The sequence below is a fragment of the Onychomys torridus genome, chromosome 10 (assembly GCF_903995425.1).
Source record: "Onychomys torridus chromosome 10, mOncTor1.1, whole genome shotgun sequence".
Lineage (NCBI taxonomy): Eukaryota > Metazoa > Chordata > Mammalia > Rodentia > Cricetidae > Onychomys > Onychomys torridus.
In genome coordinates, this window is record NC_050452.1 from 37,746,009 (window position 1) to 37,890,187 (window position 144,179).

General features: G+C 41.2%; 4 protein-coding genes and 1 long non-coding RNA gene across 7 annotated transcripts in view; 3 read left to right on the forward strand and 2 right to left on the reverse strand.

Moving 5' to 3' along the window:
- Positions 1-11,067: 11,067 nt before the first annotated feature.
- Nipal1 (NIPA like domain containing 1) lies at positions 11,068-30,855 on the reverse strand. Its single transcript, XM_036201627.1, has 6 exons — positions 30,801-30,855; positions 20,599-20,865; positions 18,013-18,069; positions 15,387-15,477; positions 12,463-12,623; positions 11,068-11,789 (listed from the first exon to the last, which is right to left on the reverse strand). The coding sequence occupies exons 1-6, from the start codon at positions 30,844-30,846 to the stop codon at positions 11,161-11,163; spliced, it is 1,251 nt and encodes a 416-aa protein (XP_036057520.1). The 5' UTR covers positions 30,847-30,855; the 3' UTR covers positions 11,068-11,160.
- A 6,333-nt stretch (positions 30,856-37,188) lies between these two features.
- Positions 37,189-75,043, forward strand: Cnga1 (cyclic nucleotide gated channel subunit alpha 1). Its single transcript, XM_036201170.1, has 9 exons — positions 37,189-37,226; positions 61,755-61,875; positions 62,592-62,675; positions 63,950-64,012; positions 67,393-67,434; positions 67,526-67,636; positions 69,070-69,177; positions 70,410-70,516; positions 73,288-75,043. Exons 2-9 carry the CDS (start codon positions 61,769-61,771, stop codon positions 74,700-74,702), a joined length of 2,037 nt encoding a protein of 678 aa, XP_036057063.1. The 5' UTR covers positions 37,189-37,226; positions 61,755-61,768; the 3' UTR covers positions 74,703-75,043.
- A 15,451-nt stretch (positions 75,044-90,494) lies between these two features.
- LOC118592328 lies at positions 90,495-95,153 on the reverse strand. Its single transcript, XR_004946062.1, has 3 exons — positions 94,965-95,153; positions 94,815-94,870; positions 90,495-90,625 (listed from the first exon to the last, which is right to left on the reverse strand). It is a non-coding gene; the product is annotated as an uncharacterized LOC118592328 (long non-coding RNA).
- Positions 95,154-95,327: 174 nt separating this feature from the next.
- On the forward strand, positions 95,328-137,120 carry Nfxl1 (nuclear transcription factor, X-box binding like 1). 2 transcript variants are annotated; one of them, XM_036201107.1, is made up of 23 exons: positions 95,328-95,365; positions 95,754-95,993; positions 98,720-98,896; positions 103,205-103,314; positions 105,565-105,695; positions 109,087-109,265; positions 109,473-109,634; positions 109,731-109,831; positions 110,407-110,521; positions 111,651-111,775; positions 112,392-112,514; positions 115,312-115,402; positions 120,467-120,587; positions 120,798-120,957; positions 121,699-121,790; positions 125,074-125,095; positions 125,459-125,599; positions 127,561-127,727; positions 128,871-128,940; positions 132,430-132,534; positions 134,335-134,421; positions 135,278-135,331; positions 136,324-137,120. In XM_036201107.1, the coding sequence occupies exons 2-23, from the start codon at positions 95,756-95,758 to the stop codon at positions 136,495-136,497; spliced, it is 2,745 nt and encodes a 914-aa protein (XP_036057000.1). In that variant the 5' UTR covers positions 95,328-95,365; positions 95,754-95,755; the 3' UTR covers positions 136,498-137,120. The 2 variants fall into 2 exon arrangements, with proteins under 2 accessions (XP_036057000.1, XP_036056999.1); XM_036201106.1 differs by having other exon boundaries at positions 95,348-95,428.
- Positions 137,121-142,284: 5,164 nt separating this feature from the next.
- Positions 142,285-144,179, forward strand: part of Corin (corin, serine peptidase) — a 240,972-nt gene continuing 239,077 nt past the window's right edge. Inside the window, exon 1 of one of the 2 annotated variants that reach the window (XM_036201349.1) lies at positions 142,285-142,446. In XM_036201349.1, the coding sequence (XP_036057242.1) occupies positions 142,378-142,446 (69 nt within the window). In that variant the 5' untranslated portion in view covers positions 142,285-142,377. Of the gene's footprint in view, positions 142,447-142,608; positions 142,927-144,179 lie in introns of those variants that run through there. The other variant, XM_036201347.1, reaches the window with a different exon arrangement.

A 144,179-nucleotide genomic window follows, 5' to 3' on the forward strand; every position in this document is an offset into this window, starting at 1 on the left:
CATGAATACAGCAGGTGACATACTGATCCTAAAAAAAGAATTATTTAGGCCTAATGTACTTTTGTTATGTGTCAGACAACACTACTCATGGCATGTGGCTTAGTTTCTACCGCTGTGAAGACACACCAAGGTAACTCATAAAAGAAAACATTTAAGTGAGGCTTGCTCACAGTTTCAGAGGTTTGGTTCATCATTTTCATGGGCAGGAAGCATGGGGGCACATGGGCAGAAGTAGCTGAGAGTTCTTCATCAGGATCTGCAGGCAGCAGGAAGAGACAAACATTGGGCCTAGCTTGTGCTTTTGAAACCCTCAAAGCCCACCCCCAGTGACGCACTTCCTCCAAGAAGGCTACACCTCCCAATCCTTAAAATAGTACCACTCCCTGGTGACCAAGCTTTCACATCTACGGAGCTCTGGAGTCCATTCTTATTCAAACTACCACAGTGTGGGAAGAGCTTGTGTTCCTCCCTGACATGCTGAGCCACGGGCTTAGGAGATAAACGAGCCCCCAATTCTTTAAGCCATTAATCTCATGTTTACTTACCCAGATTAAATTCAACTCATAAATGATACATCTCTGTTGACTTTTTGCACGGTAATTATTGTTCACTACTTGACGGCCTAGAAATTTCCATCCACCTGTTCTCTGTATTGATGGTACTAATGGGATGACTATCACCAATGCCAAGGACTACTAGTGATCCAGTCCAGCTGGAGTGGTTAATCTTGACTGTCAACTTGATGGGTTTTAGAATCACTTAGGGGACAAACCTCTGAGGATGACTTTGGGGGCCATCTCCAGAGATGTTTAGCTGATGAGGAAAGAGTACCCTGACTGTAGGTGGCATCATCTCATGGGTTGGGGGCCCAGACAATACAAACAAGAAAGAGAGCAGAGGACCAGCATCTGCCACTCCACTTCCTGACTTCTATGAGAATGTGACTAGTCACCAAATGCTCCTGTCACCTTCTTATCATCAAATTATACGCCAAAGCAAACACTTCCTTTAAGCTGCTTTCATTGGGTATTTATCTCAGCAACAAGGGATGTAACTAGTACACCAGCCTTGGTATGTACTAGCTTCTAGTATTTTGGGCCAAGTGATCCTCCAACTCTGTAAAATGGGGACTCAGGTCTCCCAGAGTTGCTAGAACTCAGTAAGAAGATTGTCCAGGGCAAGAGGAAACAGACTTTGTAGAGGTGGGAAGTTCATGCTCAGGGTTTCCAGCATGGTGGAGTCTGGGGTGGCTCTCTTCCTGGCATGTAGATGACCAACTTCTTGCAATGTCTTACATGGGAGAGGGAGACAGAACAAGATTCCTGGTATCTCTTTTTACAAGACCACTGATCCCATCAGGAAGGCTCCTCCATTGGGAACCCATTTAATCTTAATTCTCTCCAAATTTTCTGCTTCCAGAAAACATCAAACTGGAGAGTGAGGGCTTCGATATATGACCTAGAGGAAAGAGAGAGGGCCACAAACAGCCTACAACAAGCAGTTTAAGTGGGCCAACTTTGAAAAATATTGGCTAAAACTCACTGTGTGTTTATTCTGGCTCTGGGCTTTGACTCTCTGCTTAGACTTTCTGTTAATTGATCTGTGGTGATGTTACAGGGATGGAAGACAAAACAAAGCAATAAAATAAAAACAAGATCCAGCCTATATCTGGGGGTGCACACCTATAATCCCAGCACTTGGGAGGCTGAGGCAGGTGAATCTCTGTGAGTTCAAGGCCAGTTTGGTCTACAGAGCTAGTACTAGGACAGCCAAGGCTACACAAAAAACTCTGTCTCCAATTCCTATCCCCCCCCCCCCACAAAAAAACCCAACATCAAGATCCATACCTCTTCAGGTGAAGGTAATAAACTACCAGACCGCAATCATTGTAGTGAACATACATTTCCTCTGCATTGAGGATTCTTGTGAAGTTTGTTAAAAGGCAGGGTTAAAGAAGAAGCCTATTCCTTCAGTGCCTGGTGACTAACAGACTTTACTAGTCATCATGTGCCTGGGCTAGCCATCCTGCTCTTTCACTGATGGACGAGAGCTAAGGCGGGCATCAGAAGCCAGAATAGCTTTGGGATCAAAGTTGAGCAATGCAGGGAAACTATAATGAAGACAACCAAGAGCCCAAACCCAAGGTAGGATGTTGTAGTCTCTGAAACATTGGCAAGCTGGAGACACCAACAGACTTCGCATGAGAGGGCACACTGCATGTAGAATTTCACGAAACCTCAGGAGAAAGCCAGACATTCCTTTCTTTCTTTTTTCTTTTGGTTTTTCAAGTCAGGGTTTCTCTGTGTAGTCCCTGGCTGTCCTGTCCTGGAACTAACTCTTTAGACCAGGTTAGGCTTGAACTCAGAGATTCACCTGCCTCTGCCTCCTCAAGTGTTGGGAGTTTGTTAAAAGGAGTGTGACACCACTGTCCAGCTTAAGTTCCAGTATGTTTTTAAGGAGGACTTGTTATTTTGTGGAGTCTGCCAGTTGATTTTAGAAATGGAAACTAAGTGAATTTATTTTTAACTAGTCCTAATTTTTTTTTTTTGTACATGTTTCTGCTTGATAACCCTCTTTGATCTATTTCAATTGTCCCCCTTTGGAGACAATAGACACACAGATGTGTTGGATGGAAGTGCTAGCTACGGTGGGAATTTCTCAGCTATGGTGACAGTAGGTCACGTGTCCACCTTGTGGGTACATAGTGCAGACTTGATCTTGTCAGACAAGTTCTCCACACTTTTTCTTTCTCCTTTGTTCTGCAGGCTAATCTCCAATCAGCAGGTGCCACCCTGTAAGTGAAACTCTTGTGTATAACTTGAATCATATCAAGCTCCCCAAGTCCGGCCTGCTACTAAGCCGGTTTAGTTCCCACAGCAAGACAACATCACCTTGTAGCTGAAGTCTGCCTTGCCCTCGACTCAGGGAACTTCTGTGTTGGGGCCTCTCTGGGCTGAATGTCTATCCTGGCACTTGTTGAAGAGACATAATTGCTGCGTTGTGGATACTTACTTAGGTCCTGTGGTCCTGAGAAGCAGACTCCCCAAACACTAGGAAGCTTTGCCCTCTTTTGTTGTGAGTGCATGCAAGATTACTTGGAAGGAATTTAGCTCAGTCTAGGTAACCATGGTGAAATAAAGCCCTGTTTCATTGTGCCCAGAGGAATTCCTGTTGTCTGTTTTCTTCAAGTCTTGTTCATTATAATTCACTGTAAGTAGTTCCATGGTTAAGGAATGAGAAATTTCCTTTTTAAATTTAAGCCCATAGGTATGTGGATGCAGGTTGCTCACAGAGGTCACAGGAGGGTGTCAGAGTCCCTGTAGTTGGACCTGTATGCCATCCAGTGTAGATTCTGGGGCCGGAACTGAGGATCTGAGATAAAGCAACAAATGTTCTTAACCACTGGGCCATCTCTCCAGCATGAGAAGAATTCTTTTGTTGTTGTTGTTGAGACAGGGTTTCTCTGTGTAGCTCTGGCTGTCCTGGAACTTACTCTGTAGACCAGGCTGGCCCTGAACTCACAGAGATCTGTCTGCATCTGCCTCCCAAGTGCTGGGATTAAATATGTGTGCCACCACCACCGCCTGGCTTAGAAGAATCTTTTATTGCAATGACAATCATCTGAAACTCTTTTAGGAATATGGTGAGATTTTAGTGTAAAGACAAACGCAACAGCTGGTTGAGAGACACAGAGTCTGGAACTGGAAAGCTCCTCTGCTAGTCTGTGGTATCAACCTGTTTGGTTAGGGCTAGACTAGGTCATTGTGACTGTACTTTTTGGATGTTGGGTGTGATCTATTAGCACAGGGCAGGGCCACCTTTCAAGAGCCAGGGATTCCTCTGGAGAGATTCTAGACTTTCTCCATGGACTAATTGATTGGGGTTCTGTGTTGGTTGTTCTTTTTAGTTTTAGCTCTTGTATTCTTTGTTCTTTGCTCTTTTGGGGGGCCTGCCACCCAGTTCCCAATAAACACACGGAGGCTATTCTTAATTATGAATGCCTGGCCTTAGCTTGGCTTATTTCTAGCTAGCTTTTGTTAATTTATTGCATCTACCTTTTGCCTCTGGGCTTTTTCCTTCTCTTACTTCTGTATATCTTATTTTCACTCTTACTCCGTGGCTGGTTGTGTAGTTGTGTGGCTGTGTGGCTGGCCCCTTCTTTTCTTGCTGCTTAGTCACCTCTCTTGTTTCCCAATCCCTCTTTTTCTCCTTCTATTTATTCTCTATGCCTGCCAGCCCCTCCTCTCCTTTCTCCTGTGGCTGGTTGTTCAGCTCTTTATTAGACCATCAGGTGTTTTAGACAGGCACAGTAACACAGCTTCACAGACTCGAACAAATACAACAAACACAGCTTTACATCATTAAACAAATATTCCACAGCATAAACAAATGTGTCACATCTTAAAATAATATTCTACAACAGGATTCTGTGCTGGTTTCTATGATAGGTGATACCCCACCTCCACCCCTGCCTTTGGGAAGGCATTCTGGAAGCAGTCTACAAATTTTGGGGTCAGGTTTAGATGCATACATACATCATAGCTAACTAGCTGTGGTAGTTGGTCAACTAGACACAATGTAAAGTCACCTGGATGGAGAGTATTTGCAATGTTGGTTAGAGCAGGTTGCCTGTGGCATGTCTGTGAGTCATACCATCCTTCATTAATTTGGAAGATTCAGCTTACAAGTAGGCAGCACTATTTCCTAGCGTGGGGCCTAGGGCTGTATCAGAGTAAAGAGAAGTAGCTGAGCACTGACCATGTATGCAGCTGTCCCTCTCTGCTCTTGGTCATGGGTCTGATGTGACTAGATGGTTTATGTTCCTGCTGCCCAGACCTCCCTGCCATGATGACCTAGAACATGGAATTGTGAGCTAAAATGAACCCTTTCTACCCAAGACTGCTTTTTGCCAGGGTATTTTATCACAGCAACAAAAATAAAGCTAAGGTGCTGCCAATCAGCAGTTACTAACTAGATTGGGGAAGGAGAATGTGTCAGGAAATTCTGGGTACACAGCAATCAGAATACGGCTCCCTTCTCTCCACTACCAAGCCTACTTGCCTGACTGCCCCGATCAAGCAGCTGATAAGGTTCTACAGACATCAGGGTGAAAAGGAGAACTTTCCATGGGCTGTTGCATTCCCTCAGGATAAAGCTGGCTTAAGACTTGGTCTCCTCAGCCTAGGACAGACATACAACTGAGGCTGGTGGGAATCAAGTGTTCCGAGGCAGATGATGAACTAGCTCCTGGGAAGGGTTTTGCTCACAGAGATCTGGGAATGCCCTCACTCCTCCACTGCCTGAGACCATCTACCTGTGAAGACTATGATGGCACTCTGACAATGTTTTCTCCGTCACGAACCATGTTTAGATGGGGATCCAGTTTCTCACTGAAGGACAAAGGTATTCCATCAGTTGTCATCAAAAGAAAAGGTGGCTGTGGTCGGCACTCTCAAATTCTTCCTGGTTTTCAACCAAAGTTTTCACTTGGGAAAAGTCTGTGGTTTATTTATTAAAGTGATATTTATAACCCAAAAGTACCTCTTTGTGAGGTGAGGTGTGATATGTGGTGTGTGTGTGTGTGTGTGTGTGTGTGTGTGTGTGTGTGTGTGTTGTGGTATATTTGTATGTCTGGAAGTTGATGGCAGGTTTCTTCCTCTCTCACACTGCACTTTATTTTTTGAGACAGGAACTCTCACTGAACCTGGCACTTGCGTATTTAGCTAGACTGGCTAAGCGGTGATACTCAGGAACCCTGTCTGCTTCCTCAGTGCGGGGATTACAGGTGTGCCACTGGTCTGGCTTTTTCCAGATGTTAGCGATCCAAACAGGTCCTCATGATTGTACAGCACATACTTTACCGACAAAGCTGTCCTTTAAGGTTATGGACAAAGTGTTGCTGTTTTGCACACACACACACACACACACACACACACACACACTGCTCTGGAAGACTGAAGTCTGTGAAGCTTCGCTGCAGACACAGTGTTCCTGCACACAGACACTGCTGCCCAGTTCTCTCACAGATCTACATTCCACAGACTAGGTGTTTGGTGGGTTAGGAAGCTTGCATGCTGGGAGCCTCATTCGGGCCCTGACTGGGCGAGTTAAGGCACAGCACATTACACTCTTTTATTTATAAAATAGAGGAAAGAAAGGGTATGGAACACAGTAAGAGAGAGGGTTTTTTTTAAAAAATAAGATCTGTATTGACAGATAATTCACATAGTATACAATTTTCCTTTTTGCACAATTTGATAGACTTTAGTCCATCATCCTCATAGGCCCATGACATCATCACCACTTCCTGTTTTAGAACATCACTGTCTTCAATTTCTTCCTTCCTTCCTTCCTTCCTTCCTTCCTTCCTTCCTTCTTTTCTTTCTTTCTTCCTTCCTTCCTTCCTTCCTTCCTTTCCTTCTTTCTTTCTTTCTTTCTTTCTTTATGCCGAATGCCATTTATTGAAGGAGGGAGAGGTCTTAAATACAGACTTTCAGTACAATGGGAGAACCCTGGAGGGCAGAAGTTCACTACCGATGTTTACAATCTTGCATCTAAGCTGTTAATGCCCAATATGCTGGATACACAGAGAAGGAACTTCCGTTAAGCATTCAGGAGGGTGGAACCCACCAGGGAATTAGCATAGGGAGGATATCAAGGTCAAGGTCAGCAAGCAAGGCAACAGTTACTCAAAACAGGGGCCAGGGCCCTACAGGTGCCCCCTTTTACTAAAAAATGAGCTTCTGACTTAGGTTGTGTGGGATGTCAGCAGGTCACCTTACCTGTCATGGAGACGCCTGCTCAGGCCACACAGGCACTCTGTCTTAGGTTGGTGAGCACCCCCCAGGCATTACCCATCTCTGAATACTCATTATCATACAGGCTCATTCCTGTGAGAGCTGCAGAGTTAACTGTTGCCAAAGATCTCTAAGTGGCTCTGGGCTTGCAATCTGTGTGTTTGACACAGAAAAGACCAACAGAAGTCCTAACCCACCCATAGCCAGTAGGCCAAAGGCAACTGAGCCATTCCCTTCCTTAATGAGCCTTACTGCAAATTGGAGTCCTTGTAAGATGGTATCCCAAAAGCAAATGGAACTTGAGTTTGTAAATTTATAACTATCAAAGCCAATTGAAATGTATATAACTATTGATTTAAATTTGTCATGCCCAATAGAATGAAAGATCAACTAACTGTGGTAGCTACTTTTGCTGCCAGGGTCTCCACTGTGCTAGCTGTAGTAACCAGTTATGAAATGGCAATCCCAGAAACAGTAGTAGCAGTGGTTGTCACTGTTATAACAGCAACAATGGCAGCAGTGATGTCAAATTCTCTTCTGGAGCATGTGGGCATCCACTGGCATGGACACAACTCCAGGAACATGAACCACCAAGGCCCATTTTTCTTGATCCCAGCACGACTTAAGCTGGCAGCTCTGCAAAAGAACAACTGAGAACCATAAAGAAAAAACAGGCAGCTCACAAGGAGCAGAACTAATGGTCTCATAATAGCTACATTCAGGCTCACAAATTTTAAGGTATCTTTAAAAAGGGTTAAATGAATTTTAGGAGGCCAATAAATGTTGCACAGACCTGAAAAGTAGGTACTACTCCAGCTTGAATAGGATTGTGAAAATGAGACAGAGGTTTTGTTTTGTACCTCAGACAATTCCTTTGAGTTAGAAACAATTGAGGGAGCTGTTCTCAGCCCGAGTTGGAGTCCATTACAGTTACATTGTCTTAGGTGTCAGCTGTCTGGAGACGTCAAGGTACACAAGAGGGCATGTGTGGGTAAGTACTGTGCCATTTTGTATAAGGGACTTGAGCTGCGATCTGGAGCTAACACAGATACTGATGGGCAGCTGTTGCCCCTTCTTTGTCTGTCTGTCTGCCTGCCTGCCTGCATGTCTGTCTCTTTGTTTTTTGAGACTGGGTTTGAGACTTAGCTGTCCTGGAACTCACTCATTAGACCAGGTTGGCCTCGAACTCACAGAAATCCACCTACCTCTGCCTTCCATGTGCTGGGATTAAAGGCATGAGTCACCATGCCCAGCTCCTTTTTCTATTTTAAGTTATTGAGCTGGAGGAGATTTCATTATATTAAGTGCTTTGAATTGCTATTTTGTTTAATAAAATTGTTGAAGGATAAGAAAGTTTCTTTCATCCAGGTGCCAAGTCTGCTCTGGCAGATGGTGTGGTAGAGTTTGCCCCCACCAGATGTCCATGGTAAAGAAAAGATAATGTGAGCTCCTGTGCAGGGCTGGCCCTAAACTTCAGAACTTTCTTTGAAGTCCAAAACAAAATGGGAATAACTCTTAATGTCTGTAACTCAGCACCAAAAAGCACAGTACAACCACATCATTTTATTGGAAATATACAGAAACATTACAAATTTATAAACTATCTAAAATGAATAGTATAAGCATTTGAAAAATATAAACTTTCACAAACACAGTTTATCAAAAATACTCAAGAACATTCAACATATTCATATGACGCCTCCCCCTCCCCCACAAAGCTTTGGAAGGTGAAAGTGACATTTGGTTTGGCCTCACTGGTTTTATCATTCCCCTACCCCTCATACTGAGGACCAAACCCAAGGCCTTGTGTGCATGCTGATGGAGCATTGTGCTGCTGAGCTACATTCCCCACTCCAAGAAAAATATTTTTGTAGGAATGGTTTTATATCATAATATAAGAGAGTGGACAATGATGAGTTTGCCTTCCCTTGAACTGTTTAAAATGAATAATATGACCAAAACTGAGGAAAGATGAGAGATTCATGAAATCTTGTGCTCAGTGGTCCTCCTCTTTCTAGTAAGAAGAATGTGAGGATTAGAATGTTGAGTCAATGAGAATTAACTTTAGCGAGGTGCCTGTTATTTACTGGGCATGATATAGAAAGCTTTCATGTATGTGAATTAGTATTTTCCTTTTTTAGAAATAAGTGTTAATTTAATCCAATGTAGCTACATCTAAAGAATTTTATGGATATCTTTTATTCAGGACTAGAAATAGAATCATTGACATAACAGGGAAATTATCAATCAAAAAATAAAGCTGTTTTCTTTACATATGTATTGATATTCACCAAAGAAATCCTGCCTATGTGATGACAAGGTGTGTACACTCAAATGCAGAGTTGGGACAAGCAGTTCAAATGACCCAGAGTGAATTTAGGGGCACAGCTTACTCTTCCTTATGCAGAATCTTACTTGAGAAAGGTTCAGTTTTGATGTTAGATTTATAGTCACATTTTAATTTCCAGAGCATTTTGCCAATATTTCATTGTTTCTCTACATATGACAACTCATTAAATCTCTCAATCTTCCTCCTGGGCATATATGTCACCACCAGCTCATTTTCCAACCCAGGACACACCAATTCTTGTGTTCCAGGAACCTTTGACCTGTGTACAATGTACTAAGGGCAAAACTTGACAGCTAAGGTGTCAAGTAACAAGCAACATTTAATAAACATCTTAAAGTTAAAATCAGTAGAATGGAGAACTGCCACAACCTGAGGCAAGATGTCAAGAGAGATGATCGATATCCTCATCAAGAAGATACCTTGGAGGACCCAGCAGAGATCTTAAAGCTAAAAAAGAAAACCAGTAAAAGAATTTGTACAAGTTTCAAACACACTATCATTTCAGAGGATAATTTTCTACAAACTTGTATTCACAGCTTATATATCTGATACACAAAGTGAGTCAGTGACGGATAGTAAACATGTATTTGACTTGAGGTATCAACTCATGGAATGCCCATGGCTTATCAGCTTCCACAAACATACAGTGCAGTTAACTGCCCTCAACAGTAACCCCCACTGAAGACTCTAAGAGCAGGACTCTAGAATGAGTCAGAGAAATCAAATGCAAAATTTTAATGAGCAAAAGACACTTCCTGTAGTATGTCTGGGGTCTTAACACTTGGTTTATAGGAATTTCTTTCTCCCTACACACTTACTTATTAATGAGCTGAATTGGAAAGCATGGCCAAGATGAATTCAATTGGCAAGAAAATGCATCCATAACTCAAATCAACAATAGGCTGTGCCCATTTTGAAAATTTAGAAACTGTTCATAATTTTCTTAATAAAGACGAAAGTGGGAAGTTTTAAAAGAACATTAGGACATCATAAAGAATCTGTTAGCTGTTTTCAGTTTTAGAAGACCTACCTTTTAGAGATAAGACATTTGAGAAAAATTGAAGCACATTTTAAAATGTCACCTTGTGGAGTTGCTTTACAGAGACCTCTATGTCAATGAGAAGAAACCTATGGAATAATAATTTTCGGAAAGAAGTTGGTGCAGTAGTGCACACCTGTAACCCAGCACTCTGGGTGTGGAAGCAGGAGAGTTGTGATGAGTTCGGGACCAGCCTGCGTCATATAGCAAGAGCTTGTCTGAAAAATAAACAAACCCAAAGAAAACATCCAAACTCCAAACACCAAAAAAAAAAAAAAAAAAAAAAAAAAGAAAAAAAAAAAAGGAAGGAAGAAAGAAAAAGGAACAAATTGACTATTGTAAGTCATTGTAGAGCTACATTCACTTGGGTCTTCCAGAAAACACATTTTTTTTTTCTTATTTCAGCCAGGTCTGTGTTAATAGAATCTCTGACACAGTCATTTGTGTGTGTTTGGGGAAAAGAAAAAAATGTATGTGTCATGTACATTTTAGGCCACTATGTTCTTTCATATTTTGCCCATCTGCTGTCTAGTTTTTAAAGGTGTTTGCAGGTGAGAGGACAAAGCACCAGTCTTCCCATTTCTTAGTTTTAATAGCTTGAGATTATGACTCATCAGAGACCACTTAGTCAGAACCCAGTTAACTTGATCTGCCAATCACATTGAGTCCATGACTAGGCAGCAGGGAAGTGAAGCGCCACCCAGCAGTGCCAAACTAGAAGAATTATCCAGAGACAAATATAAGCCTTTGACTTCTTTTGTGCTCAGGGTCTGTTTCAATGGTGTAAAATACATAATAGAAATACGCGAATCTTCTAAAAGAAGATCAAACTTGATTTTCCAATTTGGCGGTCAGAACAAAGGCTTTTGTCTTGGCCTCCCACCCAGAGTGTTTGTACAGTGTTAAATATGCTAACATACAAACAGACCTTCCAAGAGCAAGTGTTGTTTGTCTCCAGGAGTCTTGGTTGAAGTTCAAAGTTTATGGAGACTTTGGTCATCAGTCCTGCTAAACAGGGTGACATCATCATCATACACCGCGGCTGCACAATCTACATTCTCTAATAAAACATAACTGTTCTGACTGCCGTTTGGAGAAAGGCCCTCCTTCTTAGCAGTGGATGTGAGCTCACTCCAGGTGATGTCAGTGTTTTTAAAGGCATGTAGGAGGAAGATGCCATTGATGATGGTGAAGAACCCACTCAGGGTACCAATGATATCTCTGGCTTTCATGCCATACCACTCCTGGAACAAGATGGCAGAGCATGTCACCACCATGGATGTGAAGAACACGTAATAAATGGGAGTCACCAGAGAGGTGTTGAAAGTGTCCAGGGCTTTGTTGAGATAGTTAACCTGTGTCATTATGGAAAGTATAAGCACAGCCAACAGGATGAAGACCAGGGGATCCTTGTAAACAGGCTTCCACTCTAGCAGTTCCTTGATGGCAATGCCCAAGCCCTTGGCAGAAGAAACCGAAAACGCTCCTATCAAAGAACAGATTGCGATGTAGACCAGTATATTAGTCTGTCCTTTCTTGGGCGCCACGATCACAATCAGCACCAAGGAGATCACAGAGACGATCACAGCAAAAGAAATGAAGCCTGTTAGGAGGAGAAAGAATTAGGCTTCAGGGGATGCTGATAGGACCAAACCTTCCCAAGGTACCATTAGTCATCAATTTCAAAGAGCCGGAATTTAGAACACGTGAAGAGTTGAATAAATACCACTCAGCTCCTTAGTGATTCATAGAGCAACTCACAAACATATCATTTGAATCTCCACAATATCACTACAAGGCTGGCCAGGTGTAGCATTTTATATTTTTATTTAAGGAAGAGGGGCAGGGATTTGGGTTCATCAGAAATCTTTTGTCTCCATTTGCCTCATCTCTTTCTGTTGCTGTGTGGCAAGGACACACAGCCACAAAAACAAACTGTTAACTTCTTAGAAGAAGTCATAATGAACAACTCTCACCGTGGCTTACAGCCCACAGCAACCTTGTAGGACACCTTCAGTGTCAACACCAACTTCCTTTGTTGATGGGCATGGTAGAGCATGGGTAATGTCAGTACTCAGGAGGTTGACAAAGAGGACTGTAAGTTCAAGGCCATCCTGGGCTCTATAGCGAGGTCCTATCTCAACAAACCAAACCAAACCATACCAAGCCAAAACTCATCACTTGATGAGAAAAAGAGGCAGTGACATCAGTGGGTGTATGTCTTCCTTTTTTTAGTTTTGTTTGGTTTTGTTTGTTTTGAAGGCTGAACCACTGACCTGGATCTCTCAATTTCATTTCCATGTCACGCAAAGTAGTGACTTCTTCCTCTTGGGGGGCATGGATAACCATCACAGTTGACCCCAATATACTTAAAATGCAGCCTATTTTCCCGTGAATGTTCAAGTGCTCGTTTAAAAAATAGGAGGACAATATTGCGCTGTTGAGAGAGGAAAAAACATCAAATCAACACCATTCAGTTACCCTTTGATTCCACCACAGTTGAGAGGTCACACTGTGGCACGCACAGAGCCAACTAGAATGTGCTGTGTGACACTGGAAAGCCTTAAATGCATACTTCAGCAATGATGGTTAAGCAGCCATAGTTTACTACTTGTATAGTTCGGGAGATATTGTAGACGTTATGCTCCTGTTGTTTCCCCATTGCCTCTTAGAGCTGAATTAGCTTTCAAGTCAACTCCTGTAAAGTAACTGCAAAGAAAAGTATTTTATAGCTCACTGGCAAAAGTGAGCATTCCTTATCTGAAACGCTTAGCTTCTGAAATGTTTCCACGGTAGGTGTTTTGGCTGTGGCTTATTTGCATGTATGAGAGCTCTTAGGGAGAGAACCTGGGCTTAAATAGAAGACTCATCTGTGCGTCGTGTAGACTTGACAGGCTCAAGGAAATTTTACTCAATATGTTTGGTATGCTCACGTTTTGACTGCAGTCTGTTACATGTTAGGAATTACAGGTAAGGAATTTTTTTACTTATGGCATCCTATGCAGGTTCAGAATGTTTCCCATAGAGGATCACCTTGGCTTTGAGTTTTGAATCAGGGACGGCCAACCTGTACATTTAGAATATAAGCGACCACGATGTTTCAAAGACTTACATCCTAGGCTGGGGAGATGGGTCATTCAGTAAAGTGCATGCTGCATGAGAATGAACATCTGAGTTTTATGACCAAGATTCTTGTGAAAAACCCAGTGTGGTTGTACATAGTTTTCAAACCCCAGAGCTGAGGAGATAGAGATTAACGGATTGGGGGCTTGCTGTCCAGTTAACCTATTTGTCAAGCTCCAGGTCAGTGAGAGACCTTGTCTCAACATAAAAGGTGTACAGTGCCTGAGAAATGACACCTGAGGCTGTCCTTTGGCCTTCATTTTACACACGCACACGTGCACACACATGCACGCACGCATGCATGCAAACTCTTCTACACACACAGAAGATAGAAAGATGTATACCTAGCTAGCAGGCACTCTGTTCAGAGTTGGTACATAACTAACACATACCTGTACAACCATCCAGATTTTCAAACAGTAAAACATTTTCTTCTGTCCATCCCTGCCTGGATATTTCCGCCCATCTAAAGCTCCCAATGCTTTGCTTGTCATGGCTTGCTTTCAAAATGCTCAAGGTTGGCACTGCCATAGATACCAGAGTAGGACATCCTGCTGCTACACCAGGAGGCTCTCTGAGGCTTCTGCTCACCAGCCTTCTTTCTTACCATTTTCAATAAATGGTGCCCTTTGACCTCAAGACATTTACGAGGCGCTTTCTCAGAGTTGCCCTCTCGTGGTCACTTGGGGGACTGCAGCCCCAGTGAAAACTTGTCTTAAGTCTTCAGACAAGCTTTATACACATTAACTCATTTAAATCTCTCAATTCTATAAAGGCTGAAAGAAGAAGTAGACAGGCCTCGTCAGACTATTTCTACTAGATACTGATAATTTACAGACTCCAAAAAGACAAAGACAACAAAATGGTAGCCAAGGCACACAAAGAGTTCACAGCTCATGGACCACATTCACCTGAATGCTATTACAGCCCAACTCAGAAAAGTCAGACCCATTGTGCTGGTTGGTTTTGTTAACTTGTCACAAACTAGAGTTGTCTGAGGAGAGGGAGCCTCAGTTGCGGAGTTGCCTCCATCAGACTGATCTGTAGGCTTTTCTTGATTAATGATTGATGTGGAGGGCCCAGCCCGCTAGGAGTGTTGTAACCTTGGACAGGTGTTCCTGAGTTGTAGAAGAAAACAAGCTGAGCGAGTTGTGGGGAGCAAGTCAGTAAGTAGTGTCTCTGCAGTGTTTCTACTTTCGGCTCCTGCCCTGACTCCATCCCTGACCTCCCTCAGTGGGAGACTAGATATCAACTGAAGTCCTCTCCTCCCCCAGCTGATTTTGGTAATGCTTTTATGACAGCAACAGATCAAACTAGGGCATCCACATCCTATAAAGCAGGAAATCCTACCATAGGGTACCTAACACAGGTACCCAGCAGGCAATGATAGGATTGTAGCAAGAGTTGAAATTTAGCTTAAACATGATGTATGCCTTTAAAGCCTTCTGATAACCGTTGTCATTAATCTATGTCATTTAACTATGGCAACAAGAAAAATTCAAAGGAGTTTCACAGTTTACTCAGGTGAGCAGTATAAAACACACCAAAAACCCTTTGGCTAGGCTTCACTAAATCATCACAAATAGAATTTGCAATTACCTTGTCAGTAGAGAGTCAAGCTCTCCTGTCAGGTTTTCCTTTCTTTCTTTTCTTTTTCTTTTTCTTTTTCTTGTTTCTTACTAAAAGCATGGCAATGTTGATCCTGTTTCTCTTTCTCTTTTTTTTTTTTGTAGCTTTCTCAAATTATTATTATTTTTTTTCAAGAGGCAAGATTAGTTTTTTTTCTTTTCTGGGGATCAAACTCAAGGCCGTTTGCATCTTAGCAATTCTTAGCCCATTAAATAATCTTTTATTATATTATAAATGACTTGTCTCTAAGCTCTCAGGCATCCCAGACATTACTTAAGACTGTCTGAGCTTTGAGAGCTCAGGTTGCATTTTTTTTGTTGTTGTTGGTTTTGTGTGTGTTTGTGCACATGCATGTAAAGTGATTTCTTAGCAGAATACTTCTCATGGTTCAAGTGTGCTGATGACAGTGAACTAGCCACAGGAGCCAAGCTCTCTGTTGTTCACCTACCTTATGAGAACACTCAGAGCCCCCAGGGGGGTGATCAAGGTAGCAGGTGCAAATGCATAGGCCGCAAAATTCGCGGCCTCTCCAGCTCCCACTGGAAAGCAAGCAGAAATATGAGTAGATGGGATAACGTCTTCATCAGGGAAGCTAAGCAAATGACTTATGATAGCAGCAGACTTCTATCTCAATGACACTGAGACCTACCTGAAGGCAATGACTGAACTTCTTGGAGCCTGTGGGAAGGAATGCTGTCAGGAGATACGGAGCTACTGTAGTTGCCTGGACACAGCAACTGACAACGCTGAGGAAATGAAGGTACTTAGTACATGATTTTCAACTAAGACTTGAGCTACTTGTCTGTTGAAAACATATTTGGAATCCAGCAGCTTTGGAGTAAGTTGAGAATGACTGAATTTGCAATTTAGCCACGGCAGTAACATCAGGCATCTCATACAATGAGAAGGGCTTATAGGGATCAGGCGTCTGGGTGGCAGATAGCCAGTTATCCCCACCCCAGGCCCACGGCAGGACTCTCGGAATTGGAGAGGACCTACAAGCAAGTGATGTCATCTCAGGAGCTCAAGAAGATCCAAGTAGCTGTTGAAAGTGCTAAGGACGGATGTCTGAATGTAATGTTATCTGAGAAACTTGAGATCTGCACTGGGTAGTGTGAGCAAATGACTTCCAGAGTGAGGGAAATTGCCCCAAGAGCTGGCTTTTGTGTGAAAGCCAGTCTATTCTCAGAGACTGCAGTGGGATACTTCTCCAGGAAGTGTAGTATTCCACGCTGTCCAACTGTGTCAAGTAAACACATAGGGAAGAAAGGGAACAGCAACGTATACTCTATTTCTTTGTCTATTTCGCTACCACACTCAAACTGTAGGAGTACCCAGCGTTAGAACACATAAAAAAAAAGATCTGAATTGTTGTGGAAATTACTTTAACTGTGTAAATGTGTGTTGCATTTGTTTATGCTGCAGAATATTGCTTTTAACTATGTAGAGATATGTTACGTTTGTTTATGCTGTGGAATATTACTTTAACTATGTAAAGATACGTTACATTTGTTTATTCTGCATTTAACCATGTAAGGATGTGTATTTCATTATGTAAAGATGTGTTGCATCGGTTTCACCTTGCCTGCCTAAGGCACCTGATTGGTCTAATAAAGAGCTGAGTGGCCCATAGCTAGGCAGAGAGGGAGAGGTGGGGCTGGCAGGCAGAGAGAATGAATGGACGGAGAAATCTAGGCTGGAGGGAAAAAAAGAGGCTCAGAAGAGGAGAAAGAGGAGAAAGAGGAGTTGCCAGGGGCCAGCCACCTAGACACTCAGACAGCCACAGAGTAAGAAGGAAAGAAAGACATATAGAGTAAAGAAAAGCAAAAAGCCCTGAGGCAAAAGGTAGATAAAGAGAAACTGGTTAATTTAAGTTAAAAGAGCTAGTCAGAAATGAGCCTAAGCTAGGCCGAGCATTCAAAACCAATAATAAGTCTCTGTGTCATGATTTGGGAGCTGGTTGGTGGCCCAAAAGAAAAAGCCTGGTACATTAAATTTACAGAGCAATAAGGAGACTGCTCTTCTTAAAAGGGTCGAGGCAGCCTTTTCAGACTATTCAACTGCGTCTGATGCCTTTATATTGTTTAGAGTTTCTATTTTTATAGATGTTGTTCCAGGCAAATCTGAACTTCATATGCTGACAGCCAGATAGCACCTCTAAAGTATCTTTTCATCTGTACTATCACGAGCTTTTTTGCTTGGTATACATGACATTGGAAATGTAGCCATACACATTATCCCAGTATCAACAGCCAAAGAATCCTTAATGAATCCATGTTTGGTCCTGATAAGGAAGATGCACCCATTTCCAAGAGATTGTGCAGCCAGCATAGACACAAAGTCGAGTTAAGAACTCAGAAGAAGGCTGAGAGGTGGTGGTGGTGCACGCCTTTAATCCCAGGGCTTGAGAGGCAGAGGCAGGCGGATCTGTGTGAGTTCAAAGCCAGCCTGGTCTACAAAGAGAGTTCCAGGACAGCCAAGACTGTTACACAGAGAAACCCTGTCTCGACCCTCCCCTGCCCCCCAAAACAAAACAAAAACCTTAGAAGAAGGGCTGGAGAGATGGCTCAGAGGTTAAGAGCACTGGCTGCTCTCCCAGAGGATCCACCAGAGGACCTAGGTTCAATTCTGCCACCCACGTAGGGGTTCATAATTATCTGTAACTCCAGTTCTCCGGATCTGATGCTCTCTTCCGGCCTCCTCATGTACTACATGCACATGGTGCACAGAGAAATGCAGGCAAAACAGGCATACACTTAATATATAAATAAATAAAACAGGCATACACTTAATTTATAAATAAATAATTTAAAAAATCAGAAGATACAGAAGGGAAGGTATTTCTCAGTTCTCATGGGAAATAGGAGACGTTTGTGATAAAATATATTTGAAACACTAACTTCTTCCTCTGCATTGTGTGAAAAGCACAGAGCATGTGTCAGAGGAGGGAAAACAACCTGTACATAGTTACGTAGACAATATGCCACGTCACCACAGTCATTTCCACACATAGTTCCATTCTCCACAGGAGGGAAGAGTAGTTGAGTCTGAAAACTCCTGAGTTTCATACTTACTTGATAGAAGTCCTGCCCACCACACCCATTCCTTGAGGTAAGAATGTCCACCTTGCCCTGGAAAATACCAAGAGAACAAAAATCAGGTCCTCTCCTCAGGAGAGAAGGGCAGAAGAGCTGACTCCTGGAAAGGTGTCGAGCATGCTGGAAAAGGCTAGGCTTCTGGTCACCTTGGCAACTGTCCTCTCTGAGGACACTTACTTGGTCCCTCCCAAGGTCTTTTCAAGCTTTCTGGTACCCTGACTGCCGAGAAAGTTCCTTTGACTTGTATAAAATTTTATTATCGTCAGGGTCACTAATGATGTCAGTAGGGCAATACAGGCATGGGCATTATAAATTCTGAATTCTTTATTTCAGCCATAGTTAAAATTAAAACCCAAACCATAACTTGTGAACAACACTGGTCCTAGTGGGAAGAAGATATTTGATACAGGATCTTTTGAAGCTTTGGATGAGTCAATTAAAGAAGAACTGGTGGGCTCTGCTGCTCCTTCACCTTGCCAGACTGAAAGACAAAAGGTTTTTCTGAAGCTGCCTAGAGTCATCTCCCCATGACCATCACCACTGCCCCGAGTCACTGCTAACATGTTAGCTATAGAGAATGGAATTTTCTCAATTGTGACACTTCCTGACTTTGGCCTGGATGACTTTGTTATAATTAAACTAAGAGGATATATATAAACAGTAAAGGTGATCTTGCAAAGCAGTTTCTTATGCCTCTTTAGTATTGTCTCCTTATAAAATGTACTAACGGCTAAACAGGAATCATCCCATCACACTGGATGTCTGCACCTCTCATCTGTGCTTGTTACTTGAGTGCTTGGCCTATTTTGTTAGGTGTGGTGGTTTGAAAGAGAATGGCCCCCAAAGGGAGTGGCACTGTTAAATGTGGGTTGTTGAAAAAGGTGTGACCTTTTTGGAGGAAGTGTGTCACTGTGGGGGTGGGCTCTGTGGTCTCTTTTGTTCAAGTTTTCTTCAGTGTAACAGTCAGTCGACTTCCTGTTGCCTGCAAGATGTAGGACTCTCAGCTCCAGCCCCACATCTGCCTGCACGCCACCATGTTGCCATCATGATGATAATGGACCGAACCTCTGAAACTGTAAGCCACCCCAATTAAATGCTTTCTTTTTAAGAGTTGCCGTGGTCATGGTGTCTCTTCACAGCAATAAAACCCTAACTAAAACATTAGGGTATGTATCTTTTTCTTGTCTGCAACTGTTCTTTATATATTAGGAATTTTATAACCCTGTGTCATATATTTAATAGTCTTCCATATCATCTGATTGTTTAGTGTCAAGTAAGTTATTTCCAAATAGGATGTCTGTGTGTGGCCTATTTTATCCACTCAGAGAATTATTATTCTTCTCCACTCAGAGAATCTCTTAAGTTACATAGAATATAGTCTTCCTTTACACAGAATAGATTCATGCTTAAGAAGGCTTTCTTTGGGGTTAAAAGTTATTTCAAGTTCAAAGAATCTGGAGTGTATTTTGCAGAATGGTAAAAAGTAGAACTCTCACATTTTCCCCCTCTACTTTTTCCCAATTTGTCTCAATATTTTTAGTTGAATAATTCATTTTTCTTCACTGGTCTGAAATATGACTTTTTAAAATTACATATTAGCTTCTATATGTAATATGTTCTGTGGGAAATTCACTCTGACATTTTCCCCAGGGTACTCTTAAGGAAGGAGAAATGAGAAATATTTAGATAGAAATATAGAGGGGAGAGAGAAACAGATTGAAATGCAGGACAGTCTCAGGAGGGCCTGGATCCTTATCCACCGGCCCTCACTGTCTCTTCTAAAGGGCTTTTAAATAGGAATTTGAAGGAATGGATCGAAGACCTCCCCAAGCACAGTCAAATGCAGACCCTTCTAATCACCTAGTAACCGCACGTGGTCAAGCAATCTTCTAATGCAGCTCTGCTGGGTAAAGCAAACTCAGCTCTCACTAGGAACCTTTGTGGGCCTCCACATTGTTCTACCTGGACATTTTCAACAATCCCTTACCATTTGTTTTAATTCCAGTACCAAACTGTTTTCATTGAGACCCAAATATAGTATATTTTCTGATGGAACAAAGCTCCTCTCTCACCGCTCCTTTAGAAACTTGTTTACATAATTTACAGTCATTTTTTTTCCATAGTGACCCAGGAAAAATATTTAAGTTTTGTGTGCTGTTATAGTTCATGGAAATGAATATAAAGCGTGGCTAATGCAATCAAACAGGCTCATTAGCATCTGGAATGTCACTATAAACAGCAGTATAATTCTACCACTACTCATTCATTGACTCCACAAATATTTGGTGGGTGCTAACCACTGCTGAGTACATGGTTTATGACTCTGCTACCAGTAAACAAGTAAACCTGATGACTAAAATGAGGCAATGAAGGAAACTGATTCAATGACAGAAATTGAGGGAGGCTGTTCTAGGAAGATGGACTACGACAGAATCCTGAGCCATGAGTCAGCTAGATGAAAGGCAGGGGTAGAGTGTTCTGGGCAAAGGGAAAAGCTCTTTGGGTAGAGAGGAATGTGCTCCACGTCGAGTGGAGACTTTGCCTGTTGAGTGCGTCTCTTACCTGCTCTAGTGATGCCCTTGTTGGCCAGCTGCAAGAGACCCTTCTTTTTGAGTATGAAACTTGAGCCAATAAAAACACTGGAGCTGATGGCCAGTGCCAGGCCCCCATAGAGACTGTATTTGTTTTCGATATTTGCAGAAATGCTGAAGTTGGTGATAGTGGAACTCAGGTTTGTGTAGAGGGCAGGATAAGACGGCAGCTGTGACACGCTTGTGATCTCACAGGAAGCCTGGGAAGAGTTCGAACAGACCAGAGACAGCACGTGACCTGGTAAAAAAGAGGAGGAGGAAGAGATATTAAAAATGCAAGGGAGCTGAGTTACAACTTATTCCTTTCCACAAAAGAGAGGCTTGAGTGGATGGAAACACATTTTTACTGGAAGCAGGGAACTCCCTAAGAGGTGGTACATGGGCCTATATACACTTTCTTTCCTTCTTCCTTCCTTCCTTCCTTCCTTCCTTCCTTCCTTCCTTCCTTCCTCCCTTCCTTCCTTCCTTTCTTTCTCCTTTTTTTTCTTTTGAGGCAGGGTTTCTCTGTTTAGTTCTGGCTGTCCTGGAACTCACTCAGTAGACCAGGCTAGCCTTCAAGTCAGAGATCTGCCTGCCTCTGCCTCCCAAGTACAGGGATTGGTGCTGGAGTTTAAGGCATGGGCCACCACAGCTCAGCCCTATAGACACTTTCAATATAGCTTGCAAACATTCTTGAAATGATTTAAACATTGCTTAGTTGTCATTGTTCGAAGATGAGAGATTTCACGTGAAAATCCAGGATCCTCTGATCAACTGAACAGCGTGGCATCATGTGGATCTTGGTTGCAGTAAGGAAGCAGCCTGGGGTTGGGGATTTAGCTCAGTGGTAGAGTGCTTGCCTAGCAAGCGCAAGGCCCTGGGTTTGATCCTCAGCTCAAAAAAAAAAAAAAAAAAAGGAATCAGCCTGTTGGAAGGGTGAGTGCTTTTGTAGACCCGACTTGTGCTCCACAGTTTACCACAGCCCAGCCCACCCCCATCCACCCCCTTCTTTCTCATAATCAGACTGTTTCTCAGAAAGCAGGGCTTATGACATCGAAGTGTGGATAGAGAAGGCTGTGGCGATGCCACTGGCCTAGAAACTAACCCATTATAGGAAATTTAGCTGAGCCATTTGTGGGTTATGAACTGTGCATTCCAGAAAAGGCATTAAACTTTAATTTTTGCATGCCACTTTGCCCAAAGAAAATCATTTTTCAGTTTAACTAATTCACTTTCTCCTGAATGAAACAGAATTTTGTGGGAAAGTGAATTAAACATCAGTAGGCTTTAAAAAGAGTAAGATTGAAGTAAGAATGCAAACCCACAGGAACAGACCATTCTGTGCATTGGGATTTTTAGGCTAAGCCCTGAAACATGAAATGTAAACATTTTACACAATATGAGAAACTTCTAACAGTCTGTCACTTGAACACATTCTGAGTCAAAACTCTTAAATATTTCAAGGAAATTACATTGGTAGAATGTTTTAGCAGAGGCAAGTGGATCTCTGTGAGTTCGAGGACAGCCTGGGCTACAGAGTGAGTTCCAGGAAAAGGCGCAAAGCTACACAGAGAAACCCTGTCTTGAAATATCAAAAAAAAAAAAAAAAAAAGTATTTTAAAAGAACAACTACAAATGTTCTAAGTATCGGGGATTCAGTATTCTCCCAGTGGGCATCCCATCTCAACCCAAGACGTGAGCTGTGCATTGGGTGTGAGCTGGGTGTGGTGGCACACTCGTGTAATTTGGGCACTTGGGAGTTCGGCTCACAGTTTTGGGGCCGGCCTGGATTATAGGAGGGACAACGAACAAAATAAAACAAAAAACAAAATAGTCAACCAAAGAAACAACAAACCGCAAGCAAACGGGAAGTGAGCAGGGAACATTTTTGCTGGTTACAGTTCTAATGGCGTTCATTCCCGAGAAAACAACATTGAACGTAACTTCCCAATGAACACATTCCTGTCCTTCAATCTGCAGCTAACAAGCTAACATAACCATTCCGGAGCTTCATCCATGAGGTCAGGGTGGGCGGACCTCATTCCAGCACAACAATGTGCCTTCTAAGCTGACGGAGCAAAACCAGTTCCTACACTTCCTATGGGACAGCGGTGCCAAGGGAACGCAAATCATGTTTGGTTGCATTTTCCAAGTTCTCTGTGGAAGATGAGAAGGCTGGGGGTTTATGGCAGGAGAAATAATAAAAATCTTGCTCAGTTACTGACCTCAGAACTTTAGTCATTTTATGCTTTGGGAGTGTATTCAGGGAGGAAAGCCCACAGAGGCTGTGACTGAAGGAGGGAGAGAGAAGATGTGGGTGTGGATGTGCCCAGGGCACCATGTGTGGGTAGAGAGCCTGGAGGATTTTAGAGGATTCAAAGCTATCTCTAATCAGAGTAGGCGTCTTAAGATCCCAGGACACACAGTCATTCATTATTCAAGGAGTTGAATCTAGACTTTACTCAACACTGAAAGTCTATAAAAGTCACTGAAAAATTGTAATAGACCCTGCCAGTCACTTTGAAAGTGACTCTAAAATGTACACCACCAGAGAGCTTGCTCAGTTTCTTTGATGTTATTTTTAAAAAATTAAGTAAAAATTAGTTAGGAGATGTGTGTCATTTGTTAAAAATAATACTCAAACTTTGTCAATGAATCAACCACATAATTTAAGAAATAAAATGTTACTCTGTATAGGTGACACCTATCCTGGACTCTCTTTTACATTTCTCTCCTTAATATGGTGATTTCCTTGCTACAGTGCCAAAGATGTGTAACTGCAAATGGCCCAGCCATGTAACCCAAGGCGACCGTTTTCTTTCAGAAAATTATAAATATGTAAGTAAAGCTAGTAAGATCTAAATGTTCACACAAAGGCGAAATGCTTTCATCTCTCAAAACTCTGTCTCTAGAGAACATTTAATTGTACAGTTTATGACAAGCTAGCTGATTTCTAGAAAGTCTATGGTTGGGCAAAGCTACATTTGAACTTGAGAATCACAGCCATGCATTCCCAGGTTGAGATAGCCTTGTCTGCCCATCTAGTTTTCTGTGTTGATTAGTCACTCCTTAGCCTTCCCATTGTTGGCATAGAGTTCTTCCCCTGGTGTGGTTTGGATGTTAAATGTCCATGAAAAGCCTCATCCCCAGGGCAGTACAATGGAGAGACAGCAGTACTGCCAGAGGTGGGCTCTAGGGGGGGGCTCTTGAGTCACTGGAGGTGTGGCCTATTATGAAACTCTTCTCTCATTTTTTTTTCCCTCCTCCCATGATGAGGTGGGCAGTTTTCTCCTGCCATAGGCTCCCGCTGTGGTGTGCTGCCTCACTACAGCTCCAGAGCAATGGGATAAAAAGTCCCAGGCTGGAACTTGCAATATGATGCGACGCAATGTGTTATTCCTCTTTATAAACTGCTTCTCTCCGTTGATTATCTCTGCCACTGATATTGAGAGCTCAGCAGAGGTGACATGGATTCAAGCCTCAGCTTCCTTACCATCCCCTCACTATCTCTTCTTCCCTCAGAGGTCTCATACATTCCAGGTTGGCTTTGAACTTGCTATGTAAGCAAGAGTGACCACCAACTTCTGGTTCTCCTATATCCACCTTCCAAATGATGAGATTACAGGCATGCACCATCACACCTGGTTTATGTGGTGTCTGGGACCAAGCCCAGGGCTGTGTGTGTATTTGGCAAGTACTCCACCAAAGGAGCAACATCCTTAGCCTGAGTTTACTCTCTTGCACATCTGTAACTGTCAGAGCTGCTGCTGGCCTTTTGGCCTGAGTCCCACTCATGAAGAAAACACAAAGAAGGCCTGAGTCCCAGGCAGATACGCAGCCTGAATGAAGCAGGAAGCCAGTCTGGTCCACCCTCAGTTGACTTGCAGACACATCTGCATGTAGAGTCCAGCTCCCCATCTCGATGGTGTAGAAAATCCTAATGAAATCTTTCTGTCCACTACAGTTCACTCTCCAGACCTGAGCCACTGCCAACCAGAAGCAACCTTCCTTGCTTGATCTCACTGACTCTACCATAGTGTTCCATCCCAATTATAACAAAGCCTCAATTCCTACCAACCCTAAAATTGAAAACTTCATACGCTGTGGAACTTGCTCACCTCGGATCCTGTATTGCATGGCTCTCCCTCCCACCCATTCCAAGCACAAGAAATACCTTTACTCACTCATCCAATTTTTTTAATTGTCTTTTAGCTGCCATGAATCTTTCAGAAGCTGGGGGTACAGCAGAGAATGTAATACAAGACATTCTCACTGTCTTGTATTCTAATGGGAAAGAGAGAAAAATGAACTGTGCAATATGTTGAAACGCCAAGAAAAGCAATAAAGGTGCACACATATGTGTATTTTAAAAACAAGATTGGGTAGAAAACTCTGCTACATGTAAAAGCAGAAACCGGAGACAGAGTATGTGTGGAGGGGTAAAGGGAGTGTATAGTAGCTGGGTGGAGTGACAGACTGGAGGGAGATGCAAGGAGATGTGGTCTCAGGGCGGTTAGGGCAAGTTCTGGTGAACTGAGCCGCTGGAAAAGACGGTCCCACCCTGTCGTTCCTCTTTCAAAGAATAAGTGCACCTGCCCTACAGTCCACAGACTCGTGGGCCCGCTTCCTCTGTCTGTTGAACCTTACTAGGTCCAGCTGTCTCCTCTTTAGCTGTTTTAGACTAGTTCCTTTTCACTTTACAGCTTTTATAGTGGCTACTATCTAGCCCATTCCAGAGGGCTGGCACACACAGCCAGCAGCTTCTGGGCACTGAAATGCCTCCTCCTAGGTTTGCAGGGATAGCTCTCTGCAGTCCCAATCCAAAGAAACTTTCAATTCCCTCTCAGCAAACTATCCTACTTAATGCTCCCAACCAATCACACTTCTTCTCACAGCTTATGTTTTTGTAACATTTTGCAGATCCATACAGTTATGGATTTGCTCCAACAAACAGCTGTTGAACCTGTACCGCTCAATATGCCGTGCATAGCCATCATTTGTTCACACGCAGTCAGTTCCCCTGTGAATGGTGAGGCAGGTCAACAGGGCTGGCGAACAAGCTGCTGCTCTTGCCGAGCAGATGACTTTAGTGAAACAAGCAAACATGGATAAATGGAGGAGACAGACAGGAAGGATCAATCCTTAAACTGATTCGGAACAGAGTAAAGGCTGGACATGAATGAGAACAAACTTGGAACACAATGAGAAAGAACAGCACACATCTGGACGTCACTTCACAGCAGACAGATGTATATGTTAACTCTCATGCAGCTGAGGAAGATGCCCATTATTTCATTTAAGAAAACAGAATTGAGCGAGGAGGGTGTAGCCCACCAAAGGCACATGCTTGCCTGGCATGGGGAGACCTTAGGTTTAATCCCCAAGCACTTCAAACAAAAATCAATTGCAATGAAAAAAAAAAAAAAAACCAAAGCAGCAGATGAGAAGACGTCACTGGTTTAAAACCTCTATCTTGAAACAAGGTCTTCTTCAAGCGGCCTGTGGGAGGGCCATGTCACAGGACTGCTGACCCTTCGGTTTCCATAATGAGCAGGGGCTGTTCTCACACTTCACCATCAATAAGAAAGGTCACTCAGTTGCTAAGGGTTAAATCCTCGTGCAGGCAGGGAAAGGGGGAGGCGAGAGGCAGCCAGCATGGTGGTGCCTGCCTTTAACCTCAGGACTCAAAGACAGAGGCAGGTGAATCTCTAAATTCAAGGTCAATCTGGTCCACACTTTGAGTTCCAAGCCAACCAAAAACTATGTAGTGAGACCCTGTCTCAAAAACACTAAAAATGAATAACTGAATAAATAAATAATTTGTAATGAAAATGCAGGAAAGGAACTTGAGGAACATTCCAGTAACCTTGCATGCATGTTAAGGATTTTAAAACAATCACTTATAGTTTATGCTAAAGATCAGGCTCAATAATGGACACCACTGTTTTCTAAACAACTTTTAATGGCGAGTTTTATTTTGTTTTTAAGTAGTGCTTAATTTTGGCCCTTAGGAAATCTGAAGGACTTAGGGAAAACAAAACAAAACAAAAAACCCTTGTCTTAGTTTTCTTTTTAAGATATGGAGGAAATTTCTTTCAGAGCATTTGATAAGCAGTTATATTTTATACAGAAAATCAAATTGTCTTAATAAAAACTGATCATATGATGGGTTTTGAGAAATGCCTGTCACTTGTACTTTTTTTTGACAGAGTAATGTGTAGAAATTCTGAGACCACATCACATCTCGGGACCATGGGATGGGTAGGGCACCTTGTTAGTTCCAGCTGGAATAACCAAGTAGAGCCTGTGTTGATGTCTAAACAGCAGTTACTTCCTACAGCCCTGGAGGCTACAAGTTGGAAGTCAGCCTGGCCTCATGGTTGGGCTCCTGGTGACAGCCTCCTCTTCTCTGTAGGGTGAGATTTTGGGCACTACAGACTGGACATCCATCATCCAAAAATCCCAAACACTACAAAACATGAGGCTTTTGAGCACTCATAGGACATTAGTGGAAAATTCTACATCAGGAAACTCAGTTTTATCTAAAAAATTATTCAAAAAATAATTGTATACAATTACCCTCAGAAAACATGTATGATTTTTATAGGAAATGTGTGTGAACTTAATTTTTAGACTTGGGTCCCATTCCCATGAGACATCTCATTATGTATATGTAAATATTTCTCCAATCCCAAAATGTCTGAAATCGGAAATACTTCTGATTCTAAGCATTTTGAATGAAGGATGCTTAGGCTGTAATCTCCTGCGTGAAGGCCTTGGCCCTATGACTAGTTCTCTCCCAACGCCCCCAGGCCTCAGTCTTGCCATAGTGGAACAAGGGCTGCGATGTAAAACAGGAAGGTGCCCTGTCAAGTGAGATACAGCCTAAATAACACCAGGGGTGGCTTAATACTGGCTCTGAAGCCATACTAAATTCTCCAGTTCAGGGCTGCAGAGATGGCTCAGAGGTTAAGAGCACTGGCTGCTCTTCCAAAGGTCCTGTTTTCTGAATTGGAGTTCAATTCCCAGCAACCACATGGTGGCTCACAACCATCTATAAAGAGATCTGGAGCCCTCTTTTGGTGTGCAGGCAGACATGCATACAGAACACTGCATACATAATAATAAATAAATCTTTAAAAAAAATCTCAGCTGGGCGGTGGTGGCACATGCCTGTAATCCCAGCACTCGGGAGGCAGAGGCAGGTGTATATCCATGAGTTCGAGGCCAGCCTGGTCGACAGAGCTAGTCCAGGACAGGCTCCAAAGCTACAGAGAAACTCTGTCGAAAAACCAATAAATAAATAAATAAATAAATAAATAAATAAATAAATAAATAAATAATTTTCTAGTTCAGTTTCTGTATCTGTAAAATAGAAAATAAAACTACAGAATTTAGTTTTGCATGAGTGAATGGATATGTTTTATATGAATGTTTTGACTTTTCAAGATTATATAGATATCAATATGGAAGCAGAAGAGGAAGATACAGCCAGTTCTCCAAGAGACACAATTCCTCAATTGCCTATTCTTACAATCTTTAAGTTATTATTATTATTATTTTTATCTCAAGTATGTGGGTGTTTTGCCTGCATGTTGATCTGTGCGCTCCATACATGCCTGGTAGCCTCAGAAGGAAGAAGAAGGGGTTAGATCCCCTGGAAGTGGAGTTATAGAGGAGAGTGAACTGCCTTGTAGATGCTGCAATCAAAATCAAGCCTTCCGAAAGAGCCCTCAGTAGGCTTGACCACTGAGCCTTCGCTCTAGCTCCTGATCCCCTCTTCTTAAAACCAAAGATATTCAGGTCGGGAAGACAGAAAGCATCAACTCTAAACACCTCACAGGCATTTTCCTCTTGTCTAGCTGTAGCCTGGAAAAGTGGCTCACTCCACGAAAGAAAACTTTGAAAAACCCAGATTCCTCTCTGCCTAAAAGCTTGCTTTTCCAACCCCAAGTCAGCTAAGAGCTCCTCAGATATGAGAATGTATTGATGCCCTTTGGGTAGTCAAGCGTTTCTATCCTCTAGGCCATCATAACATCACCTTCATAGCCCCTGACACAAAATACTTATGAAGTTGGAATGTCCCAGGGAATGGCTGTAGTTTTTGTATTCTATTTTCATGGGGCCACATGTCCATTGTTAATAAAACTCTATTGGCTGTTGAACTTGATTAGAGCTCTGTTAGAACACTACAAACAGCGCTGAAAACCAAATGATAAAAAATTCTTTATATGTATTTAAATTTGTTTTTTTAGTTTGAAGTAATTTGGGGTTATAAATTTGAAGTATTCAGTCATGATTTAAAAATTGAAATCAAAGCACTACTGTAACTTTTTCTTTGCGGGCATCTAATGGAACTACTTTATTTTCAGACTCTATGATTGGCTCGTCATTTGGTCTAGGGTCTGGGCCACCCAGTCTGCAAACCCACCCACATCTTCAGCGCATTAGCTCTTGGACTTTGCTACCACGGTAGGTACATTATCGGGTCATTTGCTTCTTGGGAACTGCCTGTCACTAGGGTAGTAAACTGCATGGGAGTTCTAGAGTCAAGGGCCAGACTGATGACAATCCTTTCCTAGGACTTAGACCAGTGCTTGGCTCACAGAACCCTTGTTTATCACCTCAAATGAATCAGCGAGAGAAACAGACTCCATCTAAGCCCCAACAGGCACTGCCCTGTGGGTTTCCTGTGTTATTACACCTGCACCTATTTGACTGTGAACAATAAGATCTCTTGACACTTCAGAGATAAAGAAAGAGCCAGAGGACTCAGGCTGAAGCCTAGTCTTCTCATACTCCTGAAAACACAGGTTAAACTCATCCTTCTTTCCCAGCAACTTCCCTCAGAATTAATCATAAAGGTGAAACAGAGCTCCGGTATCTCTTGTTGCTACTAAATGCATGTGTAAAGCTGGAAAAATATCCAGAGGTCAAATGAGTGGGTGCAATCTACTTACAGATCCCTGAACAAACAAGGGCAGGGTGCATTAGTGCCGAAATGCCTTTGTGGCTTCAGAGTTATTCAGAAAGGGGACTAACTACAACATGGCTGTCTAGGAAATAACCCTAGATTCAGCTGCCTTAGGGACCACCAATCTCATTTTGGGGAGAGTGTGTGAGTTGTTGCGGCCTTCTTTTACATGCTCCTCCCTTTCTCACTGGCTGTGTGTTGATGAGTTCCTCCCTCTCTTTCTCCACTTCCTCCTCTCTCTGTCCTCCTATAATTAAGCTATACACAGGAGAAGACGAGAGGAAAGGATACTAAGGATGTTGCCCGGAACTTCTGAAAGGGGCGGTTTGTACTAGACAGCTCTCTGCCCTCCATCTCTGAGTCATTGGCAAGAAGTTTAGAAATGGCCTTTGCCCTGACACTGTAAAAAATGATAATTTCATTTGCAATGCACACTTCCCAAGGCTGCCTCACTCCTTTCCCCTGTTTTCATCCCAGTTCACGCTCACCTTCTGTGTTGAGACCGCCGGAAGCCCAGCGGATGTGTGAACATCTGGCAGAGAGGGGAAGGGCCCAGGGATTGATTTTACAGGGCAAGATGGGGGCTGTAAATCCCAGCGCGGTCCGCAGGAAGAATTTACAAAAGGGCACGCCCAGTTCCCTGTTTGAGTAGTCTCTCTAGTCATCCTCCTAGCTCGGGTGAGAGATGTTTCATTCCGAAGGCAGAGCAGCCACGCCTAGCACCCGCCCGGCTGTACTGAAGACCCAGGCGCAGTCCGCGAAGGGCGCAGCATGGGAGGCCCGCGGGATCCCCGGCGTGCCCTCTGCCCGGCAGGTGGCGTGGACTACGGACTCTGGAATTGAGGCTGAGTCAGAGGAAACTTCCTCCCCGACCAAACCCGGGAGTTTGCGCTTAGCATCCCGAATTTCCCCGCCACACATTGAGCACTACGTAACTGACAAGGGCCCGTCCGGAGACCAAGTAGGTGTCCGGTCTGTCCTGCTTCCCATTTGGGCTCACCCCAAGAGCCTGGAGTGTGATGGGCACAGCTCAGTATTTACTGTCCGGCTGGTGGGACAGCCGACTGAAAGGCGGGAACCCCGAATGACGAGGGGACCGCGTTAAGAACCCGCACATTTTCTTCGGATCTAGTTGTATCTTGAGACCGCGCATGTGGATTCCCAGAGACTTTGATGGTGATAGGTATCCCCACTCTCCCGCCACCAGGCCTGACACTCACCTTCTCGGCAGGGCTCCCCGGGCGGCAGCCTCAGCTGACCCCCCATGGCCTGGGGACCGGGCTTCCTCCGCCCTGGCACTAGTTTTCTCACGCACCTGTACCCCGGGACCCACGGCGGAGCTTCGGAGTGCGCTCAGAGTGTGCGCTGGCTCCTCCCTCGTGGCAGCCTCAGCCAATGAGAGTGGCTGGGTGTGGCATCGGAGCGATGCCACGCCCCCTGCCCTGTAGTTGGAGGCTCATGCTCCGCCCATGGACTGCCGGCGTGGCTCTTTCGGTGGTGGCCTGGGTGGGCCTGGGGCTGCGTGAGTGTGCAGGCCAGAAACACCTGTTCCAGAAGGCTTATGAGGTCACAGCGTGGATGCTGCCGAAGCCACTCCCGGAGTTTACTGGAGTAGAATCTGTGCTGAGGTGCCCCCTTCTGGCTGTCCAGGAGCCGACGATTTTGTGCTAGCTGGCATCTGTGGGTCCTGCCCATGTGTGGGAGTCTTCCATTACTGGCTTTTGTGGCACAGGGCCCTGGCTACAGGACTTCTGCGCTGAATCCATGCTAAAGTTTTCTCGCCTACCTGTTTTCAACCAGCAGGTATCTACCTCTCCACACACTCAACTCTCTTATCCCCATGCCCAGTCATATAGATGTGTGAAATAGGCTTTTTTTTTTTTTTTTTTTTTTTGGTTTTTGTTGTTGTTGTTTTTCGAGACAGAGTTTCTCTGTGTAGCTTTGCGCCTTTCCTGGAACTCGCTTTGGAGACCAGGCTGGCCTCGAACTCACAGAGATCCGCCTGCCTCTGCCTCCCGAGTGCTGGGATTAAAGGCATGCACCACCACCGCCCCACATGAAATAAGCTTTTAAGGGAACATCAATGCCCAAACTTAGGAGATCTGTGCCCACACCGAGGTTTATGGTATTCTAGCTGTGCGTTACATAGCGTATAGGCACATACATGAATCGACTTATTACAGTGCGCAGTTTATTAACTCCGGTTTGCAGATGACAGATTCAAGGTAAAGAATGTGGTGGAATAACTATCGGGGACTAAGGGGGTCCAGCCCCTTAATAGTCCCCTCCCAGGGTCTAAAAAGGAAAGGTCCAAGCTAAAATTGTGTAAAACTATTACTTAGTGTCCACCTGACCTAGGCAGTGTCCCCTTCTTGAATTTACCTTAACTCAGGAGACTTGCATGTGGGCTGCTATCACTGTTAGTCCTTGAAAGTTGGGCGCCCACCTGGGTGGTGTTTCCTGTAGTCCTTGAAAGTGGCTAAGGGAGATAGATATCTGATTCCAGAGAAAGCCTTTCCTGAGGCTGTTCTCCAAATTCCTGGAATGTGTATGTCCAGAGAGTGATCAGTCCACACTATTGCCCTTCTTAGGGAAAAGTCAATTGGGAAAACTATGAAGGCACACATGATTTTCATAACAGAATACAGCTGATATATAACAAGCCAAGTAACACCAAAAACTCTTTGGAATTTGGCTTCCTCTGGAGGAATTCCCTGATTCCTCCAGGTAGTGACTTTGCCATAACTAGCAGAGTTCTTATGATATATTCCTGCGGCCCACAGCAAATAACCTAGTCACGAGGTATTTATACCTCAAGAAATGGGCACACTTCCTGCTGAAACTTTCAGCTGGAGGAGCCGGGAGTGTGCATACATGTGGGGTGCTTTTGTGCTCTGGCACTAAAACTGTACTCCTATCCACTCTCCTCCCCTTTACTCTAAGGTGTTCTTGAACAGCTATTAACTTTATTGCCTAAGAGTTTCACTGCAGAGATTCAGCTTGCTTTTCTTGTTTTCGGGCTTATGAGACAAGACTTAAATCCAAATTAGTCAATAATCCAAGGTGCATACTTGTTACGTGGGTATGACTTGTGGAAAGAACGGGGTGGGGACGGGAACAAGCGAAAGTGGCAAGGATGATTTAAGACACTTTTGGATTGGGAGCTTTGTAAGTTAGACATCTATTTAAATATTTTCTTTGGCCATCAGAGTTGAAGTTGTGTCTTCATCTTAAATTGGCAATGATAATAAATCATTATCAGGCACTTATATCAGGTACTTGCTACTATTTAACAAACATCAGTTACTATGTGGCAAAAACTATCCTAAGCACTTTATAAAAATTGGTTTAATTCATATGAAAACTGTTCAAGATGATAGATGTTGCTATTCTCTGCTTTATGCTTGATACCTTCACTTGAAAATGTTCCCTTGAGATGCATTATTTTTCTTTGTTTGCAAACGTATGCACACATGTGTATGCAGGTGCACATGTCTGTGTGTCTATGGAAGCCAGAAGGTGATACCAAGTGTTTTGCTGAATTGCTCTTCCCTTTATTTCCTTGAAATGGGTTGTTACTGAACCTGGAGACAGCCTAGTCAGCAAGTCCCAGAAACCCTTCTGTTTCTGCCCTCCAGAATGCTGCGGTTATAGGTGTGAACCATATTAGCTATTTATGTAGGTTATGGTCTTCCTGTACGTGCAGAAGAGCTGTTCCCTTCCAGGTCATCTGTCCTACACTTTGAGACAAAGGTCAGTTTTTCACAGGAGATACTTTGTTATAATTCTTCCTTATTTTGGTTCTGGCAATGTGATAAAATCCTCTGAAAAAAATATTCAAACTTATTTAAGATCACGGCTGTCCCAAGCCCAATGTGGCCTAAACAGAAGTTGACCATGAATTTTCTTTCACTGACTGTTTCTAGATGGTCAGATATGCGGACATCATACAGAATGTCATTAGTGCATCAACTGGGGTCAGGTGTTAGTCCCATACAAGAATATACTATTTAACCCAAAGGAGAACAAACTTATAAGAACAACACTTTAGAAAATCCTTCTATGACTCAAAACTTAGAATGTGACAGGAAACAAGGCCCCCTAAAAGGCCCTGTGTAAGGACACTAGACCCAGCGATGATTGTGAAAACTAAGATCCACAATGCCTCTGCGCTTGAGGAAGCAAAGTCACACTGTCTTGGAGCTTGGGCAGGTCTGAAGAGTGCCTCCTGTGTGAACCTTTTACCTCCAAATTGCCACATTATGGGGGAGTTTGTGGTTCCCTGGGCTGGGGGGGGGATGGTGACAAGGTGGAGGGGAGGGTAGCTGGTGAGAAGGAGGTAATGTGTAATGAGTCATGTGTAACACTAGCTCACTACTCTCCATCTATTATTGTCCCGCCCCCAGCCTGTCTTTTTAAGGGGTTATCAATTTTGAGAATCTTCATGTGAAGGAATTGATTTTCTTTGCTGACTCAAAATTCATTGTCTCCTTTTCTTATTTTGAAATCTTTTTTCCTTATACTTCTAATTTAATTTATGTTTTATACTTTTCAATGTGAAATTTCAGATAATTGATTCAAAGCACATATTGTTTTTTAATATACGTATTTGAGGGTCTGGGGAGATGGTTCAGTGGTTAAAAGTGAATGCTGTTTTGGAGAAAACCTGAGTTTAGTTACCAGCACTCACACCTGGCAGTTCACAACCACTTGTAATTTCAACTCAAGGGAACCCAGCACCCTTTTCTGGCTTGTCACACACACACACACACACACACACACACACACACACACACACACAGAGAGAGAGAGAGAGAGAGAGAGAGAGAGAGAGAGAGAGAGAGAGAGAGAATGAAAATGTCTTTTAAAAAACCATGTAAGTAAGCTGGGTGGTGGTGGTGCACACATTTAATCCCTGCACTCTGGAGGCAGAGGCAGGCAGATCTTTGAGTTTGAGGCTGGTCTCATCTACAGATCAAGTTCCAGGACAGCCATGGCTATTATATAGAGAAACCTTGTCTCGAAAAGCCAAAACCAAAACCAAGCAAGCAAACAGACAAACAAGAACTATGAAAGTATTTAAAGCTAACATTTAACTTCAAATACTACATTAGCTCCATCCTACAATTTTGATGGGTTGTGCTTCTATTAACATTTAGTTCACAATATTTAAAATCATTCATTTTGTGTTCCTCCTTAATCCAGCTCATTTAGGAATTCATGGCCGGATTTCCAGACACTTGGTCCTTTGAGAGCTGCAGTCTCCATGTGTTTTGGATTGACCCTAATTAGTAAAGCAAGTATAAGAAAATGTGGATGTCTTTCACTCAGTCCAGTGAATATCAGAAGACACATGGGCAACACTTTACCTCCCAATCCCCTCACCCTAGTCTGTTCTTGGTGCCCCTTCCGTCTTGTCAAACTGAACAACCTTTTCTTGACTTGCTTTAAGACAAACAAATCCAGCATCATCCTTGTATCCATCCTTTCATTCACACCCCACAGCCAATCAATCAGCACATTGTATTTGCCTCTGTTTTAAATCTATATCCCACATCTGACCTTCCTTCCACCCTAACTCCCCCCATCCTGGTTAGAGTCATGGTCACCTCTTACTGACTTACTGCCACAGTCTCCTGAGTGTTCCCTGCCCCATCTTCCTTCTCAGACCACAGGTCTCTGACTCCCTCTACCCGTTGCTTATGCCGATGGTTTCTCTGCTTCTCTTTGACAGTCCAACACAATCCTGCCTTTCCCCGGGAAGTAGGCATGACTAGCACCGTAACCACAGTCAGGTGTCCCCTAAAGGAAGCCTTCCTTGAGCCTGAGTGAGCCCTCCCTCATGTCGTCCCCCCCCCCTTTTCTCACACCCCAGGTCACACCTGACTTATGTGTTCTCCTTATCGGAACGCTTGCTTTATGAGGGTAGAAATGTACTCTTGTGAGCTATCGACTTCCTCGTGCTTAGAAGAGAGCCTGGTACTTCACAAGTACTTAAATGAATAATTATGCATTGTAGTGAGCCACATGCTCCGTGTAGAGCAATAGACAAATAATAGACAGTCCTAAACTCAGAGGGTTTGCAGTTCTTACAGGGAAGATAATCATTTAGTTGTTAAGCTATTAATTACACAATCTTTAATTGTGATCATAAAAATGGTGATGTCATTAATGGGCTGAGATGGCTAAAGGTCTTGGTGGGTTGGGAGACAGATTATCAAATACTTAGTAACACAAAGTCAAGAGCCAGAATTTCTCAAATCACCTTTTTTAAAATAATGGAAATACATAACAATCAATTCCATGCAAATGAGCACTTATAGTTACAAGGCACTTTAAATAGGATTATGAAGACTTAGAGGAAGCTGACAAAGCAGGACAGAGAGCCCGGTTGAAAGTAGCCTATTAAGTAGATAATCCAGGTGGCTATGTTCTTTCTGTCAGTCAAGGTTACTGCTGGTCCCAGGGAAAGACACTCAGCAACAGGGAGACAGGGTCAAGCTAAACACACCGCAGAGGAGAAAAGAAAACATCACATGGTATTCTCACCCCTTTAAACTTGAGTCGATTGGGGAAACTTCCTTTTATATGTTTCATATATACAGATAAAATTTCTACTTACCTTCAAGTTCATCAAAAAATACACCCCTCCCCAAAGGCTTTTGGTTAATTTCCCTTCCTTCTCAAATATTTGTGCTCCTTGCATGCGGTCCCTCAGGTCTGTATCACACGATGTCTTATTGGTCTTCCTCCTCAGCATGGTCTCTGTGCACTCCTGGACCCCACAAGAGCTCCCCTGTACATCATAGGTGCTCAGGAGTGACTGCTCTTACCAGTTCCTTTAGCTCATCACGGTCCCTTTTAGAAGTGTCACAGGACAGAAACCGTGGGAATGTGAACATCAGGCTGTATGAGCGCATCTGTTTGTCTTAGTTACATCTTCCAGATATGAAGCAGGACTACAAAAGACTGCTCCAAACTAGCCTCAAAAGGCACATTTTAAGCTAGAAAAAAAAATGTATATTCATCTTCCATAAGGAATCAGGCAAGTTTGTAAGAATTACTGTAACATAAAAGTTGTTCCTGGCTGCATGTCTGTTAAATGTTACAGTAACATCCTGTCCAGCATTTGAAGACTTCCACAATATCCATATGACTGTGCCTTGTCTTAATCTTCAAGATAAATTTGTAGTATTAGAACCCTGAGGAAAATTGACAAGGAAATTTTAATAAAGTCCATTAGGCAGTATTTCTTTTGGTTTACCTTCAAACATTGTAAGAGACATTGCTTTGAGGAAGGCCTTTTTATTTATCAGTCACATACATATTAATGAGCTCAGGTTCAAGCTAAGGACAATGATGACTTGGATGCTGTTATTTTCATCTACACACAAATCCGCAAATCCAGGACTGAGCCACGAACATCCTCCCCTGCCAATACCATGGAACTTACTTTTCTGAGGAATAATTAATAAAAAGAGCTCTTTGTGCTGCTTAAGGAGAGGGAAAACAGCATCCTATTCATTACTTGAGAAAAGTTACATCTGCATTTTGACAATGCCAAATTTAACCAAATATCTGAGTCTGTTTTGGATACACCACTGATCGGCACTGCTGGGAGACAGACATCTCATAAATAAGCACAGGTAAGAACCCAGGGGCAATTTCGATTATATTTTTTTAATTTATACTGACATGTGTTTTTATTTCCAAAAATCCCAGCTGTTGTGTTGGTTCCCATGATACAGGGTTTTAGAAACAGCTAATAACTTAATCCTTATTGTCTCTGCATTTTTGATTCAGATTTGTGAATTAACACACGAGTTTAGCTAAAAATAGCAATAAATAAAGGATGACTTTGTGAATCTGGATATTATCGCCTAATAAACACCACTGGGTTTTTGTAAATTTAAAATTTGTTTTTAGAAGTCAAATGCAATGATCATGACAGGTGTATGTTTTCTCTAAATAAAAAAGTATTAAATGTTAATTTCTCATTATTCTCTTTACAATATGTGAAGACCGGGCATCAAAGTCACACAAAGGCAACAAGGGATTAACTGTAAAAATATAAGTTCCGATTTGTTGGGAACTTCCATGTGTTGGGCAGTTTTGTAAGGGCTTTCAGGACAACTTGGTTCTCCATTCAGAGATGAAGATGTGGTCTGTGGGGAGCAGGGGACTCCCCAGGGTACCACTTCCTCTTTGGGAGGAGGCAGAATTTCATCAGGCCATCTTCTTTTTTTTCTACTCTTTTTTCCAGTGTGTGTGTGTGTGTGTGTGTGTGTGTGTGTGTGTGTGTGTGTGGTGTGGTGTGTGTCTGTACTTGTGTATTGTGCATGTGTGTCAGCGTGTATATGAAGGACTAAGGTTGAAGTCAGGAATTATCCTCTTCTGCTCTTCCATCTCATTCTATGAGGCAGAGTCTCTCAGTCAAACTCAGAGGTCACCAATATGGCTAGTCTTGCTACAGCTTACTTTACAGCTCCCCTGTGTCTGCCTTTTCGTGGAATTACAGGCAGACCATGGTGCCCGCAGGGCATTTACATGGGTTTCCGGTTTCCTGAACTCAGCCCCTTACATTTGCCGGGCAATCTCTTCAACTGCTGAGCTCTCTCCCAGCCTTACCATGTCTCTAACTCTCCACAACAAGCATGTGCATTTTAATTAGGCCTTAAATAAATAACTTATCAACTACTATCACATTTTGTTTTTATATATTTAAGAACTGCTATGTATCATTTTATTATCTTTCTGTTATGATTTCATGTTTTTAAATGTTAGTAATTTTAGTCAATATTAGAAAGTCCGATGCTATTAAACAAAGCTGTATGAAATGCCCCTCTCAATACATGGCTTTTTACATTTTGGCATTTCTCTTCATATGTCCACTATGCTAGCCGTTTGATTATTGTTCACGATCAGTCTGGGCTTCATAGTGAGCTCCAGTCCAGCCTGGGCTACAGAGTGAGACCCTGATTCAAAACTACACACATACACAACACAAATGTGGGGGAGGGAGGGAGGGAGGGAGGGAGGGAGAGAGAGAGAGAGAGAGAGAGAGAGGGAGATTTGTCATGTGACTTTTCTTCAAGAACTACCTTTTTTATTTTGGCTTTGCTTCATGCTATTTGCTCTGCCACAAAAATTCATTTCCTCAGTGTGTAGCAAACTCCTGAAGTTACAGATCTCATAATTTGGAGACTCTTTTTTTTTTTTTTTTTTAATTCTTCCAACTTTAGCAGTACTGGCCTATGTACACACAATATTCTCCGATTGGGTGATACATTCTTTAAAATGTTTATTGTCATTAATATATGCATAGTGCGGAGTTTGTTCTACCTTTATATGGGTCCTGGAGATTGGATTTGGGTAGTCAGGCTTGGGAGAAAGCACCATCTCCTGAGCCGACTCTAGAACACTCTTGTATCCAGCATCTCACCCTTTCCTTTCTCCTCTCCACTTCTCAGCAGCCTACATGGTGTTGCTTTGAGAGAGCCAATGGTCAGTTAATGTTGAGAAGCAAAAAATGTTGAGGCAAGGGTTGGATTGTATACTACTTGCAGGTTGCTTCCAGCCAAAATATAAATGCATTTAATGTGATCGTTTGGGAACGAGGCATAGGCTTACAAAAGAAGACAAAATGTTATGCTAAGTGTTGACTACTCACTCTCTAACTGACAAAGTGTGTGCAATTACTCCCTGGGGGACTTCAGCGCTGAATCCTAAGTGTTTGACTAAAGTGTTGACTTACTTTTATTAGTACCATAAAATGTGAGAGTAATAGAGTAAGACAGAGAAAGTAAACTGCCCCGCTCCTCAGTGGCTTACAGAATATTGAGACAATGGGCCATTTGCCTGTAAACATAGATATGTGTAACAGGAAGTGGATGCTTAGGGCTTGTCTCTGTGTTTCTGCTGTTACAATAACAGAATAACTCAACAGACTGCACAGTTTATAAGCCGTGGAAGTGTGGTCACATGACTGTGGAGGCCAAGGATCACATGTTCAAGGTTCTGTGTTCTTTCTTGTTTGTGGAGAAGTGATACAGTCTCCTGGCTTTGTGTAGTCTGTGGGTTTACATGTGATTAGAAAAACATACCAATTTTGAAGAAAGCTTTTTGGTGATGCAAGATCTTAATGACTTTCTTTCTTTCTTATTTTGGTTTTTCAAGACAGGGTTTCTCTGTGTAGCTTTGTGCCTTTCCTGAAACTCACTTGGTTGCCCAGGCTGGCCTGGAACTCACAGAGATCTGCCTGCCTCTGCCTCCCGAGTGCTGGGACTAAAGGTGTGTGCCCCCACTGCCTGGCCGATCTTGTGACTTTCGAGGGTGATAATTTGTATGTTATAGTTTGGACCTTTAATGTTTATGAAAGCCCCTGTGTTGAGGAACAGAACTCTTGAGTGGGACTGTTGGGAGATGGTGGAACCTTTAGGGGAAGGGACCTAGTGGAGAGGCTTTCGGTCACCAGAGTGTTCATGAAGGAGATGATCAATTCTGACCTCTTCCTTTTCTTCTCTTTTGATTCTTGGCTTGGGGTAAGTAATTTTGCTCTGCCCTAAGTTCCCTGATTTTATCATCTGCAACTCTCACATTGACTTAAAAGCAATGTCTCAACCTGGTTATGAACTGGAGCCATGAGCCAAAGTAAACCTTTTCTCCTATAGGTTGACTACCTCAGGTATTATTTGTTATAGTAACAGAAGGAAGGCTACTGTGTTTATATAGTAAATATACTAAACTAAATATTAAAATAACTATGATTTCTTTCTCTGATACTTAATAGTTACATAATTTATTTTTACTATATATGCTGGCTTAAATGGAGCATAGGAAAACATTATTTGATGGTTTCGTTCATTTCACTATTGATTGAGATTTTTCTCTTGTGGCAAATACTTTATGCATTATCTGTAGACCGTAAAAGATTGTGATAATGTTCATTATAATAATAATTTCCTTGTTAAAACTATTTCTTTCCAACAAAGTATCTTGCAGTGCCAACAGTTGGCTTAGTGAGCTCGGCAGCCCATCTGTTTTCCAGAGGTATACATACCAAGTGTTGTGTCAGCTCTGCAATAATTTTTCAAGGGAATTACAGCTTGCTTCTGATCCTGTGATGACAATTATTGCTTTCTTAATAGTTCCCTTGACAATTTTGACTTCTCAGAGTGATAACTCGGCGGGAAAATTAGAGGATGACTTTCATCATGCTAGCATTTCATTTTGAGACAGGGTCTCACCTTCTAGGCCAGGCTGGCTTCTAACCCATGGTGATTCTCCTGCCTCAGCCTCGTGAGGGCTAGGAGTAACGGCGTGAGCCGCCATACCTGGTTTAGCTTTGTCTGTGTATCTACCTCAGTCACTGAACCTGGATTACATAATCATATTAACCACTAGGTTTTGTGTAACTTTTCAGGCCTTCAGTGAGGCTTAATGTCCTTTAGCTTTCCACAGACAGTCATTCCCATAGTCATGGAGATACCACCCCTGTTTGACAGAAGAGGAAAAGCCCAGAGCTCCGAAAGATCTCAGTTGAGGTTTCATAGCAATTTTCTTAAGTCTGTGCTTAGAAGCCACATCCTCGCTAACCAGGTAATCACTGTTTCAGGAACTGCATTCCTCCTTCTGTGGAGTAGGCAAGGCTGGCTCTGGTTCTGGACAGTAGCAACACCTCGAGCATCCCTGCATGCTAAGAAACAAACTAAGTCCTATGATGAACTGAGATCAGGCAAGACTGGAAAACAGTCTTACTTGGCTGTTGGGTTATCTATCCGGCCATATATGCCAGAGCAAGTTCTTGTCTCAGTGAAACTTTACTCTCTTTGGCCTACAAATACCTTTTGCTTTAGTGAAAAACAACAACAACAACACCACGTTATTTTAAAGTGAAAGTGCTGGGCTGGAGGGATGGCTCAGAGGTTAAGATCACTGACCACCCTTCCAGAAGAACCAGGTTTGATTCCCAGCGCCTATGTGGTGGCTCACAACCATCTATAACACCAGTTCAAGAGTATCTGACACCCCCTCCTGGCCTCCACCGGCACCGCATGGATGTGATGCTCTGACATTCATGTATGCGAAACACTCATACACATAAAAATTAATTAAAAAATAAAAAATAGGGGGCCGGAGAGATGGCTCAGAGGTTAAGAGCGCTGGTTGCTCTTCCAAAGGTCCTGAGTTCAATTCCCAGCAACCATGTGGTGGCTCACAACCATCTGTAATGAGATCTGGTGCCTTCTTCTGGCCTGCAGGGATATGTGCAGACAGAACACTGTATACATAATAAATAAATAAGTAAATCTTTATTAAAAAAAAAAAAGAGCCTGGTGATGGTGGCACACGTCTTTAATCCCACCACTAGGAAGGCAGAGGCAGGTGGATCTCTGTGAGTTTGAGGCCAGCCTGGTTGACAGAGTGAGTTCCAGGATGGCCAGCGCTGTTTAAATAAATAAATAAATAAATAAATAAATAAATAAATAAATAAAGCGAGCAGAGGTGCTTACACAAATGCCTGTTGCTATTAAACAGAATCTTTTATGAAGTATTCTTTCCTCCATCAAACAAAAATGTATTAGGATAAAATATAAACAAACATGAAGAACAAAGGAAAAATACTGAGAGGATCCCATGACTTGACATTAACATGAGTCAATACTGAAGTGTTTATCCTTTCTGTGTGCATGTATATAATTTTAATAAAATGTTATTACTACCAATTGTGCTTTTTCTACCTAATAATGTATTTATTCATATTGGTAAAAAATGCTCCTTAAGCAAATGTATCCTTTTACTACAAAATTCAAGCACTGCAAAACCATTTAATTCTAGGCTCTTCAGAGTTAGCATCTTACAGTGGTCTGCATCTTTTTGCCCCCTTCGATTGAAAATAGATTCTTTTCTCACATACTATATCCTGATTACAGTTTCCCTCCCTCTGCTCCTCCCAGTTCTTCCCTCCCTCTCTTTCCACCTAGATCCTCCCCATCAAAATGTTTCTTAAAAAATTACTATGGGCTGGTAATGTAGCTCAACTGATACAGGGCTTGCCTTGCACTGTAAACAGGCAGCTCACGTCTGTATGCGTTGAATTGCTATACAAACCATAAACTGGCCAGTGAGCACTTACTTTATAACTTAGTAACAAACAGGAAAAACATAAGCAGGTGACTTCTGAAAGGTAAAATCAAAGTTCAACTATAGTTTCAGGACCAGAGGGATAATGATGCTTTACACATAGCAGTCATTTATTAAATATGTGCTTGGTGTTTAATAAGGAAGACTCCAACCAAGATAATGGACCAAAGGTATGAATATATAATTAACATAAAGGAATGTAAATGACTCATTAGCCTAAGAGCCTGTCCAACTTTATTAATACATCCACATCAAAAGCCTCACTGCAAAAAATGTTCACTTATCAGATAGAGGAAAACTTTAACTTTGATAGTCTCAAGCACTGGTCAGGAGAAAGTGCCGAGCTTGTTTTGGGCTAGCAGAATGTCAAATGGGACAGCCATCATGGTAGCAAAATGTGGTGTAGATGAAATTCTACACAGTCTTAGTAAATAAGAAACACAGAGCCAAATACATAGGAAATAGCCAAAGAGATCAGAGCAATAGCCATGACTAGCTTTAGCTTACCACCAGAAGTAGCTTCCCCAGAGCTACTTCTTCCTGCCTGACTTGTCTTTTTATTGCTTTTCTGTTCTGCCTTCTCATTGGCTCTAAGCCTGTGCTAGAAGTGGCGATACTGTTCCTGGACTTACATGTTAGAATTATTCCCAAAGCTGTGTCTATGGAGACATACAAAGGGCATTTGCTACAGCAAAAGTATTTATAGGCAGCAAAGAATTTATACACCAAAAGTAAATAAATAAATAAACAAACAAACAAACAAACAAATAAATAAATAAAACCCACAAATTTTCCTTAATAGAGAGTCAAAATAGAAAAGGAAACCAACTGTAGAGTCCTGATAAGCTGCAATATTAACGCAATATATTACGAAATTGAATAGCTCTGTGCATATTGGCATGGGTAATTTTCAAAGTACAACTTCAAGTACAAAAAAGGCAAACTGCAGAATTATGTAGAGAGGAAGATGCTGTTGTGTAACCATGACACAAACTGCACATTGGCTAGGGTTGCTTATGTAGATGTCTAAAGTTCAGAGAGACCTGGACCTGGCCTACAGTAGTGGCTGCATCTAGGGAGGGAGGTGAAGGAGAAGACAGGAATAAGACTGGGGTCTGCTCCTTGTTAAAAGGTTTTTAGACTTTTTTTTTTTTTTACACACCATAAAAGCTCTAGGAGCTAATTTATTAAAAGTTGCCAGTCACTAAACCCTGGGAGTAGAAATATAAATGTACACCTTTGTTTGTTTTATAAGTCATATCTGTGTAAGTGTTTGCCACACATGTGCAGGTGCCTGAGGAGGACAGAGGGTAGGATCTGCTGGAGCTGGAGTTATGGATGGTCATGAACTTCCCAGTATGGGTGCTGGATCCACACTCAGGTCCCCTGGAAGAGCAGTATATGCTCTGAACTGCTGAATCACCTCTCCAGCCCCATAAATGCTATATCCTTTTTTTTTTTTTTTTTTCTGAGACAGGGTTTCTCTGTGTAGCTTTGCACCTTTCCTGGATCTCCCTTTGGAGACCAGGCTGGCCTTGAACTCACAAAGATCCACCTGCCTCTGCCTCCCGAGTGCTGGGATTAAAGGCTTGTGCCACCACCACCTGGCCTAATGCTATATCTTTATATGCCTTTGCATTTTGAAATGGATATGTGTGTATGCATATATGTATGTATGTATATATACATACATACATACATACATACATACATACATACATACATATACATATGTATCTCCACTAAATAATAGATTTACAGGGAATAAAATCATTAAGTCCAAAAGATACACAATGGGAAATATTCTCAACTTCTACCCTTGTTGCCCAGTTCCATTGTTCCTTTTCCCTTAGATGTAGTCAACAACGATTATCATTTTCTTACCACATTGTTATAGAGAGATCTTTTCTTCCTTTAAATCTCTCTCTTTCTACCCCTTCACCATGGGAATATAGACCCTCTGTAAACGAGATGGGAGAATGTTGTCTTTGTGAAGAACTGTCCTTACAGAAGAGTCCTCTTAGTTTAAGTACTGCATCATATTTCCTGGTTTGAGACATTTTTTAAATCATTTTTTTAAGTTTTGGAAGAAGGGAAATGGGAAGGAGGTTAGAACTTGGTTGCTGAAGAAAGGGAGATAAATCCGTAAACGATGATGAGGTCTCGGAGGCTCTTGAGTGGAGTGTGAGAATAGCAGCTCCTGAAAAGATTAATTAGGTCAAGTTTATGTTGCCCGTTGGTGGGTTTTTTGCTCGTGTTATTTGGGGGCTGGCAATCCAAAGATAGTCTAACAAGAAAATCAAACAGCAGGCACTCACACACACATGTGCATACTCACATGCGTGCGCGCGCGCGCACGCACACACACACACACACACACACACACACACACATAGATAAAAAATAAATCTTAAAAATGAAGATTAATTAGGGAGTACTTTGCAGGCTGACCTGGAGGGAACATGATATTGGAACCGAATTAAACACCTTAACAAGTTTTGTCAAAGAATGACAAACATCTAATAAAAAACACCTGACAAGTGGAAATGGAAGTTCCAATGAGAACGTGGAAATAAAGGCAACATTCTTGTAGGAGTCGAGTGTGCAAGACTTGATAGGACATACTGTGAGGGAAATGACTCAAAAATAAACCATCCCAGTTTTAATAAGCCTGGTGAGCAAAGGCATAGAGCTTGTGTGAACAGGGGTGAAAAGAAAGGAGGTACTTGCAATATTTAGAGAGAATGAATGGAAATGGTACAGGAACTAGGCAGGTGGTTAAGGCTGGTAGGTGGAAGTGTGTGGTGGTTTAAACTGATTGCCACATTGACAGGATTTTGAGTGAGCTAGGAAGTGAGCCCTTTGGGCATGTCTGTGAGCAATCAGCTAGACCTGGTTAACTGAAGTGGCCGGACCTGCCTTAACTGTGGACCACATTCTTCCCTGAACATAGGTCCTAGACTAAATAAAGTAGAAAGTGCCACTATTGTACTTTGGGGGGTAACCAACAGGTGTATCTAATTGGACTTATGAACCACTAAATAGGGGGCAGTTCAGGCCTGATACTGGAGACCTAGCCAACTATCTGGGGCTGGGAGGTCATGGACCCTAAGGGAACTAATCCAGCTGCTTTTCAAAATCAGTGCAATTTATTTTCTTTGGGTTTTTGAGACAGGGTTCTCTGTGTAGCTCTGGATGTCCTAGAACTCTGTAGACCAGGCTGGCCTCGAACTCACAGAGATCCGCCTGCCTCTGCCTCCTGAATGCTGGCATTAAAGGCATGCACCGCCCGGCAACATCTAGTTTTTCTCATGTGTTGGTTCTTATACTGTCCATTACTGTGATACCAGGCTATAAAGATCCTAATGATTCCTAGTGGCATTTTCCCTGAAGCAGTTATAAATGTCTTTCCTCAAGTCTGAAGAATTGAGAGATAATATACAGACTGAAAGTACTGGTTGAACTACTTAGACAGGCAGACAGACAGACAGACTGACAGTGCTTTCCTACCCCAGGCCGCTCTGTCTCAATCCCCCAGGACTCAATCCCCCACCACACCCTTATGTTTTCCCACAGGGATCTGACCTTCTACTACTCCTTGACCTGCATGTCCACTGAGCTCCTTGGTGCTGCTCCGTGTTCATCAAATTATTAGACACACGGGACACCAATGTCCTTCTGGCTGAGTGTCACCGCTGTTCTGAGTATCCTCAATAGCTGTGCAATGTTACTGTCATTCTCCACTCTGGGGACCTTCTCTTCATTTCCACCACGGTCACTCAAGCCCTGGACTCGAAGATGTTTCGCAATCACATGCTCACTAAAAACCCTCAGTTCCTGGCTTCTGTCTCGGAGCTCTGCTCTTTCTAGGAGATTAGTCCTTTAAACTTATTGATAGATTTTTTCCCCCTTGACTTTCACTTTCCTATTGTGTTTTCCTTTTCTGGTATCTCCTTCTCAAAGACTAGAGCATGCCATTTCCCATTTAAGTATCTTACAGTTTCCCTATCCCATTTTCACGCTTATACTTCCACTCCAGCCACCCTACGTACCCCCAATCTCAGGACTGACTTGCATCCTGGGATTTTCCCAACACCCTCTTTCCCCCTCTTTTCCATTGGAACCACTCAGTGCTGGGAGACAAAGGCCACAACGTCACAGCACTGCATCCTTTGGCATCCTTTCATTGCTCACTACTCTGGTCATCTCCTGTCACCTATGGAAGCTTTTGTATACCTTGGTCTCTCTGTAAGTTGTCATTATGTTGCAAAATTGGCAGTGTCTCACTTAGAAACCCCCAACCCAGGGCTGGAGAGATGGCTCAGTGGTTAAGATGGCTGCTCTTCCAGAGGACCCGGGTTAATTCCCAGCACCCACATGGCAGCTCATAACTGTCTGTAACTTCAGTTCTGGCATCTTCACGTAGACACACATGCAGGCAAAACACCAGTGCACATAAAATTAAAAAAAAATACAAAATAATAAAAGTAAAAATATTAAAAGAAGAAACCTCCAACCTTCATCTTCTTTCAGAAAATAGGGTGCTCAATATATCAGTGATTCTCTCTGTCTCTCTCTGTCTCTCTGTCTCTCTCTCCCCATTTGCTCCCATACACAACTCTCCACCATCTACATGCACCTGCTGTGGTTTTCTGAACGCAACCTTGTTTTATTTTCTTATATAGTTGTTTTGGTACCTACTAAGGCACCTACCTCGAATCCTGTTTGGATCAGTGTTCAGGGTTCTGTCCAAGAATGCTCTAGACTTTCTGTCTCTTCAGGGAATTTTACCTCAGGTTTCCTGAAGAGGAGTGAGTGTATCTCTTCTTGGCTCCTACTCCACCTCTGGCCTGAAACCACCTCTGTGTGGGCATAATGCTGTTGTTCCTCTGTGTTGCTTCTACACATTTTCAAGTGATGCTGCCATCACCAGTTGTGTCTACATGGCCTTTGGGTCATCCAGTGCAGCATTCTAGCAGGAACTCCTTGTGTGGAGCAAGAGGCAGGTGGTGAATCAGGGTGATGAGTGCCCTGGATGGGCCTTACTCTGGGCTGGCTTTGTGCTATCTGTGTTCATCAAATAAAGTCACTGTTCCTGCATCATTCTCTGTACTGGTTGGTTTTTGTCAACTTGACACAAACCTAGCCATATCTGAGAATAAGGAATATCAACCAAAGAATTGCCCCCGTCACACTGGCCTGGCCATGTCTGTGGGGCATTTTCTTGATTGATGATTGATGTGGGAAGGTCCAGCTCATCCCTGGGCTGGTGGTCCTAGGTGTTATAAGAAAGCAAACTGAGCAAGCCAGGAGAACAAGCCAGTAAGCAGCACTCCATGTACCAGTTCCTGCCTCTAGGTTCCTGACTTCCGATCTAGGCCTGAGTTCCTGGGATGATGGAACTACACACTGTAAAATGAAATAAACCCTTTCCTCCCCAAGCTTTTTTTATTCATGATATTTTAGCACAGCAATCAAAAGCAAACAAAGACCATTTCCTAATAATCTCTTAACTTCCACATCTCCAAGTCAGTGATATCATGTTCCTGTACAAACTGCTGCACCAGGCTTTATGGGATTCTGACCAGTTACTAATACCTGGATATTCTGTCAGTGATGGGACCAGTGAGGCTCAAGTTTAATAATCTCTTGGGAACGGGGAATGGAAGTGGAGTCTGGGGTGAATTAGGAGGTTTGAAACAACTTCTATACATGTAGGAAGAGGATTGATGGCCAGTATTAAAGATCAGATCAAGACTCTATAGCAAAAATGAATGGTGCATATAATCTGTTTTATCCTGTGCATGGCTACTAGATTGGTTTTTCTAAAAGTTCATGTGGGATGATATCATTCCCTTTCTTTAAAATCTTTAAATATTCCTCTTCCTTTGGGAAGAAAAATAAGCCCCTACCTTAACAAAGTACCTTTAGTTTCACAGGTCTGTTCTTCAGTACCTTTCTGGGTGTGGAAATTCAATCGCATTAATTTCTATGTCCTAGGTGGGCATATCCCTCTTCCATCTACGCTGTTCTTCATGAGTGCCCGTTCCCACTTGCAAACTCTTACCTACTTGTGGTCCTCATTTGCCATTCACTTTCATAGTGTCCTCTGTTGATCCCATAACCTACTGATGAACATGGGAGGTTTGAAACGACTTGAACTTGGCATCGTCAGATGAAATGTGTGTTCTTAACTGTTTACTACATAGGTATAAACTTTACTTTGCCCTTTTACTCCTGAAAACTTGGTAAATTTGTTTATTTGTTCCATTTTTTGGAGATTCTTTAGGCTTCTCCCTATAGACTATTTTGTCATTTGCAAATTAAGAGTTCTATTTCTCCTTTCATGATTAGGATGTGTCTTTTCTTTCTTTTCACCATTATTACACGTTATAGAATCTCTAGTACAATCTAAAGTAATGCTAGAACACTGTTACTTTGTTTTTGAAATCGGGGGAAATTGTAGTAGGAATCTTAATAGGTCTTATTAATAAGAACAAACCTGAGGCCAGTTATTGGGGTGAATTCTGGAAGATCAGAGACACAGAACAAGCCACAGCTATCTCACCTTGCTAGTTCCTCAGGTGATCCTGTTTCCTCAGGCTGGAAGCTTCTGAGTCCTCATCCCAATGGCTCTCAGCTGAACTGTGTTGCTCCAAAGCCTGAACGCTTAACCAACCAAATGCTTAACTAACTACGTGCTTTTTCTTCTTTAATTCCTGGTCCTCACGCCTTATATACTTTTCTCTTTCTGCCCCCACTCCTTGGATTAAAGGTTGGGTTTCTGGGATTAAAGGCATGGGTCACCATACTTAGCTGTTTCTAAAGTGGCCTTGAACTCAGAGATCCAGCTCTGTCTCCCAAGTGCTGGGATTAAAGGTGTGTACCACCACAGCCCAACTTTTGCTATAGCTTGCTCTGACCCATTTTCTAGCCACCATTTCTGGCTCTGTTCTAGTGGCTGTCTGTTCTCTGACCCCAGATATGTTTATTTCAGGGAACACAATACCCACCACAGGAAATGTTCGGTCCTCCATCATGCTCTTCATCAGAATGAGCCTTGGCCCTTTCCCATTCTGCATGATTCTAGCTATTGACTGTTACTTTGTTTTTGAAATCAGGGGAAATGTTCGGTCTTCCATCATGCTCTTCATCAGAATGAGCCCTGGCCCTTTCCCATTCCATATGATTCTAGCTATTGACTGAGCCTGCTTTTGTCGTGTTGAGGCACCTTGTTTTTGCTTTTAAAATTATTAGTAGTATACTAATTGTACAGAATACTATGTTTTGTTATGACATTTTCATACATGTATACACATACATTTTGATCATATTAGCTTACCTGTACATTGCTTTTATACCTAATTTGTTCAGAGATTTTTAACAAATATGTTGAATTTTTAAAAATGCTTCCTGTGCATCTACTGAGATGGCTTTTGTCCTTGATACTTTGTTCTAGCTTGGTGTGATATACATGTTATTGGTTTGAGAATATTGAGCCACCCCTGTGGTCCTGGGAAACTCTTCACTGGGATGGCAATGCTGAACAAACTTCCTGATGTCCTCTAGATTTGGTATGCCATTATTTTGTTAAGGATTGTGGTTCTCTGTTTACCCATGGTCCTGGGCTGTAATGTTCTTCATGTTGTGTTCTTATCTGATTTGGATATCAGAGTAATGCTAGCCTTCTAGAGAGTCTTTGGAAGAATTCCTTCGTCTTCTGTTTCTGGATAATTTAAAGAGGGCAGACACTAATTCATTTCTAATGATTGGTCTAATTCATTTGGTCTAGGCTTTTCTTTGATGTGAGTCTTTTTATTATTGATTATATCTCAGTAATTGATATGTTTAGATTTTCTATTTCTTCATGACTTTATCTTGATATAATGTGTATATCTATGGATTTTCCATCACTTCTAGGGTAATTTGTTACTATGCATTTTTTGGTGATAATTTTTCAGATCTTTTGCATTTCTGTAGTATCAATTGTAATGTCTCCTTTTCATAATCGATTTTATTTATGGGAGGTTCTCCTTTCTGTTTGTCAAGTTTGCCTCTTTCTTTTCAAAGAACAAGCTCTCTTATTGTTCTCTGTAATTTGTAGTTTGTTTCATTTCTTTGGCTTTGGTCTTTATGGCTTCTTTCCTTTCATTAATTTTGGATTTGTCTCACACTTGCTTGTCTGGAGCTGCAGTGAAAGGTTGTTCACAGAAGACCTCCCCATTCCTCTGACATGCACTGACTGACTCAGCTGCCCTGATAGTTTGAACTTTCCTGTGTCCCACAGAATTCGGTAGGCGTTTATGTGTTTAAAGAAAAATAAAAATTTCCTACTAAATTTCTTTGGTTATTTGTTGTCCCAAAGTCAGTTTTTAAATTTCTGTATATTTAACTACCTTCCAAAGTGTTTCTTGTAATTCATTTTTACTTTCAGTGCACTGGGGTCTGAAAGACATTCAATATAGTTTGAATTTTTGAAGGCTTGTTCTGATTCGTTTTATGACCTGTTTTGGAGAATGTTCTATGTGCTTATGAGGAAAATCTGTACTTAGCAGCTATAGGACAGAATGTTCCATAGAAGTCTGGTCCTTTTGGTATGGAGCATGGTTTCTTTCATTTATTTTTTAATTTTTTTTCACTTATAAATTAATTTACTTTTTGACAATTTCATACACGTATATAATACATTCTGGTCACCCTCACCCTCACACCCTCTCTTTTACCTCTCCCATCCTTTACCAGCAGGCTCCCCTCCCATTACCATATCTTTTTGATTTTGCTTTGTGGCCCACTGTGTTTCAGCAAGGCCATCCACTCGCTAATGATGTGGAGCTACACATTTGGAGCATGGGCAATTCAGTAGTGACTATACCACTAAAAACAAGGACCACCCCATCTTCTAGCAGCAATTAGTTGCCACTATCTCCTTGGCCAGTGCTGAATGTTGACTGGTCCAGTCTTGTGCTGGCCCTATGCAGGCAACGGCAGCTACTGTGAGTGTATGAAGGCAACAACCACATCAGGCCCAGAAGACAACATTTATGTCTGTCTTCTCTACTGTCCACCTCTTACTTCTTTCTGCACCCTCTTCTGTGATGTTCCCAGACCCTTGGAAGGGTGATATGGATGTCCAGTTTACGACTTTGCACTCAGCCCTCACTTGCCCTTAGTACCTTAACCAGTTCCAAGTCTTTGCATTTACCATTGTTACTGAAAAGAGAAGTTTCCCTGACAAATTTGAGGGTAGCACTGTCCTTCAGTTTTAAAAGGCAGTTTAACAACATATCCATTTAGGAATACAGGCTAGGTGGTGGTGGCACACGCCTTTAATCCCAGCACTCAAACCAGACGGATCTCTGTGAGTTCAAGGCCAGCCTGGTCTACAAAGCGAGTTCCAGGTAAAGCTCTAAAGCTACACTGAGAAACCCTGTCTTGAAATACCAAAAAAAAAAAAAAAAAAAAAAAAAAAGAAAGAAAGAAAGAAAAGGAAAAAAAAGAAAAAGAAAAAGAAAAAAAAGAAAGAAAGAAAGAAAAAAAAGAAAATAGAAGCAGTAGGTTCACCCTAGAGTCTAGGATCTCCTCAGCACTGACCTATGGCCAGATCCACAGTACTAGGCTTGAACTCACTCCTGTAGAGTGGGCTTCATATCCAACCAGAATGAAGTTGGTTATCCCCAGGTTATCCCCAGAACAATCATTTAGACCAATGGGCACATCATGCCTGGCAAGTAGGTATTGGAGCAGGTAAGGCCCAAGGCTGGGGAAGACCACTGATGACTTTTCTTCCTTGGCTGCTTGCATAGCAACTTCTACCATGGTGAAAGCTGGAGGAGAGGGAGGGAGCTTCCAGTTCAGCTTCAGCGTGATCTTTCTATGTCCAAATCCAAACTATGTGTTATCTTCAGTTATCTATCGGTCAACGAAGTGCAGTGTCAATAAACCATATTGTTTTGGGGTCTCCTTGACCGAGAGCTCAAAGGAAGTTACCTAAAACTAGCATTGCTGCTTTCAATAAACAACATGGCTACTGGGAGGAGCATCATTCACTCATGTCGCAGACTTCCCTTCAAATGCTTTTAAAAATTATGTTTTTAGTGCTTGCTTCCGCAACACATATACTATAAAAATTACATTTTTAATTAGCTTATAAAGCAGTAGGTTTCCATATTTGCTTACTCTTCCCTCTATCGTTTCTCCAGTCCATCCTCCTGCCTCCATATCCATTAGCATTGCCACCCCAGTACACACCCTCTTTCTATTTTCATAGAACATGTGTCTACTAGCCTCCTCTCTGAAAAGCTTCTCAATCCATCATGGCTTCTTTCTGGATTTCAGGTCTCTACAGGCATTCCAAGACAAACATGGAAATTTAAATATTCAAGACTCTCATCTACGTATGAGAGCTAGTATGAGGCGTTGATTTCCTGAGCCTAGGCTGCCAAACCCGGTATGTTTTCCAGTTCTGTCAACTTTCTTACACATTTCATAGCTTCATTTTCCTTTAGAGCCGAATAAAATCCATATGTACCACATTTTCATTGCCCTTCCATTGGCTGAAGAACGTTTAGAATAATTCCATTTCTTAGTTATTGTGAATACAGAATCAAACAATGTGAATGTGCAAGTATTTCTGTAGCAGGATGTAGAGTCCTTCAGGTATACTTCCAGGAGTAGTATATCTGGGCCACATGGTAGTTCTATTTCTCTTTTTCTAAGAAAGTGCCAAACTGATCTCTATAGTGGCTGAACCCATTTGTGCTCATCAATAATGAATAAGGGCTCCTGGGCCAGGGCTTCTTAGACATTTCTACTTGTAACCTGTGAGAAAATTTTGTGTAACTCCCTCTAAATATATAGGTTTATAAAATGGATGTGTGAAGCAAACATTTAGAAATAAGAGGTTAAGAAGAAATTTATTTTCAAGCAATTCTTTGGCATACATATAATTTTATTATCTATTAGAGACTAAAGCTACTTTGCACATTAACTTATTTATTTTATATATAGAATTAAATCCTTACTGAATATTTGATATTTCAGGTTGTACAATGCATTTTTCAGAGTTAATCAATATTTTGATTATATAATTGTTAATGTTGAGAATATCACTTTCAATAAATATTCAGCACAAAATGGCATAGGTATGTTTTGGGATATTTGAGAAATTGTTGGAAATCCTGTTCTAACTCCAAGTCAGAAGTCATTTAATGATTCTTTTTATATAAAATGAAATTTAAGTCAGAAATGAAAGAAAGAATTTTTAAAAAGGGACGAAAATAACCAAGTATTCTGACATGACATAATCTAGAGTTATGTTAATTTAATACACACTGAGGAATAACTGTAGAAAAGTATTTTTTTTCCTGTAGCTAAACCATTATGTTCTGTAAGAGCAGAAAACTTTATATGTATAGTAACAACACTGTAATTCAGAGCAAACAGTAGTCTTGAATCTGAGCTGAGGTCTTTTAGGCATTATTTGTTGGTGCTTGAGCTGCACAGATAGCACGTGCTGTGTATTGAGAAGCAAGGCCTTGCAAAGCAACCGGGCTGCCAGAAGTACCTCACATTCGTTAACGCTTTGGATTTTGAACTAACTTTTTTTGTCTCACACTGAGAATCTTTTCAGTGTTGCCAAAAATTTTGTGACTCAAGGTTCAGTTGTGTTACCCTCAAGTGGAGTTGGAATCTACAGTGTAAGGTGCTTCTTTAATGAGAGATAAAAGCTACACCTATCTGTGGGTACAAGGATATGTATTTAGAATATAGTTATGAATTATATTGGTTTAAGAAAATGCAATAGTCTAGAGTCTATGACTTCTCTAGTCATGATTTTTTGGTTTACAGTACCAGGCATGAACTCTCTTCTATTGGGTGGGCTTTAAGCATAGACAGTTGTTGGTTGCCCCAAGATAAAAGTGCCATTATTGCATCATTGGATATACCTTGCTGGACTTGTCATTTTGTGGTCTGTAGGCTGCACAGATGGGTAGAGCTGATTATTTCATTTCTTGGAAGCTTGGGTAGCATCTTTGGATACTGTGAGAGCTAGAAGTTAGGGTCTTGGGTAAAATTTAATTTTGCTATGTCTTTGCTGATTGCCTGTTTAGGATACAACTTAATGCTGCTATTTCTCTGTTGTCTGTCGTGATTTGTCTGTTACCATTACAGTTATTACTGTCTTGTATACTCTTATTGTTTTGAATACAACTGTTATAGTTGTGTTGCATATGTTGATGGTTACTATATTGGATAAAACTATTATTGTGCTGGAGTCTATTACTCTCTATATATTGCCATTTGCTTCATATCTGGATTTTTCTTTTAGCACTATGAAAATCTCATCCTAGTCTTTCCTGGCCTAGAAAGTTCCTCTTGAGATGTCTGCTGTCAGCTAATCTGAGGCAGCCCTGCATGTGGTCCTGTATTTTCCTTTGCAGGCCTGAGCATCTTCTTTTTATCTTTCATTGCTGACAGCTTGATTATAATATATCTTGGTGTAGGTTTGGCTGACAGTCCTGATGCCGGCACCTATGTGTAAGAAGGTTTCTGTTAGTATTTCTTTGGATAAGATTTCTACTCCTTTACTATTCTCAAGTCCTTGAACTCCAATAATCCAACTATTTGTTCATTTAATACAACTCTAAAGGAACTCATAAGCATTATTAATTTTCTGTTGTTCTTTTCTCCTCCAATTGTACATTTTAGAGTCTACCTTTGAGGTATAAATTCTTTCTTCAGTTTGATCTAGTTAATTGTCATTGTTAATATAAGTAGGACTCACAGTCACCATGGAGACACACTTCTTGGTATGTCTATGAGTCTTTTCAGCAAGTATTTTCTTTCTGTTTTTGTTTTTCAAGACAGGGTATCTCTATGTAACAGCCCAGACTGTCCTGGAACTCGCTCTGTAGACCAGGCTGGCCTTGAACTCAGAGATCCGCCTGCCTCTGCCTCCCTGAGTGCTGGGATTAAAGGCGTGTGCCTGGCTTCAGACAAGTCTTGAACAGAGTAGGGAAGACCCATTCTGAGTATGAGCAGCACTGTCCCATGGACTGGAGCGGCTGAATGGAAAGGAGGAAGCGAGCTGCGTCTGCGCTAGCATTTGTGCTGCTCTGCTTCCGGAGGAGGACCAGCCTGTCCTCCCAGCCAAGCAAGTCCCTCCCTCCCTTACGTTACTTCTTGTCAGCTGTTTATCACAACATGGGAAAAGTAGCTAAACCATCCCCAAAGGGTACTTTTTGTTGCAATTTTAATCTCAACACAGGATATTATAATCAAATTCTGGTACTCAAGAATTTGATTTTCAAAAAGTGTTTCCATCTCTGAATTTTCTCAGAAGACTGGAATACTATTTTTTCAATGTTTGCCTCAAACCCATTGAATTTCCTTAAAAATGGTTATTTTGAATGCTGTCTCTGAGAGTTCCCCAGCACTGACTGTTACCCAGCTAGTTTCTGGAACTCCAGGAAGGGAAGGGAAGGTTCTTGCTTGCACATGACTTTGTTTGAGCTTAAAGGATTGAGTACCCTAGGCTTCCTAAGTTAGCTCTGTGCTAGGCTTGGCTTGTGTGTTCAGGAAGAATGAGAAGAATACCTAGAAAGAGTAATCTGTTGCCATAGCCACCCTCCGGGACCAGGTGGCTCCGATAATGTGTTCGTAGTTACCTGCTTGTGAGCTGACACTACAGGCAAGTCTCTGGGAACAGTTACAATGGGTGGGGCAGCTTCGGGTTCCTGTATGACACATCAGTGTCCCAAACGCTACCAATCTGTACCACACCCAGCTGACAGCTCATCAAGACCAAAACAAGTTAGCATGTGGGTAATCCCACACTATTACAGATTGCCCAATGCCAAGGGAGGCTTGTGGGCCAAAACCACAACAACCAGCCATGAGTGATGCCAGCTAGAATAGAGTTCTGTTGGACGTGGATCAAGTATTTCCTTTAAAATTCAAGCTGTTCCAGAGAGCCTTTTAAAGGCGGGCCTAGACATGGACCTGTTAGGATCTGCTGAGAGTCAGGTTTCATCATCCCAACACTGTGTTCCAGGACACAGTCTTTGTTTATAGGCCACCCAAAATTCCTCCTTTGTGTTTTTAGCTTCTTAATAAGTAATCAGGATAATTTTGTCATAGCAAGTGATGCAATTTCTGTAAAAAAAAAAAAATTAATACAGCGATTAGAGGATGGCTGAGCAGTTAAGAGCACTGGCTGATCTTACAGAGGACCCAGGTTTGTTTCCCAGCATCATACCAGGTGGTTCCCAACTACCTGTGTCTCCTGTTCCAAGGAATTGGATGACCTCTGGATTTCGTAGGCACCTGCATGTACGTGTTGTACATAAGCTCATGCAGACACACATACAAAGGCATACCTTTCAACATTTTAAAAATTTAAGAAATAGAATTACATCACTTCCTCCCTCCAGCTCCTCCCTGTTGCCTTCCCTTGAATCCGTCCTCCCCTGCCCCTCAAGATGATAACCTCTTTATCTTTGATTATATTTGGTGTGTGTGTGTGTGTGTGTGTGTGTGTGTGTAGACAGAACCTGATAGTCTATTTTTTGTTGTTTGTGTATACATGGTTTCAAGGCTGACCATTATGCATTGAACAATAGCGCTCATCTCTGGAAGAGTCTAGTTCTCCTTCTCCCAGCAGCCAATAGTTCCTGTAGGTCTTTGTCTGGGGATGGGAGGCACCATGAAAATCACCCCGTTCTGTGTTAATATGTCCACTGATATTGCTATTGTACAGTCTTCCTTATGCAGCCTTTTCTAGGAGAGACTGTCTCACAGTAGACTTCCTGGTATCCTGTCTCTCAAAAATCTTTCCACCTCCTCTCCCATGATGTCCTCTGAGCCATAGATGCAGGAGCTGTGATGTATATGTAGCCAGTGGGGTTGGGCTCCCCAATACCCATTGATCTCTTCATTGCTTCCAGTTGCAGACATGTAATTTTCTTTAAATCCTAAAAAATAAGTACTGCTGGGCAGTGGTGGCGCACACCTTTAATCCCAGCACTCGGGAGGCAGAGCCAGGCGGATCTCTGTGAGTTTGAGGCCAGCCTGGTCTCCAAAGTGAGTTCCAGGAAAGGCACAAAGCTACACAGGGAAACCCTGTCTCAAAAAACCAAAAGAAAAAAACCTACAAATTGTGACTCATTTCATAACTTACGTTTTCACCGAAAACAAAAATAATTAAAATAATGAAGTACATTTTAATGCACAGGACTTGGTGCAGGACTGATACATTCAAATTTTTAAAAGCTTTAGTATATGCTAAATATTATGCTTGACGGTTTTGGATAAAACCCAAAAAGTGCACACTGCCAAGGGGCCAGGCACCTCTGTACCTGTGTATTAAGAGTTAGACACAGAGAATTATGGGAACAAAGATGTGTAATAAATTCTTCTCCCAAAAAATTACTGAAGTCATCACAGGGGATAAAGGAACTGTTTTTTTTTATTAGCAAATAGGATTCTTTTTGGGAAAACAATGAAGAACTCATGTTAGATAGAACTGGAGAGGTGGCTCAGTAGTTAAGAGTACTTTTTGCTCTTCCAGAGGACCCGGGTTCAGGTTCCAGCACCCACATGGCAGCTCAAAATTGTCTGTAACTCCAGTTCCAGGTTATCCTTTCCACTTCGGACCCCTGTGTGTTTCTGCACACATATAGTACACATCCATACACTCTGGCACACACACACACACACACACACACACACACACACACACACACACAATTGAAAAAGAATTCATATTACTGGAGCAGCATGATCATAAATGTAAACATGCCTGCCCAATACACTGTCAGATGTATAATGTGGAGAAATAACCAAAGCTGTTCAAGATTTCTAGATTTTAGAAACCTCAATATGATTTTTGTCCAGAGAGATCATTTCTATAGCTGACAGAACATTCCTAAGATGAAGAAAAAGATGTGTTTTGCATCACTGTTATCTTTAGTTGTGTGTGTGCTTAGTGTGTATGTGTGTACATGTGTGTGCATGGGAGGTGTGAGTGCATGTATGTGTGGAGGCTAGAGGTTGACACAGGGTGTCTTCCTCAGTTACTCCTCACTCATTGAATCTGGACCTGAGTCTGGCTGACGAGAGAACCCCAGGATCCTGCTATCTCTCTGCCTTGTTGGCGTTGGGATTGTAGGCATGCATCACCACACACAGCATTATGTGGATTCTGGGGTTCAAACTCAGGTCCTCATGGTTACATAGAGCACATTACCACCAAGCTATCTGCTGAGCTGTCTGCTGGCCCAACTTCACCTTTCTTTACATCTCTTCTCATGCTTGTTATTTTAGTAAAGGTTTCTACTGCTGAAACATGAAACACCATGACCATGGCAACTCTTCTAAAGGAAAACATTCAGTTGAGGGTGGTTTGCTTACAGTGCAGAGGTTCTGTCCATTATCATCACCCACAGTGACACACTTCCTCCAACAAGGCCACACCTATTAATAGTACCACTCCTTATGAGATTACAAGGCCACTTACATCCAAACTATCACACTTGTGAACTTGAGACATACTTTGTAGTGATTTTTGGTGCTTCAATAACTGACCTATGAATGCATTTTAGGAGAAAATGTTCTCACTGTCTTGAAAGTTTAGACTAATAGAAAACTTCGCAGTAAATTATGGAAAATATTATACACATCTTCAGCAGAAAAGTTTGTCTGTTAATATTCTCTTTTATTATGTCTGTGTATTTGCATGTGTATATTAGTACATGTGTGCACATGCATGGCTGAACATGCATGTGGAGACCAAAGGTTGATGGCAGGTTCCTTCCTCGATCCCTCTCCATCTTCTATATTGAGGAAGAGTCAGTCTCTCCCCTGAACCCAGAGCTCATTAATTTGGCCAGTCTAGCTAGCCAGTTGCCAGGGGATCCTGTCTCTGCCTCCCAAGTTCTGGCATTACAGACAGATTCCAAGGCTGCCTGGCATTGGGTTCCAGGAGTCTAAGTCAGGTCCTCATGGCAAGTACTTTACCTACCTACCGAGCCCTCTCCCCAGACCCAATGTTACTCTTATATTTTCTCCAGATAATAAAATCTGGATAATGCTCCGGCCTTTCTCTTCCTCTCCCACTTCTCCATCTTCCTGCTTGCTTTCCTGTTATAGTCTCTCCATCTAATCTCTTCCCTTACTCTCATTTTGACTGGGTTTCTGTGTACTGACAGTCAAGAAAAGAAGTTGCTCATTTTCAAAAACTAGATGGCACACCAGTTCTTCCCTGCACCCCTTCTCCTCCTCTTCTTAGCTTAATTTGGGGGACCTAATGGTCATTACAAAGCTTGGGGTAATAGGCTCCAGACTGAGCTCCAAGCGTGGTTCCTAAACAGCATCCCAGACCTGGCCTGCAGAAGAGCTTCTCCTTCTGTCATTCAGGGGGATAGTGAAAAAGTTGCCACTGGAGCTGTCATTCAGGAATGTGTCCCCTAAATTGTGAGCCAGAGCTCAGGGAACCACTTACACTGCAGTGGTTTTTATCTGAGAGCCTCCCTGTTCTTGCTATATCCCCCCAATATAAACTAAATGACCTGTTCTTGGGACCCAGAGAACTAGTGACTGACTGGCCAGGGATTTCTGCCTTAAAATCCCAGTGGTCCCCTTGCCTATTCTTGCTGGCTGTTGCTGGTTTTTGTCGTTGTTGTTGTTTTATCTCAATTGTGATTTCTAAGTATCATAGATGCATATATGACTGTCTATTCCTCAAAGACCCTGAGACTCTAAACTGCACAGGAATCTGGGAAATGCAGATATTTTTAGTTCATTCTGTCTTTATGGATCACACAAGCATATCATAAAGGGAGAGGATTGGATGCTGTGGGTCATTTGCTGTATTTAACACCCCAACAACTGTAGGTGAATTTCTAAATGGTCTTATTAAAATAAAAAACATGGAGCCAGAAATTTGGGTTAAAGCTTTAGCGAGATCAGAGAAAGCCACCAGCCAACCTTACCTCACCAACTCTGCAGCCTCCAAATGTGCTGACTTCCTGACTACCCAGGCTTATATGCCTTGCTTTTCTGCCTCTTATTGGCTCTCTTAACCCAGCTACCTCACTTCCTTTTCCTATGAAGCTCTGTCACTGTCTGTCTGTACAGACCTCTAGGTTGGTACTGGGACTAAAGGTGTGTGTCACCACATTGGCTCTGTTTCCTAGTGTGGCTTTGAACACACAGAGATCCTGCCTGCTATGGGATTAAGGGCCTGTGCTGCCTGTCTTCTTGTTTACTTAAAGTGGCTGGCTCCCCGCCCCCCCATCTCCAGGCAAACTTTTTTTATTAACATACAAATAAAATATCACCACATTTCAGCACAAATAAAATATCACCACAAACAACTGTTTCAAAAATCATTGTAATTTCACCAAATGTTAATAACTTCTGAGGCAAAGTTATGTGAGTAAAGCTTTTAAAATGTAAGAACAAGATTTGGGGCTGGAAATAAAACTCAGTGTCTAACATGTAGAAGGCCCTAGTTTCTATTCACAACATCAAAGAAACAGCAATAACATGTCCCTACCACAGAAAACAAAACAGGATTTGTTCAAAGAGTAGCTGTTTCTTGAATGTCTATTATATACCAAGCATGCTTGCCATTGTGTCAAACGTCTCTCCAAAGGTTATAATGTCGCTCTGAAGATGGAATGCATGATGGTTTAGCATATGAGAGATTTATTCCCATGTATGTACATTGCTGTAAGCAGAGAAGGGGGAATGTGATTTGTTTTCTTAAGGGTGAGGAGTCCTTGCATTGGACTTGAGAGATGGATAACACCTGCCTAGACTCAGTTCCAGGGTTGCATGTGCAAAGACACAGAAGCGTGGAACACTGTGGCTCAGCTGAAAAACCACAACTTGAACACATTTTTCTGCTCCATGGAGCTCTGTTGTTTACTGACTTCTTGCTTACTTCTTCTTGCCCCTGTAGCATGAAGTAGGGTTATACTTGTAAACATAAGAAAGTCTTCTCATTAACGAGTTTTGTTTCTTTTCAGATATTTAACTAACCATGAAGACAAACATTATCAATACATGGCACTCCTTTATAAATGTTCCCAATGCGATAGTACCAGCCATTGAAAAGGAAATCCGATGGATGGAAAATGGAGCATGCAGGTGAATCTATACACCTTCTCATGAGTTTTTAATACAAGCACTTTTTTTTAAAACTTATCTAGGTTTGATTTCAATTTAGCTTTGTAATTTGTCCCCATAAGTCTATAATCTATTTAACTTGGTGGGATTTATTTATACTTTGGAACAGCATAACTTGTCTATCACATGAAGAGTATTGTGGCGGGTAGTTTGTGGAAGTATCTATTAAATGACTATGACAAATAGTTCTTTACTCATAAATACCCTTTCCCTATGGGAAGTATAAACTCTTAAGTAGATGACATTGCTATACATAAATATGAAAAGTATATAGAATATGAAATCTAATAATATAATTTAATAGTATTATTTAAAAATGGTTACCCGTAAGTGGATAGAATATGTGTGTGTCATGGAATTTTCTTTTAATGGAAGGAAATATCAGGAAGTGGCAGTTCATTCACACGTACAAAATAACCTAAAATTAGGTACCACACTTCCTATTGGATAAACGTTGATATTGACCAGTACCTCAAACAACAGCGATGTGGAAGATCTAGAGAGTACACTCCTAGCCTTCACTGGGCACACAGTCCACAGAATGCCATGCTCCTCCCTCATTCTGATTCAGCATGCTGTGGGTTAGTCTGAGGAGGGGTGGGAAGTGATGGAGGGGGACTCCTCTGAGCTGGTTAAGCCATGAATCCTATTCACCTCTGCTTCCCTTTGGATGGCAGCTCCTTTTCTGACGACGACAATGCCTCTCTATCTGAAGCAGAGAGTGAGGACAGCTCACACAGAAGGCGAGGACCATCCCAGAGGTGAGCAGGGTCATCTACCCTCCAGTCTACATCTTTTAAATGTCACTTGAATGAAAAGCCTTCTGTTCCTTCTACAGAGTGGCTTAAATGCTCTTGTCAAGGAGATACTATGCAAGATCTCATGAGTACCTTGCTATTTCTGTTCTTTACCTTTGCCCTCTCTTGGAAAACTGCTGATGTCTAATTATTCATGGCCACAAGGTTCCCAGTCATAAATATGCCCCATCATGGTCTCTGAGACTAATGCCTGTTCCTCAGAAACTTGCCCCATTACCTCCCTTAACCTGAACCTGCAGGAATAAGGGTCTCAAAATAACTAGATGTCAAGTAGAAGAACCTGGGATTAGAAATAAAGATGAGAAATAGAGAAGACAAAAGCAATAACTGGGACTAGGTGGTCTTGCATAAGCTGATGACTTATGCCAAGCAAGTTTATTAAATAGTACATTATATGTACATTACATGTACTATTTGCAGGAAGAACATGGCCTAGGACATCAGAGAGCTAAGTCAGACAATGTTGGCAAAGAGAAAACAGGATACTTCAGACACAGCTGCCTCAGGACTGCTAATCCAATTCAGGGCACAGAGTTGGGTCTTCAGAAACCACAATCTGGACTCCCTCAAGGCACTGGCTCCAGTCTCAGACTGGCCTTCCCAAGTCTGTTTCTGGACAATGCCAGAGAACTAAAGTTCCCTTTGTCTTATCATGAGGGCCTCTTAGAAAGCCTTGGGTGGGTCTGGCTTTCCACATTCCCTGCATTTCCTACTTTTGAATTTATCCTTCAGGTCCTGGAGCAACTACATATGAGAGGGTGGGCTATCATTCTCCAAACTGCTACGTCTGGTAGAGACTACTCCCAGGAAATATAGTGTGAGAATAGAAAAGTGTAATGTTTGTAGGGGAAGTAAAGTAGTCATGTTCAAATACAGACCCTGAAGCCATTCAAGGTTGAAGGAGTGTGGTATGGTATGGGTCAGTCGTTCCGATCCTACGCAATATATTTTACTCTGTTATCTCTGTTCACTCAATACCAAGAATGTTACTAATTTTTGGTACAAACCTTGACCAATGGTCATTTACTAACCACTTTGGTTCAATGTACTAGTTTCTGGCAAGCTGTGCTTCACAGAAGTTCTGTACTTTTTACATAATAATCTGGATGATGTTATGAAGTGAGCAGAAAACTATAAGTCATTTGTGTTTTAAGGCAGTTTGCTTACCATGGGCATGGTAACCATTGTTGTCTCACTGTATGTTTTTCCTTTTCCAGGGAGCAGTACTTGCCAGGTACTATGGCTCTTTTCAATGTTAACAACAGCAGCAACAAAGATCAGTAAGTACATCTATGGAAGAATATGAAAGCAAGTAAAAAAAAAAAAACTAGCAGCATCTGATTTTAAGATATAGCTAATACTTTGAGCTTGAACTAATTTAATAGAGATGACATTCTATTATTTTGCTATTTGCAAATTTATATCTGGAAAATGCAGTTGCTCCCTATTAAAAAGTAACATGAATATACTTTATTCATTTACTTGAATATGTTTTAAAGGTCTATGTTATAGATGCAACTGCCCTTCCTTAGGACAGAACAGATGACAAAACACTGAGCCAACGGACTTTGGGTGACATTCTTCAGGAGACGGCCTCTGAGATAGAGGTCTCTGTGCAGATCTTTATGGGATGTGCCCTTTGGGGTGACATCTAGAAGGGAGTTAGGGGTGGCAGAATTAATTGGGCAGAGGGAGATGTTGATTTCAGAGAATAGGTTTGCTCTTATGAGAGTTTCGGCACCTGGATGTGCTTTCAAATTTGTGTCATACTCAGGTAACAGAACTGGGCCTTTGAAGTCACACACAGTCATTCCATAAGAGCAGCCCTAGAAAGCTGGGAGATAAATTTTAAAATGTTAGTTTCCTTGTTCTGGGCCTTCATTCCAAGGGGTAGGAGAAACAGAGTTGTCAACAACCAAGTCTTGCTGTGTAGAGAATGAATACCTGGAACCTATGGAACTAGCCTCACAGCCCTTCTGTTCCCTGCTTAGATCCATTCTTTTAGACAGAAAATTATGGGGCTACCCTCTCCCAGGCTTCTGGATGTTCTTTTGTCCTTTTGAAGCTTGTAAGAGGAAGGTCAATGGGATGCACAAAGATCTCTGACAACTTTAGATGCTTTTGAGGTTTACACAGAAACTCCTTATCTACTTTTACTCATTCTAGAGCCCTCTCATCATTGTGCAGAACTTCTTCCAGTCCAGGGAAGTGCAGACATTTAGTTGGTCACCATGCCTTCCTTGGGATATGGCTACTAGACTTGTCCATTCATTATCGAAGATGGGCTGGGGATTTCCAAAAGATACCATAATAGAGCATGTGCTTGTCAGATACTTTTCTACATTTTCATTGCATAATAGCAGCACTACCTACTTTTGATGATCAGCATCATAAACTTTCCAGTCTGGTGATTCTTCTCCACCAATTGGTTTCTTGGAATGAGGAGTCCAACGTGGCAGGAGTAATCATAGATTAATGTTTAATGGAACTGTAACTGTGCTCTTTGGCAGAAGTATAGATACTGTCTCATCAAATGAGGACCTCTAGAACCACAAAACCTAGATATGCAGGGATGGGAAGTGTACTTTCCCTATGTAAAGTACCCCTAATTAAGTACCTTGGTTCCTAGACCATGCATTCTGTTATGTATAGGTGTAGAGCACCACCTAATGACCATTCTTTTCTCATGCATACAGTATCCTGGATTATAGTAACTCATCTTCAAGGAATCTGCACTCCATGGCAGCATTTCAGTGGTGCCTTCTGAAGCTCACTCTATACCTGTAACATGTCAGAAACTTCTGAGTGGAACAGCATACAATAGCACCATTGGATTCCAAACTCAGTATCTGTGTTGGCTAATTTTATGTCAACTTGACACAAGCTGGAGTCTCTGGAAATGAGGGAGCCTCAGTTGAGAAAATGCCTCCATAAGATTGGCCTGTAGGGTATTTTCTTATTTAGTGATTGTTGAGGGAGGGCCAAGTCCATTGTGGGTGGTGCCATTACTGGGTTGATGGTCCTGGGTTCTATAAGAAAGCAAGCTGAGCAAACCATGATGAGCAAGCCAGTAAGCAGCACCCCTCCATGGCTTCTGCATCAGCTCCTGCCTCCAGGTGCCTGCCCTGCCTGAGTTCCTGTCTTGACTTCCTTTGATGATGAACAGTGATGTGGAAGTGTAAGCTAAATAAACCCTTTTCTCCCTATCTTGCTTTTGGTCATGGTATTTCATCAAAGCAATAGCAACTCTAACTAAGACAGTATCCAACTCCACATTTCTATTTCTATAAAGTAGACCTGAAGTGATGCTGTATTCTGTATAGGTGGTCATACTTTAGAAATCCCTAAACAATGATACTGGTCAAGTTTGTGGCAATAAAGCAATATAAATCAGTTAGTATCAAAATATTTGATGTCCTTTCCTGTTGGCAAGGATCCAATGAAGTTAATTTGCCATCAAGTGACTACTTTTCTTAATAGCTAAGCACAGAAGTTACATTATAATAGCAGTGGTACCTACATGATCAAATGCTCTGTAACTGAAAGGCTTCAACACCAGCCATAGTGAGCAGGAGACCTTGTATTGGGCCCAACAATGGTCTTTATTTTTGTTTCCATGGAGGCAGCCTTCACACCTACATTGTACTAGCACTGGTGATGCCGCAACGGAGACTGGATTTATCAACTAGCTGAATCATGCAGTCTACTTGCTTGTTCTCTAACATAGGATACAAAGATTTTCAACTGTTGCATACATAAGTCTATTATTCTATCCTTCTCTAGAACTACTCTGCCTGATCATTCATTGTTTTTCCATGTAGGTCCTTAACCAACCAGTTAAGGCCTTTGTGAGTCTTCATGTATTCTTAAGTTAGCCATATTTTTTTTTTTTCCAGTAGAAAGTGAGTGACTGAAGCTGTGTCACTGGGGAGATTAATCACACCACTGTGTTTCAAGGCTACCTGTAGATAGTTTCATCAGTATAGACATAGCCTACTTGGACATAGCCTACTTGGGGTTGCCAACCTGACCCATCTGTGCTCCAACTGCCACTTCTAAAAAAAGCACCATATGTTGCTATAGGTAGGCTGTGCTGATGGTGGTAAGTGACATGGGGTGTGCTTATCCACCTTCTCAGAGGTTTACTTGTTCCCTGTGGTTCATGTCGCATCTCAGATCTCCTACTTGATCATGTCTGGATTACTGTCCAGCCTCGTGACCTGATTGAATGACCACAGAGATTTTTACTACTCATGAAAAAAAAATGCTGTCAACAAGATGATTTCCTTGAAAACTAATTCATGACATTTTCTTGAGATTCTTGATGTTTTAATTTAAGAATATAAGTGAACTGTATCAAAAACTTAAAAAAAACATTACTTTTATATATTAGAAGTCTGGAAGTATACACATTCAGACTGTTAGTTCTTAAGTGAATTTTTTTTTCATAATTTACTTACTCTGTCCTTTTCAATTTTTTTTTTTTTTGTTAACCTGGGCATGTTTGGTTGGTGTGCCTGGTTGCCTGGTAGATTTTGGCCACCCTTTCAGTGCCGTGGTAGGAGTTTGACAGCAAGGCTAAGAATCCTTGCTCAGTGGAAAGTATAAAGAAATGGAGTGGAAGGAATGTGCCTATGTGACAGATGCTGTTTTTCCTTAGGGACCCAAAAGAAAAAAAGAAAAAGAAGAAGGAAAAGAAGAGGTAAGGCATACTTTGCATGAGAGTACCTATATGTTTTTTTTAACCTTTGTGTTATTTGCATATGGTAACAATATACCCACAACTTTTCCAGCAAGGCAGATGATAAAAATGAAAATAAGAAGGACCCAGAGAAGAAAAAGAAGAAGGAAAAGGAAAAAGAGAAGAAAAAGAAGGAAGAGAAAAACAAAGATAAGAAAGAAGAGTAAATATTTTTACTGGCATTAAAAACAGACACGAACTTGTAATGGGTTTTAGACATAGGTAAAATTTCCCAAAGCATAGCAAAAGCTTTCTAGAAAGAGCCTCAGGGAAAAATGCCCTTAAATACTTAAGAACAAACATTTCATATAAGTTGCTATCAAAAGAGAGGGGAAACTTTCTTCTTGGTTCCCAAAAAATAGCAAGTATGAATTTTCTAATGAAGGATTTTTGCTGTGTTGGTGAATCCTCACTCACAAAAGCATCACTGAGGAAGAACTTGCCACTAAATATTCAGGTTAATCGTCGCTGGGTACCTAGGAGCTCATCAGGTTGAAAAGACCACAATAAAAACCTGATAATCGCATTAACATTTCGAGTAGTCACTACTGTCTGACAAGTGTCCCAGAGCCACGATGCTTTTGTCTGCAGCACAAGTCCATGCCAAATGCTGGCCCTTGAGGAGCTCCTTTCCAAGCAGACAACTGAAACCTAGAATTTCACAAGGGCAAGGCAAAGTCATATTTGCAAAACTTCTAAAGAAAAAATCCAAGAGAACTTGTACTATGAACCTATTTATACAAAGCAGCCTATCAAAAAATATCAATTATCTATGCCTGTTCAGAAAGTTGCTGAAGCTTGTGTAAGGGAAAAAAAATCCTTCAAAGATATAGGCTTGGTACCAGAACATTTCAAAAATGTCTATTTGATCACATGCTTTATTCCTTTATTCTTTATGCCCTCTACTGCCTCTCTCAAAGACCATTCCTGAGAACATCTGAGAGAGTGCTATACTAAATTGTGTTGCAGGTCCCTGTTTCTCTACAGCTGAGTCACTGAGTTACACTCCTTCCCCAAACAGTGCAGTTCATGGTCACTTGGTTCCAGAGAAGGGAAGGGAATTGACGGCAAAGTCACCGTTCTATCACCCTTAACCTTACAAAGGACTGTTGGGAAATCTATAGTTTCCAGTAATGTATGGCATTATTTGCACTCAGTGGTTTTTGGTGTAGAACTGACTGCATCACTGCAGTAGATACAAAACTTTCATAGAACCCTAACATATGGTTCAATGTAGGACTGGTGATTTCACAGTTTATCCACCCCTCACTAACTAACCAGTTTTTTTATGGTGAATATAATTATTGAGCTAATCTTTTTTTTTTTTTTTTTTTGAGACAGGGTTTCTCTGTAGCCTTGGAGGCTTTCCTGGAACTCACTTTGTACACCAGGCTGGCCTCGAACTCACAGAGATCCACCTGCCTCTGCCTCCGAGTGCTGCGATTACAGGCATGCGCCACCACTGCCCAGCTTGAGCTAATCTTTTTAAGTCAAGGAGATCCATCTTTTCTTACATTAATCATGGTTGATGGATATAACCATATTTGATATTCTTGTTTCTTAATGATCTTCCTCTTTATTTCTACTTGTTGTTAGGGAGAAGAAAGAAGTTGTGGTTATTGATCCTTCAGGAAACACATACTACAACTGGCTGTTTTGCATCACTTTACCTGTGATGTACAACTGGACGATGATTATTGCAAGGTTTACATATATTTTTTTCTGTGGATATCAAAACACTTAGACATCTATTGCCAACATACTTTGACCTAGGACGCTGTGGGGCAAACTTCGTTTCTCGGCTACATGTCGGGGAAAGTGGCTGAATAGTTTTCAGTGTGTTTCCCTGAGGTCAGGATGTCTTTGATTCACAATGTGCTTGGGCATACAGTCCTGGGACAGGATGGGAATGAGAAGAGGAATAGAAACATTCTTTCAATCTTCTGATTGTTCGATCATGGAATTTGGATATTGGAAGAAACTATAATTCTTGGGCTATCAGAAAAAATATTGTCTATAATGGGAAACAATGAAAGAAGCTGGTATTCCTTTAGAAACACCTCAGTTATTCAAGAGAACAACACTTTTTCCTGAAACTTTTTGGGTACAGATAGGGAATACAAACATTGTGATCAATGAGTTTCACCCAGTGAGGTTTGACTTTAGCTTTAAGCCGTTTATTAGTTTATGCTTATATGTGGGGTATGTGTGTGAGGGTGCACAGGCACACTTTGCATATATGTGTGGAGGCCAGAAGTCAGCCTTGCATATCCTCAGGATGCTATCTACCTTGTATTTTGAGATAGGGTCTCTCACTGATCTGTAACTTGCCAACATGACTAGCTTGGCTGGACAGTGAGATGTGGGGATATGTTCCTCTCTGGTCTCCCAGAGCTAGGATGGCAAGCACATACCAACATGTCTGGTTTGTTGTGGATGTTGCTGTTGTTAACATGGGTTTCTGAGGGTTGAATTCAGATCCTCATTCTTGCAGAGCAATCACCTTACCGATGGGAGTATCTTCCCAGCTGAAGTGATTTATTCTTTGTGGTTGGTGGCGGTTTTTGAGGTGGTCTCTCTGTGTAGCTCTGGCTGTCCTGGAACTCTCTCTGTAGAGCAGGCTGGCCTCAAACTTAGAGATCCTTCTCCTCTGCTTCCCAAGTGCTGGGATTAAAGGCGTGTGCAACCACGCCCAGTTAATTCCTAACTGATGTCTATACAAACTAGTATTGATGGAAAAGATGATAGAATTCAGAAGTATGAAGAAATGAATCATAACCATGAAAGGAAGGATTTTGAAAAACTTTGATTGACTAAATGTATTCTAAGACCCTTAGCGAGTTGCATGTCTCATCATGAAAAAAATATAGACAAAGGGGCCTTTTATTTCAATTAGTCTCCATATCATTTTATTTATACATTTCTTTCTTTTATAGAGCATGTTTTGATGAACTCCAGTCTGATTACCTAGAATACTGGCTCATTTTTGATTATGTATCAGACATAGTCTACCTTGTTGATATGTTCGTACGAACAAGGACAGGTACGTGTACTATACTTTGGGTCTTCTGAAATTTCTTGCTTTTTTTTTTCTCTACCATATAGTGAAATTTCCACACTCAACTATTCTTCAAGGTAAACTCACAACCTAAGTTAAAATCATGAGTGACACGTTCCCACTCGTTAGCTTAGGTCACTCCAGGTGATCCAGAAAGCTGTTGCTAGGCCACTTAATTTTTTGTTTTGTTTTGTTTTTTGAGACAGGATTTCTCTGTAGTTTTGGAGGCTGTCCTGGAAATCGCTTTGTAGACCCGGATGGCCTCGAACTCACAGAGCTCCACTTGCCTCTGCCTCCCAAGTGCTGGGATTAAAGGCGTGCACCACCACTGCCCAGCACCACTTAATTTTTTTAACCTTCATTTTATTTTATGTATATGAATGTTTTGCCTGCATATATGTCTGTGTACCATTTACTTGCAGTGCCTGAGAAGGCCAGAAGATGGTGTCAGATCCCCTGGGCTGGGAGTTACAGACTGTTGTGAGCTGCCATGTGGGTGCTGAGGATTGAACTCAGGACCTCTGGGAGAGCAGCCAGTGCTCTTATCCTCTGAGCCATCTCTCCAGCCCCCTCAGTAACCTTTTGAGTGTGGATTAGTGGTTTTCCTCATTATTCTATTCATTGGGTTTATGCCAGGCAGAAGAATAAAGAACAGAAATATTTAGTCAATCTCTGTGGGTAAAGGGCAATTGCTGCCTTACATGGAGATACTTTAAAAGGCGCAAAGAAAAATGTCATTGTTTTCCAGAAGAGTCTTAATGAAGATTTTATAGGACATATAAAATTTGTAGTTCATGGTAGTATATCATTAAGTAGGGAGTACCATCCACTACCTCTCTACTTACAGTGTATTTAGCAAGCAGGTGTAAAGCTTATTGTTTCTATACTGTTCCCCACTGTATATGCTACCATTACACACAGCATAGCAGCCTCTGAGAATCAGTGAAATGTTTCTCTGGTGTGGAATAATCTTTTTGTACACTGTGAAGATGTGCTGCTCTCATTGGTTTAATAAAGGGCCAAATGGTCAATAGCTAGGCAGGAGTTATAGGTGGGAGAGCCAAACTGAGAGAACTCTGGGAAGTAGAAGGAGGATGGAGTTGCTAGCCAGATGGAGAGGGAGCAAGACGTGCCAGAGGATAGTTAGATGCCATGAGTCATGTGGCAACATGTAGATTGATAAAAATAGGTTCATTTAAGTTGTAAGAGCTAGTCAGTAATAAGCCTAAGCTATTGGCTGACCTTTTATAATTAAGAAGTCTCTGTTTGGTTATTTGGGAGCTGGCTGGTGGGACAGAGAAAATCTGACTACATTGCTCCTAAATGTCAGTGCAGTGCTCAGTTGCTAGAGCTTGCTTGCAGCCTTAGTAGCCACTATAGGAAAAGAAAAACAAAACAAAACAAAAAACAACAACTCTCTTCCTCATACAAGGCTTCTAAACACGAGGCCCACAGTAAGAGCACAGAAGAGAAGAACCTAGGTAATTAAGGACAGCCTGTGGGACAAGAGTAAGAAGTGAAAATGCAGTCTGAAGAGACATTTATATTTCACACTGAAGGTGAAAAGCATGATGGCACAAAAGAGTGAGATAACAGGGCAGGTGCCCACACTTCCAAGAGCAGGCCTAGGATTCTGCCAAGGAGTAGCCTGAGTTATAAATCATCTGTAACACTAGCTACAATTTAATCAGTTCTAAAGCTAACTAGAGTTAGTGAGACCCCACAGGCTGCGTCTCATAAGGCTCTTCCTGACTTCAGATGTTAGGCACACAACCCAATTTGTGTTTCTGATCAAACAGCTATACATTAGGGTTCCCACAATCCCTCCTCAGGATCAGCTATTTGCTAGCATGGCTCACTGAACCCCCCAAAAATGCATTTGCTAGTTTGTTCTATTAATAAAGGATGTGATAAAACGGTATAGATGAACAGGCAGATGCAGAGGTACAGAGCACAAATGTGGAAGGACTTGAGAGCAAGAGCTTTTGTCCTCATGGAGTTGGTTATGACATCTTTCTAACACCCTACATCTGCTCTCTCATTACCCAAATCAATGATTTATATAGAAGGCTTTATCATATAGTAGTAACAGAATGTTAAGTTCCTCCCCAGCACCTCTCCTCCTGGAGGAAGCAGGGACAGAGGTTGAAAATGTCAAGCTTGTAAACATATATTTTTGATGACTGGCCCCATCTAGGAGCCTACCAAAAGTTGCCTCATAGAACAAAGACACTCTTACCACCCAAGGAATTCAAAGTACTCTGGAATTCTGCATCAGGAGCTAAGGCCACGACCAAATATAAGAACAAAAGATACAGCCAGCACTTTGGTTTCTCAGGAACCCATAAAGGTTTTAATAGTGGTGTGCCAGAAATTATTGAGGACAGGAGCCAAATGTGTACCTTACAATAGTACTGCAGAATATGAATGCGATTCATCAGAGAAATGACTTTACCTGGGTGGGTAAAATCACACATCAGTCAACCAATTAACCAATCACTGTGTCTATCTACCTACTTACCTATCTATCTGTATGTTACTTTTACACAAAAAAGAATCATCTTTCTATTTCTACAACAGACTCTTCTATAACCACATGTAGGTTTGATCTTACGGGTTATTATATGACTAAGATACATTTATTGAATAGTATTCTTATGTTGCCCCAAACAAAGCTCATTAAGAGTTACAATAGAAAAAAAATCCCAGGGATGTAACAAGCAGAAACAGCCTGGCTTTTCTCTCTTCTGTTGCAGGTTATCTGGAACAAGGATTGCTGGTGAAAGACAAGCTGAAACTCATCGAGAAGTACAAAGAAAACTTGCAGTTTAAACTTGATGTTCTGTCAGTGATACCGACGGATCTGCTGTATTTCAAGATGGGGTGGAACTATCCAGAGATTAGGTTAAACCGGCTGTTAAGGATCTCACGCATGTTTGAGTTCTTCCAGCGGACAGAAACGAGGACCAACTATCCCAACATCTTCAGGATCTCAAACCTCGTCATGTACATCGTCATTATTATCCACTGGAATGCTTGTGTGTACTACTCCATCTCAAAGGCTATCGGGTTTGGAAATGACACATGGGTCTACCCCGATGTTAATGATCCTGAGTTTGGCCGTTTGGCTAGAAAATATGTCTACAGCCTTTATTGGTCCACACTGACCTTGACAACCATTGGTGAGACTCCACCTCCTGTGCTGGATTCTGAGTATGTCTTTGTGGTGGTTGACTTCCTAATTGGAGTTTTAATCTTTGCCACCATTGTCGGTAACATAGGTTCCATGATTTCCAATATGAATGCAGCCCGGGCGGAATTTCAAGCAAGAGTCGATGCTATCAAACAATACATGAATTTCCGAAATGTGAGCAAAGATATGGAAAAGAGGGTTATTAAATGGTTCGACTACCTGTGGACCAACAAAAAAACAGTGGATGAGAAAGAAGTCTTGAGATACCTACCTGACAAACTAAGGGCAGAAATTGCTATCAACGTCCATTTAGACACATTAAAAAAGGTTCGCATCTTTGCCGACTGTGAAGCTGGTCTGTTGGTGGAGTTGGTGTTGAAACTACAGCCCCAGGTGTACAGTCCTGGGGATTACATATGTAAGAAAGGGGACATTGGACGAGAGATGTACATCATCAAAGAAGGCAAACTTGCTGTGGTGGCAGATGACGGAATCACACAGTTTGTGGTGTTGAGTGATGGCAGCTACTTTGGCGAGATCAGCATCCTCAATATCAAAGGCAGCAAGGCTGGTAACCGAAGAACAGCCAATATTAAAAGCATTGGCTACTCCGACCTGTTCTGCCTCTCAAAGGATGACCTCATGGAAGCTCTTACAGAGTACCCGGATGCCAAAACCATGCTGGAGGAGAAAGGGAGGCAGATCCTAATGAAAGACGGTCTGCTGGATATAAACATTGCAAATCTGGGCAGTGACCCTAAAGACCTGGAAGAGAAGGTCACACGAATGGAGGGGTCCGTTGACCTCCTGCAGACACGATTTGCCCGCATCTTGGCTGAATATGAGTCCATGCAGCAGAAACTCAAGCAAAGGCTAACCAAGGTCGAGAAATTTCTGAAACCACTTATCGAAACAGAATTTTCAGCTCTTGAGGAACCCGGAGGAGAAAGTGAGCCCACCGAGTCTCTACAGGACTGAAAAGCTGGACATCAGCAGAAACATGCACATCCTATAATCTTTTTTGAACACTTAACCAGAGACTAAACACCAGAAGAAGAAAAGATTCATCTGAAAATTTTTTCTATAGGGAAAATGTGTGTGGTAGATGACATAAGTCCATTGTGCAGTACTACAATTAAAGAATCGTCTACCCCTGGGATTTTCACAATGGGTAGTGTGCAAGGACTTGAACTGATTACCATATCTGTGTCAGGATCTGATATTTTCCCCACAGATGTACCTTTTCTGTAATAATTTTTGTAAAACTGAATCAGTGTCTCTCACTCTCAACCCACTTGCATTGTTGAGGAGTCACATGTAGTCAGTGTAACTGTGTACACTGTGTTTGAGATCGAGTTTTATGAAGAATTAGGATGCAGTAAAGTGAAGCTGATTACAAAACCAGAGTAAATGTGAGGTATTGGGCGACTAATCGTGGCTTGCAGAGCTTCGGGCCACTTTAAGGATGCTTGCCTTTGTGGTAATGTAAGTCTGGAAGGGTGATTGAGGGAAACTTCTTACTGACAGAAGCATAAGAAATCAGATTTTATGACAAAACAATGTATGTGCACATGAGTATTACAATGTGTATTGACATCACAAGATGACGCAGGAATCTCTTAATGTTACATTTAAGCAGTTCTCCAAGTATTAAGACTTGACAACAATGGCTGTGGTCTTCCTTTTCTGTCCGACTAAGTAAGAAAAATGGACAAGTACAATGCTGTCGGATGATTAACTAGGGCAAGCATTGTTAGGATTATGTACATGCACAGCTCAGGGTGCTGCATGGTCATGCATCCCCATCTTAAAAAGATGGACACAGACCCCACCCCCCAGTTTTCTCTCTGCTCCCTCCCCCGCCAGGCCTGGCTCCTCTCCTCTCCTCTCTCTCTCCCATCACCCATTTTCCCTCCTAATAAAGCTCTAAAAAGGTACCACTGGGTTCTGCTTTGGCCCGTGACTTTTCCGCTGGTAACCAGCGCCATCAACCAGCGCCGGTTTACCATCAAGTGTCACATCAGAAAATGAGACCTGAATGTTCTCTGGGCCAGTAAGAAGCTTCTTGGAAATGCAGAATACCAAGGCTTTAACTCAGTGGCAGGGTGCTTGTTTAGTGAGTACAAGGCCTGGGTTCTGTTGCTAGCATTAGAGAGGAGAGGTGAGAGGGAGAAGGAGGAAGAGCAGGAGGAAGAAGAGAAGGAGGAGCCAATCTTTTAACCGTACATTATACCTTTGTAGTCCTACATTTCCCTTCTAATTTTGCTTACGCCTTCAGTACCAGCCAGCATATGTGTCTTCACAATAGAGGAAATGTCTTGGTCCTCAAGTGGGTACATCATGTGTGTAATATGTGTAACCAGGTTCCTGTCTGAAACAAGTCATCACCATTCCTCTCCTCCTCCTCCTCCTCCCCCTCCCCTCCTCCTCCTCCACATACCAGGCTTTTCCTCCTGTGCCAGCTCCCAAATCATGACACGGAGACTTCTTATTAGTTACAAATGCTTAGCCTAGCTCTTTTAACTTAAGCTAACCTGTTTCTCTTTATCTACGTTTTGCCTCATGGCTTTTCCCCTTTTCTTTCTGTATGTCCTACTTTTCCTGCTTCTTGAGTCTGGCTGGCCGGCCCCAGGCCTCTCCCTTTTTTTCTCCCTCATTCTCTTCACTTTTTTTCTCCTGAGCCTAGATTCCTCCTCCTATTTATTCTCTCAGCCTGCCAGCCTCGCCTATCCCTCTCCTGCCTATCTATTGGTCAGTCAGCATTTTGTTAGACCAATCAAGTCTTAGGCATGCAAAGTGAAACAAATGCAACACATCTTTACATAATTAAACACACGTCCTTCCATCATTAAACAAAGGCATCATAAACAAATGTAGCACATCTTTACATAGTTAAGTATTCCACAACATCTCCTCCTCCTCATGTGGTAGGATAGGGATGAGGGCTGTACTCCTTGCTTAGGTCTGGCTTCTGAGAAGCACTGTCACCATCAAGGTGAAAGGATGCTTTGAGTCTTATCTGGGCTAGAGAGAACTCCAATCTCAAGCTGGTATTTTTACCTTGGACTGCTGATGGATGTTTGGTCAAAAGCTTGAGGTAAGGAATTACACAATTCCTTCCTTACGACTCCTCTAGGGAGAGGGCTGTGAGTGGCTAGGATGCTGGTGATGGTTCAGGTTAGACACGTGAAAGGATGACAACGCGGAGGTTCAAGACCAGGCTCTAGCTTCAAAAAATAATAGCTCTAGTGTGGTGCCCTGGCGGGTGGCAAGGCCCACTCTCCTGTGTGTTGCATCCGGTGAGGGGCAGGGCTAGTTCTCCCACTCTGGTGATCCTGGGACCAACTCTCTCACCTGCCGCAGTAGCAAGGGGTGAGGGGAGAAGGCATCTTTCCTTCACCCATGTCATCACACATCAGATTGGGGCACGGGGTCAGCTCTCCTACTCTCATGCCCTCAGGGTTGGCTCGCCTGGGTCCCCACCAACAGGGTCAGCTCTAGTGTACTGCCCAGGCAGGATACAGGGCCTGTTTTCCCATGTGCTGCAGCCAGAGAGACAGGGATAGTTCTCTGTTGTCAGGGGCATGCAGGTGAACCAGCTCTGAGGGTGTAAGAACAGGAATGCTGGAGCCGACCCCACCTTCCCCTCTTGTATGCCCCCTACAGCAATTGGGAGAGAGGGCTCTGCACCTCACCTGGGCAAAACAGTGGAGCTGACCCTGGTGGTGTGAGTGTTAATGAGCTGTACCAAGGGCTTGTGAGCAAAAGAGGCTATGTTGGATGGGCTGGCTAAGTGTGTGTGTGTGTGTGTGTGTGTGTGTGTGTGTGTGTGTGTGTGTGTGTAGGGGGGATGGGGGGGGTGAAAATGGGGGAAAGCTGGCAGGCTGACCAGTCCAGCTGACACCCAGGCTCAGGACCGGGTCTGTGAGTTGGCCTACCCCAACATCCACCTCATCTATGAACTGTTAGAGTATGAGAAGGGGATGAACCTACAGATCCAAAGCTGCAGGATCTCTACGACACAGAGAAGTCTGTGGGGAGTCCTAGCCAGCAGCAAGAGTCTGTTGTTGATGGTGTGACAGAGGACTGAGGCCTGGAATCAGACTATTGACTCAGGGCAATGAACACTTGCAAATGAAGACCAAGGACTAGAGGATAAAATGTGTGTGCGACTCCTTAGGCCACACCACAGTTCCACAAAGAGATTTGTCTTTCTTGTTCTGCTTTCTTTTGCTTTGTTTGTTAGCTTGGTTTGGTTTTTGGTTTTTCTTTTAAATTTTGTTTTGCTTTGGAAATGTTGCAAGGGCAGAGAGGGCAGAGGAGGGATGGGGAAATGTGAAATGGCATAATGTGAAAACCACAAAGAATCAATAAAAGTTAATAAGATATATATTTTAAAAAAGATAGGATACATACAGCTTTGAGGAAACCTATATTAAGAACCTGGGTGCACTGGGCGGTGGTGGCACAGGCCTTTAATCCCAGCACTCAGGAGGCAGAGCCAGGCGGATCTCTGTGAGTTCCAGGCCAGCCTGGTCTACAGAGCGAGATCCAGGACAGGCACCAAAACTACACAGAAACTCTGTCTCAGAAAAAAAAAAAAAAAGAACCTGGGTGCATGTGGAGCTAAAGCAAGAACTCACCTCATAGCTATGCAGCAATCAGTCACATCTAGACATCAACGGGTTGTCCAGAGTGACAGTCTTATTAGGACAAGGACAGCCATGGCATGAAGATGAGGGAGTTTGGGGAGCTAAGGTGGAAGCTTGCCTGGAAATTCTGTGGCCTGAAGATGACAGGTCAGGGAAGAGGCTGAAAACTGGGGAGTGTCCACCATGTCCCTGCTCTCTTATGTGACGTTCACAGGGAGAGACCGTTTTCATACATTAAGAAAACCCCAAAGCCGGAAGGTGCGTGCTTTTCCTTTTAGAAATTATCTAGAGTATAATTCACTTCCTGTTGTGCTGGCTAGTTTTATGTAAACTTGGCACAGCTTGAGTCATTTGGGAGGAGGGAACCTCAACTGAGAGAATGCCCCTACCAGACTGGCCTGTGAACAAGCTTTGGGGCAGTTTCTTGATTGATAAATGATGTGGGAGGGCCCAGATCACTGTGAATGGTACCACTCCTGGGCTGGTGTCTAAGAGTGCAGATTAAGCAAGCCAGGAGGAGCATGTCAGTAAGCAGTGTTCCTGTGTGGCTTCTGCTCAACTACTGCCTCAAGGTTCCTGCCCTGAGTTCTTGTCCTAACCCCCCTCAGTGACAGACTGTAAGGTGAAATAGCCCCCCCCCACCCCTCCCCAACCAACTTGCTGATGGTCTTGGTGTTTTATCATTGCAATAGAAACTCAAAGATGGCTTAGTGTTTACTTTTTATTTTTGGGGTAAAAATCTGTAACTGTGGGAAGTGGAGGAAGTCCGGAGTGAGTGTGTAAGAAGCAGAAGTTTGGAGTGAATGTGTATTGTTGACTTAAGCACAGCCATGTCCAGGGTAACAAAATCTCAGACTCAACAGAATGGCAAAACCTTCCCTGGGAAAGGGCAAGGCCTTCCCCTGGTGGATGTTTATAGAGTATGGACAGAAAACGTGACCACAGCTTCCTCCTAGGAGATGTTTACAACCTGAGACTGCTCCCCTACAAAGATTTGCTACAGAGACTAGCTAAGCCTGACTCTTAATGAGAGAAATCCATGGAGTCTGCTTAAAGGCCAAAGGGATTCATTGAGAAAGGAAAACTAACAAGACAGAATGGAGGAATTGTCTCAGGGTCCTGGAAAGGTGAGGCATAGTCCCACACTGTTCTTCTGCCTGAGACTGTCCCAGCAACCAAGGCCCCCAGCAAAGAGAGCTGCCTATGTGCATCTGAGTTGTTTTTCTAAAATTTTTTTATTCATTTTACATACCAACCACAGACTCCCCCTCTCACCCTCCCCCAACTCTCCCACTTCCCCTGCCTACTCCTCATCCCCTCCTCCAACAGGGTAAGTTCTCCCATAGGGGGACAGCTAAGCCTTGTACATTCAGTTGAGGCAGGACCAAGCCCCTCCCCACTTTATCAGGGGAGCAAGGTGTCCAACCATAGGTAATGGGATCCAGAAAGCCGGCTCATGCACCAGGGTTAGATACTGATCACACTGCTAGGGGCCTTTCAAATAGACCCAGCTATATAACTGTCTCCCATATGCAGAGGGTCTAACCTGGTCCCATGCAGGTTCCACAGCTGTCAGTCAAGTTCCTTTGAACTTGGTTCATTTGTCTCTGTAGATTTCCCCATTGTGATCTTGACCCTCCTTGCTCACATAATCCCTGTTCCCTCTCTTCGTCTGTACTCTTGGAACTCGGCCTGGTGCTTGGTTGTGGATCTCTGCATCTGCTTCTATCAGTTACTGGATGAGGGATCTGTGATGACAGTTAGGGTATTCACCAATCTGATTACCAGGGTAGGCCAGTTCAGACTGGACTGGACTAGACCCTCTGCATATAAGAGACAGTTGTGAGCCATGCCGAAGCCATGCCCCAGGGACAGATATTTCAATGTCACAGGTAGGTGGGACAGTTAACTGCTACATCTCTAGGGGCAGTGTTCCAAGGTCATAGACAGAACAGCTATCCACTACATCTCCCCCTTTTGTCTAAGAAAGTTCTAACCTAATAAAAAATATATATACAAGAGGGATGATTATCAAGTATTATCCAAGAGAGGGGAAAGGTAATAACATAAGCAAAAATAAAAAATACAACCAGCAAGAACACCATCAAACAAGAGACACATAGTAAAGTCCAGAACATAGGCAAATGGCATATTACAGAGATTACACCAATAGCTGTTCTATTCTAAAGAATCTAACTTTAGTATTTGAAATGTTCTGAGCTAAGATATGAGAGGAATATAACCTTAACTATCTAGTCTTCAACCCCATCAAAGACCTGAGAAGGAAAATAATATTACCTGAGGAAACAGGAAGTGCAGACAAGCAATTTCTGAAAAATTGCAAGAATAGACAGAGACTGCTGGCAGCCTGGACAGTCACCTAAAGTTTCTCAGCACTGTTGGAGCATCCATTTTGGCTATAGGCCTAGAATATTTGACAGACCATTTTCAGAAGCAGGAATTTTGAAAGACCATCTTACCCTGTCTTGGCAAGATTTAGTAGTCACTTTTCCTTGTGTCCTGTTCATTCAGAAAGGACAGTGTGCATACTGTCAGCAGTTGAGGCAAGGGCAGTTCTTTGCCCAGCAGGCCATTTTGTGCCAAGAAGAAAAACTTCCAAACTGAGTGTCTTAGGAGCCCAACATTATCTCGGGAGTAGATTGGTGCTGTCAGGAGCAATCGTGTCTCACATCAACAGAATTCTAAGTTATCAAAACATTTAAATGCAATACTCTCTAAGTCTATGAAGTGTTTGGAGACTACCTATCTATCTGACATATGTTTCTGTAAATCTGGCAAACCTAAATAACATAACTATAGAAATGACACTCATGGGTGACTATAATTCTGTAAGTCTTATCTACCTAAATAACCTAAGGACTAAGGATTCACATTAACAGAGTAAGCAATCTGTGAACAGATGTACAGTATAAGGGTGATGAGCTAAAAATTGTGACAATACACAAAATATCTTAAACTGAGGTAGAAATGTATAGTGCAATATGATAACAATATCCTTAATATGTATCAATACACAAAATATCCTAAAAAGAGGTAGAACATACATATAGTATGGCAAATATAATTTACATTTGTATCAATATACAAAATATTTCAAATAGGAGTAGGAATATGTGTACAATACGACAATTATAGTTTTGAATTTGTATCAATATACAAATTATCTTAAATAGGAGTAGAAAGATAGTTTATATTGTATCAATATACAAGAATCTGTATCAGAGCAAATTATTTAAGGCTGATAATTTGCTAAATTAGTTCACTAGTATATACAACAATCTACCTTAATATACTATACCTTAATATACTATACCTATCCATTGTAACAGGAAACTTAAAGAGTCTTATTAATAAAACTCAAACCCGAGACCAGTTATTGGGTGAATGCTGGAAGATCTGAGACACAGAACAAGCCACAGTTTCCTCACCTCACCAGTCCCTCAGCTGGTTTTGTTTCGTCAGACTGGAAGCTTCTGAGTCCTCCTCCCAATGGCTCTCAGCTGGACTGTGCTGCTCCAAAGCCCGAATACTTCTCCAGCCAAATGCTTAACTAACTAAATGCTTAACTCCTTAGTTCCTGGCCCTCACGCCTTATATACCTTTCTCTTTCTGCCCCCACTCCCTGGGGTTAAAGGTTGGGTTTCTGGGATTAAAGGCGTGGGTCACCATGCTTAGCTGTTTCTAAAGTGGCCTTGAACACACAGAGATCCACCTGACTCTGCCTCCCAAGTGCTGGGATTAAAGGCGTGTGCTACCACCACCCAACTTCTGTTAGGGCTTACTCTTCCTATTTTCTAGCCACCAGTTTTGGCTTTGTTCCAGTGGAATGGATATTTTTACCAAATAAACCAAATAAAAAATTAAAAACTTATGTGGAAAAAATCTCTGACTTAATTTTGAAAGGAAAATTGAGACTTCGTCAATTAGCAGGAATAGACCCAGCAGAAATTGTTGTACCTTTAACTAAAGAGGACATTGAAAAATTATGGACAGAAAGTGAACCCTGGCAAAGAGCTTGCAGTAATTTTTTGGGAGAAATTAACAGCAAATATCCTAAAAGCAATAGAATTGATCTTATAAAGAGAGCTGATTGGATCTTGCCTCAAATTGTACGTGAAAAACCCATATCTGGAGTTCAGACATTTTATACAGATGCCAACAAACAAGGAAAGGCAGGTTACAAATCAGAAAATTTAAGTAAAGTGGTTCAAAGTCCTTATAATTCAGTTCAAAAATCGGAATTGTATGCTATTCTGTTAGTATTAATGGATTTTTCAGAACCTCTCAATATAGTTACTGACTCTCAGTATGCTGAAAGAGTGGTATTACATATTGAGACTGCAGAATTTATCCCTGATGCTTCAGAATTAACTTCACTATTTATTCAATTACAAGATACAATCAGGGAAAGGAGTCATCCTTTATATATAACTCACATCTGATCCCATACTGGTCTGCCAGGCCCTCTAGCACAAGGTAATGATGAGATTGATAAATTATTGATAGGAAATGTGCTGGAGGCCTCAGAATTTCATAAGAAACATCATGTCAATAGTAAAGGTTTAAAAAAGGATTTTTCCATAACCTGGCAACAAGCCAAGGAAATTGTAAAGAAATGTCCTACTTGTTCCTTCTACAATCAGACACCATTACCAGCAGGATGTAACCCAAAGGGTACTCAGAGGAATGAAATCTGGCAGATGGATGTGTTTCACTTTGCAGAATTTGGAAAATTGAAATATGTACACCATACTATCGATACTTATTCAGGATTTCAATGGGCAACTGCTTTGAGTTCTGAAAAAGCTGATTTTGTAATCACTCATTTGCTAGAAGTTATGGCCATCACGGGTATACCTGCGCAAATTAAAACTGACAATGCTCCAGCATATGTCTCTATTAAAATGAAACAGTTTTTTGCTTATTATAATATAAAGCATATTACAGGTATACCACATAATCCTACAGGCCAAGCAGTTATAGAAAGATCCAACAGAACTCTAAAGGACATGATAAATAAACAGAAAGGGGTAACAAAAACCCCCAGAAATAGATTGCACAATGCTCTATTAACTTTGAATTTTCTCAATGCTAATGAGAAAGGAACAACAGCTGCAGAGAGACATTGGTTAATAGAAAAAACTACAGAATTAAATCAGCCTATATACTTCAAGGATGTGCTGACCTCAGAATGGAAACCAGGGTATGCGTTACGTTGGGGATGAGGTTTTGCTTTTGTTTCTGCAGGAGAAGATAAGCTGTGGCTACCATCAAAACTGATAAAGGTTCGATTTGAACAAGAGAGACCTCTTAATTAGAAGAGGTGATAGTTCATCAACCAACATGACCATCCAGTTTAAACTCACTTATACCATTAATACATGCCTTTTCATTTAATCAGATGTAACTTGCCAAAAGGGGACCTCCCCAAAATTAGTCTTGGGGAAGGGTTTTTGTTTTTGTCTTTTAGGAGAATGAAGGCTAAGGAATCTGAAGAACACTGGACAAATGAGACAACTGAAGAAAAAGGACAAATCATCTGTCCCAGGAAAAAGAGTAAAATGGCATATTGGTATATCATCTACAAAATTTCATAAATCTTCCTAAATGTTTGTTTCTGCTCTTCTCTAAAAAATTAATACTCTTAGTCTTCTTGTAGTCCCAGTTCAATTAAAGCTTCAAGCTGATTTTGGAGTTGGAGAATGGCTCTCTGCTCCTTTAAACTCAAGCATGTTGTTAAAAGGAAAATGAAAACTGCCTGTATCATACCAGAAGAAAGAGCCATCTTCTGACATGGGACAGGAGAAAAACCAAATTAATTAAGGGACTATTCTATTACTAATCTCAATTCTTTGATTCTATTCTGATTCTTTAAACTTTTCTTAAAGTATGAATTTTATATCAAAATTTACAAGATATATATATATATATATATATATATGTATATACATATATATTAAACTTTGTTAAGATAATAATGGTCATATGAGTACTAATTAATTCTAGAGAAAAGGCTTCGATTAGCTGCCTATACATGTCTTTGTGTTCGAGTCTCTTTTCAGTTTTCTGCAGGAAATCACGGCCAGGCCTAACATGAAATGAAATCTCCAGGAAGAAGATGGGGCCCCACAACGACAATTCCACATGGAAAATAATATCACTAAGCTGACAAACATCATCTACAGATCAGCTTTGGACTACAAAGTGCTTAGAGCAATTCTGAGATGGCTAGCTGAGATGATTTCAAAGACTACTTGAATAAGGACTTGAGATAAACCCTGAACTTTGGCATTATGGATAACAAAGAATATAGTTACCTTTCCTAGAATTTGTCAATTAACCCAAAATTTTTCTTTTCAGAATAAAGATAACTTTGCCCATACCCAGCAGGAAGCAATTTTAAGAATTCGACGCCCACATTCCCAAAGGGGTGGTGTGGGGTGGGTGGTTTTTTGGTCTTTTTATGGGTATTGGGTCTGGGATAGTTTTCATTGTTTAGGAGGGTTGGTTACAAGTTGTTGTTAAGGGTTAGGAAAAGGGCTAGGCAAAAGGTGCTTGTTAAAAAAAAAAAAGAAAAAGACAATTACTAGTTTTAAATACTTTACATTCAATTGGATTGTTTTATATTGTATACAAATTATTATTGAGATTGAGATTGTTAGAATATACCATATACGTATTTCTAATCTTGCTCGAGATATTGTATTTATACCATTCATTTAACAATGTAATGCAATTTGCTAATCCTTGAATGTTAGTATTACCAACTATTAGGATATATAGAAATGAAAATTAGTGGTTAGACATTGCAATTGAACTTGTAGTCATATTAGGTATGTTTTCAAGATCAAACAGATATATTTTAGATAGACAGGTCATCTTCAAACCCTTCAGAGATCTACAGAATATGGCATTTAAAATGTTTTAATAACTTAAGAATTTTTCTTTTTTGCTATGACTATGAGACATGACGGCTCCTGGCAGTACCAATCTACTTCAGAGAAAATATGGGCATTGAAGAAACTGCATATGGAGCTAATTTTCATTGTGGCAAAAGTTAGCCACTGGACAACAAAGTATCCTCGAATCAACTGCTGACAAACAGGACAGACAGGACATGAAACCAAGGACTACCAATTCTTGCCAAAACAAGTGTGGTTGTGGCTTTAACAAAAGGCATCTTCTGAAGCCAGGACAATATGGCACCATCCCTGAAGTGAGTGACCTTTGCAATCTGTAAAAGGTACCATGCCCTTTTCTTTGAAGGCAGCTGAACAGGGAGTGGGCCAATGGCTTCTGATGTGCAATGGAACAGCAGATGAAACAGTTATTCTTGAAGAATAACTAAGCTCACCCCTCTCAATAGTAGACTGGCATTTAATAGAGGGGTGTGGAGAAGAACAGGATGTCAAGATGAAGCCACATATACACAGCCAAGAAAAATGGACAGCTGAATTGAAAAAAAAAACATCAATAATTTCCAGAATTTAAAATCCTGAATCATGACATGACACTAATGGAATTCAGGTGTTTCTGGTACATGGATTGCTCTCACCAAATGTGAGGTCAAACTGTTGACCTTGTATACATTCTAGTTCACAAAAGAGTCTGTCAGATACGCTAAGCCTGTAGGCTAAAGATGATGCCCCAACACTGCAGAGAAACCTCAGGTGACTGTCCAGGCAGCTGGTTGTTTCTGTCAACTCACATTTTTTTTTTTTTTTTTTTTTGGAAGCTGCTTGCATGCACTTCTTGTTTTTATTTTTATTAGGTAGTATTATTTCCTTTTTGGGTCTCTGAGGGAGTTGAAGATCAGTTAATTATAGTTATAATTATCTTTGTTAAGGATTTCAGAAAAACTCACTAAGAGCTGTAAGTGTATAAATTTGAAAGATGTTATAAGACAGTTCTGTTAGCTATATAAGTTAGGATAAAAAGTGAATCAGGTACATTCTGGACTTACCAAAATAGGATAGATAATGGAATTATTTTCTCTGAATTTGTCAAATACAAATGGACTAGACATTGTTTAGGTATTTATTGTTTGTATATATGGTATATATAGTTATTGTACTTTTGTATATAGTTTTTTATATTAGTTATAACTTTTTCCTTTTTTTCTTTTTATTAAAATAGAAAAGGGGAAATATAGTGATATTTTATTTGTATTGAAATGTGATTTTATTTGTATGTCAATAAAGTTGCCTTGAGGTCAGAGCAAGCCAGAGCAGAAGCTGAGCAGTAGTGGGGCACGCCTTTAATCCCAGCACTTGGGAGGCAGAGCTAGGCGGATCTCTGTGTGTTCAAGGACACAGGCAGCATGGCAGACACACACCTTTAATCTCAATACCAACCATAGAAGACCTGGAGTTCTGTACAAACAGGCAGTGAAGAGGATGTCATGTGGCTGGGTTTACAACCAATGAGAGAGGAGAATAGAAAGTTTTCAAATAGACAGGAGGCAGAGAAGTAGGTCTCTTGCGGAGAGGAAGAACCGCAGAAGCAGTGAAGGGTAAGGTTTTCTGCTCTTGTTCTGACCTCGTGGTTTTTAACTCTGCAATCGGTTCTGTGTTTCTTATTTAACAAGCCGGATACATCTACAATCCATTCCCCTCTTTTCTTTTCCAAATAAGAATCCTGAGTCTAAATTTTATTGTCCCCCTCCAATCCTATAATAACTTATCCATAACCCTGAGAAAATGAAAACTTTTGGGAGAGAGGGTGTTGTTTTCTTAAAATCACTTCCTGATCTTTAGGGGGTGACAGTATCTCTGTGGGATCCTATAAGAAAGCCAAATGGTTAAGTCTCAGAGTAATGGGTAAGGTTATGTGAGGTTCTGGCTAGAGCTGTAATAAGATGGACCATCTCATCATGGAACTGTCCTGAAGAATTTGCAGTCCAAAGCTGGTCATTTAGTAGTGTTTTTTGGTTCAATGGCATCATATGGACAGGGTAGAGTCATTGTTGTGGGACCTCATCTTCCTTCTGGAGACTTCAGAGATTACTATTGGAAAGACCTATTTCTCACTGTGGAAAACTTGAACATTATTCATATCAAAATGGAAAGTTTGGATTTAGGATGATTCAAGGAAGGATTCCCAGAAATTAAGGATAAGTATGGAAAGAAATAGAATCTTGACAACAATGGTCCCTAGATTATTGGTTTTCTTCTGTCCCATACCAGTTAGCTCTTCTGATATGAGACAGAATCTCCTAATTTTTCTTTTAGCAACATGCTTGGGTTTAGAGAAGAAGAGAGCCACATTCCAACTTCAAAGTCAGCTTGATTTATAATTGAATTGGGACCACAACTTTTCTAGAGTTAGAGATATTGATTTTAGGCAGTGAGATATTACCCTATAGAGTATATTGGTACCAATAGATCCTTCCTCTCTGTTGTAGATGTCTAGGTGTACAAGGCCTTATGATATCTTGAAGATGGGTATTTCTTTTATCCTGTAAAGACAAACAGAACCTTGCCCTGACCCTTGTTTTGTTGAGTTTTCCTTACAACTTGTAGAATTGTCACATCAGGGGATGAGCTATTACTTCTCATCAAGGAGTTTCTCCTCTTTGAATCAAATTTTTTATTAATTTTGTTATAATAAAATTCATAGCTTTTCTTCTCCTGCAGAAACAAAAGCAAACCCCTTTCCCCGATGTAGGGTATATCCTGGTTTCCATTCCAGGGTCAACACATCTTTGAAGTAAACAGGTTGGTTTAGCTCAGGAGTTTTTTTGTTATCCAGTGTCTCTCCACATCTGTTGTCTGTGGAACACTGAGAAAATTCAAGGTTAATAAAGCATTATGTAATCTATTTCAAGGGGTCATCATTATGTCTTTTTTTTTTTTTTTTTTCTGAGACAGAGTTTCTCTGTGTAGCTTTGCGCCTGTCCTGGAACTCACTCTGTAGCCCACTCAGGCTGGCCTCAAACTCACAGAGATCCGCCTGGCTCTACCTCCCAAGTGCTGGGATCAAAGGCGTGCACCACCACCACCCGGCTTATGGCTTTTTGTTCATTTAGCATGTCCTTTAAAGTTCTATTAGATTTTCTAAGACTGCTTGGCCTGTGGGATTGTGTGGTAAACTTGTAATATGCTTTATATTATAATAATCAAGCAACTGTTTCATTTTATTTGAGACATATGCTGGATTATTGTCAGTCTTAATTTGTACAGGTATTGGCATGATGGCCATAACTTCTAATAGGTGTGTAATTACAGAATCAGCCTTTTCGGAACTCATAGGAGTTGCCCATTGAAATCCAAAATAGGTGTCAATGGTATGGTGTACATATTTTAATCTTGATAGAATAAATTCATATGTTTCTGATGAACATAAAAAGTTGTTTGATTCCATGAACTCCCTGGAATCATTTATGGTGCAAGAGGTACAGACTCTAGAAAAAGCTGTGATTAATCAATTTCAGGCTTTGAAGGAGACACTGGACCTGGATTGAGCTTCTTGGACCTCAAAATTCAACCCCAGCAACACCCTTCCTCCAACGAGGCCATACCTCCTAATAGAGCCACTCTCTATGATCCTATGTGGGCTACTTTCTTTCATTCAAACCACCACACTCCCAGAAGGCTATTTTCTTAGTGTGTCAAACATATCTGGTCTTCTGGTCGGGCTTAAAAACATTTATTTATGCTGTGAAGTGGTGGTGCATGACTTTAATCTCAGCACTGAGGAGGCAGAGGCAGGCAGATCTCTGTGAGTATGAGGCTAGCCCAGTCTACAAAGAAAGTTCCAGGAGAGTCAGAGCTGTTACACCAATATACCCTGTCTCAAAACAAAACAAAAAATTATTTATGCCTTATTTATGCCTATTAAAAATGTAAAAATGTATTTTATTAATAAAAAGGAAATTATGGGTAGCAAAATCAGTGCTCTTGGGCAACAATGAATACCTTTTTTCTAACATTGGCTAGTTTTGATATAGAAAATATGACCAGTTTAGGGGTCATTAGGATAGCTAAATGGTAAATATGCTCAACCTACAAGCCTGATGACCTGAGTTGATGGAAAGCCTATGGTGGAAGGAGAGAGCTGATTCTCAGAAGTTGTCCTCTGACCTCTAGACATGTGCCATGTCATGTGCACATCCACATTTACATAACACACGGATTACACAAACACACTAATAATAAACAAAAAACAACCTAAATAATAAAGACTTTACAGTGAAGTTGTACAGATGTGGAGTATCATTAAAAAAAAGTACCAGTCTAAAATGAGAATACAATCAAATAAAATTTCATGTGTAAACTTAATGTATAAAGCAACAAATAAATTGAAGCATTTAAATGTTTCCCAATTTTAGGCTGTTCAACAAGGCAACACTAATACTTACATTATAGGAAGATTTTTACTGATATGTAAGACATGTATAAGAAGTAAAGTTGGGTGGGTGAGTGTCGTTTACAGTAAAGTTAGCTTGTACTTTTACTTTTGAGAAGTTCACTGCTTTGAAAAGTAAAAAAAATAACAACTTTTCTTAAGAATGTTTGAATAAGCTTAGGTAGGATACTGTCATTTTAAGTAAAATTCTTCCTGATAATTCTTGAGATGCCATTAATGATATCCAAGATTGAAGACTGCTCAGGGTACCTAATACCAAACAATGACAGTCTCAGAATACATGTTTGATACTATTTACTTTATCCTTGGGAAAAGTAAGTCAGTACTAAACTCAGAGAAAATGAAGAAAATAGGAAAATATATGAAGATCTGGAAGACAGTCATCCTTTTATGTCTTACAGAAACAATGGCATGGCAACAGTCAGGTTGGTGAACATGTAGACTGTTGGAAACTCAGTGACTGTGAGATCTCTTAGCATATATTTTGGAGAACAATACACTTTATCTGAAAGAACAAGGTTGGGCTGACCAGCAATTTTGTTCTTAGGGATAGTCATTGGTGAAAATCTGTCCTGTGTGCTCCAGGAGATATGTTTAGGAATGTATAAAAAAATAACAACAAAAACCTGGGAAGAACCTAAATGTCCATCAAACAACAACAATAACAACAACAAAAAAACAAATAACAACAACAAAACCGCCCCCCAGAAAATACTCTTACCGTGAAATGCAGCAAAAACATTTTGGTGCTGGCAGATTAAGCTTCTATTATATTTAGTTTATTCTAGGCAGTCCTGAGTGCCTTCCAGGCAGTAATGCTTTCAATCTTCCTTCGTGAGTTAGGTCCAATCACGTTTTCGGCTTAACAGATAAGGAAATGGAGATGCAGAGAGATAAAGTTATATGGTCACAGGGAGGAAGTGGAAAAACAGTGATTTGAACACAGACAGTGTCTCTGATCTTAACCACTTGTCTTAGTTAGGATTTTTATTGCTGCGAAGAGTCCACCATGATCATGACGGGGAGCATGGCAGTGTGCAGGCAGATGTGGTGCTGGAGCCGAGGGTCCTGCATCTTGCAGGCAACAGGAAGTCAACTGAGAGTCACACTGGACAGTATTCTGAGCATAGGAAACCTTAAAGCCACCCCTACAGTGACACACTTCCTTCAACAAGGCCACGTCTCATCATTGTGTTGCTTCCTTCAGGGCCATTTTCTTTCACACCACCACACCACTTCACCTGGGTCAATACTCTTCCATGAACACACAATACTGTCTATGTAAATTACACACACAGAATTTTCTATGCATTTATGTTTGTTTTGCATGTGTTATTATGATTTTAATGTTTAGTAATAGCCAAAGGTGTAGTAGACAAGTAGTGGCTACTTCTTCTTCTGGGGATCGAGGACAGTGGGATGGAAGGAAGGGGACCAATGCATAGAGCTTCAACTGTATATGCTGCTTTTTAATCTTTGAAAAACAATCTGTAGCCAATGAACATTAATGCTGAGAGCTGGCAAAGCTAGGTACAGCTCTGTGGCAATCATTCTAACTATTGGTATAGTTGAATTATTTTGGAAGAAGAGAAGAGAGAAAAAGAATGGGAGAATCGTTTATGCACCTGCACAGCTAATCCAGTGGCCAAGCCTGACCTTGTGGCACAGGTTCAGTGTCTGTGTCTTTGCAGTTGTATGTGACTGCTTCCTCCACAGCCCTGAGAGCTGCATGGGCTTCTGCTTAGTGATAATGGCAGTCATCTACATGTCGCCACTTCAGGCTTGTTAGGAGTGTCTGTTGGGTGAATTTGAGATGCTATTTTCTAGAGTTATATCTATGTCTGGCTTTTGACTTCCTGACTAGTTAGGAGGTGAAAGAATTTTTTTTTTCACTAACATAATCCTTTGGGCTTCTGAAAATATCAATTCATCACACAATTACTCACCAGCCTGACAATGTTGGCTCTTCAAAAAGGTTGATACTGGATATCTTGTCAGATTGCCGATTTCTCCTCTTTCAAGTCAGGCTCATTTTTGCTTTATCTGGGTTGAGTTTCTGCCACTGGACTTGGTCCAGGATGTTACTTGTGTTAGTTCTTTAGAGCAAGAAGCCAATTTCTTGGGTTTGTCACAAAGATTCCTGATGCTGAGAAGCACAGGTATCTGGAGATATGAAGGTCTGTGTTGTACCATGTCTTCCTCAGTGACTTTGCTGCTTAGTCTCCAGACAAAAATGGACAGATGAGTCCACATGGCACCTAGGCTATGAACATTTGACCACAGTGCCAATAACCCTCTAAGGTGGGAATATAACTTTCCTGTCTATTTTAAATGTAACAAGGAACTTTTTTTTTTTAAGATTTATTTATTTAATGTGCACTCATGTTTTGCCTGTATTTATTCTGTGTGAGGGTGTTGGATCTCCTGGAACTGGAATTACAGATAGTTGTGGGCTGCCACGTGGGTGCTGGCATTGACCAGCAGACCTCTTTTCTGTCTTCTTCATTGTCTCTTCAGTCTGCACACCTCTACCCAGCTACCCATGCGACTGATGGCAGACTCTACAATAAGGCCTTCCCTGTTATTGAATAAATGAGTTCATTATTTGCCTTCAACAGACTGGGGTGTCTGTGTCGTTGATGCTGTGTCTTCTCACCCCCATCCCCTGAGGGAGCTGTTAGGATCCATGCCACACTTGACAGGTTAGTTAGATGAATGTTTGAAACAAAATTACATTAAATATGATGAATTTTTGGTATATTTTTGATATGAAATTCTTTAAATATCAAAATTGTTAGTTGTTTTGCTAAAATTTTATTTTCATAAAGTTCACATTATAAGTACTTTGAGACATCATAATTCTGAGTATTACTAAGTACAGCAAGTTGTTTCCTAAAGTTACATGCATTTTAAGCTGGTCAGAAAAAAAATCAACCTGGTTACATAACGTTTCTAATTATTCTCTTCCTCATCTATGGATGAACTGGTTTTTTTTTTTTTCCCCCTGAATGGTAAATTTGCATTGCTTATTGCAGTATTTGAGTGAGAATGGCCCCCACAGACTTATATTTGAATGCTTAGTCACCAGGGAATGCAAATCCTCTAATTGAAAGAATTAAGAGATTAGGAGGTGTGGCTCATTAGAATAGATGTGGCCTTGTTGGAGGAAGTGTATCGCTGTGAGTGGGCTCTGAGGTTTCAGAAGCCCATTCCAGCCTCAGGCTACATCTCTCTCCGCCTCACTGCCTAGAGATAAGGATGTACCTCTCAGCTACTGCTCCAGTGCCTGCCTGCATGCTGCCATTCTCTCTGCCATGAAGATAATGAACTAAACCCCTGAAACTGTAAGCAAGTCCCGCAATTAAATGCTTTCTCTTATAAGAGTTGCCTTGGTATCTCTTCCCAGCAACAATAAGAACAGGGACTAAGACACACTTATCTTTTATTTCTTTCATAATACTTTCTTCCCTGCCCCTGGTTTCTTTGGGCTGTGTTGGAATTTGAAAGGATATTGATATAATGCATATAGTGTCTTTATCATTGTAGCAAATGGGACTAGAAAACACCTAGTGGGTTGTTTAATATAAAGCATTTTAAAATTCTGATAAAGGAATGAACATAAGGAAGTTCCTTTGCATTCTTGTTTTATTGTGGTACTGGTGGTCTATCAGTCTGAGGCCTCCTGCAAAGGAGGGAGGTACTCTACCACTGAGTTGTAATGCATCTCCAGATGCTGTATATTGTATTAGGATGAAGGAAATTACCAAGGAAAACATAAAGTGTCCCTTTCCAACACTGGAATTCAGATCTTATCAGAAAGGGTATAGTTCTTCACAAGGGAAAGCAGAGGAAGTGGGTGGTCTGTTCTGTACAGAGCCAATCTACAGAGCAAGCAGGAAGAAAGTGTTTGGAGTGCCAACAAGGGCAGGTGATAGCAAGTGATGGAGTGGGAGTGTTGTGTGGGACCTTAGAACTGGGTGGACAGTGCCTGGTCTGCAGTGGATCCGGTACCAAGCACAGAGTCAGGAGACACACCAGTAGTAAAGTGAGTGGTGGATCAAGGTGTGAACATGACAGAAGGACTTCCAGAAAGGTATTGTCAGGCCAGGCAGAGTTGCAAGGTGAGTGATCTGCTGCTGTGCAGCATCCACAAACAACACCGGGAACTCACCTCATGCCTGGACTGTCTCTAGTGCCTTCTCCTGAGAAAACCTAAAGGGTACTCAGGATGCTTAAAGGAGTCAGGATCATAGGACATACATATCGGATTGTGAAGAGAGGCAATACGTTCATAACTGGAAGTGTTTAAAGATGTATACGTAAAAGATAAATACATTTGAAGAGTTGAGTATAGATCCTCTGACAAAACCAATCAAAATAAGGACACTATGTCCGTATTTCAATTAAATTGCATTGTCAAATGGCTGGACAACAATTATATCAAGGTATATTATTTCTCTAGACTTACTTTGGAGTAGTTTTAAAAATGGAGGAATAATGCACATTTAAATGGTGCAAATCACAAATACATAATTGGTGAGTTATTATGCCTGTACATGCCTGTGAAACTACTCCTCTTATCAGTACAGAACATTTCCACACCCAAGATAACTAATCTTCACAGATGAAGTCTTAATTCCACCAGAAGGGGGCACTAATGCTGCCTTTTCACACTTGTTCAGTAAGTTCATAAAAAACGGAACTACAACTAAGGTAACAGACTTTAATATGTACTTTAAAATATATCCTTGTGGTTTATCAGTTTAAGTATGTATATACATATATGTTAAGTGCAGCATACATGTGTAAATATTTTGTGCACTACCGGCCACATTAAATAGCATCTATTAGATGCTTATAGTAAATGCTGGGCAACTAAGTTGGAGTGTAATTTAATGACTGTATAATCCCAAATATCAACCAAAATTCTGCTTAGTCCCAGACAGACCACTAAACGAATTTCCGTAATTTATACATGCTATTGTATACTCAGTGCAGTCTAAAGATTAGCTCTTGGCTCTCAGTTATTTTGTCTCTTCAAGAAACATACCTGAGGGAGCAGTCTGGAAGGTAAAATAAGACGTCTCCAGGGGAAAGCTCGTTAAACTGTAAAAGACAGTAATAATAGGGGTTGTTGGATTTCTTTGGGGCTTTCTCAACTCAAGCCACTTTCCTACAAGGCTTCAGTAGCTTTCCTGACCTAGTTTCCCATGGCGACACAGTAGTTTCTTTGTAAGAACTTCCCGGATGAGAATCTTCCCGCTACCTCCAAGCAGCAAGACAACAGCAGCGAAAGCAACTTTAGGTCTACTGAGCCCTCTCAGACTGAATCCTGACACCCCGCGGATTTCCGGAGTGCTAATGGATGCGTTAAAGAGCATGCTCCTGGCGCGCTCACCAGCGAAGGTGTTCGCTTTTCGCGAGCCCCAGAGCACGCTGGGAAATGTAGTTCCCAAAGGCCGGGAAGAACCCCCGCGGGCGCATGCGCGCTAAGCATTCCTTCGCCGCTTCCGGATGAGGAAGCGGCCGCGCTGCCACGCATTCTGCGGCCCGCGGGCGGAGGCTTCTGGGAGTTGTAGTCGCTGGCGGTGGGCGCCGTCGGTAAGGAGACGTAGCTTTCGGCGTGGTCCACCCCAGCAGTTGGTTCCCGGCCGCGGCCGCAGGGTCAGTGCTCGCTTCTCTGCCCCCCGCACTTCTCCTGAGGCTGAGGAGGATTTCCCGTGGCCGCGCTTTCTGTCCCGGCTTGGGAGGTCCTCGTGGCTCCGTGGTTCATTTCTTTCCGTAGCTCTCTCCCTCCTGGCCCGTCGCTCCAGCCGGGCGTTTGGCGGGGGCTCGCCCTCGGGAGGAGACGCCGGGCCGCGACCTCCCCAGACCCAGGCTCCGGGTCGCGGGGTCCGTCTGCACCCGCCCCGCGACCTCGCGGTCCCCCGGCAGCCACCCCGCAGCCTCGGACCCCCTCTCAGGCTCCTTCTTTCTCTCTCCTCTGCAGGGATGGACGCTTCCTGGCGCCAGGTGGTCGCTGGCCGAGGCCGAGCCCGAGGACGGGCCGCCGCGGTCCCCTCCTCAGGAAATGGAGTCCCTCTGGGTGGCGCCGGAGGAGGGCGCGTCAAAAGGGTCGGGGGTGCGGTGCCCTCGGGTCCCAGCCCCGGGGAAGCGGCGACCCTGGCCGCTGCAGGTCGCAGGCAGCGATCGGCGGGAGGCGAAGCCTTGCAGACCCCGGAGGCGAGCGGTGAGGACGGCTCGGGTCCCCGTGCCTACCAAGCTCCCCAGGCACTTTGCCACTTAGCGGTGGCTGCCAGTGCCCTCGTCGTCTCGTTCACTGTTTAACTGCTCAGGGAGCTTAGTTTAGTACCGGGACTTTGTCAGAACAAGCAGATTTTTATCTTCATTTTAATTGGCATTGCCTGTTCCCTACCCCCTTCCCCCACCTCTGGCCAGACTCTTCCAATCACTACTTTTTACTCGCCTGAATCCCTAGACCTTAAGTTTTAAATTGTGTCCAGCTGATCTGGTTTGTTTTGGTTCACGTAGTGCTTGTTTACAGTAAATTGATCGCCGGTGTTTGTTTTTCTTTTAAAATCTAAAACGTTTAACTCTTGATGTTGTAAAGTAGGATCTGTGCCTTCGTATCTTTGTGTATGGTAACAGCAAGCTAGGCTAACTAAGGTCTCAGAATCCCATGTACGTACGAGTTGGGCACTCCATCCTATATTAACTCTGTTTGGGAGACTAGTTGATAAGCCATCTGCACCAGGCTATCTGACTTTTTTGACTAATTGCTTTAGACGCTCTAAGCGCTGTTTGTTGGCGGTGTTTTTCACTGATTCCTGTCCATATGTTTCGTGTCTTTCCTCGGATGTATCTACTATTGCCACCTTGGAATTGCCAGGAGCCTTGGTCCAAACGAGATCTTGGTTTAGTGGAGTGTTGGGAGCACTTACATGGAACTGTGCATGGAAAAGATGGAAGGACCCTGAAATCATTTTGTGTTTGGAATGTACTTTTCAGAAGACACACACACACACACACACACACACACACACACACACTCACTCTCTCTCTCTCTCTCTCTCTCTCTATATATATATATATATATATATAATTTCTGAGATCATAAAATAATTGCATCATTTCTCCCTTCCCTTGGGGAGCAAAATCGAGCCTTTGAGTGGGGTTTCTCTTAAGGTGACTTGAAAGTTAAGTGTTGATTTTCCTTGCCCTTGGCCAGTTTATCAAAGAGGTGAAGTGTACAGTTTGGAGAGCTGTGAGCAGGTTGATAAGCTTGCTTGGATTTTGTGGGTAGCAGGAAAGGAAAGCGTTCTTGGTCTGAATGGCTGACATTTGACCGGAAGGAAGAATTGTGTGAGAAGCCTGGCTTGGTCACCTTGTCTGCGACTTCCCCCCGGTCGGGTGTTACCTAACTGATGGTAACATACACTTACTGGAGTCTAAGTGTTGAGTGTTTCTATTATATCTTCCTGATTCAATTCTTTTTAACAGCCCCTCCGACTCCCCATTAATGGCATCCTTATTTTGAGACATACGTCTTAGAGCAGTTACTGCTCTTCTTTCTCCTAGTTCTCAAGGATCCCTAAAGTAAGCGTTGTGTACCTTGTCTGCCATTTTCACTGGAAACAGTCTGTTTTGATTACTAATCACCAACTAAATTAGCTGCAGTAAGGAAAGGAAAGCAATTCCTGAGGGCAATAAGAGGTAAAGTATCATTACGTACAAATATACCACCGAAAGGGAGAAGGTTTATTTTGATAGTGGCTCATGAGCCTGGTGTAGGAAGTAAGTTTTTAGGTAGTGATTTAGAACGGTAAATTTAAAATCCTCTTAATATGAGCACCCATTCAGCTTGGGAGCCTTTCTTAAAGCACCATCGCTGTCTCTAGAGCGTAGAGCTTATTAGCTGGAGTACAATTCCCAGGATCCTTACTCTCAAGAAGTTGGAAGTCTCATTGGGAACATGTGCTGGGAAGTTGTCTGGCTCTGTTTTGTATTATGTGAAATTAAGTAACAGTGGGGGAGTACAGAGAGTGCTCTAGATATGAGACGATCTAGCTCAAACACTAACTCCTTTTTCTGGACAATAGTAGAGGAACAATTCAGTCCTATTTATCATTTTTTGGAGTGAAATTGTTAGAAGCATGTTTTTTGTGTTAATGTTTTGTGTGACCACAAAAATGTCAAGTTCACCTTGGAGGCTGGAAGATTTGGAGCTTTAGAAGAAACAGCTAATAAATACAGTAGGTAAACCATGGATGTTATCTGTGCAAAGGCATTGTGGGCTGGACAGGATTCCTGAGACTGTGTTTTGGAGAATCCACCTACTTGGTCTCCTAAGTGCTAGGATAAAAGATGTGCTGTGTGTTCTCACACCTGGCTTCTACAGTTTTTTTTTTGGTTGACTTTTTTTTTTTTTTTTGGAGACAGTCTGTTTTGTAGCTTTGGCTGTCCTAGAGCTCTCTACATAGACCAGGCTGGCCTCAAACTCAGAGTGATCCACCTGACTCTGGAGGTACTTGCCACCACACCTGGCTTGTATAGTGTATTTTAACATCTGATTTCCATTTAAAATTTTTGTTGGTATTTTTATTTTGAGGCTACTTAAGAAGTGTTCGGCACTGTTGCTATACTTTTAGAAATTCTCATTAGCTTGTTCGTCTTCGAGTCTATGGCTCTTGATTATGTTGGTAGGATTCTTATAAAGTTAGTGTTTGTGTTGTTTTCTTTGGTTCTGTGATAAATTAGATTTTTTTCCCTCACTGATTGTAAGAGGATAGTCTAAAGGTGTGCATAAACTTTCAAATGTGTGCATAAACTGATATAATAGTCAGATAAACTGGAGCCTAACTGGAGCAAAATGAGAGATGAGATTCTGCATCCTACCATGCTTTGTGAGACACTGATTTGCAGAAATGAAACTTCTTTTCCCGGTTTTATAAGCAGAGCTGACATCCCAGAGGAAATTTGAGGAGATCAAGAAGGCCAATCAAGCTGCGGCCAGGAAACTTGTGGAGGAACAGGGCAGCTCCTCCTCCTCTGAAGAGGAAGGGGATGAAGACTTGGAAGGAAAACGGGGGAAGATCGTAGCTAACACATTTGTATCCTACACTACTCACACAGGTAACACTTTACCAATATCTACCTTCTTGCTAGATGTAGAAGCATTTTTCTGATCTGGTTTAGTAATAGTTTAAATTGCTATACAGAATAGTTTTCTCATTTTCAGTGTGGACATCTTGTGAAGTTGAGTACGTTTTGCTATTTAAATGATGTGCTGTTAATACTAACCTTTGTATAAAGTAGGTTGTATGGCAAGTGCTCTTTACAACCCTAACTCACAAGAGAAGCGTAGCGGGGTAGTTACTGGCTGTGGTTCTCTTAGGTCACAGGACAGTGGGGGACCCCTTTCAGTGTGGTCTTCATTTTCTTCTCCCTTTTAATCATGTTAAAGTTGCATTATAGTACATTTTGTTTCTTGGCTTTATTACTGGAGTTTTATACCTTAACATTTGATTTTCATACTATTTTTTAAAAATTAAATGTTTAAAGGTCTGACATGCATATTCATTATCTGCTGTATGTGTTTGGGTTGTACTTAAAGCACCCCGACCTCCTTTTATTTAATGTGAGAGAGGACCATACTGATACTGGTATATGTGTTTACTAATAGAAAGTTATTAAAATAGATTGTTTCAAAGATCAATATCTATACTCTTAAGCTTTCCAATTTTTTACCTAGGTCATTAGAAACATGAACACCTTTTTTAAAAAATATTTTTAGAGATCTATTTCATGCTATTTGTATAGTCTTATGTCACACAGGCTTATATATATTCTCATTTTACTTCCTTTTTCACTTAAAATCCTGTTAGAGCTAGAAACGTTTTTTCTAGGAAATGACTCTTCATCGGAGAGAAGATTCTCTCAAAATGACACAATTAGGAAATGGTAAAGTTGGCTTCAACCTGATTTGCTCAGCTTCTCAACCTCTACTGGGCTCATTGTATTTTCTGTGTAAAGCATCATGACTCTGAAGTAGAGGAGGCAGCTGCTCTTGAACCTGTCTATTGGGGGAAGTCAGTAGACTGGTTGAATGGATGACTCACAAGTCAAGCTTCTAAGATTTGGGTATTTCCATTGGCTAAGGCCTCTCTGTTATGTGAAAGGAGTCCAGAGATAGTAAATACTGTGGCGTGGTTGGAATGGTTGTCAGGTAGTACTCGCTGTCTACTGAAATGTCTGGCACGTTTTGTAAGCTTGAGTGTTAGAGGTTTTCTACCAGAACTGATTTTTTTTTTTTTTTTCTGTCCTTTTCTTTTTAAAAGATTTCTTCCACTTAAAAAATCCTGTCTTCCTTTAGGTATAGGCCTTCTGTTCCTCATCAGCTCTCTTCTATTTGTTACTGGTTTGTTCCTCAGTTACTACACAGTGCTTTCCTGAGAACAGGATTGCTAGTATAACAGGGTCAAGCAAGCAGAGTTTGCATATTAGCTGGAATAAAGATAAGAACATGAGAGTTAGTAACAGAGAGTACGTTTCCAGTATGTGTCATCCCGCCCCTCCCGGCCCCTCAGTCTGTCCTCCTCTGGGTGCTTTGTGAGTTACCTGCATGTACTGATGAACCTGCAATGGTTGGTAATCATTCTCTTAAGAAATTTACCACGTCTCCTGAGGAATGAAGGAAGTCCAGCTAAAATGTCAAGCCTAGCAAAATAAAAGCTGATGAAAGCAACTTTAGGGTCAGAGAATGTCTTGCTTCTGGATGACTTCCTAAATAGAAATCTAAGTTTTATGGTAAAGAGGAGGACCTCACTTCAACCATTCTAGGAAGGAGGCAGGTTTTACCTTTAAATATGGCATATAGTAGTATAACACAACTATCTTTTAGTGTAGGTAGTAAAAAATGCTATCATTTGCATGCTTTATGAGTTTGCAGCATAGTTTTTATCACAAGTAATTTTTGTATCAAATACATTAATACTTTAATTCTCATTCCTGGGTGTTCTGCACTATGCATGTAATAAATTAAGGGAACTGGAACAGTTAAGTGTTTTAATAAATGCCAGAGTCCTGAGATGGTCCCCATGCCCTGGGGAGTTGAACACTAGTATATTACCAAGAAGCCCATTTTTCTAGTCTCAGCCTTTGCATTTTTGTGATTCTCTTCTCCCGACTTCAGACTTGCATGGCTTTCTTCTAAAGAGTACGTCATCTTCACCTGGGGATACCTCACTTAGGAAAGATGACTTTTCTTGTTTCCCTACCCTAGTAGCACTTCAGCTTCTGACTCTGAAAAGCACAAGAAGTGGTGGTATATACATGGTACAAATTAAACCACAGTGTAATTGTCACCAAAGCCTCCTAGATTTTACTTGGCAAATGTTAAACATATTTATTTTTGAAGCTGGGTCTCGTTTTGTAGTGCTGTCTGGTCTAGAACTTGCTGTTTACCCCATGTTTACACGGGTGTGCGTTCACTCCTGTACAGAGGCACCTTAAGGAGAAAATTTTTTGCCTTTTCAGCTGCAGGGGGACTTTTGCAAAGGGCTTTTTATTCTCCAATTTACACCTTTAGCAAGTTACTTTCCATGTCTAAAACCTCTTATCTAAGCTCCCTAAAGGGATTTGAGTGCCAAGTGCAAATTCACAGTTAAGGAATATCATGGTTTTTCTAGATTATTCCCTAACCAAGTTTGCTTAGGCTTTGCACCTTTGACAAGATTCATGTAGAAGGTACTGGGAGACAAAAAAGGTAGCAATCACAAAAAGCAGATTAAAGTTAGGTGCTAACACTCCAGAATCAAACCAGCTGCAGCTTTGTAGGAATTCTCCCAATGTTTACCTCCTTCTTATTCAGCCTCCACTCTGCCTGACTTCTTAACTACACCTTTTTCTCCCTGCACACTGGCTTTACTTATTGTAGGCCTTTACGGCTACCATTAATTAGCATTTGACAGAAGAGAAAACTAAAAAGCACTGGATAACTTTCCACAGTTCTAACTGCCTTTGACTGACAGTTCTGCTCATTCCAGCCGTAACCTCCTCAAACTCGTGTTTCTTGGCACTGTGGTCATTTTAGAACATGATATCCAGTGCCATGCTATGTCCACTGTGACATGCAGACAATGAACTTTATTGCTGTAGCCAAATTAAAATACAACTTTCAAAGAAATGTTACCTGAATTTCATAGAGATAAACTTAGACTTTAACTTGTAAGACGATACCATCATAGTCTTCAATTTAAATTGTTTGAATTAGCCGTTTAAATTGTATGAATAAAGTGACAAAATTTAAAATGTTACATATTTTTTTAAAGCCAGTTGTATTGTAAGCAAAATAAGCATACTGAATATAATTATTCTGTTTGAGGATACTTTAGAAACTTAAATGCCAATTTGAAATAAAATGTTTGTTTTTAGTAATTTTGTAGTTTAAGAGTGCTTTACATTTATTCTTTAGCACCTTAAATGACATTTATGTTTGTGTTACAGTAGGGCACACTTTTATTAAGTTCTATGTTTAGTTAGATGCTTCTAGAAAATGAGGACCTAACTAAGATTCTTATTTATTTAGTTCTTTCTGGCAACAAATTTTGGTTTGGACTCAATTATTGCCATGGTGAATTCTGTCCTTACATAAGCATATATTATTGACCTACTTTTCTTGGAAATTGATTCAGTCTATGTTGAATCATTTTGTTTTATTAAAGGCATGTAAGTTCATTTTTCTTACACTAACATGACTTAAATTCTCTTCCTTTTGATTTCCTTTGTCTTTAGAGTGCTGCTCTGACATTCTTTTATTAACTTTTTTTGGGGTCTTTTTCCCCCCCATTAAAGCACAGGATAGGAATGCAGGATTCACTTAGTCAAACTGAGGTCACAGACTTCTCATGTATAACACTGGGGTAATAATAGTTTATCCGATGGCGATAATCTTAGTGCTTAGAAAGAAATACTTCATACTTGCTTAAAGGAAGTGCAGTCTGGTAGTTTTTTTCCTAGAAATGCTTATACTGCTATTCGAAGCAGAAGTAGTGAGCCTGATGTGGTGAAGGGTGGTGGTTGTACTGCAGGAACCTCAGCATCTTCATCCACAGATTTTATTATGAGCGTGATATGTGCGAGCCCTGCCCTTCACTGGCTAGCTTTTCAGTTTCCTTCATACTCGAGTTTTTTCGTGCTTTATTACTTTTCATATTGGTGTCTTGCCAGTGGTTCTGCCTCCAGCAGGTTGGTTAGGGATGTTAAGCAGAACGCAAGCCAGTGAGAGCCAAAGTGCTGTTTCTGCATGGACTTGGTAAACCCCGTCAGTTCATTGAGCATTTATTTTCCTTTGTCAAGCTTTGGCATTTGTCAGATAATGTGATTGTGAGTGAAGATGTGTTGTCTCCAGATGTTGTTTACTGTGATGTTTTCAATTTTAAGATGGTGATATACATGAACTAGAGCGAACAAAGCAGTATGTGAATGAAGCTTTTCAGACAGGTGCTATGACGTGCCTAATTTGTATCGCTTCAGTGAAGAGAAACCAAGCAGTAAGTTCTCCTTTATGATATGTCTCTCCCCAAGTGTTATGTCTCACATTTATATACATACTTAGCCGTCTATTGTACCTTCACTTTGCTTAAAAATTTGTTTGACAATTTTATATGTGAATTCATCTTCAATTTATAAGTCTAAAAAATTTAAGGAATTACCTCTAAGTAATTTTAGCACTCTTGATATCTATATTTCTTTTTTAAAAGATTTATTTATTTATTTATCATGTATACAGTGTTCTGTCTGCACATATCCCTGCAGGCACCAGATCTCATTACAGTGGTTGTGAGCCACCATGTGGTTGCTGGGAATTGAACTCAGGACCTTTGGAAGAGCAAGCAGTGCTCTTAACCTCTGAGCCATCTCTCCAGTCCGATATCTGTATTTCTATTCAATATATAACAAGTATTTCTATTCTAGTGTACATGTTGCTTTAGTAAAGTATTTTTAGCATCTATTTAGAGATCCTACAAACACAGCATGTTACTATGTGCTGCTATGATCTAACCAGCGCCTAGTGCATGCTAGGCAAATGATTTACCATTGAGCTACATACTTTCAGTGGGTTTGAAATAAAGATGGGCATGGTCTTTGCCTGCGAGGAACTAGAAGTTGATAGTGACACTTATGGTTTATTAGCTTCTAACAATGTTGAAAGCATTGTGGGAAGTGGCCAGGGTCATTGGGGACAGAAAGAGTCAGACATAACTGTTATAAAGCTCTTGCCTGATGGTGAAGCCATCATAAATTTAAAAGGACACTAATGAAGCAATTAAAGAGAAGTGACGAGTGAGCATGACAGACTCGACTTTAAAACTCCATACTAATCCTTCACTGGTATAGAGGCGTTAAATCAGGTCCACTGAAATGTTTTGGTCATGTAGGGTGAAGCAGAAGTTTAATATACTCGAGTTGGCTAGGACAGTGCAGCAGGGGCAGGCGTCCTCATACTCAGAGTCATGGTTCCTTAGCTCTCTGTCCTTTCAACTCCTGAGTAGTGCATGTACACGAATGCTTGGTCTCTGTAGGCTGCTCCCCCACCCCCTATCTTTTCAGGGTTGTTTGTCCATCTTGGGAACTGACTCGGCCAATATACAGGTTAAATGCAGTACTGAGGAGTTCATGTCTCCTGGAACAACATTCTTCCAGAGAATTGATGAATGTCCCAGTCTCGTTAGCGTGTGTGTTAGAGTTAGAACAGCATGTTTTACAGTTTTTTCTTAAGGGCTTAGTGTTGAACTGCTGTGGTCTTATAGTAGTAACTTCTACAAAGTACCATTATTTGACATTTCTTCCTCCTTGTCCACTCACTCCTCTAGCTTCCCATTTGAGCAGGCTTTTGGGGAATTAAAACTAAGGAATTAGCTGTTTCTTTTTATGTAATGCTGTTGTCTGATTTTTTTCCCCCAAATAGCTGTAATAAGGAAAGCAGAACTACTCTGTTAAGATGTTGGTAGATTTAACGATTAATTTGTTAAATTAGTATTACTTCTTAAACCTTAAAAATTTGTTACATGTCTGGATACTTGTGTGCCACAGTGAATTTGGAAGTCAGAGGACAACTTTGTGGGCGTTTTTCTCCTGTATCTCTGTGTGGGTTCTGGGGATCAAACTCAGGACTCCACACCTTGCACAGTTTAGTGCCTTTAACTGCTGAGCCATCTCACTGGCTCTTTCTTAAGCTTTTATGTTGTTTATATAGTCACTTTGCTTAGTTTTTTGAATTTCATGTTAAGTGTTAGACTTACTGGATTTATATAACAAAACAGGTTATTTATACACACAAATATTTTGGCTAGGATTCTTTTGTCGTATTGTTTATAATTGGGAATAACAGATGTTTAACAATAAGAAATTGATGAAATTATGATAAGATATATAGCTATATTTGACAAGGATAAATGTTTATATTATGTTTTAAAAAGATGTTATTATCAGTACTGGTATGTGTATGTGAATATATATACATACACATGCAGTATGTATGTATATAAAATTAGATATCATTCAGATTGTTAGCTTTAGTTTTTTTCTTGCTAATTGAATCTGGGTGATTAATATCTTTTTTTCATATGTTATACCCCTAAACACACTTTTGTAGAGATCGTGTCTTTGATATTAGAGTTTGTTTTGTTTTTTTTAGTCTTTAGGTAAGTCTTGAAAAAGCTGTGTGATAATCATTTTAAAGCATTGCATAATTAACAAAGAAAAATCATATGTAATACATTTTGACACCTTTGTCTTAGGTTTGGAGCTGCTCAGGATGTTTCTGTATATTCCACATGCCTTGTATTCAGAAGTGGGCTAAAGACAGCCAGTTTCTTGTAACTTCTGTGACAGATGATGATTTTGGAAAGAAGGATTATCCTTGGCCATGGTAATTGTTTTTTGGTTCATTGGATTTCAGTTGTGAAATAAGTGAACATTATAGATCAGAAGTTGTGTGGCTGGAAGGTTCAGTCTGCTTTGCTTTCCATCACTTGTCCGGTTTGTGAGGAGAGACCTGTCAATAACTAACACATCAGACTGTTTCCGTGAGACAGTGCTCAGTTACTCTTTCAAAGAACTTGTCTACGAGGCTGAAGGAGACTCATTCAGATTTGTGTACACCAGTGCCACACTGTGTATGCTCATCTTCTGATATATTCATGTGGTTCCAGTTACATCTCCAGTCTCAATGTTACATTTGTGTATTATGTAATAGCATTAGTTTATCTGCATGTATTTTACCAGCTTTGTTTATTATTGCTGATTATTGGGCTTTGGGCTTCTGTTATACTTTGAGAAGTAAAATCATTTGTTTCTGCTAGTCTGGAATGGTAGATTCATTGTTAAGGTTAATTAAACATCAGCTCAGGGGGCACTGTATGCTTATATTACAATTTTTGTGATGGTTTTTTTTTTTTTTTTTTTGAGCTGAGGATCGAACCCAGGGCCTTGCGCTTGCTAGGCAAATGCTCTACCACTGAGCTAAATCCCCAGCCCTGTAACGATTTTTTTTTTTTTTTTTTTTTTTTTTTTAGTGTATAAGGTAATGTTCTTTTTTCTAATACCTCCCAAATTGTATAGCTTTAGGCCTAATAAAATCTGGTTTTGAGTCACATCTTCCTTAATTATCATAAATATACTGAGATACTTGTAAAATTGTTGTGGTATACTTTTAAACAACACTTTAGATGTGGACATTTCTTTGGCAGTCTTGTGATTTTGTCCATTCCCCTAGGATATGGAAGTTCACTGAGAGCAGCAGTGAGCGCACACTCTTCTCACTGTGAAGAGGCAGGGCTGGAGTTTGAACCTGGGATTTACTGTTTGACGTGTAGAGCTTTCTGTCTCCCTGAGTTCAGCGCAGTAGACTGCTCTCTTGAGCGTGTGTGCTCTGAAAGAGTTTCCGTTTGAAGTCCACATTTGCTTGTTATTGATGGCAGGGATTTTAATGTTGGGTGCAGAAGGGAGCCAGGTACTAGAGTTACTTGTTTAGAGGCTTGAACTGCACTCTTTCTCATTTTTGCTCTCTTCACTTGTGTTTTAAGTAGTAATTTTTCCATGGTGGAGTGAAGTGTCATTTTTCTCCTAGGCCTGAAAGGATGAGTGTAATGTTCTGTGTAGTATTCCTTATGGCTATTCTGAATATAATAAATAAGTGGTTATTAAGTTAAGAACCTACTTTGTTTACTTCTTGTCAAGATATAACCAGAACCTGGTAAAAATGAAAATAAAACAGTTATTTTATCGAAATGAATTTACACCATGTGCTTCTAAGATGAGTGCTTTCTGATTAACAGGAAGGCCTTTGATTGTTAATATTCCATCTTTTTTTTTTGTTTTTTTGAGACAGGGTTTCTCTGTGTAGCTTTGGTGCCTTTCCTGGATCTCACATTGTAGACCAGGCTGGCCTTGAACTCACAGAGATCCACCTGGCTCTGCCTCCTGAGTGCTGGGATTAAAGGCGTGCGCCGCCGCCGCCGCCGCCGCCGCCGCCACCACCGCCACCGCCACCGCCACCGCCACCACCACCACCGCCGCCTGGCTAATATTCCATAATTTGAAAGTAAACTCATATATTTGTACACATCACCCTCCCGAGTAGTTCTGTGTCAGTGCAAGTGGGCTGTGTAGCATGGTCAGCTGCTTGTTAACCATCTAAACACATCCCTTTTCATAGCAACTATAAGACAGGCATTTTCCTTCAGTAGTGGGAAATATAACTGTTCCAATCAGATGTCAGTTATTTATAAACATGAGATGTGGCATTGGTTTTCAGTTTTTACTTTAAAAATCATACAAGTGTGTGTTTATGTATGTGTGCATGCATAAAGTATGTCTGTGGGTGTGTGTACATAGTGCCGGTGCTCTGCAGAGGTCAGCATTACCAGTCTCCCCTGGAGCTCGAGTACAGCTATTATGAGCCCCATGGTATCTGCAAGAGCAGCTAAGCCATCTCTCCATAACTTATTTTTGAAATTTAATTATGAGAACAAATGTGCTTTGGTTATTCTGAACATTTGTGTGGCGTCTATTTGGAAGTACAGCATGTTCTCATGAAAATGAAAATATATTGATTTTTATACAGAACAAATTTAAATGGTGATGCGCAAATAGCCTGGTGCAGTACACTGACTGTACTCAGTTGTTTGGGAAGAAACAAGGCATAGAGCACTTTTTAGGAATGATTTATGATGATGTCCAAGTGAATTTTTAGTAGTTGAAGCCTGTCATTCCTAGTACCCAAATTTACTTTGATGTTGTAATGTATAACTCATTCTGCTTTAGCAGAAAATATAAAACTATTTATTTTCCTTGACTTAAGTGGACTTGAAATATGTGTATTTTGTTTTAGAGGTTGAACATTAGGAAATTCTCAGAGCTGGAGAAATGGCTAGTAGTTAAGAGTACTTACTGCTCTCTCAAAGAACTCAGATTCCGTTCCCAGCACCCATAGGGCGGTTCACAACTGTCTGCAACTCCAGTCCCAGGGCATCTGACACCTCCTTTGGATCTTTGTAGGCTCTAGGCATATCTGTGGTCCATGTACATGCAGGCAAAATAGTTAAAAAAATAGACACACCTTTAAAAACATTAGGAAGTTCTTTGTTTACATTCAAGTTCATTCTTTTTTTTTTTTTTTTTTTTTTTTTTTAAAGACAGGGTTTCTCTGTGTAGCTTTGGGTATCTTGGAACTGGATCTGTAGATCAGGCTGGACTCTACCTGGCTTTTTTTCTCTCTTAATTCTAAGATTTTGTTATGTTTCTTCTTGCAATATTTAGTTTATGTATAACATAATTGCTTTTTTATTTTTCTTTTGATAATATATTTTATTTATTTATGGACCATATCACTAAACTTTAAGAACGCTGAGCCTTATATAAATCTGGCTAAATATTGCAAAAATGTAGTTTGGTTAAAAATCTTGGCTAGTAGAAAGCTGATGTTGCTTTCGCTTTGTGGTTGTACTTTAGATATGTTTTTAATGCTTAGCAACTAACTACATGTGGCTGTGTCAGGTTTTAGAAGTGTAAATATGAAAAATAAGGTGATTCTTGCCAAGTTGTATGCATAGCCGCATCTCATGCCATATTTGCTTGTTGGTTCTTGTATTGGAGAATGTGAATCTAAAAATGTTCCATATTCAGGAAGTTATATTGTGGAGAATTTTAGTAAGATTTTATTTTTTACCTAACCAAAACATTAGTGAAAATATAAAGTCTTGTTACTGTTGTCTCTTACATTGCTTGTAATGATGGGATTAATATTTCATTTTTTATAGTCCAAAATGTAGATTTGAATACAAAAGATCGGAAACACCTAGTAGATATTATTGCTACTGCGGGAAAGTAGAAGATCCCCCTTTAGATCCATGGCTTGTCCCTCACTCCTGTGGCCAAGTATGTGAGAGAGAGTTTAAACCTCCCTGTGGCCATAAATGTCTACTGCTTTGCCACCCAGGTGAGTTTCCTATTGTTGCGTTATTGTTTTGCCTGGTTGTTTCTTCTTAATGTGGAATCAAACAAAATTACCAAGTTGAATTGAAGTTTGCTGTGAGAAGGGATTGCCCTTTAAAGTAGCAATGAAGAAAATGGTAGAGACTTCCTGAAAACGTGCAACTTAGAAGTTTTGGTTGTTGACTTAATCCCCCTCTTCGTTGCATTCCAGGTCCCTGCCCTCCTTGTCCAAAGATGGTCACAACTACTTGCTACTGTACGAAAGCAAAACCTATCGCCCGCAGGTGCAGCGCCAAGCATTGGTCTTGTCAGCTGCCGTGTGGGCGCAAGCTGCTTTGTGGGCATCACACGTGTGAAAATCCTTGTCATGCAGGTAAAGGACCATACGTGAGAAACTGACTTTAAACAGAATCAAAGCTGTCTTCATGGCTTCTAGTATTTGTATGCTAATTTATCATTGTAATTTTAGGAAACTGTCAGCCTTGTCCAAGAGTTAGTAGACAAAAATGTGTGTGTGGCAAAAAAGAAGCAGAAAGAAGTTGTGCGAGCCCAGTGTGGCACTGTGATCAAGTAAGTGTTGGTGCTGTCTGGGGTGGGGGTGTTAAAGAGTGTACAAACGGATGATTGGAGAGAGCACAGTGCTTGTTAGAGCAATTAGCTGAACCAGAGGTAAGGAGGAAGAACGGATATAGCTGTTTTTCAGTGTAATAGCTTAACGACTGGAGGAAAAACTGTCTTTTGTCTAAGTAACTTAGTTGCTGAGTTGTTAATTTAGTGTACTGTTTTACCACTGACCTTTGTCCTTTGTCCTTTCTTCTGTTCTCCTCTTGAGATAATGCCATTGAAGAGTGAATTGTTTTTATGGGTTGCTTTTCCTAGGACTGGAACGGGTTTAGTACTGGTTAGAAGTCTGGTGGATGGTCATACAAACTGAGGATACATCTGTCCTTACATTTTTATGATATGCTCTTTGGGACACTGGGAATAAGTAGACATGTAAATGTGCACACGTCCACGTGTATGACACCTGTGTTAGACATAAAACATAATGTGATGGGCATAATGAAGTTGTGAGTACAAGTGGGTTATGTTTTATACTGCCTTTTTGTGTAGTTTGAATCTCTTGATGAGTGCTTTTATTTTAGGTGTGTGGAAAGACACTGCCATGTGGTAATCATACATGTGAGCAAGTTTGTCATGTTGGTGCTTGTGGAGAGTGTCCTCGATCCGGGAAGAGGTCCTGTCCATGTCAGAAATCAAGTAAGACTTGTTTTTAAAAGAAATGAGCTATTGAGCTATGAGAAGACATGGAAGGAATGTTAATTTAAATTACCATACAAATAAGCTAATTTGAAAAAGATGTGTCCTGTAGGAATCAAACTACATGACTTTCTGGAGAAGGGAAGTAGTGACAAATCGGGGTAGGGAGAAGGAAGGCTGACTGGCTGGGGCGTAGAAGGTTGAGGGTGTGGAACTCCTCTGTGAGATGTTACGTACCAGTCACTCTTCTGCTTTCCATATCCATAAAATAACCAGACATGGGGTGAGCCTTCATATCACCTGGGAGGTTTGAGTGATTGTGACGCATCATTATAAGGTTGTTAGTTGAAGCATCCCGTCTCGTGGAGGACAGTGATAATGAAGGAGCCTGTGCTCTTGCTGTCTCTGGCATAAGTTTCCTCTGGGAACTTAGTGTGGGGTTCGAGAGCAGTTGAGTACCTTTCTTGACTCTTCTGCAGTAGGAGGCATTATAAGATTCTTTTATTTACTTGTCAGATGTGATTGTTAAGGTGAGTTTTATAGTGTGCATTTCTTTCCATCCTGTGAGATTGAACAAATTTAAAAAGAAAATTCTGCATATGTGGAAATCCCTCAACGTTTTATGTCCTCATACTCATTTTCCTAGCTAACAGTTTCTGAAGTAGTTTGCTCATAAAAGTGCTTGTTGATGGTAACTTTTGTGTCAAATTTCTTCATAAGAAGTGTAAGCTTGCCCAGGTGTGATGGTGCACACCTTTAATCCCAGCATGTGGGAGGCAGAGGCAAGTGGATCTCTGCGTTCAAGGCCAGCCTGGTCTACATGATGAGTTCTAGGACAGCTGAGGCTACGTAATAGAGAGGCTCTCTCTCAAAAAAAGAAAAGAAAGAAAAATAAGCTTGCCAGTGTTGGCAGTAGTTGGGAGGTGTAGGCAGAATTGTGACTTTAGGTTTAGCTTTGCAGCAACATTAGGCATTACTTTTATTAAAGTTAATTTTTTCTAATATGTGGTTATAAAATTTTTATAGTTCAAAAGGAATGTCACTCTTCAGGAACTAAAGAACAAGGATCTTTGTTAATGATTCCCTAATGATGTATCTTATTTAATGTTGACATTTTGTCTGCTTTCAGAGTTTTCTTTGCCTTGTACAGAAGATGTACCAACTTGTGGGGACAGCTGTGACAAAGTGCTCGAGTGTGGAATCCATAGGTGCTCGCAGCGCTGCCACCGAGGGCCTTGTGAAACATGCAGACAAGTTAGTGTCTCATACACTTATTTCAAGAGCCATGCATCAGAACATGCCAAGAAGAAACTGTTGTTGTGTGTTTTATTACTTTCCTTCACAGCTATGTCATTGTGCTGTCTAATACTCATAGTATTGGTCAAGACATTTACAGTATTCTCATTTGTATAGTTCAGTGTGGGGCTGACCTCTGCCAGAAGTTAGAGCTCTGATGAGTTCAGCCTAGATGCAATGGAAACAGACACATCAAGATCTGAGACTTTAAACTTATCTCTGTACATTGTTTGATTTCAGCCATACTACTCCATTAACCAGCTAGGTTACCAAACACTCCACTAGACGAGATGGAGATGTTATGGTTGGAACTACCTGTAAATTGTTGTATAATTTGTGTTTGTTAGTTTTACCATTTGATACCAGGTTTCTACTAAATTTCATAATTAATTCATATGAGACCCTATTTGAAATAAAGCAAAAAAAGTATTTTAGGAGACTGTTTTAGTTTAGTTAGTTTTTAATTCAGATTTGTTACTAAGATTTTTGTGCTTTTAGCAATCACAGAAATTGAGGTGTGGAGAAAAACATGAACATTAGGCAATTTAACGATGCTTCTTGGTGCTTGGCCTAGGAAGTGGAAAAGCAGTGTCGCTGTGGAAAGCATACAAAGCGAATGCCATGTCACAAGCCTTATCTTTGTGAGACTAAGTGTGTGAAAATGCGCGACTGTCAGAAGCATCAGTGTAGGAGAAAGGTATGTGTGATAAACTTGTGAAACTGATTTAAAAACTGTTGAATTTTTCCATTTGGGCATGTGATAAACACTGTTTTCATCTGTTTCTCAAGTATTTGGGCATATTCTTTGTTTTCTATATCAAATAATAGTAAATAGTAAATATTCTAGGGAAACATTTTTTTTTTTCCCCCCAAGACAGGGTTTCTCTGTATAGCTTTGGAGCCTGTCCTGGAACTCACTTTGTAGACCGGGCTGACCTCAAAATCACAGAGTGCTGGGATTAAAGGCGTGTACCACCACTGCCCGGTTGAAACAGTTGTTTTTATTAGTGGGAAATCATGCCAGTTTTTGAATGTGGTGGCACAGATGGGTCCATCACTTAGGAGTGTGAGACAGAAGGATCTTGAGTTTGAGGACACCCTGGACTAATATATATAGCATGACTTTGTCCACAGAACAAAACACCAAAGACTATGTAGTCTCCTTGTCTCACACACTAATTCTCAGCTTGGTTTTTGGGCTTTTTCCTTTTCCTGATTGAAGAAGTCTTTAGCTGTGTTAGAGTGCTGGTATTTTGGTGGTTGACGCCTAGCAAAGGTTAGGTGGTGTCTTAGGGTTTCTATTGCTGTGAAGAGACACCATGACCATAGTTTTTGCTGTAGAACTCCAGTGTTACAGTTTCCCCCCGAACTTTAGAATGTTGTCTCTTAGCTTGCCTTTCCTAACAAGAGCATGTGACTTACTTTTCTCTTAGCATTGACGCTCTCTTGCATTCTCATGGCTATTCTCTTGCTTGCTGGTGGTTTTCAAGGGTTTTCTTTATATTGTCAGTTTTTAGTGATTGTTTTCTGATGCTCCTTGCCATAGGGTTTTTCATGTTTCCTTAGTGTAGTTTTCATTGAACAAGCTTCTGGGTTGAAAGTTTATTGTTCTCATCATATTTATAGAAGTTTACATTTTTTTTTTCTGTTGTCCCATTTTCCTCAGAGTTCTACATGACATGTATGCTCCTTGAAGTCCCTCAGCTCAGAATGCTCTGGGTTTAGTTTTTCGTGGTTTTTGATAGTGTACTGGACAGCTCATACAGTTTTGTCCTCAGCTTCACTGGTTGCTTCTGCGTTTTCTAATCTTTCTCTCATCCTGTGTGTTTTTGTTTTAGGTATGTATTTCATCTTTAGGAGTCCATGGGACTTTGGTGTAGCTTGTGTATTCCTGCTTTACATGCTCGCTCTTTATTATTTGTGGGTGCCTTTAATGACTTTGTCTTCTGGTTGTATCAGTTCTAGTTTCTGGGTCTTTTGCTTGTTTTTTCTCTTATTCTTTTTTTAATTATATTTTCTTCTTGTCTTGTTAAGGAAAATTTCTATTGGCTTTTTTAGATATTGTAGACATTTTTACATGCTTTTTTCCCTTTAGGTATTTTTCTGTCTTGCTCTCTCTCCTTTTTCCCCCCTTTAAATACTTTTAAAGGTTTTCTCTGGAACATATAGGTTACTTAGAAATCCTTGGTTCTTTATAGGCCTCGTGCTGTTAGGTATGGCCATAATACCCCTTTGTGTGGGGCTGCTGTGGTCTCTATAGTAATGTAATAACTTCTACTATTCTGCTTGATGTCTGTGTGTCAGAAACTTCTTCCACACTGACTAGGAGCACAGGCTATTCCTGGCCCTTTGACCTCCAGAAATTGTTCTGTTTTCCGTCTTCAATGCTTTTTCAGGTTTTGAAGTTACTTCTCGTGTTCAGGCAAAGACTCATAGGGGTCTGTTTTGGAGTTTTCCAGAGATGTCTTGATGCTGTTACTTTCTCACTATAAGTTGAGTTGTATTGGTCTCATGAGCTATGAACTCCAGATTCTGCTTGTGATTGGCCTTCTTGTCATACAGCCTAGAGGTCTCCAGGTCTAGACTAATGTCACTGTGGGGCTCACCTTTTGTGCCTTCCTTCTCAGGATTGTTGTCTTGGGCTGCTCAATTAACCTCTAAAGTCTATAACTTCCAGTCTATCGTTAGGTTTTCTAGATGTTTGGACACAGAGGGTAATTCTGGTCACTATTACTTTATCATGCATAGAAATGCCAGTTAGCTTATTCAAGTCCTGGACCATATAACCCTTTCACTATGGCTACTAAGTAATAGACACATTGTTACTCAGAAATATTTGTTTGATTGAATGAGAAGTTTTGACTAATTCATTGCTTTTCATTGATATGTATTTTTGAGTACCGAAACTTATTCTTAAGGTTACAGCCCTAAGTTTCTAGAAGACTGTCTGTCATAGCCTGTGTTTCCTTTTACAAACCTGGGTAGGAGAAAAGTCATAGAAAGAGTTAAATTGGCAGTATAGATTCTGTGTAGTTGCCTGAAACTCATGAGTGAAAACTTGAGATAACTGATATTTGTATTTCCCAGAGATTAGAAATGAAGGAAGCGACAGGTTAGGGAGTGTACCTTTGTAGTTTCCTTAGTTCTGATCCATCCTATGATTTGAAAAGAACTGACAGCCTAACATTCAGCCAATTTTATTTTAATTTAAAGTTAGACTGGATTTGATCAACTTATAGAAAAGTTAGTAAAATTTTGCGATCATAGAATAATCATAAAATATCAGAATAATTAAGAGGTAGGGAAATTTAGCTTGGTTTTAAGTTCTCAGTATAGAGTACTATTACTTACTAGAATAATGTTGATACTTTTGAATAATTTTATCCTTAGAGTGAAAAGAAACTTTTTGCTTTCTAAAAATTCTGTAAATGACTAGGACTTATGTTCTATGTGTGGGGTTTCATGTTGCTCTTTATATATTGTTTTCTCTCTAGTGTTGCCCTGGAAACTGTCTGCCTTGTGATCAAAATTGTGGACGGACTCTAGGATGTAGAAACCACAAGTGTCCATCCGTTTGTCACAGAGGTAAAATGTCACAGAAGATGTTTCCTTAGTTCTTTAGGGTCAGTAGAGAGCTTTCAGCTCATTCTCTTATTTCCTAACACTCACTCTGGAGAAGGTAGGACAGTCACTATAGTCCCAGTTTTGAACAAGATGGTTAAAATTAAGTACCTTAGGGAAATGCCCAGGGAACGGTGTGTCAAAATTCAATCCCAAGTCTGATGATAAGTCGTATCCATTTTGTAACACTGTGATGGTTTTTCTTAACCTTCTCCATGGAGACTTTTTTTTTTTTAAGGTATTCATAGATTTGGTTGTAGTATGAATTGTATATACTCTCATGAATTTAGATGTAGTAAGGGTTATCTTGTGCCCGTGGTTGTGGGAGATTTTAGTCTCAGGATTCCTTATACTTTTTGAGACCCTAAAAGTTTTTGTTAATATGTGAATTTTACTCATTTACACTTGTTGTATATGACAATAAAATAAAATAATCATTTTAAGTGGTTTATTTAAAGTTATTTTATGTAAAATACACCCTTTATACTTTGATACAAATAGCATGGCTTTTATTTTTGGTAAGGAATTAGGTTTTCTTCAGAAATGCTAATGAGGACGTTATTGTTTTATATTATTGTAAATATCTTTAATGTCTAGCTTGTTAGTTAAAATTTAGCAGATTCACAAATCTGCTTCTGTAGTCAATTTTAATATTACTTCTATTTTAATATTACTTGTCACTATCTTCTAGAAAATTCTAAACCTGTGAGTCTTTATAGACTCTCCAAATGAGTCTCGGGGCACCCCAGGGTTTCTGGATCACCCTCTGAAAATTATGTCCTAGTTATGGTGACCGTCTTGTCTATCAAGTGTTAAGTGCTGGTATGACATTAGTTGACAAAGTTGACGAAGTCCACGCTCTTAGGAGGCTAACTTTTCAACTCCCCCCCCCCCCAGTAGAAGAGGGATAATTAATGTAGATGTAGGTAATGGCAATCATCAGAAGAAAATGTGAGTGAGGCTAAAATTGTGAAAGTAGACATGCTGTGTACTGTTACTATTTTAGAAATTGTGAAGGAGGGGCTCTGAAAAGGTGACATTGGGGGTAAGCATGCACACCACCAGGAAATGAGAACAGTGCTCTAGGTAAAAATGCAGTGATTGAAAAGTACACACTGTTCAGAGGGACATAATGGGAGGACATGAGGCCAGAGAGATGGTGAGTTAAAGAATTGCTGGGGATGAGGTGGGGCTAGAGAGAGGCTCAACAGTTGTGCACCAGCTGCTCTTCCAGAGCCCTGGGTTTGATTCTCAGCACCCACTTGGTGGCTCACACCATTTAACTGTGCTCTCTGGGGGACCTGAAACCCTCTTCTGGCGTCCATAGGCAACAGGCGTGAACGTGGTGCATAGAAATACATACAGCAAAGCATTCACCCCCATAAATAAATACGAAGAATTTCTGGGGAAAGAGAATGTGGATAGGGCCATGTTGGTTTTTGCTCAAGTGACGGCTTTCTGTGAGCAGCCTGACCACTGTGATGATAAAGCAGGGAGTCAGTAGTGTGCAGTTTTCTTTCCAGGAGGATAGCTAGGCTACTGGGTTTTCACATGTGAGTTTTGCCATGGCACCTATAAATCAGTCTGTATTGAATGCCCACCTCATACCATCTGACAGAGAAAACAGCAGGTTATAGATGATTCTAACTCATGAGTATGTTCGTAAAAAAAAAAAAAAATTAAAATTGTAAGTGTCTTGTCATCCCATTCTATACTTTTAGCTATCTAAATCACAATGAGTTGGGTTTATTCTAACATTAGTAATCTAGTAAGATTATTTATCCAGAACGGTTTGTATAAACGGAAAGGAGCATCTTTCATCTAATAAGGGCGTTTGTAGAAAGGCCGTGCAAGCTCGCTCTGAGTGGAGAAGCCTTGGATGTATTTCTCCTGTCATCTGATCCATAAATGTTTCCTTAGTCATATGTAAAAAATGGAATCTTAACCTAAATATACTTCTTCTTATTCCCAACATATTTGATGCTGAAATTCTTAGAACAGTGACTCACCAATAAGAGTGGCAAATGGCCATTGATTGATAGTCTTGAGATCTGTCATTGCGCTGCTCATTTCCATTTTTCTAATGGCTTAGGATTCATGTGAAGAAATTAGGTAGCTGTTTGGTTTCCCAGTCTGGATTTTGCAGATTGCCTCTTTGGTATATTTGAGTATGTTTCTTTATCCTCTGCATTTTCCAATAAGTTATTTGGTTAGAGATTTGATCAGCTTCATGATTTTTTTTTTTTTTTTTTTTTTTTTTTTTTTTTTTTTTTTGGTGACTTTCATTGTTGTGAAAGTGCTTACTAGCTCCCAAAGAATCTTGCGGGCACATAAAATGATTATTTAGAAGATGTTTGTATCACTCTGGACATGGGTTTAACTCAGTTTCATATGTGGAATCATTATTTCACACTGTTTTCATCAGTCCAGTTGTCTTCATAGTTAGAACTACACTGAAACTCGTAGGGAGAGAGCAACTCTTCACTGCACATTGGCAGGGTGAATAGATGAAAATCTGACATAGTTCATTGAAATTCACGGTTGAATATGTGTGCTTCTGTCGTTATTGGAAGCCTGCCCATTTGGCTGGCCACTATTCTTTGCATGTGTGCTGCTTTTTAATTTTGAAATGATTATTGTATTGCTAAGACTTAGTTTAGCCTCCATACCAGTCTCTGTAACAAATTCTTTTGACCAGGGTAAAGATTGTTTAGGTAAATTATTTCGTATTATTTTCAAGGTTAATTTTTTAAAAAGCGTTGCTATAATTTTGTCATGACAAAAAGTTCTTTGATACATTCCTCTCTGGAGTTGTTGAGTATGGATTAGAAACTATTGTTGAGTACAGATGTTGATATGATATGCTAAATGAGAGTGACTTAAATGTCTCGGCTAATTTGGAAAGTATACCATTCCTTTGGGAAGATCATAATGAAACCTGGTCATGTAGATGAGGATAACTTAGATGGCTTTATTGTCAAGATTGAAATTTCACTGGATTATACTTAACGAAACACTGAAGGATAAAGTTTTCCCTGTGATGTGCTTTCCCATTTATTTTTCTCATTTGAATCAAATTGTTAATGCATTGTGTTTCTAGAGTAATTCTTTTTTAACTTCTAGAGTCATCACAACAGGCTGTTTTCTATTAATTAACTTTTTTAACTAGGTTAACCGCTTGGTAGTATTTCATTTGATCCCAATTTCTAGGAACCAATTTCTTTAATGGTGTTACTCATTAGTTGAGGACTTTTCCCTTCCCTATCACTTCATTTCTGATGGAGTTCTTATTGGAAAACTGAAGTAGGAAGAAAGTCCATTAGATGATATCAGAGACACCTAGGGAAGAACTCCATAGGCTGTGGAAAGGTTTCCTTCAGGTTGGGTATGGTGTTGTACACAGCTGTACTCCTGCACCAGTGGGACTCAGGCAGCCAATGAGACTATCCCATGCCCTGCCAAAGGAAAGCTTGCTTTTGTTTATTTTTACATATTTTTTTTTGACAACTGAACAAGAGAAAATAAAAAGGAAAACCTAGTAACTTGTTTTGGGGAAATGTTTAAACAGAAACACATTGGAACCATATCCTAAGATGAACGTTTAGAATTTTGTGTTTTACAAAGCACAAATAATAGAAAATTGACTGTACTCACTTGTGGATCTCCTCTTCTCTCATGGTCCTTTGGCCACTGGGCCACTGGGCCATGGGGCCAAAAGGGAACAGAAGTAGCAAGCAGGTCCTTGTCCAGTCTGTGAGTATGATGGAGATGGCCTCCCCTCTGGGAGACAGCGTCACTGAGTCTGCTCAGCTTTATTTCAGAGTACAGGGAATATATAAGATTAGGGATGGTAGCTGGGGCATCACCTAATTTGCATTAAACGGCACACTCCTATCATAAAGTTCCTAGTACAGGTCTCAGTTCTTATCATCTGTGGAAGCACAGTCCTATAGTAATGCTCCCAGCACAATGTCTAATTACCAAATGGGCAGCAGGGAGAAAGCTTCTTCAGGGGACTGCATCCAGGGTCACACTAGAGAGAAGTCAGACATCGGGCCTGGAGACAGTTTCCAAATGAAGTCAGGTAAAGTACAGGGCACCTTCTGCCAGGGGAGGGAGTTGTTCATGTTGCTGAGCTCAGAGAGAGCTGCCACACCATGGTAGACTGTAACCTCCAACAAACAGGGCCTCCTAGCACTCATTCATTAATAGCCAATCACAGGTCATGAGAGAAAAGTTGCCCTTTTGGGGGGAATTTATCAAAATATAGTATTTTTTGGATACATGTATGTAAGAAAATAGGCCAAAAGATTATTGTTAGTGTTAGATTCTGCAAGGACTTAACTACTTGTTTGCTTATTATAGTTTTGAATAAGTAACATCTTAAATCTGTTGTTTAGAACACAATGTTTAGAAACAAGGATGTTTCTAAAAGTTTACTGAGATACTGGTATATATAAGGAAAAGTATAAAAATCATAAATGTAGGGGCTGGAGAGATGGCTTGGTGGGATAAGAGCACTAGCTACTCTTATGGGTTACCTGAGTTCATTTTCCAGCACCCACATGGCAGCTTACAGCACCCATAGGCCTAGTTCCAAGAGAGCAGAGATCTTCTGACCTGGATGGGCACCAGGCCTGTGCACACTTACATGCTAGCAAAGCATTAATACATATAAAATAAAAAAACCTTAGTGTTACGAAGCTTGTGAATGTGATCATGTACTGAATCCAGATCATTAAACAGACCTCTCTCTACCAGTGTCTCAAAGCTTGTATCCTGATTTGGACAGTAAAAATCAGTTTTTCTTGTTTCCTCTGTAGATGTGGAATCAAACACTGAAGCGCATAGCCTTTGTGTATAGCTTATTTTGCTTAACGTGCTAAGAATCGTTCCTATTACTGCTGCTTTCTAATGGCAGCCTGTCCTGTTGTACATTGAACAATACCCTATGTTTATTGGTTAACTGTTGATGGGCATTTGGTAAGTCAGTCAATGTCTTTTAAAAGTATTGATTTTTTTCCTCAGGCAGTTGCTATCCATGCCCAGAAACTGTAGAGGTCAAGTGCAGCTGTGGTAACGCCAAGGTGACAGTACCCTGTGGCCGAGAGCGGACCACAAAGCCCCCCAAGTGCAAAGAGCTGTGCAGGTTGGTGTGAAGCTTCCACAGCCTGACGTCTGTGTCTTAATGTTTAAAGTCATACTGATTTTTGATAGTGCTCTAGCTCCATTCTTGTTAATGTTTTCAAGCAATGTTCATAGTATAGTCCTCTTCTATGATTTCGGAAGGTATAAAAATAGTTACACATTAGATGTCTTGTTCATCTGTCAAAAGTAACTTAAAAACTTTCTTATTTAGTCGACCACCGACTTGTCATCATCCAAGTCAACAAAAACACCGCTGTCACTTTGGCCCGTGTCCACCGTGTCATCAACCTTGCCGAAGAGTTTTGGAGAGGTGTGGACATTCGTGTCCTGCTTCTTGTCATGACCAGGCGTTGGTGAAGCAGATTGGCAGGGTAAGGACCGTGCTCAAGAGGGCCTGCGTGGCTGTCGGTGGGCTGTCTCCAGTGGTTGCTTAGCAGGCAAAGACAAAGGTGTCTTTAGGGCACTGGGCGCTCTTCTTGGACCTGGGGGTGGTGGGGTGAGGAAAACAAGACTTGGTCTTTTGTCTTAAGAAAGTTGCAAAAGCTGGTGTGTTGCTCAGTGGTGGGGACTTCCCCAGTATCTCCATGGCCCTGGGTTCATTCCCCAGTACTGGAAGGAAGATGGAGGGTGGTGACTAGTAAATATTTGTAAATATAGTGTGATACTTACGATAGTTAGATTAATTTGCCAGTTTTCCTTCAAATATGGCTAGAGGTATAGATACTTCTTAATTTACATCATCATTTATTCAGTATTTATTGGGCCCTGGCTAGCTGATGAGCAGGATATGGGAGATTGCGTTCAGTTGGTGGATACTGGAGTTTGTTTCTCATTTTGCTTTTGGCTTACAAGAGGTTAAGGAGGCTATGCTGCCTTAGTTCTAGCCTTTAAACTGACATCTGCCTCAGTTTTTAATATTGAATGTGTGTGGAGAGGAATAATCTTTACAATGCAGATGGAATCAAATGTTTCAGTAAGCACATTTTGTGGAGGAGTTGGATGTAGTTCAGCCTGTGTGAGTAAAAGATCCATAAGAATACTTCCCTAGTTTCTTAGGAAGGCTGCATGGGATAGTCCTTCTGACTTTATAATGTTTTGCATTTTACTTTTAGCATCAGCCTGTCGGCCCGTGGGAACAGTCGGCCGAACCAGCATTTATTCTTACTGCATTACCTTGTCCTCCGTGTCAAGTTCCTATTCCTGTGTAAGAACCGGAGTTTTAACCTTACTTTAAATGTTTTTGGCATAGTATGAACTTCACCTTCTTCACTTTTTAAGTTTAATATTTCAGGCCCGACCTGCAAACTAGTCTCTGTGTTGTAGTTCATTCTTTTTACATATGTTTGCTGTGATGATAAACTTCCTGTTCCTGTCTCCGTTAGTTAGAGTGCACTGTCCTAGCTTTCTATAGCAACGGGTACCAGCAGTTAGGAAGACACCGCCAAGAGGCTTGGTATTTGTTACTTTTCCTGTGATCCCATGCTAAAGGCAGTATTTCTGAGGACAGCTACGTTTAGGTGGAAACTTGGAGAGTGTGTGAAGGAAAGCTTCCTAGATGGACAGGGAATGATGGAGATTGAGTTTTCAGGAGTTGAACCTGGAAGAATGGAGACTCCATTAATGTTTCATATTTTCAGCAGGGGCGTAGATTAGAGAAGAAAAGGAAACAGTCCTGAGGAGCAGCATAACATTAGAAAGGGGGCTGTTATCAACAACTAACGTTCCAGATCAGCAATTGGTGTTGATCTCTCAAAGACAGAATTCTGCTTTTCTTCATTTCTAAAAGTCTCATTTTTCTTCGGGAACTTCCCTGCTTCTGTGTCCTGGCACATAATCCCTTTGACTTGGTACTGGGTCCCCTTTATTAGTGTGTAGTTTTTGAACAGGTTGGAGAGGTGCTTCAGTGATTAAGAGCAGTTCTGCTCTTCCAGAGTTCCCCCATGGCTACTTAACCCTAACTATCTCTAACTCCACTTTTAAGGGAATCTAATGCCTCCTTTGGCCTCTATGGGTACCAGGAACACACATGGCGCACATGTATATCTGTGCAAAACACCCATATATATAATAATTAATAGATATTTTTTAAATAAAGACTTGTTTTTTAAAATCTTAAATATGGTAAACATGCCTGTAATCCCAGCATTAGAGGCCGAGGTAGGAAGATTATCACAAGTTTTAAGGCCAGCCTGGGCTATCTAGTGAGTGGAGTTCCAGGATAGCTTGGGTAAGAGGGTGACAAAGTGAAGTCCTGTTTTTAAAAAAAGAAAACGGAAAAACAAAACAAAACAAAAAACCAAAAAAAAAAAAAAAAAACAAAAAAAAAAAAACCCCCAAAATCCCCAATAATTTTACAGTGTTAGTATTGAATATAGCTTGTATTCTTAACATTTTTTCTTATTTTCTTTCTGGTTTTATAATCATGGACATATTAGATTCACTAAAAAAGTTGGGAAATACTTCTCTTTAAGGATTAGTGTGAATTCTTCAAATGTTTGTTAAAACTGAAGCTTCTCGCCCAGGGCTTTTCTGGGGTTGATTTTGTGTGTTCCCGAACATCACACACAGTAGCTGGGAGTCATGCAGTGTGATACTGACCTTGGGTACTGGCCTTATGCATCTCTTAGTTTATGCATTTAGCTTCCACTTCATTTATTTTCATGGTTTCATACCACACTTATCCCTGAATAACATTAGTACACTGCCTGTACAGCCTCTCTTGACCTGTTTTTATTTTAATATTCTATTTTATTAATTCTTTGAGAATTTTATGTGCTTTATTTTGATGGCATTCTCCCCCATCCCTTCCCGAGCTCTTACCAGATCCATCCCCACCTTCCCACCCATTCTCAACTTGTGTTTTTTTTCTTTACTAGCCCACTGAGTCCAATTTATGTTGACCACATACTCATGGGTGATCCCATCTATTTACCTGGTGAAGGGCATTTTGGTTGTTTTTAATAAATTATAAAAGTACTAGAGATGTTTATATGCAAATATTTATGTATGTATAACTTTTTACCTCATTTGGATAAAACCTTAGGAGTGTAACTGCTGGATCGTATGGTGAGTTTATGTTTAGCTATTTAAAAAGTTGTAAAATTGGCTACCAAAGTGGCGTACCAGTTTTCCTTCTCATCAGCATTAGTGATGGTCTTCCTGCTCTGCATCCCGTTGGCATAGGGCACTGTTGGCATGTTAGCCATTTTGTTAGGTGCATGGAGGTATTGCCTGTTAGATTACAGCTTCCTAATGACCTGATGCCAAGCGACTTTTCACAAGTCTGTTTGGCATCTGTCAGTCTTTTGATAAGATTTATTCTTTGTTCATGTCCTTGGCCCATTTTCTAGTTGGGTGTTTTGCTTTTTTTCTGTTTCTGTTTCTTTTTTAAGAGTTCTTTGTATTGATTACCAGATATGTTTTCTAAGTGTAGTTTATTATCTGTGTCTTGCTCTCTCCTGTAAAGTGTTCTTTGCTGACCAGACATTGTTAGTTTAGTAAATTAGAACTCATCCATTGCCTTTTATGGACCATGCTTTTGTGTCTAAAAAGTAATCATGAAACCCAAGCTTATTTGGGTCTTATCCTGTTTTTTGTATTTAGGTCTGTGATCCATTTTGAGTTAATTGTGAAAGGTATAATGTCTGTCCTTTTAAAAGTGCATATAAATTTGTTCCAACACTACCATTTGTTGAAAAGAAATTCCTCCTGTAATTTGCCTTTTCTTTTGTCGTGTATCAGCCAGTTTATGTATATGGGCCTCATTCTGGGCTCTTTGTTCTAGTTCATTAATTTATCTTTCTTTTCTCTAAGTACTGCATAGTCTGAAAAATACAGCCTTGTAGTAAGTCTTGAGTCAGTGGATGTTAATCTGTCAGCAGTTTTTGGTTGGCTATTTCATGTCTGTTTTTGTTTGTTTGTTTGTTTGTTTTCATATAGACTTTAGGTCAGTTATTTGGATTTGGTTTTGGTTTTTGAGCCAGGGTACCATGCAGCCCAGGTAGCTTTGACCTTGACCTTGCTTTGTTGGAACTCACTACAGAGTTCAGACTGACTGTGGCCTTTCCTTGTACACTATTGAGTTCAGTGGTGGACCACCATGCTTGGCTTTGGGTGAGATCTTGGAATTATGTTGAATATTGATGAAACTGAGAAGTATATGCCTTCCTGTTTTTAAACATGGTGTCTTTATTTAAACCCTTAAGTTTTCTCCTCAGCGCATTGTAGTTTTGTTTTATCATGTTATTCACCTAGACAGTTAAATTGATTTTATTTTTGTGTGTGCCAGTGTAAATAAGTTTGGTGTCCCAGTTACTCACTGCTAGCCTTTTGCAAAGAATTGGCTAGTGTCTGTCAACTTTATATTCTGTTGCTACTGTAATTGCTTATTTTCAAGTGTTTAGTTATTTTTTATTTAGTTAGCATATTTGTATTAGACACTCTTCTTAAAGAATCTGTAATGTTTTCATATTATTGTTTTCTTACAGGGAATGTCTGGGGAAGCATGAGGTGAGTAATCTTTAAGTTTAACTGGTAGTCTCCATCACTCTGTCCTAGAGTTGTTAGAAGTAACTTACTGCCTCAGTGTTACAAAGACTGTCCAGGGTTAGTAATTTAAAAATATATGCTGCTTTATGTGGGACTTAGCCTCTGTGTGTTCACTATGGAATCATAGTCAATTTCTCCTTCATTAGTAGATGTTTACAGGAATGTCTTTGTAGGTGCTTAGTTTTGATAAAAATATTAGTGGGAACATGTTAGACTGCCATGAAAATTGATCTCAGATTAGTCATTTTGGAAATACAAGTCCAGAAAGTTTTGTGTAGACATGTGTGTTGTGCTAGTTGTCTGCTTCTTATTTTTATTTTTAAGGTGAGTCCTCTACCATGCCATGCTGTAGGACCCTATTCTTGCAAGAGACTTTGTGGAAGATTGTTGCACTGTCAGAATCATACATGTGTGAAAGAATGCCACAAAGTGACTGAAGCTGATGGCAGTAGGGGCAAAAATAAGGTAACATCCTTAGGGTGGAAGCATGGATGTCTGTCTCCTTGATACCACAAATATTTACGTTTCTTTTTCTTTTCTTTTTTTTTTTTTTTTTTGAGTGAACTTGGTCTTGGGCTTGGAACTGTAGGCTAGATTAGCTATCCAGAAGATGCCCAGGGTTCTGCCTGTTTCTGCTTCCCCAATGGTGGAGTTCCAAGCATGGGTTACTGTACCCAGCTTTTTCTGTGGGTTCTAGGGATTGAACTCAAGGCCAGCCCAGTCTATTTAGTGAGTTCCAGGCCAGCCACAGCTACATAACATTAAAAAAAAAAAAAGCATATTATTTATAGAAGAATATTTTTTATAATTTGATATGTTTTTTTGAATTCTAAATACCAAAAATAGCTTAGTTTTTTTTTTTTTTTTTTGAAAAGAGATTTATTTTTTTAATTAAGCCTTTGTGTATGTGTTTCTGTGTGTGGAAATGTGCGTAAGTGTGTAGATGCCCACCAAATCCAAAAGAAAGTGTTGAATCTGCTGGAGTTACACATGATTGTGAGCTGCCTAATGTGGGTGCTGGAAACTGGACTGGTCCTCTGGAAGAGCAGGAAGTGCTCTTTACTACTGGGCTGCCTTTCTAGCCTCTGTCCACCTAGAAATCATTGATAGAGTGTTATAGTCATGACTTCATTTAGGATGTCATTAAAAATTCTTAACCTTTAAGTCTCAGTGTCTGTATTTGTAGCTGTTTGAAAATGATATACTACAGTTAAAATCTTTAATCTTCTTTGATAGACTCTAACCCTAGTTATATAACTAATTGATTAGCGCAAAGTACATTGTTAAACTACAATGATGTGTACACACTTATGCGTATAACTTAACTTTACGTGTTAACAGTATATTGTTTCTATATTCAGCGATGATTGTTGGGTTAGAATGTACTGATAATGTTTTATTTGATGTTTCTTGTGTTAATGGTTAGTTCTTGGAGGTAATGTACAGTTATAGTAGGGATACTTTGAACGGTCAGATTCATTGTAAAGGTGAGGTAGATTGATTTTGTAGAATATTATTTTAGGGTGTGTTACTTTTGTTATGTTGCATTTGTTTAACTCTGTGAAGCTGTGTTACTGTGCCTGTCTAAAACACCTGATGGTCTAATAAAAAACTGAATGGCCAATAGCAAGGCAGGAGAAAGGATAGGTGGGGAAGGCAGACAGAGAGAGTATATAGAAGGAGAAATCTGGGAGGAGAGACTAAGGAACCAGAGAGAAAGGACACCAGGGCCCAGCCAGTCAGCTACACAGCCAGTCACGGAGTAAGAGTAAGATACAGAATAAGAGAACAGGAAAACCCAGAGGCAAAAGGTAGATGAGATCATTTAAGTTAAAGAAAGCTGGAAATAAAAAAGCCAAGCTAAGGCCAGGCATTCATAATAATAAGACTCTGTGTGTGATTTATTTGGGAGCTGGGTGGTGGCCCCCCAAAGACGAACAGAATCTGAATGATACGGGTCCTATTGACAATATTGTTATTTTTATCTTGGTTGATTTTTAAGATTAGGAATGGTACCATTTTATTAATGGAATTTCTCTTTTTTTATTGCACATCATATTTGTGTAGAGCTAGAGGTCAACATCAGACATCCTTCTTAGTCATTATTCACGTTGTCTTTTGAGACGGGGTATCTTATTGAACCTGTAACTTCCCAGTTGGCTAGCCCAACTGATCAGCCAGCCCCAGGCTCCTCCTGTCTCTGCTAACCCAGCGCTGTTAGTACAGGGGCAGGCCGCCATGCCTGGCTGACATGATTGCTGGGGTTGTGCCTCGAGCACTGTACCTGCTGAACAGTCTCTCGAGCCTTGTTAATTGTACTTCTGGGGTTTTCAGAAGAGCTTTGTTCTAGTGGGGTGTCTACTGTGGGTGAACTTAATAATGTGGGAATGTTAGGTGTTAGTGATTTACTTCCTTGTTGTTTTCAGGCTGGCCAAGAATGCATTCAGTGTGAAGAAGAGTGCTCTAAGCCACGGCCTCTGGGCTGTCCTCACCCATGCGTTTTGCCCTGTCATCCTGACAAATGCCCTCCTTGTGCTCAGATGCTTAAATTCAAATGTCACTGCAAGATCACATTCCTCTATGTGGAATGTCAGTAAGTAGATGGAAGAATCCTCTTGTTTTACTAAGATTGTTAAACGTTGCCTCTGGGGGAACCCTGTGTAATATTTAGAAACCATCTTGTGTTGCTGAGACTGGAGGCTGGGCTCTGAAGGAGGAGCTGCAAACTCACCTGCAATGGCTCTGATGTCAGCCAGCCGAATTCTGCTTCATTCTGTTTGGGGATTTTGTAGATTTGGCTAGGAAAAAGTTGTATCGCTGCTTTCAGAAGTTTACAGTACTCCTGTGATAGAGCATTTAAATGATGGTGTAAGCCTAGAAATTGTTTGAATAGAAATTTGCCTTGTTGATAGCCACTTAGGTATGCTCTTTGATTTATATTTTCAAAAGGTAGATCCCTTTGTTATTAAAAAAAAATCTTATTATTGCATTTATCACAGTAGTATCTGCTTTGTCTTATTTTCCATATCTAAAACATGTACATAATATAGAGGGAAAAAATTGCCATTGTCTTCTTGATAGATCTCAAATAATTTACCATTTGTAGCTGCCATTTTTACTTTAGACTTGTGAAAATCAGAGGTTTGTGGGTATGTCTTCAAACTAGTTTCTAACTCCCTTGGACAAGTTTCCATCTGTTTTTCAGCATTTTCCAACTTTTTAGAACAATAACAACTCATGGTTAATTTTGGAACTGCTTATTTTGCTTGGAAATTACTTTCTTGATGTTTTTCATGTTTATTTTTATAATAGTTTTTAAAAGTAGTTGCATATAATTTTCAGAAATATATAATTTTTCTGTTCTTGAGTGTTTACTTTCTCTTTTAGAATTTATTATTTGTGTATGTGTGTTCATGTACACACACACACTTCTGCACACCATGGCACATATGTGGAGGCCAGAGGACATTTAAGGAGTCATTTCTCTTCTCTTCCTTTAAGTGGGTTCTACAGATTGAACTGGGTTGTCAGGCTTGTATAGCAAGTGCCTTTCCCTGCTGAGGCATCTCCTCAGCCCTCATGGTACCTTGAGTTGAGGATAGTTGTTATAGACATAATTTAAATGTTCTGTGAAAAAAGTGAATTAAGATACTTTTATGAGTATGCTTGAATGCTTAGAAAAATACAAAGAAATAGACTTTGGTTTGAATGTCATCAAAATTTTTCCTATTTTTAGAAAAATAACCACAGCTGATATAAATGAAAAGAACCTCCTCAGTTGTTGCAAAAACCAGTGCCCCAAAGAGGTAAGCTGTAGTTTGTAGTTGGGTTGCTTGGACATGGCTCCTCCGGGTTTCTTTCTCCTTGTTGGCTCCTCAGTTCAGGTCCCGTCCGGGCCACTGTAAATGTGCTGTCTGAAAATGCTGAGGGGGGATGCACGTCTCTGTTGACTTGGGCTGTCGTGGAGTCTTTATTGCTGGAACCACCACAACTCTTAAAGGGAACATTTAATTGTGGCACTCTTACAGTTCAGAGGTTCCATCCGTTATCATTGTGGTGGGACATGGTGGTGTGTAGGCAAGTGTGTGCTGGAGAAGTAGTTTGAGAGTCCTCTATCTTGCAGGCAACAGGAAGTGGTCTGAGATGCTGGGTGATAACTTGAGCATATATGAGACCTTTATAGCCTGCCTCCACAGTGACATACTTCTTCCAAGAAGACTACACCCAGTTCAAAAAGGCCACACCTCTCAATAGTGCCATTCCCTTTGGGGACCATTCAAATCACCACAGGGGTTTAGGACTAGAAGTGACTTTATTTTTTATTTTATTTTATTTTCAGAGCTGAGGATCGAACCCAGGGCCTTGCGCTTGGAAGGCAAGCGCTCTACCACTGAGCTAAATTCCGAACCCCTTATTTTTATTTTTTTAAAAGCTAGCTTTTAAATTGTACTGGCAGCATGTACTGACTCAGGGCTTACTGTCTAAAATAGGATTTAAAATATGATTAAAACTGTGAGCCACAGGCAGTTAGATAGTAGATTATTAAAAACAAAACCAAGAAGGTGCATGTGTACACATGTATGTGTTTGATTTTAAAAGTGAAGTACCACATAGGTCTCGTATAATAGAAGAAGAGAACAAGGGACACTAAGTAAGAAGGGACATGGAAGGTGACGAGCATGGAGTATTATGAGCGAGGACACGAAGCTACTTGTTTGTCTAGTTCTGATTCTGTCTCCTCAACCTGTAGGTAGGGTCTGGAGATGGAACTGAGATTGTCAGGCCTGGTCAGCAAGTCTGAGCAGTTTGACCTGAGCCATGTCACTGTCCCTTATCACTTGCCTTTTATTTAGGTCTTGCTGCAGGTGTGTGTGTGTGTGTGTGTGTGTGTGTGTGTGTGTGTGTGTGTGTGTGTCTCTATGGAAAAATTGCCTAGTATTTAAAAGCATATACTTTTGTGATTTGTTTGTTACGTTTGTCCATCTCTTCTGTCATATGAGTACTCATTGTGAATAAATATTTGGATTATTTCCAGTTCGGGTTCTTAATAAAAAACACTTGTGCTGGCTAGTCTTATGTCAACTTGACACACAACTAGAGTTATCTGAAAGGAGGGAACCTCGATTGAGAAGATGCTCCATTTAAGATCTGGCTGTAAGGCATTTTCTTAGTGATTGATGAGGGAGGGCCCTGCCCATTATAGGTTGTGCCATCCTTGGGCTGGTGGTCCTGGGGTTTTAGAAGAAAGCAGGCTGAACAGGCCTTGGGGAGCAAGCCAGTAAGCTGCACCCCTTGACGGCCTCCGATCAACTCCTGCCTCCAGGTTCCTGTCCTGCTTGAGTTCCTGTCCTGACTTCCTTTGATGATGAACTGTGATGTGGAAGCATAAGCTGAGTAAACCCTTTCCTCCCCAGCTCACTTTTTGGTCATGGTGGTTGTTGAAACAGTAGAAACCCTAACTAAGACAACACTGCTATAAGCACTTGCTCTTTGTGTATGCGAGGGTTCCTGTAGGCACATACAAGTGATGCAGTTCGGCCAGGCGGTGGTGGTGCACCTTTAATCACAGCACTCGAGAGGCAGAGTCAGGCGGATCTCTGTGAGTTCAAGGTCAGCCTGGGCTACAGAGCTATACAGAGAAACCCTGTCGGGGGTGGGGGGGGCGGTGGTGTAATTCCTTGCCCACAGGGAATGTTTAATTTCAGCCCTAATAAATCATTGAATTTATTTCCAGAACAATTATACTGTATATAATTTATTGCCAGTGAAGTTTTCAATTATGGAAAATTATCAGGTTTTCCAGCTTTTGTTATGTGACAGTCTATTGTTTCCCATGCTTGCCCATACTTGGTATTAGCAATTACTTTTTTTTTTGTATCTTAAGAATTTGCTCCTGATCAGTAGTGAGTGAGTGAGTGTCTCTTCAGGATTGTGGCCTCACCTTTGCCTTTGGGTGTGTGGTGGACAGCCTGCACAGTGTACTAGTGAACAAGTTTCGCTTCCAGTTGTAAGCTGGAGTAGCTTACGGGAAAAGATAGTTTAGACAGACAGACAGACAGACAGACAGATAATAGATAGCTATAGAGAACATCTTAGGGAGGACATTGGGCATTGGTGTACACAGTCTGAAGGGAATGCCGTCTAGCTAGGTTCTGTGTCACCTGAAGGAATTGGTCTCCACAGTGACACATCTATTCGCCTCCTCTGCCTGACTGCTTCATCTTGGGACTAGGGACTTACTTGACATAGGCAGCCACAGACATAAGGCAGGAAGCTGGATCAGCCAATGTAGCCATGGCTATGATATCAACTCTTGATGTGGAGATTGAGAATATTAAAATTTTCTTCCTTGGGAGGCACGAGCACTGTAGACTGTTATACAAGATGGCTAGGGCAGATGAAGGGTTTGAGGAAGGCGTGTATCATTTGGGGTCAGAAGACCCAGCATGCTCTCAGTTGAGTTCTGGAAAGTCTGGGACTTTTAGTATCAGGAAGACATGACGTGGGGCCAGTGCTTTCCACCCTTTATCGACCTCCAGTGCACTGGTGGGATAGAGCAGGCATGAGCAAAGGACCACACTGGAGTCATGATTCATTCCTTCATTGGTTCTGTATGCCTTTATTCCCTTTTCCCTTTAGAATCATTGATTTCAAAATGAAGTACAAGATTTGAATAGAGGAGAAACAGTCTTCATGGGAAGACATTCAGGATAGAAAGATAGTAAATAATTCAAGATAATTAAACATTGTGGCACTGAGTTGTCTTGACTATCTAAATAATAGGTGTCAATGTAGGGTCAAGGACAAATGCTTTAGAGTGAACGGCTCAGCAGTTGTGACAATGGCATCTTGCTTTCTCATGGAGCAGCAGTATAAGGAAGAGGTGGTGTTCCTGTGCTCCATGTGTTCCCAGTGATGCACGTTAGCCAGGCACCTGGCCTCTGTCACACATGGCTTCCATTATTGCCCCAGGGTTTGCCATTTCCAGGACTCTGAGAAGGGAAAAACATGCTTCAAGACAACACACATCACTTGTACTTTTTGGCTTAGTCACTTGTAGGGTGACAGTGTGACATTTACACTTGAAGTGGAGCTTGGGAATACTAATAAAAATAGTGTGTAAATATAATAATTAATAATCTGTCTAAAAGAGAACAGAAGTTGAAGGATCAGTTCATTCATTCTCCAGGATTAATTGACACTATGTGTGGTGTTCTCTTAAAACAACCATTAGGGAGCAAGGGAAGGAAGAGTATAACCAAAATAAAATGACTGATTGCTTCTTTTAATTTTAGCTTCCTTGTGGCCATCGATGCAAAGAGATGTGTCATCCTGGTGACTGCCCCTTTAATTGTAACCAGAAGGTAAAACTCAGATGCCCTTGTAAAAGAATAAAGCGGGTAAGTATTTTAAGTGATAGAATTCCTGTTTGCCTGGCTTTGTGTGAGGGTAGTTTTTTGGCTTTAATTTTAAGGTTTTATTTCTGTAAATGCTCATTTTAAATATGTGCAATGTCGAATTTTTGTAACTTAACAGAAGAAAGATGGTTTTTCTGTTGGCTTAACCTCAGTGCCCTTTGGCATGGCACTGTTGTGTTCCAAACTGAAGTCTGAACAAGGTGCTGGTGAGTGATAGATTGAGTTCCTGGATTAGGAAATGGTCTGGAATTAGGCTTGTTGTACTTTTTCTATGAAGGCTTTTATTTGCTATCAGTATTTTCATTTGAAAATAATTCCTTGAAAAGACTTTATAGTCACAGTGTCATAAAATAGTACTGAAACCTGGAAAGAAATTATAAGATTAAAAACAATAACTGGAAGACTAAACAGGTGAAAGCTTAGTGACCAGAAAAATCATTCTTCAAGAGTTAAAGCTGCTGGTGGTGGAGGTGCACACCTTTAATCCAGCACTCAGGAGGCAGAGGCAGAGGCAGGTGGATCTCAGCAAGTTTGAGGCCAGCCTGGTCTACTGAGTGAGTTTCAGGACAACAAAAAAACGAGAGATTTTTTTTGTTTTACTCAGTTCTCAGTTGACTTCAGATATGCAGGCTGGGACTCCTTAAAGACTTTTAAAATTTGAATTGAATTTTTTTAAAATTTGACTTGATGTACCATGCTGCAGTTATAGTTGTATCATGTTATATTGTGTACTGTGGTCATTTCCTGAGCAAATTGTTTTCTCTTTGCATTAATTCTTTATTACTCCATGCCGCAGATATTTGTTGAAGTTTTTAATGTGGCTCTTCCATTTGCTTTATTTTTATAAATTTTATGTGGCTCTTCCATTCGCTTTATTTTTATAAATTTTCACTGTGCTTTTCTATAGTAGGTAAATTCACTATTTAAATTTATATTTAGTTTGACCACATTTACACAAAAATATTTGCTAAACTATTTTTAATTGGATGTCTCTTCAGTTTTCCGAGATCCCATGCCTTGTCCAAGTGTAGTTTCTTGGCCATTAGTACATGGATAGTGAAGAATTTTCACTGGGACTCAAAGACCGTCATGTAACTCTTCAGGAGCTCCAGACTTTGTGGGCCAGCAGCACTAAATGTGTGTGTGTTTCAGTGAGGTAGCATGGAGCATGGCGGGTGGAGGTCTTGGCTTGCCATTGCTCTGCTCAGTGTAGTTCAGTCTTCATAGGTGGTTGATAATGCTCCCCAGACAGCAGACAGGTGGAGCATTTCTTATTCCAGATAGCTCTGTTGGATGTTACTGCTCTAGAACATTCTAGAACATTTCCTGAAATCTTTGGAAGGATAACAAGAAGCAATAAAAATATAAAGGATAAAAATAAAATTCAACTGAATTGATAGAGGCATATGTTAAATTATTAAGTTGATTAATTTTATTGTTTTTATTTAATTAAATAAAGTAGTGGGTCCCTTCATTTTGGCTCAGTGGCTAAGAGAGTATATTGTTCTTGGACAGTACCCTGTGTCAGATCCCACACAACATCCTGTAACTCCAGCTCCAGGGATTTCTGTGCCCTCTCCTGGCCTCTGAGTACTACATTCTTGTGCACATACCCCCCATCAGAAAAAAGAGAGACAATAAAGGAGTGACCATTTGAACCAAGATACATAGTGTTTAGAGAATGTAACGTATTTATAACCTTCAGCTGTTGGGTAAACTTTGCTGGCATACAGTTGTGATTTGAAAGAAAAATTGACTAAAATTTTCAATTTCTATTTGTAGGAGTTGCCGTGCAATAAAATACGTGAAAATCAGGTTTCAGTGGAATGTGATGCAACATGCAAGGAAGTGAAGCAGAAAGCATCTGAGGTGATGCGGCTAGATTGATTACTGCTGTGCTGATGGCCTCTGCTCTTCTCTCTTTCTTACTAAAACCACTTGTGTTTGTGTTACAAGGGCTCCTTCCTGGTAGAGGCTTGCTTTGACCCTGAGGTAGTTTAATTGCTTGCTCTGTTTCTGAATTTTTTTGTTTTTTATACCAGTTAGTGCATTTGCTCTGGCCCGTGGCCATTTGTTTTAATGATACCACTAGCCTCCTGAAAATTTGGCTAAAATAATACAAATGTAAGATTTGGGGATGGTTTGTAGTTTGAGATGTCTTCAGTGTGGGTTCTGCCTGCCAAACCAACCAGTCCACAAATAATTGGTTTTGTTGATTCAAAGTCTTGTCTTCCAGACAGGCATTTGAAAGAAATGATCAGTGTCTACTCTAGGAAAATGTGGCATTAATAATTGATTTTAGATTCTTAATATGGTAACTTAAGAGGAAAAGTTAAAAGTGTTGGGGTTGGGGATTTAGCTCAGTGGTAGAGGGCTTGCCTAGCAAACGCAAGGCCCTGGGTTCGGTCCTCAGCTCTGGCAAAAAAACAAAACAAAACAAAATAAAACCAAAGTTTTAGTTACAGAGTCTTAATGGCTTGAATTATGTTCTAATCTCATATAGCTAGTAAGAGGAAATGTTTATGTAAATTATAACAAATTATATTCACTACCCTGAATCCATTAGATGAATCTTGGTAAAACTTCCCAGTATAATATTTACATTTCTTAATAGGCTTTCCAATGTAAGGCTACCAAAGTTGCTTTGGGTTAGTAGAGCCTGGGTGGGAAGATGGCAGAGATGTGCAGCTATCCAGTTGCTGATTTTCCCTTTAAATGTGACTAGATTAAAGAAGCAGAAGCCAGCGCCGCTCTGGAAGATGAGAAGCGACGACAGCAGGTACCTCAGTGACGGGCACGCGGTCCCGTCCTTGTCCAGCCCATAGCCAGGGTCCCCAGGCCGACGCAGTGCCCCCAGCATCGAGTTCGTTCTTATAGCAAACTCCACGTGAAATAATTCTGATTTGGCTTGCTGAAAAATGCCATTTTATATTAAATGAAGCCCACTGATAGATGGTCTTTAAGTATAGCTTATGACTACAGTAGTGGGTTTGTTAATGAAGATTTACATTTTCTCCAATTAAACTGTGTGTGGAGAGAACATATCTACTTACTGGTCATCGTTGTCTAGGCAGTTACTGTGTGCTATGGTGCATTATATTGTTGTGTAGGACCTTAGTGGGTGCTTCTCAGGACGAGAAAAGCCGGCATTTGACAAGGACTGACACCCCGGGCTATCTTCTGTTACAGTCATTTCCAGTTCTTCCCAAAATAATCATTTGCATTAAAACATGGAGCATGTTTTCCCCTTAAAGAATTTTAACTGTATCTTTAAAAAGAGAGGGAAAAGTATTAGATAAAGAACAGAACAGAATCTAGTTGAGGCAGCTTTTTTCCTCACTCATTTGGATTTGTGTTGTCAGTCACTAATCTTATTTCCTACATCATAAAAAGGGTAAAATTATGTATGGAGCGTCTCTGCGTTTTCAGGAATGTGCTCTTGAGGTATAAAATGGTGTTAGATTAAAAAAGCTAATGTCTGCATTTTAGAATCCTTTTGATTCAATCAATTGCATGCTTACTATCAAAGACAGGCTTGCAGTCTGAGGAATCACTTTATTGGTACTCCGTTGTGTTTACGAACTAAACTGACATTTGTTGAATACAGTCAGGTAGATGAGAAGGGTTTTGTTGTTGTTTAAATCAAATTAACATATTTATTATACTTTTACTACCAACACATTACTCAAATTGTTTAATTTTCATCTCAGTAGAAAGTTGCAAATCCATGTATTCTTTGACTTTAATCCAAGTGAAACTGTTTTGCTTTAGGCTGAACTGGAAGCTTTTGAGAACAGACTGAAGGGTCGCAGGAAGAAGAGCAAGAAGAGAGACGAGGTGGCAGTGGAGCTGTCTCTGTGGCACAAGCGCAAGGCCTACCTCCTCCCGGTGTTTGCAGTCGTGGTGGCGGGGCTTGTGTGGTACATCACCCAGGGTCTGGATTAGCGAGTCCTCCATCTTTTGATAGACCTCAGACTGGAGTTAGGGAGCTGTGCAGTTTAAGATAGTAGAAGACGTGCGCTGTAGAACATGGTACACGTTGGCTGTAGTTAGCTGTATCTGAATACGAACAGTTGCCAGGGGCAGTGAGATTCTGTCAAGTCCCAGCTTAGCTGGTGCCGTTCTATGTACTTCCTTAGTCTTTGCTTCTGATTTTTTCCATGTTCAGTCCTTCCTGTTTTGTGAATCAGATAAAACTGAGCCATATGTGCAGCAGTGGGGCTATTTCTCTGGGTATTGACTGGGTTCTTTTCCTGATCATGTAACTTTGTACTTTTTTAAAGAATCTTAAACTCTAACAACGAGGCTTTATAATTAGATTCCAGATTAGTTTATCAGAGAGGAATTTTATTGGTCATTGAAGCAAATTTTATACTGTATTCCTCAGAAAATATAAACAAATGCCAGATTAGGTTCCTTATAGGAGGCTGATTTTGTGCAAGAAACTGAAGTTGGCATGTTTTGTAAAACTTGTATATATCTTTTTATGATGATAATAAAGGAAAACTAATATTTCTAAGCATTATGTGCTGAGCACAGGGCTTGTGAGCTTTATGTACCTGATTCCATTTCTCTTTACTGCCGTTCTTGATATATTGTAGTTGGGAATAATCAATTTTATGAAATCAAACTGATAGAGAAATAATCAGTAAGCCAAATTACATAAATTTGTAAGTCATTTAAAGTAGTTTTGCTATTAACCTAGTTTTAGGTTAGACAATTAGTATTGATGGCTAAATCTTTAGCAATATTGAAGAAAAAGAACACAGTAATATTGGTAGTATTAGGAGTGATAGTGTATATTTTAAGCATCACTCCAAAGGAAGATTATATAGTCTGCATAAAATAGCAAGCAAAGAGACTCATAGAAATGAGTGTGATTTCATGTGATAAGTGGGCCTGGAGAGATGGTCAAAGTTAAGAGCACTGTCTGTTCTTCCAGAGGACTTGGGTTTGGTTTCTTCGCAACCACACAGGGCTCACAACAGATTCATTCTCCGGTGCATGGGAATCTGATGTCCTCTTCCAGCTTCCACAGCACAGGCACCTGTGAAGCACATCCATAAAACAAAAATAATCTCTACACCAAACAAAACAAGATGAGAAATAGTATAGGAAATGATAGCAGGGTGGAAGGCCCTAGTTCATTCAGGTGAGGTAGCCCCTTAGAGAGGGGGTTTGAACCGTGGCCTGTCTGGAGACTGAGGGCAAAGTCTGTGAGACGAGAAAGCAGTAAATGCAAAGTCACTAAATTTGGGACTTGACGCATTTGGCACATCTGAAGATCGGAAAGAAGGGCTGAGAAATGAGAAATGAAGTTAAATGTAAATTGAGAGGAGGCAGTACTCTGGACGGGTTCTGGTGGGGAAAGACCATGCTAAGGGTTTGGGTTTTCTTCCACTTGGAGTGGACAGCATTGAACAGTTTAAGCAAGGAAGAGACTTGGGTTTTGCAATTGCTGGCTGCTGTGAGGACTGGAGACTGCTAGGGGTGATTTGGAGTGGGGCTCGGGGAATGGGGGACACCATCAGGAAGTGGTCCAGGCTTCAAGCTCCAGGAATTGTGATTCAGCTACGTGGGACTCCAGTGACTGGGGATAGTGATTCAGTTACGTGGGGCTCCAGTGAGTGGGGATAGTGATTCAGTTATGTGGGGCTCCAGTGAGTGGGGATAGTGATTCAGCTACGTGGGACTCCAGTGACGGGCCTGACGATGCTGTCAGAGAAGGAAATGCAAGGAGGAGGTGAATACCTCAGGTCAAGGTGAAGTTACCTTCTGTCTCAATTCTCTGAGGTAGAATGCTGCTGTCCTTTGATGGAAGTGTGTGACAGCAAAGGAGGAAGGAAAGTCACCAATAGTCACCAGGAATTGCAGAGTGAAATTCTTCATCTTACTCTACTTTTCACAGTGTAAAAATGGTAAGCTTTGTGTTTATTAAAGTTTGTGGAGTGTGTATTGGAATTTTTGAGATGTTTTTTTCTCAGTTGAAACAGCTCCGGCACATGAAACTTAATCTCAAGCAGGAGCCCTTGTTGCTATCGGCAGAGGAACGTTATTGAGGCACAACACTGAATATGTTTGCTTTTTGTAAAGTTTTTAATTCTTGAGTTTTGTGACTTTTTTCTTTCTGTTTTTTGGTTTTTGAGACAGGGTTTCTCTGTGTAACAGCCCTGGATGTCCTGGAACTCACTCTGTAGACGAGGCTGGCTTTGAACTCAAGAGATCCACCTGCTTCTGCCTCTTGACATAGAGTACTTAAAAAAACAGAAATGTCGCTGAGTGGCTCAGTCTCCTACCTTTAAGGCTTCTCTAGTAAATGGATTCACACCTCAGAGTAACAACAGAGCCCCCCACCCCCTCTTTATTGAGGACAGATTGTTATTTTCTCACATAACATATTCTGATTATGGTTCTCCTTTGCTACTTTCAGTCCCTCCTCTTCAACCTGGATTTACCTCCTTTCTGTCTCATTATAAAACCACACAGGCTTCACCTGCTGTCTGCTGCTCATGGAGCTGGTCACACAGTCCCATAAAACACAGTGACTTAAGTGTTTCCTAATGTTAAATAAGTGACGTTCTATCAATCAGAAAAAAAAAAAAACAAAAACAAAAACAAAACAAAACCATAAGGCTTCTAGGGGACAATAATGAAATAAGATAAAAACATGTTGGAATAGGATGAAGCAAACGAGGAAAAGAACTTAAGAAAAGGCACAAGAAACAGAGACCTGCTCATTCACACTTTGGAATCACACAAAAATACTAAACTGTGAGCCATATGTGTACGTAACCTGTCGAGTAAAAAGTGGGAGGGGGAAGTCCTGATGTGACGTAAGACAATGAATTTACAGTGTTAGTAACTTTGTTTTTTGTTGGCCATCTACTGCTGGGCATGCAGTAGTCAATTTCCCCAGGGAGACTCCCCTGGAAAAACTAAATTTTCATCTGCAATAGGTTATCAGTTGGAGATTTCTTCCGGGTCAGGGATGGAGGACCCCAGCTGGTGCAGACCTGTGTAGACTCTGTGCTGGGAATTGAACTCAGGACCTCTAGAAGAACAGTCAGTGCTCTGAATCTCTGAACCATATCTCCAGCCCTATGTTTCTCTTTTGGTAGCATGTTCAGTACCTTCCTGTACCAAAGACTCTCGAACTAGGAGTCAAGGCTCTGTGTAGGCACAAATATGACTTCATGTCACATGTCAGTGAGCTGTGTGTGGGTATTGTCTTCAGCAGTGGGGCCTTGCTGTTAGTTTGTGGAGAGCAACCTATAGTCTTGGCAACAGCCTGGGTTGTTTGGGCATTCCCATGGGACCCTTTTGGCCAACAACCCATATCCATTCCCAGTAACTCATTCCTAGTACTGGACGCTCTATTTGGTGACGAGATGGCCAGTTGGGACTCTGTCTCCCCCATTACTTGGAGATTTCATTTAGATCACCTTCAACATTAGGTTTCTCTCAAATGGCCCTTAATTTTAGTTTTCTCTACCCAAATTCTCTCCCTCACCACCTTTAAGTTAATATCCTATAAGTCTCTTTTAAAAACAGCTATCAAAATCATTTATTTTAGCATCTTGAGATTGACAGTGTGTAACTCTTGTCTATTCTCAAAGCATACCTCAAAATGGCTCACCAGAGCTTTATACATCCTTTTTGCTGTGAGATCCTTAACTCTGAGGGTTCTATTTGTTCGTAAGACTCAGTGAGATGAGGGCACAGCCAGTTTTTCCTGACACATTTGTTTTGTCAGTAATCCCATAAGTCTCTTAATCTTTGTGGTTTTCTTTTAAACTATGCAACTAGTTTGATATATGCTTGAAATGCTAGACAGACTTTCAGAATGGTATCAGAAATGTTAATTTTTGGAAAATTAGGATTATTTAAGACATTAGACAGATATTGCCACTTTTTTTTAAAACAATTGAGGGGCCAGGGATTTGGTTCAGTGGTAGAACACTTGCTTAGCAAGCCAGTAATCACAGCTCTAAATAATGTAAGTTGAAGTACATATGTGACTTTTTTAAAAAAGAATAATTCCAATAAGTCATTCAAAATAACAATGAGCACTCTTCATAATTAACTTGAATATAAGACATTTGATTTCTCACAGTATGAAAGTTAATTACTAAATATAAACATAGGTGTTCACTCTCATATTTTATTACCTCCCCTCCCCCCAAGCAGCAAAAATACCTCCACTACTGGTTCTGATGCTCATAACTGGAGCTGTTAGAAGGGAGTTTGGGGCGTGTTTACCTTATCAGTACAGTCAGCTTTAGGAACACAGCGCAGAAAATCAAGGGAGAGACCATGCTGACTGTTTAGCTACTTCAATTTCATAGTTCCCATAACGCCTCCACCAGGGGGCAGAACGTGGAAAAGAAAGAGACTCCCAGGCGACGGGTGTCTGAATGGGTTGTCTGAATCAGTGCTCCATTCACCGACCCGGGAACTCTGACCCTCAAGGTGCAGCTAGCAGATGTGCCTCCCAGAGGGTTGTCCTGTGGGTGGTGATATATGATGAGGCAGTATCTTGGTAAGGACGCAGTTACAAAATACCACAGCCTCTGGGGAATGTCAAGACAGCTGCTTCTCATCTGGGTTAGAGAGGGTGCGTGTGAAATGCTCAGTGCAGAGCTGCTGCGTTAGAACACGTGGGGTTGTGAATTAGGAAACGTTTAGATAGTGTATTACTCACTGATGTTGGTCAGTGTCCACCTCTTAAACTACACATCACGTATATGGTATTTCTCGGATTGCATGTCTTTTTGGAAGGAAAATACCCATTACTGCTCACTGCCAGTTGCACAAATGTGCCTTTGTCCACACAATGACGCTGAAGGGACAGGTCACAGGGTCCACTGAGATGGACTACTTCAATATAACTATATATATAAAAAAACAGTATAGAATTTTTGAAATTTTAAAGATTTTGATTGACTAATTGGACTAAATTATCATGTCTAAGAAAACTTAATAAAGTCTTTGGCCCCTTTATTTCATTCTGTTGTTTTTTTTTTTTCTTTTTGCTAAACATTTAACAATCGTCTGGGTCTTCAAGTGGCAGTAACACCTCTGCGGTGGAATGTCTCCAGTGCCTTCCTCACTACCTTAGAAATGTGGCTCCCTGTGAAGGACAGGTGTGCTTTGCTGGCTCCTGACTTTAGCCTGTGGGATGATCTTGGCAGGCAGTCCCAGGCTGGAGCGCTCCCGGTCCATGAAGCCTGAGCAGCGATTCAGTCTTCCAAAAGCAGTTTCCTCACTTAACTTGTTGCAGAAGACAGATTTGCAATTTTCCTAATGCAAATAATGCCTGCCTTCAAAACCTTACATCATTTCAAACAACAAACTTGGCGTTGAATTGCCAGTGCCTATATGGCAGTCATTTTGGTACTTGCCTGGCTGGTTTTGCTTGGTGTCCTAGGATGTGATGGAAAGAGTTCTCTAGGAGGAGAGTGGCCCTTTACACTGTCATTTTGTAACCAAGTCTGGCCTTTGCTGCTCCTGTCCTGTGGTTTAAGGTTTTTTGTTTTCCTGGTGTGAAGGATGGGGGCAGTAGACTCTTGACTTCCCATCTGCCTTAGAAGAATAACTTTTGAAGACAGGGGTGGGTATGGAGGAACTGTCATTAAGGGTTATGGGTAGGACCCAGAGAGTGAAGCGAGGGAGTGGTCTGCGGGTGGGGTCTGCCCAGCAGACAAAATATGGGGCTCCCGTCCCCTGAGTACAACTTCTCTCTGAGTGAGGAGAGAGACATCCGTAGTGCCTCTCCCATAGAGCAGAGAAAAGCGACCGAGATAAGAGTGGACGGAGGAAAAAGATATGTTTACGAAACGGCCCCCTGCCCTTGCTCCGGAGGAGCGCAGTCGCCGAGCTAACTCCCCAAAGAGGGTAAGATCCACACCCCGCGCTCCTCCCGCACACAGGTTGTGTGGCCTGAGTCCTGGTGACTTCAGAGTCAAACCTTTTCTCCTCGTCCCTTCCTGCCTTCCTCGGGTGCCACCTCCTTCCGGACTCCTCAGTGGCATGCTCAGTGCCCTGCAGCCGGTCCCTAGGCGGACGGTCCTCCACGCCGGTGGCTTGGCGTCGGGGAAGCTGGCAGTCATGGACAGGGTTTTCTTTAGCATTCGGGTCAGCTCAGTGCGGAGAGCCCACTGCTCCTGTCCCGGGCCATGCTACCTCTCCTGCAGAGTCCCTCCTACCGCCGCCCTCCTCGCACCGAGTGGGCTTGGCTGCGTGCAGGTTCCGGGGGAGGCTACAGGTGGAGCCGTCGGACCTGGCCCCTCGGGGACCGGTGGCTTCCTCTCCGGGTCCACGTTCCAGGCTCCCGGCAGATGGAAGGATTGCGTCGGAGCCCCGCCTGCCCCAGACGTAAGCCTGCATCCCCACTGCGCTCGGCCCGGCTGCGTGCGCAGTGACTAGGTCTCGTTTGCAGAAGCGTCCCCCACTGGGGGCCAGTCAGCGCCCCGGGATGGTCCTATGCGTTGGCGCCACAAAACAGAGTGCTGGGAATATACGCTCCTAAACTTTCTCTGGGGCGGGCTGGTGCCGGCCCTGGAGGCACCCTGGTGCTGTCCGCGGGTTGCAGCGCAGGCTTTGAGCTGCTAGGATTTGGGACGTTTTTCACGCAGTCCTGGGAAGGGGTGCCCTTGCTGCCACGCTCTCCAGAGAGAGGGAGGTACATTGCAGAGGAGTTCCCCTGACCCGAGCCTCGGGAAACCAAGTCTAGGTTGCAGTCACTGCGGCTCATTAGGGTCCTGGAATCTGCTGGTTCCCACCGGGGCCCCAGCTGCACAGAGGTGGACAGGACCAGTCAGTGTCAGCAGGGAGGGAGAGGGCTGGTTAGGTGTCCTTTGGAGTCCTGCTAGAACTCAGTCCTGGACTTCCATGCCAGCACTCTGGAGGCCGGAGGATGGCAGTGTGGGCGCTCTGTGTGTGGCTTCCCTTTTTGGGGACGGAGTTAGGGCATAAGTTTCTAGTCTCTCAGGAGAGCGGTCCCAGCAATTCCCTCCCACCGAAACGTCCCAGAACAAGGCACTGCGGAAGGTTTACGGTACAAGGCTCCACGGTTCTCTACGTCCATGTCTGTGCTTTATAGTTATTTCATTTTTAAGATTTGAAGGACTCTACTGACGGACTCGGAAGTCTGCAAGAGAATACGAGTGCCCCCAGAAAGGGAGCCAAGCCAGGAATCACTGCTGATTGTTCAAGGACGCATTTTGGCAGAGTTGAAGTTAGAAGTGCTGTAAACATTGATTTTGGCAAATCCCCCAAACAAACAATAAAAACTAGGCTTTTGGGGTGTATACATCAATCATGGTGCCGCCAACATTCGCTGGCTTTCTGATACCCACTAGTCTTGTATGCGATTGCTCAAAATCAGTTTCTAAAACCAGGATTCTGGGGTCGAAAAATGCCTGCTCAGTGGAGCAGTTAAGACCTGTAGATTTTTCCCGGGAGGACACCAAGTGTTTTCATTGTATGAAGTATCTTTTGAGTGTGTGGAACATGGAGTAACAACCCAAACCTCAGGAAGCTGTGAAGCTTTTGTAGTGGAGGGGGCCCATTTCAGAAAGTTCTCTGTGGGATAGGGTTACAATACAAAGAAAAGTCGAAGTTGGCCT

Excerpts from the sequence above, each read along its gene's own strand:
- Nipal1 (XM_036201627.1), bottom strand. The coding sequence starts at position 30,846 with ATGGGGGGTCAGCTGAGGCTGCCGCCCGGGGAGCCCTGCCGAGAAG. Across the intron at positions 20,866-30,800 it reads CGGGGAGCCCTGCCGAGAAG|GTCACGTGCTGTCTCTGGTC; the intron begins GTGAGTGTCAGG and ends CTTTTTTACCAG. Across the intron at positions 15,478-18,012 it reads GTGGGCAGGACTTCTATCAA|TGGGAGCTGGAGAGGCCGCG; the intron begins GTAAGTATGAAA and ends CTTGCTTTCCAG.
- Cnga1 (XM_036201170.1), top strand. The coding sequence starts at position 61,769 with ATGAAGACAAACATTATCAATACATGGCACTCCTTTATAAATGTTCCC. Across the intron at positions 62,676-63,949 it reads AGGCGAGGACCATCCCAGAG|GGAGCAGTACTTGCCAGGTA; the intron begins GTGAGCAGGGTC and ends TTCCTTTTCCAG. Across the intron at positions 70,517-73,287 it reads GTTCGTACGAACAAGGACAG|GTTATCTGGAACAAGGATTG; the intron begins GTACGTGTACTA and ends CTTCTGTTGCAG.
- Nfxl1 (XM_036201107.1), top strand. The coding sequence starts at position 95,756 with ATGGACGCTTCCTGGCGCCAGGTGGTCGCTGGCCGAGGCCGAGCCCGA. Across the intron at positions 132,535-134,334 it reads CTTGTAAAAGAATAAAGCGG|GAGTTGCCGTGCAATAAAAT; the intron begins GTAAGTATTTTA and ends TTCTATTTGTAG. Across the intron at positions 134,422-135,277 it reads TGAAGCAGAAAGCATCTGAG|ATTAAAGAAGCAGAAGCCAG; the intron begins GTGATGCGGCTA and ends AAATGTGACTAG.